This window comes from Octopus sinensis, linkage group LG1 (genome assembly GCF_006345805.1).
Source record: "Octopus sinensis linkage group LG1, ASM634580v1, whole genome shotgun sequence".
Taxonomy (NCBI): domain Eukaryota; kingdom Metazoa; phylum Mollusca; class Cephalopoda; order Octopoda; family Octopodidae; genus Octopus; species Octopus sinensis.
Window position 1 is genome coordinate 194,362,124 of NC_042997.1, and position 132,705 is coordinate 194,494,828.

Sequence of the window (132,705 nt, forward strand, 5' to 3'; positions counted from 1 at the left end):
ATGCTTAATGGCATTTTGACTTCACAAGCTAAATGTTATTCAGCTCTCCCACTCCGCTATAATAATAATAATAATCATCATCATCATTTAATGTCTGCTTCCATGCTGGCATGGGTTGGATGGTTTGACTGAGGACTGGCAAGCCAGAAGGCTGCACCAGGCTCCAAACTAATCTGGCAAGGTTTCTACAGCTTGGATGCCCTTCCTAATGCCAACCACTCCAAGAGTGTAGCGGATGATTTTTACGTGCTATAGGCATGGGGGCCAGTCAGGCGGCACTGGCATCAACCACACTTGAATGGTGCTTTTTATGTGCCACCAGCATGGGAGCCAGTCAGACATCACTGGCATCAAATAATAAAGATTTCAAATTTTGGCACAAGGCCAACAACTTCAGGAGAAGGGGCACATCGATTACATCGACCCCAATATTCAACTGGTACTTATTTTATCAACCCTGAAAGGATGAAAGGCAAAGTGGATCTTGGCAGAATTTGAACTCAGAATGTAAAGATGAACAAAATACCACAAAGCATTTTACCCAACGTGCCAACAATTCTACCAGCTCACGCCTTAACCCATTAGTGCCCAAATCTTTTTATTTAATTTATTACCAAAAATCTTTTCTTATACAACTTTATCCGATACTAAATATATAAAAAAATTCTATTACAATATTTGAAAGACACTCCAATCTTGATGACTGACTAAAAATATCTCAGAAAAATACAGGTGTTGCAGAAATATGATGGATTATCATTCTGGTCCTAAAAAAAGGACCATGGGTGTTAATGGATTAATAATAATAATAATAATAACAATAATAATAATAATGGTTTCAAATTTTGGCACAAGGCTAAGAATTTTGGGGAAGGTGCTAGTTGATTACAGTAACCCCAGTGTTCAACTGGTACTTAATTTATCAACCCCTGAAAAGATGAAAGGCAAAGTCGACCTCGGTGAAATTTAAACCCAGAAAGGGCAAACAGACGAAATATTGCTGAGCATTTAGCCCGGCATGCTAACGAGTCTGCCAGCTCACCACCTTAATAATAATAATTTAGACAAGTCCAGCAGTGGTTAGCCAATATCATCAATACTTGTATGGGATTTTAATTTATTGATCCCCATAGGGATGAAATGACTTAGTTTTTCTTCCTTCCACGGTTCTAATTCAGACTCAAGACCAGCAATTTAGAAAGAAAAGAGTTAATAAATTACACTGTGCAGTAATTGATTGGTATTTAATATTTAATATTTGATTGGTATTTAATTTTCTCAGCTCCAGAGTGATGAAAAGCAGAGATGACGTCAATGGAGTTCAAACTGGTGGCAAGGACCCAAGATGTTGGGGGGAACAAAACAGGGGGGGGGGCGCAAAACACAAAACAAAAACCACAAGCAAACAAGAAATGGTTTGATGAAGTTAACAAGAATAATAAGGACTCGTCAATTAACAGATAATGAATAGAACAGTCGAGAACAAAAATAACAAGAAAGGGATCCTCAAAATGGGAATAATCACATAATGATACAAAGGGGTCCACTACACAACCTTGGTTTTACCCAGACTCACTGAAGGTAAAATACATTCTAGGTCTAACCTCCAATCTACGACTGTTTAATTAAAGTGGATAAATTAGTCACTTCGGTTTCGCCACTCGGTGATAAAAATATGCAGGGAAAGGGGTCGAGTCAACCCTATTAAGAATAATGGTTGCAAATTTTGACACAAGGTAAGTAATTCCGAGGGAGGGGTTAAGTTGATTATATCGACCCCAGTGCTCAGGTAGTATTTATTTTATCGACTCCGAAAGAATGAAAGGCAAAATCGAACTCGGAGGAATCTGAACTCAACGATTCTGGATTCTGCTAGGCTCCCCACCTTTAGCAATCCTAATATATTACTGGTACTTATTTGTTGTCAGCATTTGCGTTACCCAACATGGTCTTTTTTAAAAAAAAAAAAAAGAAAGAAATTTGGGGAGGGAATAAGAAATGAGGGGAAAATAGGCTGCTGTTTCTAGCAAGTCAGACGACTCTATAGAAGTGATCTCGATCCTTTCACTGGTTACTTTATTTTACTAAACCCATCGTGATTTAATAATAATAGTTTCTGTATTTGGTGCGGAAGCAACAAGAATGGTACCTAAACTGGCGAGTACAGACAACGTCTTGAGAAAATTTCGAAATATATCCGATATAATTCCACTCGGTTATAGCAGTACAAATAACAAATATACATATTCACTTCAGGGTATTATTAAGGTCCGACAGCGAGGAGAGAGATGTATGTGCGGGGGTGGTGTATAAACCCCTGTGGACTTATAATAATATACATTGTTTAACCCAACCATCGGACAAGCATTACCAAAAAGGTTAATGTCGAGTAATAAAGTAAATAAAAACCAAAAAATCTTTTTCGGAATACGACTAATGTTTGTTGTATGTTTACCTTATATTTTACCGTAATATTCCAGTTTTAAATAGGGTTTTTTTTTTAAACTTATACTATTTGTTTTTAATTTACGAACACTGGAAAAAAATCATTTCAAGGGCAGGTGTTTGATTGAAATTAAAAAAAAAAAAAAATAAACACTATAGTTGTAAATTGAAAGACGGAAATTTTTAAATAGTTGTTATCATTCCAGAAATAAAACAAACTTTGTATAGAGTAATATATATGTGTTTTTACGAATCTACAAAAACTAAAGGGCGGGAAGGGTATAATGAAGATGTAAAAAAAAAAGTGGGGGCTGTTAAGAATGTTGTAGTGTTATTATTGTCAAAAGAATAGGGGACATCTGAACTAGATTCCTAAGTTTTTCCTGCCTCACTTTTTCGAATTTAAATCCCGCCGGCGTCGAATTTTACCCTTTACCAGATTCACTGTATCCAAACAATAAGTGACATTAATTATTTATATAACACAAAACGAAAGATCGCCCCAAAAAATTGTTTAAATAGGGAGCTTGAATTTAGATAAAAGAAATCGATGTTCATAAAGCAATAATGCTAGAGAAAAAGGGTCTTCCGTAGCGAAGTCGAGTGCTGCGAACCGGTTTCAAATCTCGAGTAGAGCTATTTCGGTCTTAGCGCAGTTTTTTTTTCTCCCCTAAAGGTATGCCATGAATATATCCCATTATTATATTATCCTTGCTCAACAAAATAGACGATTTATATATGGTGAAAATAAAGCATCTTATTTTAATTAAAACACAGATAACATTCCAGTTGTTGTTGGTATTTAACCCTAGGAGAGACCCGATAAAGTGTTCCAACCTGACTATTCCAGCCTTTTTTTTTTTTTTTTTAAGCAGTTGGGTGTGAGGTGATGGAAGTGAGGTGATGGCAGTTGTTTCTAGCAGTTCGAGCGACTACGTAGAAGCTCCTTTGGTAATTTCAGCCAGCAAGACGGTTTCGATACACGGTTCCAGCTAATTCGTTTCACTTACGCCGCTAATGTCTTTAAAATAATACCCGAACATCATGCAATCTCGTATTTCTTTTACTATAAATTCGAGACCTTTGTAACTGCGTAAGAAATTATAATTTCATTTACTTACCAAGATTTTCGGTTCCATTGGAAGTTTGAGGTTGAGCGAGAACTTCGGCTGAGAGAGGAAGACAAACGAAGAATTAGACAGAAGAAAACAGCGAAGAAAAAAAAATCATCAAGAGAAATCCAAACGGATTGAATATTAATTCATTGAAGTAGCAGTTTATATTCCAAGACAGCATTACCTTGCCATAACGATGATAATAGTATTAGAAGAGAGGTTAGGACGGACATGAGTTGGAGCAGAATCATGCTTGGTTTAGCAACACAAGTTGACAAGCTACGATTACTTCCTAACCAATCAAATTGTAGCTTATATATAATAGTTTCACATTATTTGTAACGAAATCGACCATTTGTCTGTTGACATTTAAGTGTAAACTAATACAAACACACGTGTCAGAGTATTGTTTAAACAATACAGAGGGAGTGTGAGGGGAGGGTCTCTCGAGACACAGGGCTTAAGTGTCTGGGCAATTAGCAATTGGTCGGCCCTAATGGAGAAAACTCATGTTCAAAGGAATTCCAGCTTTAATTCGACTTTTGCATAGACCTAGCATCTCTAGGATTACATTATCCATTTTATCCGTTTTTTTAAGACAGTAGGGCGTGACCTGAGAGCAATTTGGCTGCTATTTCTAGCAGGCCGAGATACCAGTTACAGATTTCCCTAACGGACTGTTAGTTTTAGAATACAAAACTGCGAAGTCTTTTAAAATAGTAATCACACACACACACACACAGATATTACAGGTAACTAAGTGCGTAAGTAAAACTCTGATACTCTTTTACTTGTCTCAGTCATTTGACTGCAGCCATGCTGGAGCACCGCCTTTAGTCAAGCAAATCAACCCCAGGACTTATTCTTTGTAAGCCTTATTCTATCGGTCTCTTTTGCCGAACCGCTAAGTTACGGAAACCTAAACACACCAGCATCGGTTGTCAAGCGATGTTGGGGGAACAAAAACAGACACACAAACATATACACATACATACATATATGTGTGTGTGTGTGTGTGTGCGTGCGTGTGTGTATATATATATATATATATATATATATATTTATTTATTTATTTATTTATGCTTATATACGACGGGCTTCTTTTCAGTTTCCGCCTACCAAATCCACTCACAAGGCTTTGGTCGGCCCGAGGCTATAATAGAAGACACTTGCCCAAGGTGCCACGCAGTGGGACTGAACCCGGAACCATGTGGTTGGTAAGCAAGCTACTTACCAAACAGAGAACACAGCTGAAAAAAATTAAAAAGAGAAAAACTAAAACAATTTACATTTAAACTTGAGGAAAGACTTGCATATTTTTACTGTTCTGCTTACAGAATGTTAGCTTCTTGATTTCTTTTGCTGAAAACCCTACCTTAGCCTGATGATCATTTACTTCCAAACCAAGATGAAAAGTTAGGGGCGCTGGGAAATCTCTCTAATGGCTATTGGGACACTCCAGCACGCTTGCAGCGTTACCGCGGGTGATGGCGAGGCTGAGGGGCAGGAACAGCCAAGCGCCCTCATGAGCCTCACTAGTTACCTCTGCTAACGTATATTTCCGCACGCAATGTACATACTTTGACCCTTTAGCATTCAGATTACTGTCAAATGTAATACTTATTCATTCACATTATTTTGAATTTATAATACCTTATTTTGTAGCTTTGAGGTTTGAATGATGTGTTTGTTTATTTTGAGAATGACATTGTAGAGTAGGTGTGAGAGGTCCGATCTGTCCAATTTGAATATAAAACAGGCAGAATATTTGGGCTTGATATGGTTGGTTTGAATACTAAAGGATTTAATCGGTCGACGTAATTATACGCCGCCTGACTTAGAACCTGTCACCCTGAGTTAGTACCAATTTCTTTATTACCCACAAGGGGCTAAACATAAAGGGGACAAACAAGGACAGGCTTAGGTATTAAGTCGATTACATCGACCCCAGTGTGTAACTGGTACTTATTTAATCGACCCCGAAAGGATGAAAGGCAAAGTCGACCTCGGCGGAATTTGAACTCAGAACGTAGTGCTAGACGAAATACCGCTAAGCATTTCGCCCGGTGTGCTAACGTTTCTGCCAGCTCGCCGCCTTCACCTGAGTTAGTACCGGTTCACTTGTCAACTGATAGGCCGATTAGATGTTTAGTGCACTAGCGTAGCTAGAGTGTGTACCGCCCGGGGTGCCCCTTCTGTTTGCCGCTCCCCGGACCCCACGAAAAACACATTGCCTACAGCAATAGCCTACAACAGGATGAAAAGTGCCGCCCGGGGCGGACCGCCCCCTACCGCCCCACCTCACGCAGTTACGTTAATGGTTTCATGTAAATTGGCTGTGTGGTAAGTACCTTGTTTACCAAACCACATGGTTCCGGGTTCAGTTCCACTGCGTGGCACCTTGGGCAAGTGTCTTCTACTATAGCCTCAGGCCGACCAAAGCCTTGTGAGTGGATTTGGAGGACGGAAACTGAAAGAAGCCCGTCGTATATATATTTGTGTGTGTGTTTTTGTGTGTCTGTGTTTGTCCCCCCAACATCGCTTGACAACCGATGCTGATGTGTTTACGTACCCGTAACTTAGCAGTTCGGCAAAAGAGACCAATAGAATAAGTACTAGGCTTCCAAAGAATAAGTCCTGGTGTCGATTTGCTCGACTAAAGGCGGTGCTCCAGCATGGCCGCAGTCAAATGACTGAAACAAGTAAAAGAGTAACCCAATAGGCTGGTCCTGCCACTCTGGCTCCGTCAACTTCATTGTAGCGTCCTGTTCCGTCGAATTTATGGGCGTTGCGCCAAGCTACACCAAGCTCCACCACTTCACCTGTTGATTCTTCCCGGTTCGGACAAGGACTCGGTGAATAAGTATTTTCCTAGTACAGAATCAGATGATTCCGATAGCGATTATGATATCCCGATGTATCAAAAGTAGAAGCGGGCAACAGTGAATGACACTGAAATGTAGTATGATGGTGTAGCAAAAGATGTCGTTGAGGTAGCCGATGAAATAGGCATGTGGACGACATCCAAGTAAGACAATGGGGAAGCATCGGATTGTGGCTTAAATAATTTATTTAATCGACACTTGCATTTACGTGTTGTATACACCAGAAAATTCACTACATGACATTACCAACTTGCTTCGAGTTGGCGAAAAAGAAAATAAACAAGGGAAATACTGTGTCAATGTGATGAGAAATAACCAGGCATGTTTTGTGTCTGTGAGTGCGTTAGTCATTCGTTGGTATCTGCTACTGTGTTGGGTCATTTAGGCTGAATATGTGGTTCTCTGTTGGCTGCTTGACTGACGCAAGTTACTTGCTGGCTGTCTACTTGGTGATGGCTCTCTGCCTCTGTCGTATGTCTGACTGTATTTATAACGGTCGTAACAGCTAGAAGGACAGACATACCGCAGGAGTAATCTCTACTTATGTAGGTTGCCTCCTGTCCACTTGAACCTTAAATGACACGGCTCGGGTGGTAGGGCGAAGAGAAATCCATCCATCACTTTTTGACAGGACAAAGAAATTTCTTTCGCACCTGTTTGGGCAGTGGTGGATCAGACGAACGAGAATCCTTAGATTCGGTTTCGAATCTCAGCTCGGAAAAGGAAATGTTAGTTTTTACATCCTTCTGATACTGATGGGCATCGTGAAGAAACCGACTCTGGCGTCATATTGGAATCGGGATCCAGCCACGTCGACTGCTTTCTTTCCGAAAACGATGCCACGTGATCGATTTTTGGCAGCGAGAACCACGTTGACAGGCTGCACGATATACGTCCTATCGTTGACAAAGTGACTGAAAATGTCAGAACGGTGTATGTCTCCACACAGGACATTTGTACATACGAGAGTTTGTGGGAATTCAAAGGAAGGCTCCGATTCAAACAATACAACTCGACAAACTTGCTCGCTTTGGAGTCAAAGCTTATAAAGTACACCGGTCAACTGGCTGAACCTGTGGCTACACTGGTCAAGACAGATTGGATCTTCCAGCGTCTACTCTAGCGTCAACTGATGTCGTGTTGTCGTTGAACGAAAACTTGTTTGATAAAGGTTACAATATTTATATGGACAACTGGTTTTCCAGTTCAGACCTCCTCCTGCAGCTGCAGACGAGGAGGACTAATGCCTGTGGGCCTGTGAGGACGCACAAGATAAAATTTTGAAAGAGGAAAACAGTGTACCGATGCACTGATAGTGACATTCTCGCTCTAGAGTGACGTGACTAGAAAAACGTCTGCATGTTATTGGCAATGCATTTTGCAAGCATGAAGGACACTAGGAAACAAGATACGGACGGTAATGCCATAATGAAACCGCGTGTAGTTGTTTCATACAATGAAGGGATGAGCGGGGGTCGATCACTTAGATCAGCTGGTGATAATACACAAGTTGGTGATAAAATTTGTGAAATGGTACAAAAAAATTTTTCTAGTATATAGTTGACATGTTTGTCGTGAACTCACATTTGATTTGGCAGATGCTTGGCGGTGTGGGGGATGGATTGACATTCAGGAATATATTGTTCCGTGGAATGATAGAAGCACAGAACGCGTGAACGTCCCCACTCCTCACCGCATCGGTGAAGGGAAGTGGACATTTTGCACGACTGCTTCCCACCCCAACAACGCCAAGAAGACAAATTATTCGAAGAGACGCACAGTATGTAAAGCAAAAGGGAAACATAAGGAAACTAGACACCATCGTTCACAATGTGATACGTCACTGTGCGTGGTACCCTGTTTCGAAGTCAACCACACTAAAGTCAGTTTTTGAATTCACGTGATTATAAATACATTAAGTTGAGTGATCTTATTCAGGAATAATATCGCACGAGCGTCCTTCATAGGGGTATAGTTTAGGTAAATAAACAATACTTGCACTCACAAGCGTAGCTAGAGGGTGAGGTAGGGGCGGCCCGTTCCGGGCGGCAACTTTCATCCTGTTGTAGGCTATTGCTGTAGGCAATCGAGCTGGCAGAATCGTTATCACGCGGGGCAAAATGCTTAGCGGTATTTCGTCTGCCGTTACGTTCTGAGTTCAAATTCCGCCGAGGTCGACTTTGCTTTTCATCCATTCGGGGGGGTCGATTAAATAAGTACCAGTTACGTAATGGGGTCGATATAATCGACTTAGTCCCTTTGTCGGTCCTTGTTTGTCTCCTCTATGTTTACCCCCTTGTGGGCAATAAAGAAATAAATATGTTTTTGTGTGTGGGGTCCGGGGGCGGCAAACGGAAGGGGCGCCCGGGTGGCACACACTCTAGCTATGCTAGTGCTTGCACTAAAGCGGTTGGCGTAAATGTATGCCGAACGTTATCTCGCACTGAGTGCTGACCTCAATCAGCGCGATTACCGTTACTGAGCGCCGGCAACCGAATGAATCATTGCTGTAAACTGGTTTAAGCGAACCATTGTCGTGCGCTAATTGCTGGTCTCAGCCGAGATGATTACCGTCAATGCAACCTAGTTGCTTGATAAAAAAAAAACCGTTGTCATGGGGTTAAAGATGGCAAGATGGTCCTCGTCGCTCCAACGGACGAACTTATGTATGATCTTTTCTGTTTTTAATTAATTAATTTTCCTTTGAAGAAGGAGCTGGTTTCTAACAATGATACAAAGCTCCATCGTTGTCAACGAAAACAATGTCACAGCTGAAACCTAAGAAAAGTCTTGCATAGTTTTACTGTTCCGCTTACAGACTATATTTGTAATGTGCGAGTCAGTTGGTTGTTTTCTTTTTCTGAAAATCCAAGCTTATCCAGATTGACAGTTTACAACATGAAACTGTGAAACGTAAAAAAAAAAGAAAGAATAATGATCTTTGATTTTGGCAGAATGTAGAATGAACTGGAAAGATTTATTGAGAGGACCAACGTCTCATTATTTGCAACATTAATTCTCATCCCTGCCTTGCAGCACTCGACAACACACCTATTTAGTGCATGCTAGAGATCACCTTCTGATGAGCCAAGTAGCACCGTGTCGTCTGCAAATATCAACCGACCAACCCTACAACCACCGCGTGTGATACCACTCCCACAACAGCTATACATGCCTGTCCAGTTCATAAAAGGTATGAAAAGGTGAAGTGACAATACACACCCCTGCCAAACTCCAACACCTACATGAATAGGTTTCAACTTCGCACTGTTTGCTCAAACACAAATATCTGGGCTTTTGCATAGGGACTTCGCAGCAACCAGAAGTTGTCTGTTAATCTCAAATTCCTGAAAAAACTTTCACAATATGCGTTATCAAGGTCTTCGAAACAAACGTAGCCCTCTTGGCAAAATTCCCACGAGTTCTCGAAGATTTGCGGTAGAATGAATATTTGATCAGGACGGAAGCCACACTGTTCTTCAGCAAACCTGAACTCAACAATTTTCCTACATGTCTTTGACACACGATTTTATAGGGAAGTTCATCATGGACTCTTCTTCTGTAACTAAGACACACTCTCTTGTCTGCCTTCTTAAAAATTGGGATTATCACCTTCGATTACCATTGCTTTGATGTCATTCCAGAGGTCCAACGCCATCGGGCATACACGAGTCAGCCAGAGAATACCTTTTCTGTTTATGGTTTTTGACATCTTCAGCTGAATTTCATCCTGGATTGAGAGTTTCTGAGAGGATGTGGGACACTCTTTTCTGTCTTATATTTCATCGCCAACATCCACTTGAGGGGTGAAGAACCTATCCAAAATTATTTGATATTTATGGTGCATTATGTCTGTGCAGAGCTTAGTGTAGTACCTGACCTCAAGTTACGTTCATCATTAGGGCTCTCAACAAAAACTTGCAGACCGTCTTCTCTTAGTGACAACCCATTAGCAGCATTCTTTGCAATCAATCTAAGTGGAGTTGCTGGAATTTGAGTATCGTCATTTATATTCTCAGCTTGCTTTAATTCAAACAATGCCAGCTCCTCGTTAGATAAATTTTTTATGAGATACTGATAACACCAATACGTCATTCTCTATGACTTCAAATCCTACATCATTTTCAGGTGTCACAATATCTTTCCGAACTTTATGCTTGTAGAAAACTTGTAACATCGTGGTTAATCTGGCTACATATTTTTCCGAAACACCATTCATAGTTGAGGGTTTTATTTCACCCCTTGACTCAACTATGTTATCCGCAGCATCCACCGTGTTGAACGTTCTTCAAAGTCTCCCGCAGCAAGTTTATTCTCCCTGTCAATTGTACTCACATACTGTTTGAAAACTCAGACAATGTGTTTTCCAGTAAGCTATAACACTTAACACCTTGTGGCGAACTCTAGTGAGCTTCCTCTCTTATATCACATACATATGAACGTAGCAGGTAACAGCTAACCTTTGGAGGTTGTTTTGGACCCCGTTGTGTCTACCACTCTGATTGGTTGGTATTGGCGCAATTTGTCTCTTACTCTATCGCGCACCAATATGCAACCCAACCAATTGCAGCCTTCAAATAAATCACATGAGACAGTCTTTTCTAAAGAATAAAAAGCTTTGAATGGTACAACAATACACTATAATATAAACAATGGGCTATATACCTGTTGTAATTTAGTCATCCATAGTCTGATATGATATTTCGGAATATAAAAATTCTTTCATCAGATATTCTTAGAGTTGCTGCTATAATCGGTTTTCAAACAGCTTTTCTTTTTTATTTTGTGGAAGCGTCTCAGCAGTGGTCTCCCGATGCTCCTTCCGGAATTCCTTATGAGAAATGTGTGAGGTTGGCCATGTCTCAATCTCATGTGTGCTGGTATATCCGTAGCGCTGCTTCTAAGTTACGTATTAAACGTGCAGCTTCCTTTTTTTTTCCTTTGAGCCTACCCTCAGCTATAAAAGCTCACCTCCTTCTAGTCTTAGCGTCATGTGTTCCCGACCGTCTAAGGTCTAACCACTGACCACATTACAGCGACCTCCGTCTTCGTTGCCACCACTGATGTCTCTTACCAACGTTGTCAACAACATCTGCACAGCACCAACACACTGCACTGGTTCTAACATATCGCTGTTCGTGAGCTTTCCTCGCCAGGGTTAACAGCTAACAACCCACGCAGAGGCATGTAGATATATGAATAAATGTCCATCAACCACTTCCATTCAGCTTGTGTATATATACGTATGACCACAATAAAGGTGTTTAAAGTTATCACCTTTGTTCCATGTATTTCTTTACCGGGTTCCTACTAAAATAAGATTACAGCCTTCTGAACGAAATCACATTAGATGGAATCCACCTATCCATCTAACACCTTGTCACTTCGGCTAGAGCAAAGAAGTATTTCTGAGGTATTTTCTGCTTTCCCATTATCAGAAAACTAATTTCAGTTCCGCTTGGAGAATTGCCTAAAATGAGCAATACTTTGTTGGAAATATGTCTGACACTGTGCCTTTCTACATCAAGACAAAAGTGTTTGTGAACCACTTTACGAAATGGCTCTTAATCATCCATGCCTTCTTATTTAAATGATGAATCAGAAACAAATTAAACATTGCGTAACCCTTGAAAGTAATACATGACTAGAGGCTTTTAATTTCATTTCACCAACGGAATTTCCTTCTAGAGGAAACATCAGACGATTTTAGTAGCTTTAAATCCTGGCATTGACTTTTGTCCTCGAGAACTAAAAGTTCTAATAGACATAAGCTTCTAGAAAAATGGAGTTTCATTAAGATTATTTACTTGCTCTGCTATGTTAGCCCCCGCACCCGAATTCTTTTTATTTTACTTAATTATTTTAGCTGCGCAGGATAATTAGTAACAGCCTTTGTACAAGCAGTAACAGCTTCACCAGTCAATTTTATTTGTGCAAATTAAAGCATTTCTTAAAACATTAAAATCAGCCTTTACTAACCGGAGAATGTTTTTCATTAGTAGCTTCACCCTCGTTTTTCTAAAAATCATCTTGATTTTGGCTGTTATGAAATTGTTAAATTTAATTCTTGATCCATACACTCAAAAGCCGTCCCATTTTAAGCAACACATTAGATCTATGAAAAAAATTAGGTCCGTGCAATTAACGGAGTAACTTCATGAGCATTCGACTTAATTTTCTCCCTCCTGTCACGTAGAAGTTGCAAGCTTCAATATTTTGGTAATATCGCTGACTTTTTCCGCACCAAACTTTTTAAAACATCAAGTTTAATACCCAAAATAATTCTTTTGCGGCTCCTTTTTGCACTACAGCCTTCGCTTCCATTTGAAAGATTCCTTTCTGACATCTTGAATTGTAGGTAAATGCGGCGACGATGAGCAATTATCAACAACAAATAAGCAGTAAAAATTACAACGCAGGGAAAGAACTGTTTTATGTCAGGATGTAAGAATGTTAATCAGAAGATCAAAGGATGAAGGAGTGAAATGGGAGGAAGCTGATTGTATGATCACAACTAGTTGGATGGTTGCTAGATTTACGAGCATTTAGTTCCTTTTGTTTCTTGCAACTCTGACTTGAAACATAAAAACTTAACACTCTACTCATGCATACACACATACATACACGCACACAGCGTTATGTTGGTATACAATATATATAAGTAACGGGAGATATTGATTTGTAAACAATATTATGAAATGTCGGAGTCAGCAGTTGTATCGATAAAAATTTGTTGTTATAATTGCATACTGTAGGATGTGAAAGATGAACAATGCATGAAGTTTTGAGGAAATATATATTTACCGTTACGTTACAATACATTGCCTCGATGAGCAGGTTATGATAAATCCAAAAGCATGCGAAGTAAAGTTTGTGTTTGTGTTCTCTTCATTGTTTAGTAGTTATTACAGAGAGAAATAGAATGATGTTGTAAGAGAACAGAATTAGAGCTAGTGAGAGTTGTAGGGTGTGGAAGTTGTCTCACAGTTGCTGATAGTAAACTTCATTTCTCCCTCTGACCAAGGTTCTAGCTGCTCAGCTAGACTTCGTTGTCACCAAAGTGACTAACTGATTGAGTCGTCACCATGTGACTGGACTTGTTGAGTCGTCACCGACTGATTTTTGCTTGGGGTGTTCTTGCTTTTATAACTATCCAGAAGGATATACATATCATTGAGAACAATAGATTTAGTTGGTGGTCTTGTTATATCTCTATTCTAGCTTTTGGTGAAGTAGAAGAGGTTAGAAAGGGTCAAGTGGTGAAGACATTGTTTCGGCCTAGCTAAAGGCATCTGGAAAATGTAAAACTGCTGTCAGAGAAAAGCCATTGTTTCACCATGGGAAAAGTTCTGTTGCAGTGTTAATTTAAATTTGGCTATGGTGGATCGAATCCATTTCATGCATGCAAGATCCACTACATATGTATCTACATACATTGCTGCAGACATTGCTATCATTGTTATTACCAATTGATTATTCAAAAATTGGTGGGTTGGTGGTAAGGCTGATATCGGTTGTATTGTTTTTCCTGTAGGTGAAGGTGGAAGTATCGTTGGTGGCGGCGGTGGTTATACTTTTGCTAATTGTATTATTGTTGTTATTTCGTCTCGAGTCAGACTCCAATGACCAAATATCGAAGATCCTTCAGTCAATAATTAAAATACACGAGAGTACCACATTATCTCGTGTGATTCTTATATTTTATTAGCTTCATTTTATTTTAGAAGCAGTCGCTTGTTTTGTTCATGCTATTGTTGTGTTGTTGTTGATCATTAAGAAGTTGAGGGTTTTGTAATGATAAATTTCGCGAATTGTCGCCTGGATTTCGCGAACTGCCGCCTGGGTGAATAAAAATCCGGTATACGCAATTGAAATGGTATCAAATTAAGATAACCTTCTATGTATCATTCTTAATGTATATATATACTTTCGATGGCTCTGTTACTGCCGTTTCGTTCTGAGATAACATCTCAAATGGACGAACTAAAAACTTGAATATTGGAAGATGAAAATTTGATCCACTGACGACAATACTGGATGCAGCTTGGGCTTTTTATGCATTTTCAAAGACGAATAATCATGTACGTGTGTAATACATAGCAGACAGGCTATGGAACATGAAGCGCAGGGAATGGGTAACGAAAATTCGCTCCCTGTCGGAGTGAGGCTTGACATCCCCACGTCCCCCTCTCGGTTCACTTCTAAAGAAAGAGAGTGGACGTCATGGAGGGGGTCATGAGCTAAGTCCGGCGGGAGCTGAAAACCCTTCACTACCAGGGTATGAGCAGGGTTAGATTAACCTAAATAGGCGCTATGTCTGGTATACATCAGCGTTATAAATGGTTATTCTGCGTATACTGGATTTTTACTCAGCCGAGCGGCAATTCACAACATCAGTGAAGGTTTTACTCATGGCATGCAGAAAGCTGTGAGTATATGTCACTGAAAAGGTCCAAAAAGGTTGAAGTGCATCTGGCATTCTCGCTGGCCGCTGCCAGGACGAATTTTCGTCTCCCTCTGCTATGTATTGTTTTTGACACTGCACGTCCTTTGGAGATGTTTTTGCAGGGTAAATACCGCAGCAGATGAACTATTAACGGTATATATGCACTAAGCATGATACACAGATGGCTATGTATGTATGTATGTATGTATGTATGTATGTATGTATGTAGGTAGGTAGGGAGGTACATAGGTAGGTAGGCAGGCAGGCAGGCAGGCAGCCAGGTAGGTAGGTAGGTAGGTAGGTAGGGAGGGAAGGATGCGGGCAGGTAAGTAGGTAGGTATGCATACAGGCATGTATGCATATTTATGTGTGTGTGTGTGTGTGTGTGTGTGTGTGTGTGTGTGTGTATGTATGCACGTGTGTATGTATGTGTATATTTATATATACAGGGTTCGTACAAAATAATGGAAACATCTCGCATCATAGCATCATAATTTTTAAATATCTGTAAAACCGTTAAAAGCTTGTTTATTTTTGTTTTATTATTAGTGTTGTTTAATATGTTTTACTAAAATTGGTGTTTCTTTTCAGATATCATCAGAAAAAGGTAATTAAAATTCATTAAAACGACAGATCTATCAAACTTTCAAAGAGGTCAAATTGTTGGTGCTCGTATGGGAGGCACTAGCGTAACGAAAACAGCCGAAATGTTTGGTGTGTCAGGAAGTACTGTCTTGTTTGTTCCTTCTCAAGCCATGCCTGGCTCATAAGGGCCGGTTTCCTTGGCGTATAGGTTCCCTACCTGGACGGGACACCGGTCCCTCGCAGGTGAACTGCAAGATACAGGAGGAAAGAGTGAGAGAAAGTTGTGGCGAAAGAGTGGGCAGAAGTTCGCTGTTACCTTCTGCCGGAGCTGCGTGGAGCTTAGGTGTTTCGCTCATAAACACACACATCGCCCGGTCTGAGATTCAAACCCGCGATCCCTCGACCGCGAGTCCGCTGCTCTAACCATTAGGCCATGTGTCTCCACAAGAAGTACTGTCTCGAAAGTAATGACAGCCTTTGAGGAAGAGGGAAAGATCTTCTCGTCGAAACAAAACACCGGAAGAAAACCAAAATTTTTCAGATAGGGACCGTCGGACTCTTACGCGAATTGTTAGAAAGGATCACAAAAGTATAACTCCCCAAATTACTGCAGAGCTTAATGACCACCTCGAGAACCCAGTTTCCACAAAAATGTTCGCCGTGAGCTGCACAAATTTCACGGGAGGGCTGCAATCAGAAAACCACTACTTTCAAAAACAAACGTTGGAAAGCGTCTGGAGTGAAGTAAAAAAACCCTCGTATGTTGAGAAAGCTTAATCATATTCTTCAGGCGCAAACCACATATCGTAACGCTTTAGCACATGTATTGTGACCTTTAAATAAATAATATCTAGTTCAAATTCCGCCGAGGTCAACTTTGCCTTTCATCCTTTCGGGGTCGATAAATTAAGTACCAGTTGCTTACTGGGCCCTCGACTGGCCTCTCCCCCAACATTTCGGGCCTTGTGCCTAGAGTAGAAAGTATTTTAGCACAAGGCCAACAGTTTCGAGGAAGAGGCTAAGTCGATTACATCGACTCCATTGTTCAACTGGTACTTATTTTATCGACTCCGAGGGGATGAACGGCGAAGTTATCCTCGGCGGAATTTGAACTCAGAACGTAGCGGCAGACGAAATACCCGCTAAGCATTTCGCCCAGCGTGCTAACGATGCCGCCAACTCACCGCCTTAGTTTCTTTAAATATTACATACTTTAATGCACTAAAAATGTTTTCCTGAATATGCGTTGCTAAAATTGGGCTACGCTTAATATATCCATGTGTCTTTTATGCTATCAAATGCGGTACTTTTACTGATGCCCCCCATCAATAGTTTCTCTCTCTTTTTTCTCTCCCTCACCGTTTCTTTCTCCCTCTCTCGTTCCCATTCTCTTTTGCTGATCCTTAATGATTTATTATATGAAGTAGGAATTATCTCCCTTCTTTTAAGTAATTTTAAGTTATTTCCCTTTACACACATTTTTCACTGACTTCGACTGCTTTGCTGTTTGTGGATATAGAGTGTAGAAAGATGATAAAAATATAATAATACAATTGCAGCGTGGAAGGTGTTTATAAGCCATTTAGAAACAGAAAAAAAAACGTTAGAATCACTACAACATTTAAATTTAATTTGCCTGACAAATTAAATTTAAATGTTGAAGTGAATCTAACGGATTTTGTGTGTTTCTTAAATGGCTTATAAACACCTTCCACGCTGCGATTGTATTATTGTTTTTGCTTCAGCACACGATCTCATATCAAGGCACCTGCTATGCAAGTACATCTCTGTAAATAGAAGAAGAAGAAGAAGAAGAAGAAGAAGAAGAAGAAGAAGAAGAAGAAGAAGAAGAAGAAGAAGAAGAAAATTACACATAAGCATTTATTGATGGCACCGAAAGGGACAATTAATGAGATTCCCTATTGTGCTAAGACGAGACACTATTAGTATTAGCTTGGTGTCCTTTATTGTTCTGTAAACTCAAGTCAGCACTGTTGGAGCAGACGTAAGATCGAAAGGATTGTAACTGTCTCACACCCCAAACATTAGGGTATGATTTAAGAGAGATTTCGCTGTTGTTTCAAGCTGCTCGAACGACACCGTAGAATCTCTTTCATTGACTTTTTATGTGTACTAACAGTATCGCCCGGCGTTGCTCGGGTTTGTTTCGACCCTTTAGAATTGAAATTTAACAAGCTACATGTGCATTATGTAGCTTGTTATTCTCAAGTGAACATTTTTCTGGTTGAAATACACCGAAAAATGGCGACACAGCAGTCAAAAAATCGTTAAAAAAATAGGGATTTTCATAGAAAAAAAAGCACCTTTTTGATGTAAATAATTTTTGGTGTTAACATGGTCCGATTTGAATTTTTTTTTCTACGGAATGAAGAGCAAGCCTTCTTCTATCATACTCTCAATTTTGGTCAACTTGCAGGGTCTCGGAGGAGATAGTGTTAGTTGAAGGCTACCAAACCAGCCATACACAGACAACTTCAGCCTTATATATAAAGATTTAGCAGAATCGTTTGGCCGTAAGACTGTCCTTCTTTCAGTATTTGTTCCAAGTCTTTACGTTCTCGGTTCAAATTCCGCCGAGGTCAGCTTCCAACACCATCATCATCATCCCTAGACATTATTGTCTCGAGTTTTAGGACTCATAGGACCAATTATCTAGTTTCCATGGCTTATAAGTGTCCGAAATCATAGCATCTACATCGACCCCCACCTGAATGGAACATTAATCTGTCGTAGGGTGTACCCATCTACAGCTGAGTGGACTGCAGCAACGTGAAAGGAAGCATTTTGTTCAAGAACACAACGTACCAGTCAGTACGGGAATTGAAACTACGATGCTACGATCGTGAATACAATATCGTGACCAATGTCGTATATAGGCATAGGCAAAGTAGGCAATTGCGCAGGGGCCTCACAGGTTCAAGGGCCCAATTATGATCTATGTATGCTGTGGTTTACCGTCAATAAATAACACAACAAGGACGACCCGGTGCATCGGTTTGTCCGGGAGCCTATAATGGTACTAAGACAGCCTTGACCCTAACCACTTGGCCACGCGCCTTCACTTTTCATCCTTTCGAGAATGATAAAACAAAGTACCAGTCAAGTACCAGTGGGGGATATATTTGACTAACCCCGCACCCCGGATTTCTAGACGTTCATTAAGTGTTGTGGTGTGGGCGGTAGAGTGGTAGAATCGTTAGACCGTTGGACAAAATATTTTGATGTTCAACTTTGCTTTTCTTCCTATCAGAGTCCATGAAATAGAGCACCAGTCAAGTACTGGGAGTAATTTGAACGGCTAACCTCTTCCTTCAAATTGTTGACTTTGTTTCCAAAGAAAATTTTATAAAGGGAGGCGAGCGCCAAACAAAATACCTTGTGGTGTTTAGTTGCGTCGCTTTATGTTTGAGTTCCACCCACGCTGGTACCAACTTCCTCTTCCTATCCTTCCAAGGGTTATAAAGCATTGATCACACATTTGTAGTCAGATGCGTACCTTGCACGCCGGACAAAATATTTAGTGGCATTTCGTCCGTCTTCACGTTATAAGTTCAAATCCCTCCAAGCTCAACTTTGCCTTTCCTCTTTTCGGGGTCGATAAAATAAGTACCAGTTGAGCACTGAGATCGATGTAATCGACTTACCCCTCTCCCGAAATTGCTGGCCTTGTGCCAAAATTTGAAATCAATATTACTGTATACAGTAACTCCTCGACTATCGCAGGTGTTACGTTACAAAATCCGCCGTGATAGGTGAAAATCCGCGAAGTAGAAATAATACCGCACTGTATTTTTTTATATATAACTAGCAGTATCGCCCGGCGTTGCTCGGGTTTATTTCGACCCTTTAGAGTTGGAATTTTTGAAAAGTATAAATTTTGCATTATGTAGCTTGTTATTCTCTTTAAGTGAACATTTTTCTGGTTGAAATACACCGAAAAATGGCGATACAGCAGTAAAAAAAATCGTAAAAAATAGGGATTTTCATAGAAAAAAAAGCACCTTTTTGATGTAAATAATTTTTGGTGTTAACATGGTCCGATTTGAATTTTATCTTCTACGGAATGAAGAGCAAGCCTTCTTCTATCATACTCTCAATTTTGGTCAACTTGCGCCCCAGGATCTCGGAGGAGATAGTGTTAGTTGAAGGCTACCAAACCTGCCATACACAGACAACTTCAGCTTTATATAGAGAGAGATTTACATATATTGTTTTTATTATAAATGCAAAAACAACACCACAGAGAAATCGACGTAAGCTTAAATAATAAACCGCGATAGGTAAACCGCGATAGGTAAACCGCGATAGGTAAACCGCGATAGGTAAACCGCGATAGGTAAACCGCGATATGGCGAGGGATTACTGTATAAACCACATTGTTTTATATAAACTGGGTGTCACTTTTATTTGTACAGGCACAGTAATCAGCAACAGTGGAGCATAAAGCCGGCGCAAATGTTAACACAATATTATCTCAATGACCCCGAAGGTGAAATCAACCTAAATTTAATTATACCAAACCGGCAGAAGGAAGGGGGAAAACTAAGAGCAATCCAAACTAGGTGTCGGGACAAATACTCCAGTCTTACACTCGGACCCACAACAAGGCCAGCAATTTGAAAAAAAAGTGTTAGTTGATTAAATCGACTCCAGTACCTGACTAGTACTTTATTTTATCGACTCTGAAAGGATGAAAGAGAAATCTGACTTCGGAGGGATTTGAACGCAGAACATAAAGAGCTAAGATAAATACCACAAGGCATTTTGTCCTACGGGCTAACGATTCAGTCATTAACTAAGTTGAGAAAGAATAACATATTTTTTGTTTATATCCATAATTCTTCTGCTCCGGTGTGAATCAGTTCATATTTCTTTTGCGACACGGAACTTACCTTTCGCCCAAATAGTTTTTACCTAGGTCATCCGGCGCTCTGATCTGGTTTACCAGTAAGAACAGTATTCGATTGTCGTTTGTTAAAGCGACATGTCTTTGGGAAACGAGGAGAAAGACATCAACGTTCCGAAATGGTTATCAGACTGTAAAGAAGCGATCACATCTTCTTCGGTAAGTAGTATTAACACGCGTATAGATACATACATACATACATACATACATACATACATACATACATACATACACACACACACATGCATACATACATACGTACGTACATACATACATACGTACGTACATACATACATACATAGATGCATACATACATACATAAATACATACATATATACATACATACATATATACATACATTCGTTCATACATACATACACACACACACACATACATACGTACGAACGTACGTACATACATACATACACACATACATAAATACATACATACATACATAAATACATACATACATACATACATACATACATACATACATACATACATAAATACATACATACATACATACACACATACACACATACATACATACACACATACATACATTCATACATACATACATACATGCATACATACATACATACATACATACATACACATACATACACACACATATATATATATACATATATACATACACACACGTATATAAACGTGCGCACTCACACACACATACGTGTGTGTATGTGTGCATGTTTATATAGTGTACAAACGTACCCTTGTTGGGATATATTCATACATAAATACTTAAATGTGTGTATGTGTCAGTATGTTTATAGAGTATTTATTTGTCACTTAGCAACATAATCTCTACAACAATTAAGCTGGGATACAGATTCTTACATACATATATAAATACATGCATACAATATGACATATACATACAATAATATATATATTCTTTCTTCTTTGCGCCCTTTTCAAGCCTAGCCAGGCTCATGGGCCCGGTTTCCCGGTTTCTGAGGCGCATGTGTGTCCCCCCCCCCCAGTTGTACGGGACGCCAGTCCGTCGCAGCGTTACTTAAGAAACAGGAAGAAAGATTGAGAAAAAGCTGGGACGAAAGAGTACAACAGGGGTCGCCACCACCCCCTGCCGGAGCTTCGTGGAGCTTTTAGGTGTTTTCGCTCAATAAACACTCACAACGCCCGGCCTGGGAATCGAAATCGCGATCCTCCGACCACTGGGCCATTGCGCCTCCATAATATATATATATATATATATAATGGAGAAATTGTACAAAATGTATAAATAGATGATGTGCAAAGCACCGGCGCAGTTTCTATTACCTGTTGTTATCCGTAGATTTATTGCAGGAATGTTGTAGTGGTGGTTGGGGTAACAGTCTCTCTCTCTCTCTCTCACACACACACACACACACACACACACACACATACACACACACGTACACGCGCGCGTAAATATATGTGTATGTAATCAGCAAGACTTTTGTTAGCCGCTCTCCAGCGATCTATTTAACACTGTATACAGCTATGCTGCGACCACACTTGGAATTCGCATCATCAGTTTGGAATCCCTATCTTGCTCAGAACATTGACCTCCTGGAATCTGTCCAGAGACGTGCAACCAAATGCATACCCTCCATCAGACACCTACCATATTCTGAGCGCATTGTTTCCCTGGGCATGGATTCACTGAAGCTCCGGCATCTAGCGACGGACTTGGTAAACACCCACAAGGTTATCAACCACCTCACCAACAACAACACTGAACACCTTTTTGATCTCCATGTGTCTAACACACGTGGACATGCCTACAAAGTCAGAAAACAGCACAGCTCCCATGACTTTCGGAAACATTTCTTCATGCTCAGAGTTGCTGAAGCATGGAATAAACTGCCTGCGTCAGTTGTTGACTGCCATGACACTGCATCCTTTAAGGCCCTCATGCTTTCCGAAATCCGCCGAAACTACACCTGATTATATATACACTTTAGATGAGTTGTAGTGCACCTGAGCACTGTACACAATTATTATTATTATTATATGTAGATATCCTTTATATAATAAGGCACAAGGCCTGAAATTTTGGGGTGAGGGGACTAGTTGATTACGTCAACCCCAGAATTTCAGAATTACACTGGTACTTAATTTATCGACTCCGAAAGGATGAAACGCAAAGTCGACCTCGGCGGAATTTGAACTCAGAATATAGCGACGGGCGAAATACCGGTAAGCATTTAGTCCAGCGAGCTAACTGCTCTGCCAGCTCGCTGCCTTTATCATATATAGATATGATATGTATACATCAAAATATGTATATATATATATATATATATATATATTTGAGTAGTTGAATGAATTATCTTATTAAGGATAATTCGAATTAACCGATACCTGGGTAGCAAATTCACATCAGAAAAAAAACGGTTGAAGTTACGTGCCTAGGGCATAGATTACGTGCTTTTGTGTGGAAATTTGTATGTTTATTTTGAAAATATAAATATATGAAAGAATGGAGCTGAACGACGAATTAACAAAATTCCTTTATTTTCGACATATGTTTCGAAGGCTGCATATTCCTAATTGCGAAGGAATAAGGAGTACATTATGCCGCTTTCTCATCAGGAAAAGCAAGGAACTTATGTCAACATCAAAATGCACAAAAAACTTTCAGCTGATTGCTCACACGGAGCCCATATATATATATATATATATATATATATATATATATATATATATATATATATATATATATATATATATATATATATATATATATATATATATATATATACACATACATACATATATACATATATATATATGTATACATATATCTATACATACATAATACATACATACATACATACATACATACATACATACATACATACATACATACATACATACATACGTACGTACATACATACATACATACATACATACATACATACATACATACATACATACATACATACATACATACATACATATGTATGTATACACATACACACATATAACGGTAACATCGTGGAAGAGAGCTCTATTGTTTTTTTTCTCTTGCCATCTAAAAACACAAAACTGTGATATTCACTTTCCAGTTAATTCTTTCGTCCATTCAAGTTTGGGGTTGATAAAATAAGTACTAGTTGAGCATTGGGGGGGCGATGTAATCGACTATGCCCCCTTTCACAAAATTTCAGGTCTTGTGCCTATGATAGGAGTAGTAGTGAAGGCGGCGGTGGTGCTGGTGATGATACCACATCACCAAAAATTGGATATTTGGATTCTCTCGAACCATATTCTTGCCAAAAACATGTGTTTATTCATAACCAAGTTCTCAAAATTACTTTTAACTGCAGTTAGATTTTTAGGGCTGAAAGACAAAATAAATACAGGGTGTTCAAAAAGTCTCACCGCAGTGAATTTTTTCACCCTGACTCTCCAAGTTGTATTTCAAAACGTGTAGAAGAGTCAACTTATGTACTGAAAATGAAGGACGGCACTTTCAATATCTCTTATAAAGTTTTGTAAAGTCTTCTAAAGTCTAATATCACTTTTAACTGCGGTTAGACGTCTTAGGGCCAAAGGACAAAACAAATACAGGGTGTTCAAAAAGTCTCACCGCAGTGATTTTGTAGTCTTATATTTTGTGATTTTTGCAATAAAACACTTACTGCGGAGAGACTATTTGAACACCCTGTACAACATATTTACATTCTGTTGTTTCTCACAATGCAAATGAAATGTGTCAACCGTCTCGGGGCCAGAGAGTGTGACAGAATACAAAAGCCAATGCTGGTTGTTTGGGACAAGCTGAGACTTGAAGAGAGTTTCAAGTAGATTTCTGCCGTTTCAGAAACGCCATCAATTATCACCTGTCAACTTGTAACAGTCGTTTGATAAGAAACACCTAAATCATTGTAGGTTATATACAATTGGTCTTAATTGAAATGTCGGTTTTAATAAAACATAAGGTTCCGAGAAATTTTAATTAATATTAATACTTGTGGTGAAGAGATAGAATCATTAATTAATTTAAATTATTAATTTTGGCGACTAAAATCAGGGGAGGCAACTCCGACATTGTAAATTAAATTTTATCAAAACAATATAAAATAAAATAATAAAAAATAAAGCAAGTATAGCTGGTTCGCGTGGTTTTGGCTTTAGTACCACTGCGTAGCACCTTAGACAAGTACCTTCAACTATTTCCCCGAGCCGACCAATACTTTGAGAGGGAATTTGGTTGGCGGAAACTTTATGGAAGCCCCTCATACGTATGTGTGTGTGTGTGTGTGTGTGTGTGTGTGTGTGTGTGTGTGTGTGTCTTTATGTTTATTTCCCTTCCTCACCTTGACAATTAGTGTTGGTTTCTATACGCCTCCGTGACATAGCGGTTCGGCAAAAGAAGACCGATGGAATAAGCACCAGGTTTTGTTTTTTAAAAAAAACACTAGTACTGAGGTCCATTTGTTTAAGTAAGCCCTACAAGGATGTGCTCCAGCATGGCCACCGTCCAGTGACTGAAATAAATAAAAGATAATATATAAAAGACAATGTCCTTATTGTGGTACCTTTTGGTTATCTCATCTCCATTAAAAAAAATTGGGGTTATCTCCCCCAACAAAATAAATGAAAAAAATTAATAAACGTGAAAACCGAAAAAATTAAATGTCTTATTGAATCTGATAACATTTTTATAACAAATCATACCATTCCTATTGAGGGGGGCAAACATCAACAATGTGTTGAAGGATTGAATCAAAAGGATCTCACCCTTTTAATCCAATCTCTTGTCGCCACGTAAGCTCAATCTTTCAGTGGAGAAATAACCCAATTTTAATAGTATTTTTTAATGGGGTGACATAACCAAAAAGTACCCTTATTTTGTTGTCAAACATACAGTCATAAGTCCAATCCCTTTCATATTTCCCTTGTTATTCATTATCTTAGATAAAATATGAGAAGAGAATGTTGAATTGCTTGTTGTTTCACTAAAATTCTTTGAAAAAAAATGTTTATTACTAAAGTTATTCTTTTTTTTTTTTTGTTCTATTTACCCAGGAATGGAAACAATACATTTTGACATTAAACGATGCCATAAGACAACAGTTGGAAGACAGCCATGTACCATTCTTTACTGATCTGAGCCAGACCAGCAGAATTCATTTCGTGGACACAGCAATGAGAGCCACAGAAAATGGTATTTGTATTTAATTGTGAGACGTGTAAAGGAAGACAGCGTAGTGGTAAAATCGTTCGCTCGCTGGACGAAATGCTTAGTGGATTTTTTAAAATTATTTATACGTTCTCAGTTCGAAATCCGCCGAGAGGGTGGGGCAGCTTTCCTTTTCAATCTTCCTAGGTTGATTAATTTAAGTACAAGTCACTGTAACCAACTATAGCAATCCCTCGAATATCGCGGGCGTTACGATCCCAAAAGCCCTGTGGTGGGTGTAAATCCGCGAAGTAGAAAGAGTACTGTATTTTTTTTTTCTAATTTGTATATATTTATTTTATTATAAAAGCAAAACAACACCACGTAGGAATCGACACAAGCTTAAATAATAAACCGCGATAAGTGAACCGCGATATGACGACGGATTACTGTGTCTCCCTCTAGCTAGGATTTCAGGTTGCACGTGTAAATTAATGAGCTGACTGGATCTTTTGCTCGTCGGGCAAAATGCGTAACAGCATTTAATTTCGCTTTACTTTCTCAGTTCAAATGCTTCCAAGGTCGACTTCGCCTTTCATTCTTTCAGGATCGATAAAAAAAAAAGATATCGGCTGAGCTCTGATTGACTAACACCTTCTCTCTATATTTGCTCACCTTGAGCCAAAGTTTGAAACCACTGTACATTTGTTCAAATGTATTGGTTGCTAGGTGTCTTTATACAAACATACAGTGTGTGCGTGTGTGTGTGTGTGTGTGTGTGTGTGTGTGTGTGTGTGTGTGTGTGTGTGTGTGTATGTGTGTGTGTTTATGCTTTGCAGTTATGTGCTTTCATGTTCTGTCCCATGATGTGGCGATGTGGACATGTCTTCTAATTCATCCCTGACCGACCAATGCCTTGCGAGTGAATTTATCGGGCTGAAATGGTACATGTCTCCGTGTGTGTGTGTGTGGATTTCTATTGTTTCAACGACGAGTAATCAGTTGTTTGATCAGCTTAATTATCTGCTCCTGACAAAGGTGTAAGTAGCTGGACTCCCCACAGACACATGCAACCTATAGACCCTCCACATACGTGCACAATCCTCCTGCTGAATCAGCATGGCACAGTATGCATGATAGGCTGTACATTTTCAATTACAGTTACAATCCACACAACAGACTTCTACCGTCAATCCAATTTCGTTTACAAGGCAATGAGGCTATAGAGAATGACGTATGCCCAAGATTTCATGCAATAGGATTGAACCCAGAAATTCAGGGATGTGAAGGGAACTTCATAACCATTCACCATACTATGGACACAATCACAGACACACACACATACACACACACACACACACACACACACACACACACACACACACACACACACACACACACACATACACACACACACACACACAGAGGCATATCTATGTATGTCATTTGTGATAACCCTTTCTGCTGGAAGCACACGGCCTCAAATATGAGGGAAGGGATTAAGTCGATTACATCGACCCCAGTGCTTAACTAGTACTTATTTCATCGATCCCGAAAGGATGAAAGGCAAAGTCGACCTCAGCAGAATTTGAACTCAGAACGTAAAGACGGACGAAATGCCGCTAAGCATTTCGCTCGGCGTGCTACCAATTCAGCCAGCTCGCTGCATTATGTCATTTGTAATAATGAATTCAAACCAAGTAATGATATTTTGAAAGTATTTAATACGTACGTTTCGGGTTTTGCATAATATGTAATAGAAAATACATCCTCTTATGCAATATCTTCTTCAGTTAGTACATTTCTAAATACATTTATATTATATATTTTATAGGATCTGAAGCGTACATATTAAATGCTTTCAGAATATCATTACTTGATTTGATTTCATTGTTACAAATGATATGACTTGATGCCTGTACAAACTAGTCTCTCCTGACTCCTTTTATGCGGATACTCTATTAAGGATTTGGAGTAGTTTATTCTATATGGTTCGAATCGAAACTTCTGGTTCCATTCATTGCTTCTAAGCAAAACACGATACGTATATGTGTGTGTGAGAGAGAGAGGGGGGAGAGACAGAGAGAGAAGTAGACAGTGTAAAGTACGACAGGAAACCAAATTCAGGGCTCAATAATGGACTCTACACTCCATTCCAGTACCCAGGATAGTATGATGCGGAACATTAACATTGGAATAGGCTAGTGTGTAGAATACGAGCCAAAGAATGATGATGATTTACGGCAGACAGTTACGGTATTCAATGCTTTGAATACGTACAGGGTATTATCAGGGAGAGAGTTTCACATAGACGATACAAGAATACCCATCAGTTGAAGGACGCCGTTCGGAGAGAGCCTTTGCAACAATCACCAAAGCACAACTTCGAAAAATATCACACAGGACATGGCGCCGCATCATTTTGTGCTACGAAAATGATGGCGTTCATACAGAACTTCTCGATGTGTGTTAGCGTCGATGAAAGCGAATAAATTAAATCCAATTCGTGCTTTGGATTGCTGAATTACTTGTTCTTCTATTGTTCTTATTACTTTCTGGTAGGGGGTAACAAGACTTTCAGACCACCCTGTAGAACAAGGCGGCGAGCTGGCAGAAACGTTAGCACGCCGGGCGAAATGCGTAGCCGTATTTCGTCAGCCGTTACGTTCTGAGTTCAAATTCCGCCGAGGTTGACTTTGCCTTTGATCCTTTCGGGGTCGATTAAATAAGTACCAGTTACGCACTGGGGTCGATATAATCGACTTAAATCCGGTTGTCTGTCCTTGTTTGTCTGTCCTCTCTGTGTTTATCCCCTTGTGGGTAGTAAAGAAATAGGTATTTCGCCCGTCGTTACATTCTGAGTACAAATTCCGCCGAGGTCGACGTTGCCTTTCATCCTTTTGGGGGTCTCAATAAATTAAGTATCAGATGAGTACTGGGGTCGACGTAATCGACTATTCCCCCTCCTCCCAAGCTTCAGACCTTGTGCCTGTAATAGAAAGGATTATTTTAAGGAGAACGACAGAATTATATCAAAGCTGTGATAATAAAACTGAGAGTGACTTCCCTTTGTAAATTATATTTTGTGCCTGGCTCAAAGTAAACACTTGCGAGTAGACGTGTTAGACATCGTTTCCAGTCTTCTTTATTGTCTCGTCCAACGACAACAGAAGAAAGGTATATTTTAGAAATTATATTCTATCCTCTTTTATTTCAATATAAAGCTGTATTCGTGACGTGATGAATTCTTCTGTGCGTGCGTGTTTGTGTGCATGTGTGAATGTGTGTGTGCGTGTGTGTGTGTGTGTACGTTCTGAGTTCAAATGCCGCCGAGGTCAACTTTGCCTTTCAGCCTTCCGGGGTCGATAAATTAAGTACCAGTTGCATACTGGAATTGATGTAATCGACTGGCCCCCTCCCCCAAAATTTCAGGCCTTGTGCCTAAAGTAGAAATGAATATACATCTGTCCTGAAGTGGCGAGCTGGCAGAATCATTAACACACCAGGCAAAATGCTTAGCAGCATTTCGTCTGTCTTTACGTTCTGAGTTCAAATTCCACTGGGGTCGACTTTGCATTTTGTCCTTTCGAAATCAATAAAATAAGAACCAGTTGAGCACTGGGGGTCGACATAATCGATTTACCCCCACCCTGCAAAAAAAAATGACAAGCCTTGTGCCAAACTTTGGAACCACCATACATCTGTCCTTATCTCTTTATCTAGGTACAGATTACAGATCAATACACGACAAAGTAACCAGTCTGGTCAATCACCATCTTCACACTTCAGCCATCTCTCATTCTCATCGACCTCACACCAAACCTCAAGGGATTATTCAACAAACCTATGAAGGTATAGAATACCTACTTCACCGCTGGCCCTTCCTCAGGTCTAAATTGACCATTTTCTTTAACTGTCCTCTACCAAAACACCTACGTCACTTAATCTGGAAGACTTTCTTAGCAGATGCAAACGGTAATTTATTATTATTATTATTATTATTTTTATTATTATTATTATTATTATTATTATTATTATTATTATTATTTTTATTATTTTTATTATTATTATTAAAACGGTAAGCTGACAGAAGCGTTAGCGCGCCGGGCGAAATGCGTTGCGGTATTTCGTCTGCCGCTACATTCTGAGTTCAAATTCCGCCGAGGTCGACTTTGCCTTTCATCCTTTCGGGGTCAATTAAATAAGTACCAGTTACGCACTGGGGTCGATATAATCGACTTAATCCCTTTGTCGGTCCTTGTTTGTCCCCTCTGTGTTTAGCCCCTTTTGGACAGTAAAGAAATAGGTATTTCGCCCATCGCTACATTCTGAGTTCAAATTCTGCGAAGGTCGACTTTGCCTTTCATCCTTTCAGGGTCGATTAAATAAGAACCAGTTACGCACTGGGATCGATGTAATTGACTAGACCCCTCCCGCAAGCTGCCCTTGTGGTAAAAATTTGAAATATTATACAGGATCTGAAGCGTACAAATTAAATGCTTTCAGAATATCATTACTTGATTTGATTTCATTGTTACAAATCTTATGACTTAATGCCAGTACAAACGAGTCTTTCCTGACTCCTTTTATGCTCATAAGCAAAGCCTTGCTTCATTAGCTGGAAGATAATAAAGTTCATAAGATAATCATATATTTTCTTTGTTCTCGCTCTTTATTCTGAAATATATGTATATTGAGTTCTACATTGGGTTATTGGTCTTGCAATGGCTAATTAAATGTTATTAGGAATTGTATAACAAAAATCATCCAAATATTTTGTGCATTATAGAAATAGACAGTAATCCCTCCACTATCGCGGGTGTTACTTTCCAAAACCTCCCGTGATAAGTGAAAATCCACAAAGTAGAAACAGTATTGTACTGTACATATGTTTTATCATTTTTATAATTTGTATATATTTATTTTATTATAAATGCAAAACAACACCACACACTCGCTTCCCAGGTTTCGTTTTCCAAATTTGTGTAATTCTTTGTTTATAAAATTCTTCGCAATTCTTTGTTTATAAAATATGGTACACTACGTATTTTCTTTTGATATATTTTAATTAACGTGTTGTAGTGATCCTACAACGGCGCGCGCTCGCGCACCGTCCATTTGTATTTCGCGCGTGTTGGTGCCTTCACCAAGTGAGAGGAAGGGCCCTCTCGCGCATGCGCGAACCACCGGAAGCACGACCCGCTTGCCTATCGTGGTAGTTAGCGAGGCAAGGGGGTCGTAGAACGTTTGACCACTAGCAGCAGCAAGCGGCGACTTGGGACCCAGCGATTGAAGGCGGCGGTCACGCATATATTCTCTCTCCGTCAGGGTTTGATTCTAGCAGCAGTCGGCCGAATACCTTTAACCAAATTGTTGCCGACCACATTCAACTTCCCTGTTCGACACCATCTTGATCCCTTTCTGTTTTTGGGCTGAAGATTGTAAATATTACAATCTATTAACTTTCAGCCTTGCGCGCCCAGAATCAAGGACATCAGATAACACACTTATTGTTATTGTTTACCAAGAAAGAGAATAAAGTAGTTATATGTATATTTTACGTCTGCGTCTTGTTGTTTCTGACGGGCAGAGATTTTGGATTATTAAAGCAACGGCTAGTGAGTGATTGCTTTCTTGTACCCCGAAAGTACAAGAACAGATATTTACTCACGCTAAGCTCGTTTCAGTGTTATACAGTGCAGTACTATATTCTTATTTATTAATTTTTAGGTGTGAAAATGCTTATTTTATCGTAGAAATAATTAAAATCTAAAAAAAATATAAATACCTATCGGCCGCAGAAACCCAGATATACTAAGGAGTCTACGATATAAATTTACATATACTAGCCAGAAAAAACTACAATGTACTGAGTAGACGATAGGTGAACCGCGATATGGCGAGGGGTTACTGTAACCAATTTACTGCAGATAAACTTTAACGAAATCTTTAGTGACCGCCGTTGCAAACCACTGGTCTAATCAAAGCCAAATGGAATCAAACCTAGGCCCTTGTGTCTGGCGGCGCAGTGTTGTATGGAATGCATTTCTGTATTCAATAATTTCTCTCTCAGCTTGTCGTATTTGTTTCTATCCTTCGCTTGTCTGAGAAACTGTTAGGACGACAACATTCAAAATGCATTTATATTATATACTATACAGGACCTGAATCGTACACATTAAATGCTTTCAGGATATCATTACTTGATTTGATTTCATTGTTACAAATTATATGACTTGATGCCAGTAAAAATTAGTCTTTCCTGACTCCTTTTATGCTCACAATCCTGATCATATCTAGATCCGGACCCGGTGGGAAAAATGGAAACGAAAATGTGTAACAGCTGTAATGCACCGTATATTAAAGGAATATGAGGAAAAAAATGCGCGCTGACCACCGGTGCCGGGCTCGGAAAATTCACACGATCAACCGTACAGAATCCGAGCGCTAAGCCTCAACACCCAGGGTCACAGGAATGAAACAGAAATCGTCTAATACTTCTAATGCAATATATATTCAACAAATTTTTTCCCTCATATTCCTTTAACCCTTTAGTGTTCAGATTACTCTGTTAAATGTAATACCTTTTCACTCAAATTGTTTTTAATTAATCATGCATTATCTTATAGCTTTGAGGTTTCAATGACGTGATTGTTTATTTTTAGAATGTCAATGTAGGTTAGGTGTGAGAGGCTAGATATCACCAGTTTGAATATAAAACAATGTAGAATATCTGGGCCAGATATGGCCAGTTTAAACACTAAAGGGTTAATATACGGTGCATTACAACTGTTACACACTTTCGTTTTCATTTTTCCCACCGGGCGCGGATCTAGATATTAACCAAATATCAATAGAAAGACAATCTATAAAGATTCAATGAGACATTGATGAGACATCGATGATAAATCAAACTCTTCTCTGTTTCTTGCAGTTTCTCACAAGTTTCTGGCCCAATGTAAGGATGATCCAGATAAACGAAAGCTATTCAATCCAGAAATATCAGAAAACTGCAGAAAATTTATTAGAAGAATAAACCTGCAAGGATTAAATGGTTCTGAGGGTAAGTTGTTCTTTTTGTTGCAGTTGTTGTTGTTTTACTACCGTTGTTTTTGCTGCTGCTGCTGCTACTACTGCTGCTGCTGTTGTTGTTTTGTTGTTGTTGAGCAACAAGACGGGTAAGGGTGATTAGGTGATGGTCTAGGGCTTAGGGGCGGGAGACCCCAGACCTTGGAAAAAAAAACCTGGGTCGTCTTGTTGTAGTCGAGGGCTCTTCGTTGACGCCCGACACCACTGGGAGGTAGCCCTCGAAGTCGCTGGAAATGGAGATCTCCAGGTCCAAATTCTTGGACGGCTGCTGTTGTTCTTATTACTGAGTAATATTTTTGCTATGGCCAAACTTGTACTTTCAGAACGAAACTACTTATAAGACAGTGACACCCATTTATAACTTTGCTTATTGTCAAGACAAGGAAAGACAACATATTCACGCATACACATATATACATACCAACATATATATGTATGTACGAGCAAAACGCTCCCCGTCCAATGGACGGTGCTGAGTTGTCAAACATCTCAACCAAATTTTCTCAAAACATCTTGTCCGACCGTCCCATAGGCTTCCCCTTTGAGAAACACTGATTTAACCTAAATTTGAGACACCAGCAAAAGAAGAAATAAAGATAGACTTTTCTTCTATTCCAAAGAAAAACGATTTTATTCACACAAATATGCAACCGAAGAGTTTAAAGTACCAGTAATGATAAGGCTGTTGACAGGGAGAACACAAACATGGTTTAAATAGTAAGCTTGGATCTTTTCACTTTGACCGGCAGATTTTTAAAATAATTTCTATGTAACTAAAAAATTTTAAACTTCGTATACTGGTAGAATGTGTTACATAAAACATCTTTTTCTCTTGGCTTTCTTGAGAAAAGCTTGCCAGGAAAGAAAACGTGCCTTTAAGCAGTATAAAAACAACAAAAAAAAATAGGTGCAGTTATGTACAGGTTGACGGAAGAAAAGCAAGATAAAAACGGCTTTGTCAATTGCATTCTCACCTGGAATCGATTTTTGTAATTTTTTCAAGACTTATACACGCCCTGATACCGTCTGTATCTACATATCAAATTTGAGCGTAATCGGATGGAGGATACCCGAGATCCTAGAAGACACACACACAGACAGAACGGATTTTATATAATAGATATGTGTACACACACACACACACACAGATACTTTGGGCTTTTTTCAGTTTCCATCTATCAAATCAACCCTTAAGGCTTTGGTCAGTCCAGAGTTACAGTAGAAGACATTTGCTCATGGTTCCACTCAGTGAGACTGAATCCAGAACCATGTGGTTGGGAAGCAAATTTTGTTACCACATGAGGGATGAAATCCTGAGAAGAAAGGGTTAGGTTTTAAGTGGTTAGTACAAGATTCGGTGGGCGATATGCAATTAGGGCTGGAAAAGGAAGAGAAATGTGTATGATGAATGAGTCGAGGTCGGAGTTGCATGGAGTCAGGGAAAAAATCTAAGGAGCAAAGGTTGATGGGGCTGCGAGTTATGAGGAGGATGAAGCACTGTTGAATGGTGGGTCAGAGATAAAATAACAGACATGCCGTCAGTTATAACAACGGGTGTTCCAGTTGCGTATCCGGAAAGTTTACCACAGGAAAATTCACCTCAGGATTTTAGGCCATAGGAAAGTTCGCCGCATACGAAATTTTGCCGTAAGAAAGTTCACTGCATAGGAAATTTTGCCACAAGACAATTTCACCAAAAAAATGTCTTGCTCGACCAAAAGAGTGCAGGAAAGAACATGGCAAAGATACGGGGAGGAGGAGGCAAAATTAAACAATCTAAAAGATTATGATGTTTTCAAAACGAAAAAAATTCTGCTTAAATAAAAAAGGAATCTATTATAATAACGAGCTTGTTTGTAAGTTTGTCCAAAATCACACAATAAGGAAGTAGCCGTGTCAGTAAGAGTAAAAAGATGAAACAAAATGGTAATAACAATGAGAGAGGAAGTAGTATCAAACAGCGCATCCCGCCCTCTCTCTCTCAACAAAAACCTTCTCACTTTATTGATGAATGCTCTCTCTGTCTTTCACTCAGTCTCCGTCTATCTATCTATCTATCTACAGCCACACGAATACGCACACTCTCTCTCTCTCTATTTCTCTCACTCTCTCTCTACAACATTCTTATTCAATGAATGCTGATTTCTTTTTCTGGTAAACATTAATAACAATATATGGAGTCAAGACTATTTGAAAAGGTTACAAGATGCAACGAAAGTTTTAGGAAGATCCAAATTAAGAAATGGGTGGAAATTTTACCGGTGAGTGTGTTAAATTATAAGGCACAAAAAGAAAATGACTCTCCCCAGACACAACAATATATAAGATAAGCAAGTATCTCTATGGATGATTGACTGTTCTGGAAGATTTTTCTGCTTAAAAAGTTGCAAAGTTAATAGAATATAAGATAAGTAAATAAGTAGTAATTTTTAAGTCATAAAATTAAGATATTGTCTATTGAAAGAAAGCTTGATAATATTGTACTGTTTAAATAAAGCTTAATATAAAAGGAAGGTGATTATAAATATTTACAAATTCTTGCTGATACAGTGATGTTTGTAAAGATTTATGAATGAAGAATTGTGCCAAGGCGGTGAAGTTTGTCTTCAAGATCTTTTTCCATTTCAGAGTGTGAGAGACAGAGATAGAGAACGTGTAGACATCGCTGGAAAAGAAAATAAGTCTCTGTATGTATGCCGTTAATGTAAGCCTGTGTAATTTTGGACTTTGTGTGGTTACGTATAGAAATATAAACAAACTAACGTACACACACACAAATATACGCATTGGATTTGAAGTCTATGTTCCGTTGTATTAAATATATTCATCCTCCTGCTATGGGGAATGAATCAGACAGAGGGTGACGGTTAGCCAGAGAGAGGTAAAGGCGAAGAACAGCCGGTCTTACTCAGGAAGAATTGGACGCAAGAAGATTAAACAGTACATTAAGGTTATTGAATCAATCACAAGAAGTGAGACAAGAGAGACGAGTGCTAGACGCGTCAAAATGAAATGGTGCACATAATTGCACAAAAGAGAAAGAGAGCAACACAAAAGCGCCCAGATGAAACAGTTTTTCTTCATTACCTTATAAAAAGGATACATAGAGGGGACAGACTGACAAGGGATCAAACACTCGTTACATGATTTCAAAGCCTATGTGTTTATGATTATGCAGACGAATGATTTGAGTTTAAAAATATAAATGATAGTTATCTCCTGTTATATTCGGATTATATTCAGGTTAGTGGACTAACCCGCCGGTCGCTTTCCTTTCTGGTAATTATTTTCCGTTCCCTTGCACGTGGACCGACCTTGCTCGCACGGCACCTTGTATACTCAACTTCCTTTCAACTTCCATCCATCTTTTTCCGAAAACTCTTTGCAACAGACGGATCTTGCTGGAAAGATGGACTGCGAAGTAATTCACCAGCCCACATCCGGAGATGAATTGGCCTGTCGCAATCCCTTTCACTCGCGTCTTCCATACATCTTTCAGTATGGTTACTATACAGAAAAAAAAACTACCTTCTTTTCTTTGGTGAAAGAGGAAGGTGGTACAATCTTTATCATGGACTCGGACGAGAGCCGTACTCTTTCTACATCCGACATTAGCTGTGCAGCAAAGGTCATCAACTCCCTCGCCAAGATGAAACAGAATAGCAAGCAGCAGGGAGGAGAGAATATCTAAGAACAACAGCATCGCAAAGGCGACAAGGGGAAACAGCACAAATAAGAGAAATCGAGGAGAAGAATGGAAGAATTAATTAATACTGAAATGGACCATCCAAAACAAGGCGAACTCATTGCTGGTAGGGTTTTCACTAGAAACGTGGTGTTATAGCAATTATTGAGATAAAAATTGTAATGTTTTTATTTTAATTTAATTTTCCGTATCACTAGTACAATATAAATATAACGTTTGCAAAGAACAAAAAGATAACAGAAAAAAAACAGTTAAATCTGAAACAGAATTATAAAACACACATTATATATATATATATATATATATATATATATCATCATCATCATCATCGTTTAACATCTGCTTTCCATGCTGGCATGGGTTGGACGATTTGACTGAGGACTGGCGAGCCAGATGGCTGCACCAGGCTCCAATCTGATCTCGCAGAGATTCTACAACTGGATGCCCTTCCTAACGACAACCACTCCGAGGGTGTAGTGGGTGCTTTTACATGTCACCGGCAGGAGGGCCAGTCAGGCGGTACTGGCAACGGCCACACTCAAATAGTGGTTTTTACGTGCCACCTACACAAGCCAGTCCAGCGGCACTGGCAACGACCTCACTAGAATATTGTTTTTCACATGCCACCAGCACAAGTGCCAGTAGGGTGACGCTAGTAACAATCACGCTCGAATGGTGCTTTTTACGTGCCACTAGCACGGGAGCCAGTCAGCTGCCCTGGCAACGATCACACTCGGATGGTGCTCTTAGCACTCCACTAGCATGGATGCTAGTCATGCGGTGCTCTCATCAAATTAGTGGTTCAGCAAAACAGACCAATAGAATAAGTACTAGGCTTACGAAAAATAAGTCCTGGGGTCGATTTGTTCAACTAAAGGTAGTGCTCTAGCATGGCCACAGTCAAATAACTGAAACAAAGGAATAAAAAAGAATATAAAAATCAATTTTTTTTCAGTACTGCAATTTCTGTAAATCACACTACCTGCCATATCTTCAGAATTTACAGCGAAATTATCTTACAGCAAAATTTCCTATATTCTTCTATTCTTTCATTTGTTTCAGTCATTTGACTGTAGCCATGCTAGAGCACTGCCTTTAGTCGAGCAGGACTTATTCTTTGTAAGCCTAGTACTTATTCTATCGGTCTCTCTTGCCGAACTGCTAAGTGAGGGGGACGTAAACACCCAGCATCGGTTGTCAAGTTATGTTGGGGGGAGAAACACAGACACACAAACACACACATATACATACATACATATTTATATATATATATATATATATATATATATATATATATATATATATATACATATATACCACAGGCCTCTGTCAGTTTCCGTCTACCAAATCCACTCACAAGGCTTTGGTCGGCCAGAGGCTATAGTAGAAGACACTTGCCCAAGGTACCATGCAGTGGGACTGAACCCGGAACCATGTGGCTGGTAAGCAAGCTACTTACCACACAGCCACTCTGGCAAAGTTTCTTACGGCGAGTTTTCCTGTAGCAAAAATGTTTACAGCAAATGTTCCTAGAACCTTCTAGTTCATCTGATCAATTGAACAGTCTGCTCGTGAAATTAACATGCAAGTGGCCCTTTGATTTACAGGTACAACTCACTTTTGCCAGCTGAGTACACTGGAGCAATGTGGGATCTTTTCAGTTTGAACGGCAGTTTTTTCTAGCGGTGTCATATGAAATTGGCACCCATAATTATGACCCTAGTATCGATCTATTGCATTTCAATCTGTTTTAGGGTTAGGGTTAGGGGTGGGGGAAGGGTATCTTTTTTTTCTTCAGAAATGTAAATAAACCCAATCTGTTTCTTAAACGAGGGACAGAATGTTTTTTACCTCAATAGACGTGAGTGATTGGTTGAAATTGCAGAAATTGAAGAAAAAAAACAAAACAAATATCTTGCAAACTATAGAATTTTCTCAAGAAAGCCAAGAGGAAAAGATGCTTTATAAACACATTCCACCAGTATACGAAGTTTAAAAGTGTTTAGTTACGTGGAAATTATTTTTAAAAACTGTCGTTCAAACCGAAAAGATCTGCTATGTGAAATGAAGTGTCTTGCTCAAGGACACAATGTGTCACCAAGAATCGAACTCATGATCATAAGATTACAAGCCAAATGCTCTAACCACTAAGCCACGTGCCTTAAATGTGAACTAACTTAACACTGATTGTTTACCATTTTGGGGTCTTTTTCCCTAAGATGAAGACCATTCTATCTGTGTGTGTGTGTGTAAGCATGAATGGCAGGTGTGCACAATCCTAGAGATATAAGAAGTCCATGGTGGACATAGCCTACATTGAGTGTACTTAATCCTGATATCGTTGTTGTTGTATAACCCTGAATCAATTCTGACTAAATACAGCTTTAATCAAAGACATTCCAGCCATGACACACCATTTCTTTCATTTTTTACAGGTGCATTTTATTGTATGAAAAGCATTCTAGCATTTTACCTGTTGGTTGCAGAACAACCAGTGTCTCTGGATCCCAAGGAATATTTCATCACTGTACCATTCCTTCTAGTTGCTATGCAACATATCCAAATGTAAGTTATTTGTTTGTTTACTCTTTTACTTGTTTTAGTCATTTGACTGTGGCCATGCTGGAGCACCGCCTTTAGTCGAGCAAATTGATCCCAGGACTTATTCTTTGTAAGCCCAGTACTTATTCTATTGGTCTCTTTTGCCAAACTGTTATAGCGATGTAAACATACAAGCATCGGTTGTCAAGCGATGTTGGGGAGACAAACACAGACACACAAACATATACACACACATATATATACACATATATATACGACAGGCTTCTTTCAGTTTCCGTCTACCAAATTCACTCACAAGGCTTTGGTCGTCCCAAGGCTATAGTAGAAGACACTTGCCCAAGGTGCCACGCAGTGTGACTGAACCTGGAACCATGTGGTTTGGTAAACAAGGTACTTACCACACAGCCACTCCTATGCCAATATATATATATACACACGCACATATATATACGATGGGCTTCTTTCAGTTTCTGTCTACCAAATCCACTCATAAGGCTTTGGTCGACCCGAGGCTATAGTAGAAGACACTTGCCCAAGGTGCCACGAAGTGGGACTGAACCTGGAACCATGTGGTTGGTAAACAAGCTACTTACCACACAGCCACTCATATGCCTGTTTATTTGTTTTGTCTAGTAAAGGTGAGTTACTTACCTGTACATGCAGCAGCTCTCACCCAGGGTTGAGGGAGCTGGCTCTAACCAATGCATGCATCATGTCCTTTAGGGCCTTTAGGGGAATTTCATCAGATGTGTTTCTATTTTCAGTACAAATCCAGTCCCTGACAAAGTTCTTTCACTTCTGATTGAAGAATATTGCTCATTCAAGAAGAACCTTCCTATGTTTGTACAAGATTCTGACAAGGTATTTTCACAGAAATGTTTCTTTTACTCGTTCACACTTTTATTGTTTTACTAAATTCAGTCTGTGTGCTTTGGCCATGCTGGAGCGCTACTATGCTTGTTTAACTTCATTCGATATTTACAGTTCATTAACATCGCTGTTACCGTTGCTGTTTAGTTCCAAGTGAATGCTGATCAAGCATACACGTGACCAAAGGTGTCCCAGGGGTGATCATCCAATCAAATTGAATAACCAGAACTACAAAACACTAGGATGGGGTATAGAAAAGATTTAACTGATCTTTAGCTTTTGATCGACAGATTTAAAAAATAATTTTTTGTAACTAAGCACTTTCAAACTTCAGACACTGGTAGAATGTGTCATATAAAACATCTTTTACTCTTAACATTTTGGGGAAAAACTTATATTCACGAAGTTATTTCACATTAAAGTTGTCCTATTTCGGTAATTTCAACCAATCAATGACGTGTATTCAGCTGAATAAAATTACTGCCGTTGTTTGTCAACAACAACTATCGGCGGTATATATTTCGTTCGTCACTGTTATTTATGGCGTCGTTCGTGTGTTTGTACTGGTCTTAGCTTTAAGGTTTTAGGATTAGGGTTAGGGTGTTAGGGCTACGGTTTTAGGGTTAGGGTTGTCATAAATAACAGTGACAAACAAAAAATACACCGCTGGAAGTTCTTGTTGACAAGCAACAGCAGTAATTTTATCCAGCTGAATACACGCCATTGATTGGTTGAAATGACCAAAATAGGCCTACTTTAACGTGAAATTATTTCATAAATATAAGTTTTTCTCAAAAATGCTAAGCGTAAAAGATGTTTTATATGACACATTCTACCAGTGTCCGAAGTTTGAAAGTGTTTAGTTACAAAAAACTGTTTTTTAAATCTGTAGGTCAAAAGGTAAAAATCCGATTTAACTGTTATTTCTAGCAAGGAAAGCCACCATATAGGTGCTTTCCCATAGCTTGTCAGTTCATTAATTAAATATATTTGATGTTTTACTTAAGTAGTTTGCTTCAATTTTTTTCTCTTTAGGTTAAAAATCTCTGCTACAGTAAGACACCTGCTCCTGTCCCTCTGTCATACTTTAACCTTTCATCATGTGCCATAAATTCACTCCCCTTAATACTACTTCACTTTCAGTTGAGAGGTCTTGTTTTGTAAATTACTTGGCGACCTCACTGGTGCTGGTGCCATGGAAAAAGCACCCAGTCCACTCTGCAAAAGTTGTTGGGGGTTAGGACAAACATCCAGCCATAGAAACCATGCCAAAGCAGACACTGGAGTTTAGTGCAGTCCTCTAGATCACCAGCTCCTATCAAACCCTCCAACCCATGCCAGCATGGGAAAACAGACATTAAATGATGATTTTATTTGTAGGATTTAAAATCTTTTACCAAAAACGTTATACAAACATTGAGGCAGAAATACCCAAATGCAGAACAAGTGGTTGCCCAAAAATGTGGTGGAGTACATGAAGAAGGTATGTAATAAATTTATCTCTTTTATGAAAATCTTGGGTTTATTTCAGAGAAATACCCTACCTGATTGCCTGAGTTCACCTTTCCTCACAGTCATTTTATGTTACGTGTTTTATTACCTCTATCTTAGTGAAGGCAGAGGTATTGTTTTCAGTCGTGTTTGTTTGTTCGTAGACAAGATATCTCAAGAACCACGGGGTGGATTCGGATGAAACTTTCAGGGATGTTTGGCCTCATTACTGGCACAAACTGATTAGATTTTGGGATCAATCTGATACCGGACAAGGATTCTGGATTACTTTTCCTGTTTTTTTACTTAATTTTTGAGAGCGGTTGGGTTCATTTTTAGTATTCTCATTTGTGAGAGCAGTCAAATTTATTTCAGATATTCTTATCGTAAATCCTCGAGTATAGTCCGCCCTTGAGTATAATATGCAGGGGATTTTTAGGGGGCTGTACTTCTGAAAAACCTAAACCTTGTGTATAATACGCACCCCTTCTCTGACTTGAGTCATGCGTAATTAAGCCAGCAGCACCTAGTCGAACAAACACTTCCGTGTATGTGTAAAACAATAATGGTGATGTTCTTAACTGTTATATGGGAATGTAAATATGTTTGCAAATTGTTTTTGTTACATGTTATTCTGTGTTCTGAATACTTTTATTTTAATAAATGTTGCTTACTGCAAATTATGGATGATTCTTTTATGACTTCATTGCTTTCAGGCTTAGCTTAAGGTATTTTCGCGCCCGACATCACAAAATGCGTCTGAATAAACATTGCCGGACAGCAAATAGCGACTCGGACATTGCTTAGAAAATAATTTTCATTTTTAACTTCATATATAGTACACACTAGGGATTTTGACCTTCAAATTTTGGGAAAAAAATGCGGATTATACTCAAGGATTTAGGGTATTTAAAAAATCATCTCTAGCTAATCATTGAGAGGACATTGGTGTTGCCTTGGCAGAAGTTTGTGCTCTCTGAGTGCTCTTGTTAAATATAATTTTCGTACTATTGTCCGTTGAGGGATCTCTGTGTAGTCATTTGAAATAGCTGCCAAATTCCCTTAAGTCATATGCCACCATCTTAAAAAAGGAAGGGCATATTGTATAATGTTGTTCTAAATACACAAAAATACCGGACGAGCCTCAGGTCAGCCATAACTGGTACCGTTTGATTATTTATTCTATGCTATTGTTTGAATTAGACAGGGAAGGAAGGAGGAGGCAGTGCATGTGACCATTGTAGGGTCCATCATACTGAGGGAAGAGGGGCACTGATGTAATTCATGCTCAACTTTAACAACCATTAAGGAGTTCTTTAAGAAAAAAAAAAGGCTGGAAGAAGACATTCCAGAGAGCTGATACTCTGGATTGGACAATAGGTGCAAGCGTTTTTGTAATGGTAAGAAACTTGCTTCCCAACCACATGGTTCTATGTTCAGTTCCACTGCATGGCAACTTGGGCACGTGTCTTCTTACTATAGCCTGGAGCCAACCAAAGCCTTGTGAGTGGATTTGGTAGATGGAAACTGAAGGAAGCCCATCATGTGTGTGTGTGTGTGCACATGACTTTGTGTCTGTGTTTGTACTCCCCACCATTACTTGACAACCGATGTTGGTGTGTTTATGTCCCTGTAACCTAGCAGTTTGGCAAAAGTAACCAATAGGATAAGTACTAGGCTTATAAAGAATAAGCCCTTGGGTCGATTTCTTCGACTAAAAAAACCCTTTAAGGTGGTGCTCCAGCATGGCCACAGTCATATGATTGAAACAAGTAAAAGAATAAAAGAATGTGTTTAGTTGGGGATCTGAGAGATAAAACAGAGCAAGGGTGCTTGGAAAAGGAGCAACAGTTGGAAGAAAAGCTTCAGCAAGGAAGATATTCGACCAGGTATTGCTGGTTCAGAGTAGTAAAAATTACTGTTGTAGCAACGGAAGATGCAAGAATACACCAGTGGGTCAAAAGTTTGAGTCTGTTCCTCTTTGAATCTGTGCTAATCAGCTGAAGGGCCTTCCTTTGAATTTGGTCTAATATGTGCCCCATGCTAGTAGGGTACTAAGAGCACCATCCGAGTGTGATCGTTGCCAGAGCGGCTAACTGGCTTCCGTACCGGTGGCGTGTAAGAGGCACCATTCAAGCGGGATCGTTACCAGCATCGCCTTACTGGCACCTGTGCCGTTGGCATGTGTAAAAGATTCGAGCGAGGTCGTTGCCAGTACCGACTGAGTGGCACGTAAAAGCACCCACTACACTCTCGGGGTGGTTGGCATTAGGAAGGGCATCCAGCTGTAGAAACTCTGCCAGATCAAGAATAGAGCCTGGTGCAGCCATGTGGCTTGCCAGTCCTCAGTCAAACCGTCCAACCCATGCTAGCATGGAAAGCGGATGTTAAATGATGATGATGATGATGATGATGTTGGAGTATCTAGCCATAGCGCCATTCAACATATGTGAGCAGTACTTCAGTGTAGGTCTAACTTGACATTGCTAAAAGCTCAACAGATGTTTAGAACTAAAGCACTTTCTGGTTCTAAAGAGGATTTCTAGTCCTTGTGATGCAAGTTTGGCAATGTTATATATCTGTGAGGTAGGCGGCAAGCTGGCAGAAACGTTAGCATGCCGGGCAAAATGCTTAGCAGTATTTCGTCTGCTATTACGTTCTGAGTTCAAATTCCACCGAGGTCGACTTTGCCTTTCATCCTTCCGGGGTCGATAAATAAAGTACCAGTTACGCACTGGGGTCGATGTAATCGACTCAGTCCCTTTGTCTGTCCTTGTTTGTCCCCTCTATGTTTAGCCCCTTGTGGGTAATAAAGAAATATATATCTGTGAGGAAGGCTGCGAACTGGCAGAAATGTTAGCATGCTGGACAAAATGCTTAGCAGTATTTCGTCTGTCTTTACATTCTGAGTTCAAATTCCACCGGGGTTGACTTTGCCTTTCCTCCTTTTGCGTACTGGAGTCAATCTAATTAACTGGCCCCCTCCCCCAAAAAATTTTGGGCTTTGTGCCTATAGTAGATAAGGTTGTATATTTGTGAGGGCCACAATGAGAGGTTATTAGAAATTGTCAGGCCAAGAGTTTACAGTCACTTTTGAATGTTTTGTGTCATTCTAGAGCAGTATTTTTCAACCATTTTCTACCTACGGACCCCTCTGATTCCTGTTTTACTCAGGTGGAACCCACTAGCCATTTGATGTTTAAAAAGTCATATATTTTTGTAACTTAATATTAGCATTAAAAAATTGTTAAAATATTTTGTGCATTATGGAAATATAATCAATTTAATGAACATAAATTTTTAACACCAAAATCTTATATGGGAACCCCAAGGGCCATATGGACTCTGACTGAGAATCCTGTTCTAGACTAAAAATACTGGATTGAATTAATCCAGTATTTTGACCCTCTACCATCTACCAAATCCACTCACAAGGCTTTAGTCAGCCCAAGGCTATAGTAGAAGACACTTGTCCAAGGTGCCACGTTCTTTATGTTCTGAGTTCAAATTCCACCAAGGTTGACTTTGCCTTTCTTCCTTTCAGGGTCAATAAATTAAGTGCCAGTTGTGTACTGGAGTCAATCTAATCAACTGGCCCCCTCCCCAAAAATTTTGGGCTTTGTGCCTATAATCAAGAGGCTGATCTGTATCAGTTTATGGTAATGCCATCCAGAGAAATTAAGGAACAAAAACAAGAAGAAAACAAAATTCAGCAAAATGCAATTAAAACGGGAATACAAAGTAATTAATTTTAGAGTGTAAGGAGAAAAACAGAAGTAGACTCCACAGTTTGGAATGTGATCCTTTGCCAAAGAATTAATGCTTTACAAATGAGTCATAGAATTTACATTGGTCTGACCAATTCAGATAAATTCATCAATAACTCTGTGTGTGTGTGTGTGTGTGTGTGTGCATGAAGGTGAATTATAGTCATCAACTAAATGTGACTAAGGGTGTCATACTATTTTTACTCTACTCTTTTATACTTGTTTCAGTCATTTGACTGCGGCCATGCTGGAGCACCGCCTTTAGTTGAGCAAATCGACCCCAGGATTTATTCTTTGGAAGCCTAGTACTTAGTCTATCAGTCTCTTTTGCCGAACTGCTAAGTTACGGGGACATAAACACACCAGCATTGGTTGTCAAGCGATGTTGGGGGCGGGGACAAACACAGACACACAAACATATACACACACATACATATATATATATATACATATATACGACGGGCTTCTTTCAGTTTCCGTCTACCAAATCCATTCACAAGGCTTTGGTTGGCCTGAGGCTGTAGTAGAAGACACTTGCCCAAGGTACCATGCAGTCGGACTGAACCCAGAACCATGTGGTTGGTAAGCAAGCTACTTACCACACAGCCACTCCTGTGCCTATATATATATATATATATATATATATATGTATATATTAATCTGTGAAGTGTAAATAACATTCCAGCCACCGTCATTGACAACTGAAGATCATAGCACAGTTTCCCTCTGCTAATATACCATATAATTTATACATTGGTTTATGTCAGATGAATGAGATAGTGCTCAATACATACTGTAGAGCAAAGGTTCTCAAAGGGGGCCATACAGCCTCTCGGGGATGCTATTTGGAGCTTGAGTGGGGGGTAGTTTTTGAGCAAAAGGGGCTTTCTTGTACTAAAGAGCATTCTTTTGATAGACAACACGTTGATCTCATAAGTGTTGCATGATGGAAATAAACACAATTACCAAAACTTTCAATTCATTATTTTTTTTTTTTTTTTGCATTTCAATTTGTACATCTGTACACCCGAATGCATACAAGCACGTATGTAAAACAACGTCCTTTATGTTTTACTCATTATCTGCTAATATCAAAATAAGTAGTATATTGAAAAATAAAAATTTTTGGGGCGGGGGGGCATTTGTGACTCCAAGGGTCAAAAGAGAGACTTTGGCCAAAATGGGTTGAGAACCTTTGCTGTAGAGGATTTGGTTTTTTTTTTTGAAATTGAAACCAAGATTTGTTTCATGGCTTGAATTTCCATTTCAACCAAAAAGCAAATGTGTGTGTGTCTGTGTGTGTGAGAGAGGGGGAGAGAAGAGTATTTTAAGTTTAGTAGTACTAAGTGACCATAAACTTTCACCATAAGATGTAAATTTAAAGCTCTTTACTTTATCTTCAGCTGCTATCACATCCGACATTGACAGGGAATTCATTCAAAAGATGTCTATTTTGCTGAAACCGGTCATCCAGAATATGTTTGTTGGTAAGCATGAGATTTAGAGTAAGAGAAAAAAAAATACAGTGCACCTGAGCACTGTATACAATAATTTCATTATTATTATTATTATTATTATTATTATTATTATTTATAATAAAACCTGTAGATACATGTAATTACTATGGAGGGTCATCACTGTTAATGTGAAATAGCTGAGGAAGAAGAAGAGGAGGAGAAGAATGCATCATCATCATCACTGACTCCACCACCGTCACGACTGCAGTTTCCACGACCAATGTTGTCTCATGGTTCTGGGTTGGATCCCACTACACAATAGCTTGGGCAAGTTTCTTCTGTACCTTTGGTTTGACTAATACCTTGTGAGTGAAATTTGTTACAGATGGGCTTCCATATATTTGGTTACTTAAATAGCTATATTAAATTTTTATGGTGGCAATAACAGAGGAATTCAAGAAGGATGCCCCTGGGAGCTCCTCTATGCTAATGACTTTGCTCTAATTGCTGAGTCACTATCAGAACTAGAGGAAAAAGTTTCAGGTGTGGAAGCAAAGATTAGAATCGAAGGGCCTTAGAGTCAACCTAGCTAAAACCAAATTCTCAATAAGTAGGAAGGCAGACAAACCACAAATCCCTTTGGGTAGACGGCCCTGCTTCTTCTGCAGAAAAGGCATAGGTAGAAACTCCATAAGATGTACCCAGTGTAAGCTACGGACACATAAGAGGTGCAGCAATATCAAAGAGAGGCTAACTGGGAAGATAGTTTTTGTATGTGGCAAATGCTCAGGTGCTATAAACACTGAAAACATGCAGAGAACTGCTTCTGTCACATTCCAAGGAGAAAATCTAGAAGTAGTAGTGATGGTGATGGTGATGGCAATGATGATGATCATGGTGGCAATGATGACAATGGTAGTAGTGGCAGGTAATGTTACTGCTGCTGCTGATGATGATGATGATGATCATCATCATCATCATCATCATCATTACAACAATGACAACATTGGTAGTGGAAATTGCAGTCGTGATGGTAGTGGTGTCGATGATGATCGTGATGACAAAGGTAGTAGTGGCAGGTAAAGTTACTGTTGCTGATGATGATGATGATGATGATCATCATCATCATCATCATTACAACAATGACAACATTGGTGTCAATGATGATGATGATGATGATGGTGATACATTCTTCTCCTCCACTTCTTCCTCCTCTTCTCTTTCACATTAACAGTGATGACACTCCATACCAATTACTGAGGTCATTTTATAACCTGTTTCTAAATATATTTACAATTTAGAATTTCAACAATTTTACTCATTTTTCTTTTCTTTTCTTTTCTTTTCTTTTCTTTTTTCTTTTTTTTTATGATTCTGTTTGTTTCTTTGTTGTTGTTTTTTTTTTATATAAGTTAATGAAAGGTGGCCATGGAGTGCCCATGACCTTTACCTGCTCTCCCAGGCTGGTGAGAATTATGTTCTCCTCGATGTCTAAGTTATATGTCTACCTGTAGGTCAATGTCTGTAGAAAAAATGGAGGGAGCACTGAATGAGAAGGGAAATCCAGAGTGTTGCATTTCTGGTGAAAGAAAGGATGGGAGAAATGTGTTTAGTCATCCTTAAGATGTCTCTCTGAGAGACTGATGGAAGGGAGGGAGACTGATGAATCTGGTGGACTTAAATCTCGGTGAGCATTGGCTCACGTATGAAATTAAATCTCTAAGATCCGGTTTCAAACCATAGTTCTGCCTCATTTTTCTTTTACTCTTCTCCCTAAATTCTCGACAAACATCAATCAGCAAGAAAAAATATTTTTTTAATTTTACATGTACATATTACACACTACACTCTCGGAGTGGTTGGCGTTAGGAAGGGCATCCAGCTGTAGAAACTCTGCCAGATCAGATTGGAGCCTGGTGCAGCCATCTGGTTCGCCAGTCCTCAGTCAAAATCGTCCAACTCATGCTAGCATGGAAAGCGGACATTAAACGATAATGATGATGATGATGATATTACATCTTGACATCTTATCGTCATTACTCTCATCATCACCATCATCATTGTTGTTGTCATCATCATTATCATCATCACACCATCATCACTATTGTTATCATCACCACCACAATAATTATCATCATCATCATCATACACTTTCCATATTGGATGGATAGTCACAAGTTGGTTCTTATTTAGAAAATGCTGCTTTCCAGTTCTAATTTAGAAAAATGCTGACCTTGTCAAGGACCACGTTTCACTCTTACCCTTCATTTTGGCCTGGCTTCTATGATTAGATGCTCTTCCTGTCACCAACCCCTTTACAGAATGTACTGGGTGCATTTTAACAAGAGACCAACAGTAAAGAAGCTGTCTCATCCCAAACATGACTAAAGAGCCCTTTCTCTTTTTCGTTGTCCACCTTTGGTCCCCAAAGACATTAGTATTAAAACACAGTTTCTGACTTGTAAAAGCTGTCATAATTACAAGGTTTTAACTAGAAATTAGTAAGGAAAAATTAGATTCTCAGAGTATTTCATGTTATATGTAAGGTGAGGTAGAGATCTTTTTCTGTATTTGACATCTAATGATGAGGATTTAATAACACAAATAATCATAGAAAAATCATATGGTTTAATCCATCTTCCAGTATGAATGCGGTTACTAATAAGGCTATATATGCAGATGGGCTTATGCATTAGATGTAAGCCAATAAAACACTTAACAATTTTCATCACCACAATTACTTGTAGCAGTCTGGGATACCTTCTTACAGCTAAGCGGGCCTGTGGTGTGGCTAGGGTGTAAGCCTGTTAGGGAAACCTTTGGGTTTTCTAACCCATTCCCTGACCCCCTACAGTCTGACCCCCCAACTATGGTACTGAAGTGAACTGAGTCATTGACACAGTCCTGTGTTATCTACTGGATGATTAAAGTGTAAAGTGCTTTTGGCCAAGGGTAACATGCAGAGCAGATAACAGGATATGGACTGAATTTTCAAAGCCCTTATCTAGTTATTTCATAGCTTATCAATTCAATCATTCCTTCATTCACTCTTCCCCAATTCCACCCCCCCTCTCTCTCTCTCTCTATCTATCTATCTATTTTTCTATATATTCCTCTATCTCTCTCCTACATGAAGTTCCATATTCTGTTCAACCACATTATTACATGAAAAGAACTTTTTACGCTATTCTGCTGTTTCTCAATTTGAGGCACTAATAACAACATACAGTTTGTCGTGGACATATACATTCAGACCTAACAGAGCCCACCCTTCACTTGGTATGACCACAGAAAATTCCTCCCAAAAAGACAGAGAGAGTGAAGGAAAGCGATAGAAGGATAGAGAGAAAGAACAACCCCCAAAACCAAGTCTTTATTTACCAACATTGAAAGAAAGAAAAGTAAAGTTGGTGCAGTTTGATCTTTGAGAGCAGAGACCCAGAACAAATACCTATTTCTTTACTACCCACAAGGGGCTAAACATAGAGGGGACAAACAAGGACAGACAAACGGATTAAGTCGATTACATCGATCCCAGTGCGTAACTGGTACTTAATTTATCGACCCTGAAAGGATGAAAGGCAAAGTCGACCTTGGCGGAATTTGAACTCAGAACGTAACGGCAGACGAAATACCTATTTCTTTATTACCCACAAGGGGCTAAACATAGAGGGGACAAACAAGGACAGACAAACAGATTAAGTCGATTACATTGACCCCAGTTCATAACTGGTACTTAATTTATCGATCCCGAAAGGATGAAAGGCAAAGTCGACCTCGGTGGAATTTGAACTCAGAACATAAAAACACATGAAATACTTATTTCTTTACTACCCACAAGGGGCTAAACACAGAGGGGACAAACGGATTAAGTCGATTACATCAACCCCAGTACATAACTGGTACTTAATTTATCGACCCTGAAAGGACGAAAAGCAAAGTTGACCTCGGCGGAATTTGAACTCAGAACATAATGGCAGACGAAATACGGCTACACATTTCGCCCGGCATGCTAACATGTCTGCCAGCTCGCCGCCTTACAGACCCAGAACAAATACCACAAGGCACTTTATCCAATGCTCTAATAGCCCTGCTAATTTGTCACTGTATACAATTATATTTCATACAATATTTTCAATTATATCTGATATAACTTTATTAGCTATTTCTGTAAATTTATTGTCTTTCTTTTATTCATTTAATTATTATTATTATTTCCTCAATATTTTGATAATCTCATTAGTTTACTTTAATCTGGAAACTCTTCTGTATGTCTGGGATCAGTATATCATCACAGCCGACAACACAAGCTTCCAAAACTCTTGGCTGATTGCTGTGACTGCTATTTCATTGAATTGTCTCAAAGGCTATCTGAGAAATACCACATCAGTAAGTAAATACACCTTTGACATTACACGTGTATGACATTAAATGTTGACACCTCATCTCAATATTACATCTTGACATTACTTCTTGACATTGCATTCTTGACATCATTTATTGCTGTTATATCTTGACATTACATTTTGGCATCAAATCTTAACAACACATATTGAGATTACATCTTGACATTACCACATTTCAACATTTCACTTTGGCATTTCCTCTTTGACATTACACCTTTGACATCACCTCTTTCACAGTACCTCTTTAGCATTACCTCTTTGACATTAGCTCTTTGACATTACCCCTTTGACATTACATCTTTGACATTACCTCTTTGACATTACCTCTTTGACATTAGCTCTTTCACATTACCTTTTTGACAATATATACACATACACACACATATATGTAGAGAGAGTATTTAAAGTTGTGTAACCATGATCATGTACGAAAGCAATATTTTGTATTAATTATTCTCAATTTGCTAGGCTGACATTAATTTAATACTTCTTGAAAACTGGCCCATGATCACAGTTTTGGATATACAATTTGAGGTAAGATTTACACGTATACCTAAAAATGATTTTGAAATCCATTTTATCAAATTAATATTACATTTTATTTTGCGTTAAGTATTTTATTAAAAGAATACAGACAGATTCAGACATTGATGTGGTTAATTAATTAAGAGAATATATTAAAATGGTTCAAGTATTGCACCATTGTCACATTAACAATAGAGTCTAGTTAAGGCTTGTGCATTGGGTTAAATTATGGCATGAGGTCAGGTGCAGAGCTGGATTCTGAGATTCTGAGACAGATGTCAACTTCAGAATCAGGTGTGCTGCAGCAGTGTTCAGAGGAGCAAACAAGATGTGAACCAGCATTTTGATTAGTCTTTTCTACTCTAGGCACAAGGCCCAATTTTTTTGGGGGAGGAGGCGAGTCGATTAGATCGACCGCAGTACGCAACTGGTACTTTACTTCTCGACCCCAAAAGGATGAAAGGCAAAGTTGACCTCAGCGGAATTTGAACTCAAAACGTAAAGACAGACGAAATACCACTAAGCATTTCGCCTGGCATGCTAACGTTTCTTATTTCTTTACTGCTCACAAGGGTCTACACACAGAGGGGACAAACAAGGACAAACAAACGGATTAAGTCGATTATATCGACACCAGTACATAACTGGTACTTAATTTATCGACCCGGAAAGGATGAAAGGCAAAGTCGACCTTGGTGGAATTTGAACTCAGAACATAATGGTAGACGAAATACCTATTTCTTTACTACTCACAAGGGGCTACACAGAGAGGGGACAAACAAACGACAGTCAAAGGGATTAAGTCGATTATATCGATCCCAGTGTATAACTGGTACTTAATTTATTGACCCTGCAGGAATGAAAGGCAAAGCCGACTTGGAGGAATTTGAACTCGGAACATAATGGCAGACAAATACCGCTAAGCATTTCGCCCAATGTGCTAACGTTTCTGCAAGCTTCATGAAGATCCTGCTGCACCAGAGCTTTGTTCTGGCCACAGCAGTCTATGCAGGAAGAATTTGGAAAATGACTACTTAGTTCTGTCCTAGGTTGAATGCATTCCATCAATAGTGTCTACACAGAATACTCAAGATCACTTACAGGGACAGAAGGTGATGAGTTGGCAGAAACGTTAGCACACTGGGCAAAATGCTTAGCAGTATTTTGTCTGCCGATACATTCTGAGTTCAAATTCCGCCGAGGTTGACTTTGCCTTTCATCCTTTCCAGGTCGATTAAGTAAGTACCAGTTACGCACTGGGGTCGATATAATCGACTTGATCCGTTTATTTGTCCTTGTTTGTTCCCTCTGTGTTTAGCCCCTTGTGGGTTGTAAAGAAATAGGTATTTCATCTGCCGTTACGTTCTGAGTTCAAATTCCGCCGAGGTCGACTTTGCCTTTCATCCTTTCCAGGTCGATTAAATAAGTACCAGTTACGCACTGGGGTCGATATAATCGACTTAATCTGTTTGTTTGTCCCCTCTATGTGTAGCCCCTTGTGGGCAGTAAAGAAATACAGGGACAGAATCACAAACTCTGCAGTCTTGAGAACAGCCAGTCTGTGCAGTTTACAGGAGATTGTGAAGGAAAGAAGTTATGAGATTTGCAAGACATGTTTTTCTGCTGTCAAAAGAACAAATACCCAAGTTAGCTATACATTAGGTGCCATCAGAGGTCTGAAGAAAGAGAGGGAAACCTAAGAAGGGGCATGGCATGCCACGTTCAAAGAATATTTGAAGTAACTTAGCATCACTTGAGATGCTAAGTTACAATTACATCGACCCCAGTATTTCACTGGTACTTATTTTATGAACCCTGAAAGAAAGAAAGGCCAAGTCAACCTTGGCAGAATTTGAACTCTGGATGTAATGACAGACGAAATGCCGCTAAGCATTTTGCCTGAAACAATAATGATTCTATGTTGGTTATGTTGGAATATTGCATTAGAACACTTGGTTTTCTTGGCATGGGAGTTAGTCTTCAGGATTACGCAGGAATACAGCAATAGCATTTGAGAAACGGTCATCCTTATCATGATTCAGTTGCTATTTCAAGCAAGGCAAGCAACCACCACGCAGAAGCTCCTTTCACTAGCTAATGGTACTTTGCTACTGCTGCTGGCAAAGGTAACGGTGGTTGAGGGGCGGGGGGTTGCGGTAAGAAACCAGATTCAACAACTTCTTTTGCTCCTTGTCAGACACACTGTTTACCATTCTCTAATATCAACAGAATGAAACTTAATTGTTTCAGTTTATTGTATAAACTTCCAAGTTCTACCATTACAGCCAACTCTCTCTCACTTTCTCTCTCTCTCTCTCTCTCTCCTTTTCTACTCACCCTCTCTCTCTCCTCTCTATTGACCCACCCCCCTCTATCTTCTTCCTAGCTCCCTATCAATCCATCTCTTTCTCCTCTCTCTTCCCTCCTTCTCCCCTCCCCAACTCACTCTCCACTTTCTCTCCTCTCCCTCTCCTTTCTCATCTCTCTTCTCTCACTCTCTCCTCTCCCTCTCTTTTCTCATCTCTCTTCTCTCACTCTCTCCTCTCCCTCTTATCCTCTTCTTCCTTGTTTCTTTCATCTCTCACTACCCCTTTCCTTCTCCTTCCCTCATCTCTCTCTCCCTCTCCTTTCTCATCTCTCTTCTCTCACTCTCTCCTCTCCCCCTCTCCTCTCCCTCTTACCCTCTTCTTCCTTGTTTCTTTCATCTCTCTCTACCCCTTTCTTTCTCCTTCCCTCATCTCTCTCTCTCTCTCATTTATTCTCTCTCCTCTCTATTGACCCTCCTCACTGTCTTCCCAGCTCCCTATCAATCCATCACTTTCTCCTCTCTCTCTCCCCAACTCACTCTCCACTTTCTCTCCTCTCCCTCTCCTTTCTCATCTCTCTCTCTCCTTCTCTGTCCCACTCCCTCTTCTTCTTACCCTCTTCTTCCTCGTTTCTCTCATTATCTCTCTCTCTACCCCCTTTCCTTCTCCTTCCCTCATCTCTCTTCTCTCTCTCATTTACTCTCTCTCCTCTCTTTATCTTCTCTCTATTGACCCCCCCTCTATCTTCTTCCCAGCTCCCTATCAATCCATCACTTTCTATTCTCTCTCTTCCCTCCTTCTCCCCTCTCACTCTCCCTCTCCCAACTTCCTCTTCACTTTCTCTCCTCTCCCTCTCCTTTCTCATCTCTCTTCTCTCTCTCCCTCCCTCTCTGTCCCACTCTCTCCCCTCCACCTTCTTCTTACCCTCTTCTTCCTCGTTTCTCTCATCTCTCTCTCTCTACCCCCTTTCCTTCTCCTTCCCTCATCTCTCTGTCTCTCTCTCTCTCTCTCCTGTCCAATCTCTCCCCCACCTCTCTAACACACACACACACTACTCTCTGACATCATCTGGCAATATAGGTCATTTCTGTTGACACTACTCAATAAAGGTGACACACACACACACAGACACACCACACATTACAGATGAGTCAGGTCAGCCAGTCTGTTATTTATCATTGTGGTGGCCACAAAACATTTCTCCCCTACACAAACATTTCATGATGTTTCAGTAACTAAACCTGGATTACTTTCTCTATTTCAACATTACCCCCCCCCATATATAGTCAAATCCTCCATCCTTATTTGAACTGCTTGTAGAATGTGTTATATCAGGAGTGTAGGGAATTTGGTGTAAGCATTCCATTCCAACACTGAGAGCTACATTATATAATAAGATATAATGTTTGTGAGGGAGCCTTTATGTGGTTGTTCTGGTTGCTAAAGATAGCAACCAAATACCCTCAAATCCTCAAAGCAAGCACTGCTGTTTGACCGTTTGGCATTTAACCCTTTAAGCATTTAAACTGGCCATATCCGGCCAAAAGTATTCTGCCTGTTTTATGTTCAAACTGGTTAGATCTGGTCTCTCACACCAACCCTACAATATCATTTTAAAAATTAACTGCTACATTATATAATAAGATATAGTGTTTGTGAGGGAGCCTTTACGTGGTTGTTCTGGTTGCTAAAGATAGCAGCTAAATACCCTCAAATCCTCAAATCAAAGCACTGCTGTTTGACCGTTTGGCATTTAACCCTTTAAGCATTTAAACCGGCCATATCCGGCCAAAAGTATTCTGCCTGTTTTATGTTCAAACTGGCCAGATCTAGTCTCTCACACCAACCCTACAATATCATTTAAAAAATTAACTGCTACCTCATCAAAATCTCAAAGCTACAAGATAATGCAGGATTAGTTCAAAACAATAAGGATGAAAAAGCATTAATTGTGGAAGAATAATGCGAACACTAAAGGGTTAAACTGGCCATATCCAGCCAAAATATTCTACCTGTTTTATCTTTAAACCAATCAGATCTGACCTCTTGTACACACCCTGTAATGTCATTTTAAGAATTAAGATTCATATCATTGAAATCTCTCTAAGGTTAGGAAATACTCTTTTACTTGTTTCAGTCATTTGACTGTGGCCATGCTGGAGCACCGCCTTTAGTCGAGCATATTGACCCCAGGACTTATTCTTTGTAAGCTTAGTATTATTTTATTGGTCTCTTTTGCCGAACCGCTAAGTTACAGGAACATAATCACACAAGCATGGGTTGTCAAGTGAATGTTGGGGGGACAAACACACACACACACACACACACACACATATATATATATATATATGCAGCCTTCTGGCTTCCCAGATCCCCGGTCGAACCGTCCAACCCATGCTAGCATGGAGAACGGACGTTAAACGATGATGATGATGATGATGATGATGATGATATATATATATATATACACATACATACATACGACAGGCTTCTTTCAGTTTCCGCCTACCAAATCCACTCACAAGGCTTTGGTCGGCCTGAGGCTATAGTAGAAGACACTTGCCCAAGGCACCATACAGTGGAACTGAACCTGGAATCATGTGGTTGGTAAGCAAGCTACTTACCACACAGCCACTCCTGCGCCTGATATTGCATAATCAATTCAAGACAATGTGAATAAATAAGCTTTGCATTTGGAAGAATAGCATGAATGCTAGAGGGTTAAAATAGAAAGAAAAAGATAGGACATGGGTAATGTAATCCAAGGTAAGTCTAAAAAAGGTTGAATTGTCATGGATGGAATTTTTTAAACCATATATCTGCTTGTTTGATGAGAGTCTGGAACTAAAGCAATTTTTATATATATGGCTCAAGATTGTAAAAAAGAACAAAAGACAGAGAAAGGTGAGGGAACAAACAAGGTATATTAGTTTGACGCTCAAGAGAAGCGGAAGGTTCTTCAACATTTCGAACCTATGCTCTTCTGCAGAAAGAAATGGGGAGGGAAAACAGATGGAGAAAGAAGAAAAAAAAAGAGACGGAATAGAAATGTTGCCTGGATTAACAGTTAATAGGCGCAGGAGTGGCTGTGTGGTAAGTAGCTTGTTTACCAACCAGATGGTTTCGGGTTCAGTCCCACTGCGTGGCACCTTGGGCAAAGTGTCTTCTACTATAGCCTTGTGAGTGAATTTGATAGACGGAAACTGAAAGAAGCCCGTCGTATATATGTATGTATATATATATATATATATATGTGTGTGTATATGTCCCCCCAACATCGCTTAACAACCAATGCTTGTGTGTTTACATCCCATAACTTAACGGTTCGGCAAAAGAGACTGATAGAATAAGTACTAGGCTTATGAAGAATAAGTCCTGGGGTCGATTTGCTCGACTAAAAAAATGCGATGCTCCAGCATGGCTGCAGTCAAATGACTGAAGCATGTAAAAAAGTAAAAGAGTTGCACATGTTGAACTGACTGGAAGGAAAGAAGTGTTTGGAGACCTTGGTGGAAAAGGAGACAGCAGTAATCTGGCTATAAGTGTATATATGTGTGTGTCTGTATGTGTACATATGTGTTATCTGTAGGTGTGTATGTATGTGTATATAAAGGTGGCAGAAATGTTAGCATGCCAGGTGAAATGCTTAATAATTCATCTGTCTTTACATTCTGAGTTCAAATTCTGCTGTGGTCGACTTCACCTTTCATCCTTTCGGGGTCAATAAATTAAGTACCAGTTATGGACTGAGATCAATCTAATTGACTGGCCCTTTCCTCCAAAATTTCAGGCCTTGTTCCCAGAGTAAAAAAGTATGTGTGTATATATAAATATTTGCATATAGATGTGTGTGTATGTGCGCGCATGCATATATGCTTAGCGATGAGCCAAAATGCACGATAATTTAACATATAACAGGGTTCAGTATTCAAACTACATTAAAGTCACATGCTCATGTAATGCCTCATATAAACTAGCATAAATCTGAAGTCAAATTAACAAAGTTTACATATAATTGAAATTAGCACAGAAAACAAATTAATCATACTCCAAAAATTTTGTTACGCACATTATAATAATCTCTCACAGATCATATTCATCACATGAAGAATAACAAAATATGAAAACCATTTAAAAACACTGCCCTTATATAGCAAAGAATCATACTCAAAGATAAGCAGAAATACAAAGGGGTATTGAAAAGTTCCTGGCTTTGGGTAAAAGAAAATACAGGAGGATCAATTTATTATGATTATATTCAAGATATTTCCCTCTCAGTTTCACATACTTATTGCTTCAGTCCTTCAGTTTTCTAAGCACTGTAAAAAGAACTTGGAAGGCTTTTTGTGATTCCCTCTCAGTTTCACATACTTATTGCTTCAGTCCTTCAGTTTTTCTAAGCACTGTAAAAGAACTTGGAAGGCCTTTTGTGATACTCTTAAAGCGAAGAACTTTTCAAATTGTAGCAATCTCAAGATTAATCAGCCGTAATTGCGAGGATGATCCGGTTCTTGACTGAAGATTAAAGGCTTTGAATGACCCGTCCGTGTTTTTTGTATCGTCTATTTGAATGTTTTGCGTTCTTGTACCATTTTGTATTTATATTATATATATATATATATATATATATATATATATATATATATAAGGAAAAAGCAACAAGAATGGATCAATATTTCGGTACAATTGTTTCGTACGAAGGCATCTTTATTAAGGCTACAATATTGCAGTAAATATTTCGGCTGATGAGTATGGGTCACTTATATTTACTGCAATATTTGTAGCCTTAATAAAGATGCCTTCGTACGAAACAATTGTACCAAAATATTGATCTATTCTTGTTGCTTTTTTCTTATTTATAATCACCCCGCATTATCTTATGGTTAACACCATATAGATTTCTGGTGCATCTAAGTTAGGTACCATATTCATGTGAACTCAACAGAACTCACTTGAATCTTAATTGCTTGTACCGTGTGTATATATATATATATATAAGAAATAGAAGATATGGAAGAAGAAAAAGGTTAAGGTGGTTGAAAGAGGAGGAAGAAACAAAAGATATAAAAGAGAAAAATGAAGAGGAGAAAGGAGAGATGTTAAGCTGGGGGAGAAGGAGGAAATAATGGAAGATATAGATGAAGGAGAAGGAGGAAGAGGAGAAGTGAAACAACTAAATAAATAACCTGTTATGAAAGATTACAGCAGTTTCAAAAACTGAAACAAGAAATTAAATATTTGAAAGATTACATGTTTAGGCATGAAATAACAGCTGAACATAAAATGAATGATTAGCTGAGCCTGTCACAGAGAGACTCCCCTCACTAATTACCGGGGGAAGAGTAAACAAATAAATCTCTTTCCTATCAGGTGTTGTAATAATTCAATAAATTTCCTTCATTTTATTTATTTACTCTTACTTGTTTCAGTCATTTGACCGTGGCCATGCTGGAGCACCGCCATTAGTTGAGCATATCGATCCCAGGACTTATTCTTTGTGAGCCTAGTACTTATTCTATCGGTCTCTTTTGCCGAATCGCTAAGTTACGGGGACGTAAACACACCAGCATCGGTTGTCAAGCGATGTTTGGGGGACAAACACAGACAACACAAATATATATATACATACATACGTATACACACACACACACACACACACATATACATACGACGGGCTTCTTTCAGTTTCCTTCCACCAAATCCACTCACAAGGCTTTGGTCGGCCCGAGGCTATGGTAGAAGACACTTTGCCCAAGGTGCCATGCAGTGGGACTGAACCCGGAACCATGTGGTTGGTAAGCAAGCTACTTACCACACAGCCACTCCTGCGCCTATTTATTTATCTTTTTTTTTTGTAATTTATGAATGAAATAGCAGCTTTTTGTTAAGAAGCTCACTTTGATTTATAACCTTGTGTTTTGGGTTCAATCCCATTGAGCAGCACTGAGCAAGTGTCTTCTATCATCACCACAGAATGGCCTTGCAATACTAATTTCATAAACAGAAACAGTGCAGAAGTCAGCTGTTTATAAAGATACAGTATTCCCTCACCATATCGTGGTTTATTTTTTAAGCTTATGTCAAATCCTCCAGTACATTATACAGTACATTAATGTTTCTACTTCACAGATTTTCGCCTACCACAGGTGATTTTGGAATGTAACACCTGTGATAGTGGAGGGATTACTGTATATATATACTGGTGCTGCGTAACTAGCACCTGTGTTGGTTACATTTAAAAGGCACCTTTCGAGCATTGGGCCTCATGGAGGCAATGTGACCAATGCTGGTGTCCTGTAACTAGTACCTGTGCCAGTGGCACAAAAAAAGCACCTTTTGAGTGCTGGGCCTCATAGAAGCAATGTGACCAATTCTGGTGTCCTGTAACTAACACCCATGATGGTGACATGTAAAAAGCATCTATTGAGCATTGGGCTTCACAGAGGGGCAATGACAAATGACTGAGACCTTCGGCAATATACCATGCTTGAGAAGAAAACCCTTCAAGTCTAGATGACCCTTTGAGAGAAGTGAAATCATAGTTGTGGCAGATACTGATGTCACACAACTGACTCTCATTACACTCTTGGAGTGGTTGGTGTTAGAAAAAGCATCCAGCTGTAGAAACTATGCCAAATCAGACTGGAGTCTGGTGCAGCCCCTCAGCTTGCCAGCTCTGTTCAAACTGTCCAACTCATGCCAGCATGGACAACAGATGTTAAATGATGATAATGATGATGTTGAATATGTACACACATATACATACATACTGATGCACATTAATGTCCTTCATTCATTTTCATGCTCATATCACCATTCAAGCGTGATTGTTACAAGTGCCGCCTTACTGGCACTTGTGTCGGTGGCACATGAAAAAACATTTGAGCAAGGTTGTTGCCAGTGTCGCTGGACTGGCTCCTGTGCAGGTGGCACATAAAAAACACCATTTGAGCATGGCCATTACCAGTACCGCCTGACTGGCCCTCATGCAGGTGGCATGTAAAAGCAACCACTACACTCTCGGAGTGGTTGGCGTTAGGAAGGGCATCCAGCTGTAGAAACTCTGCCAGATCAGATTGGAGCCTGGTGCAGCCATCTGGTTCGCCAGTCCTCAGTCAAATCGTCCAACCCATGCTTGCATGATGATGATTTCCATATATACATACATTTCCATATATACACACACACATGCATGCACACGCACACACATAGATTCTCACACATACAGGCATACATACTATATGTGTATGTATGCCTGTATGCAGAAAAAGAAGAAAAATATAATACTACTGAAGAAAATGCAAAAATAAAGTATATTTATTAAGCTTAAAACAGGAAGAAATGGATGGATGTAGAAGTGGCTTTGATGTTTCGAGTTTAAAATGTTCTTCAGGAAGCTAGACAGAAGGAAAAATCTAGAAAAGTGGTGGGTGGATGAGAATAAGGAAAAAATGTGTTTTAGTCTGTTTCAAATCATGTTGAAAATGGCTGAAAGTTAGAATAACCAGAAGTGAAAGGGAAGGAAAGAAGTTTCATTCAATTGAAAGCAACAAGAGAAGTGACTATGCTTGATCATATATGTGCATATATATATTATATATATATATATATATATATATATATATTATTATATATATATATTATATATATATATATTATATATGTGTGTGTGTGTATGTAGTAGTGAGGCGCAATGGCCCAGTGGTTAGGGCAGCGGACTAGCGGTCAGAGGATCGCGGTTTCGATTCCCAGACCGGGTGTTGTGTGTGTTTATTGAGCGAAAACACCTAAAGCTCCACGAGGCTCCGGCAGGAGGTGGTGACGACCCCTGTTGTACTCTTTCGCCCCAACTTTCTCTCTTTCTCTCTTCCTGTTTCCTAAGTAATGCTGTGATGGACTGGCATCCCGTCCAGCTGGGGGGAACACATACGCCACAGAAACTGGGCCCATGAGCCTGGCTAGGCTTGAAAAGGGCGCATAAATAAAAAAAAATAAATGTAGTGGTGGTGGTGGCAGCAGCAGCTGTTCAAGAATTTGGACCTGGAGATCTCCATTTCCAGCGACTTCAAGGGCCACCTCCCAGTGGTGTTGGGCGTCAACAAAGAACCCTCAAATACAACAAGATGACCAAAGTTCTTTTTTTTTTCCAAAGTCTCCTGCCCCTAAGCCCTAGACCATCACCTAATCACCCTTACCCGTCTTGTTGCTTAACAACAACAACAACAGCAGTAGTAGTCTTGTGAACTGCTTAGTGATGTTATTATGCTGGTGGCTGGCATCAGGAAAGGCATTAAGACATAGAAACCATGTCAAAGCAGACATTGGAGCACAATACTGTCCTTGGACCCATCTGATCCTGTTAAACCATTCAACCCATGTCTGTATGGGACATGGACTTTAAACAATGATAATGATATATTTGTGTGTGTGTGTCCCTGTGTTTGTGATTGTCTTCTACAACCACTTCGCACCCATTGTTGGTTTGTTTATGTTCCCATGTCTTACCAGACTGAAAGATAATTACCAAGGTTGATTTCTTTGACTAAACCCTTCAAGACAGTGCCACAGCATAGCCACAGTTTAATGACCGAAACAATTAAAAGACAAAAGATAAACAAGAAGAAGCACAGTTATTCTCTATTATCATAACCATGGCAACCATGTCTTACCAGACTGAAAAAGATAATTACCAAGGTTGATTTCTTTGACTAAACCCTTCAAGACAGTGCCACAGCATAGCCACAGTTTAATGACCGAAACAATTAAAAGACAAAAGATAAACAAGAAGAAGCACAGTTATTCTCTATTATCATAACCATGGCAACACTTTTCACCATTTCTATTTTTGAATTGTTCTTGTTTCAGGTAAAGAATAAATTCAATGAAGAATTTGAAAGTCTTTTAAATGTCGGTCAGCAGAGAAAGATGACCTTCCTTGACCCATCTCTCAGTAAGTTTCTTATTTCTATAGATGCTCTATTAATGCAAGAAGTGAAGGCCTTCATCCATTGAATGCCATGTCAAAGATCTCTTGAGGTTTTGAACTTTCTCAGGGTTTTGTTGTTAAAACATGTTAAAATATGGTCAATCACACTGAACATCACTTCGGGAAACTGTGTTCCACTGTAGCCCTGGGCCACCAATGCCTAGGGAGAGAATTTGGTAGACAGAGATTGTAATGAAATCCATTGTGTATGCAAAAAGCACCATTCAAGAGTGGCCAATGCCAGTGCTGCCTGACTGGCACCTGTGCCGGTGGCATGTAAAAGAACCCACTACACTCACAAAGTGGTTGGCATTAGGAAGGGCATCCAGCTGTAGAAAACCATGCCAAAATCAGATTAGAGCATGGTGTAGCTTCTCAGCTTGCCAGTTCTCAGTCAAACCATCCAACCCATGCCATTATGGAAAGCAGATGTTAAACGAGACAACGATGATGATGATATATATAGATTGATAGATCATCATCATCATCACCATTTGAGCATGACCAATGCCAGTGCCACCTGACTGGCACATAAAAAGCACCATTCGAGCATAGCCAATGCCAGCGCCACCTGACTGGCTCTCATACCAGTTCTAGTCAAACCATCTAACCCATGCCAGCATAGAAAGTGGGCATTAAATAATAATGATGATGGTGATGAGGATCTATCTATCTATCTCACTCTCTCTCTATATATATATATTATCATCGTTGTGTTTAATGTCTGCTTTACATGATTGCATGGGTTGGATGGTTTGACTGAGATATATATATATATGTATGTATCTGGCATTAGGAAGGGCATCCAGCCATAGAAACATTGCCAGATCAAACTGGGCCTGGTGCAGCCTTCTGGCTTCCCAGACCCCAGTTGAACCGTCCAACCCATGCTAGCATGGAAAGCGGACGCTAAACGATGATGATGATGATGATGTATGTATATATAATTAAGGGCTCCTGAATAAGGATGCCAAGTACTAGGGGCACAAAAAAAGGATAGATTTATTGAGAGTGAAAATCAAAAACATTTACCATTAACGATACATCTCGGACTGATCAGTTTCTACCTCTTTCTAGCAAAACAAACAGAATATGTATGCTAAGGTTGGTTTCATCAGCGAGACACCTAAGTTAGTATGAATAATATTTTGTCTAATGACTAATTCGTCTTTTGTGCTGGGCCACTGGTAATAATCCATATTATTACCCTTTGTTTATGAATGTATATAGATAGATAGATAGACAGACAGACAGGCAGGCAGGCAGGCAGGCAGGCAGGCTGGCAGGCTGGCTGGCTGGCTGGCTGGCTGGCTGGCTGGCTGGCTGGCTGGCTGGTGGCTGGCTGGCTGGATGGATGGCTGGCTGGCTGGCTGGCTGGATGGCTGGCTGGCTGGTGGCTGGCTGGCTGGCTGGACTGGCTGGCTGGCTGGCTGGATGGTGCTGGGGCTGGCTGGCTGGCTGGCTGGCTGGCTGGCTGGCTGGCTGGCTGGCTGGTGGCTGGCTGGCTGGCTGGCTGGCTGGCTGGCTGGCTGGCTGGCTGGCTGGCTGGCTGGCTGGCTGGCTGGCTGGCTGGCTGGCTGGCTGGCTGGCTGGCTGGCTGGCTGGCTGGCTGGCTGGCTGGCTGGCTGGCTGGCTGGCTGGCTGGCTGACTGACTGACTGACTGACTGACTGACTGACTGACTGACTGACTGACTGACTGACTGACTGACTGACTGACTGACTGACTGACTGACTGACTGACTGACTGACTGACTGACTGACTGACTGACTGACTGACTGACTGACTGACTGACTGACTGACTGACTGACTGACTGACTGACTGACTGACTGATGACTGACTGACTGACTGACTGACTGACTGACTGACTGACTGACTGACTGACTGACTGACTGACTGACTGACTGACTGACTGACTGACTGACTGACTGACTGACTGACTGACTGACTGACTGACTGACTGACTGACTGACTGACTGACTGACTGACTGACTGACTATGACTGACTGACTGACTGACTGACTGATGACTGACTGACTGACTGACTGATGACTGACTGTGACTGACTGACTGACTGACTGACTGACTGACTGACTGACTGACTGACTGACTGACTGACTGACTGACTGACTGACTGACTGACTGACTGACTGACTGACTGACTGACTGACTGACTGACTGACTGACTGACTGACTGACTGACTGACTGACTGACTGACTGACTGACTGACTGACTGACTGACTGACTGACTGACTGACTGACTGACTGACTGACTGACTGACTGACTGACTGACTGACTGACTGACTGACTGACTGACTGACTGACTGGACTGACTGACTGACTGGACTGACTGACTGACTGACTGACTGACTGACTGACTGACTGACTGACTGACTGACTATGATGACTGATGACTGACTGACTGACTGACTGACTGACTGACTGACTGACTGACTGACTGACTGACTGACTGACTGACTGACTGACTGACTGACTGACTGACTGACTGACTGACTGACTGACTGACTGACTGACTGATGACTGACTGACTGACTGACTGACTGATGACTGACTGACTGACTGACTGACTGACTGACTGACTGACTGACTGACTGACTGACGATGACTGACTGACTGACTGACTGACTGACTGACTGACTGACTGACTGACTGACTGACTGACTGACTGACTGACTGACTGACTGACTGACTGACTGACTGACTGACTGACTGACTGACTGACTGACTGACTGACTGACTGACTGACTGACTGACTGACTGATGACTGACTGACTGACTGACTGACTGACTGACTGACTGACTGACTGACTGACTGACTGACTGACTGACTGACTGACTGACTGACTGACTGACTGACTGACTGACTGACTGACTGAGACTGACTGACTGACTGACCTGACTGACTGACTGACTGACTGACTGATGACTGACTGACTGACTGACTGACTGACTGACTGACTGACGATGACTGACTGACTGACTGACTGACTGACTGACTGACTGACTGACTGACTGACTGACTGACTGACTGACTGACTGACTGACTGGACTGACTGACTGACTGACTGACTGACTGACTGACTGACTGACTGACTGACTGACTGACTGACTGACTGACTGACTGACTGACTGACTGACTGACTGACTGACTGACTGACTGACTGACTGACTGACTGACTGACTGACTGACTGACTGACTGACTGACTGACTGACTGACTGACTGACTGACTGACTGACTGACTGACTGACTGACTGACTGACTGACTGACTCTGACTGACTGACTGACTGACTGACTGACTGACTGACTCTGACTGACTAACTGACTGACTGACTGACTGACTGACTGACTGACTGACTGACTGACTGACTGACTGGACTGACTGAGACTGACTGACTGACTGACTGACTGACTGATGACTGACTGACTGACTGACTGACTGACTGACTGTGACTGACTGACTGGACTGACTGACTGACTGACTGACTGACTGACTGACTGACTGATGACTGACTGACTGACTGACTGACTGACTGACTGACTGACTGACTGACTGACTGATGCTGACTGACTGACTGACTGACTGACTGACTGACTGACTGACTGACTGACTGACTGACGACTGACTGACTGACTGACTGACTGACTGACTGACTGACTGACTGACTGACTGACTGACTGACTGACTGACTGACTGACTGACTGACTGACTGACTGACTGACTGACTGACTGACTGACTGACTGACTGACTGACTGACTGAGGACTGACTGACTGACTCTGACTGACTGACTGACTGACTGACTGACTGACTGACTGACTGACTGACTGACCTGACTGACTGACTGACTGACTGACTGACTGACTGACTGACTGACTGACTGACTGACTGACTGACTGACTGACTGACTGACTGACTGACTGACTGACTGACTGACTGACTGACTGACTGACTGACTGACTGACTGACTGACTGACTGACTGACTGTTTCATGATTGCATGGGTTGGATGGCTTTATATATATATATAGAGATAGATAGATCATCATCATCATTTAGTGTGTGTTAGACAGTTTGACTGGCACTAGTAAACCAGAGAGCTGCACCAAGTTCCATTCTGATCTGGTATGGCTTCTACAGCTGGATGCCCTTCCTAACACTAACCACTTAGGGTGTAGTGGGTGCTTTTTTTACATGTCACTGACACAGATGCTTTTATGTGTCACCAGCACATAAAAGCCAGTTACATGACACCAGCATCGGTCACATGGTAACACTGATATGTGTGTGTGTTGTGTATGCCTTTGTGTTCTTGTCTATTTCTCTTCCCTCCCCCCACTCAACAATTGATGTTGGTTTGTTTACATCCCCTTAATTTAAGGGCTCAGCAAAAGAGACCAATAGAATAAGTACAAGAATAAAAAAATAACTTCTGGGATCGACTTATTCAACTAAACCCTTCAAGGCAGTGCTCCAGCATGGCCACGATCCAATGATTGAAACAAATAAAAGATGAAACAAGATAGAACAGCACTATGTTTAATATTTAATTTCAGAGAAAATTCTCAAAGAAAATTACCAATTCCTGTATTGTGTGGGATGGGGGAACTATTTGCTGACTCTAGCTCTACTTTTATGATTTCTCGTTTAAAGTCTTCAAATAACTATTTTACTCTTTTACTTGTTTCAGTCATTTGACTGCGGCCATGCTGGAGCACCACCTTTTAGGAAAAATATGGAACGCTTCACAAATTTTATTTTTCTCTCTTCATTCTCCCCACTCTCTCTTGCTCTTTCTCACTCACTCTCTCTCTCTCTTTCTGTCTCACTCTTTCTCTCTTTTTCGCTCTTAGACAACACTTTCTGGCAGAAATGGTACACCTCCCCATCTCTAGAATACACCCAACCTCAAGACAGACGTCTGTTCAAAGAGATTCTGCATGCAGAAAAAGAAAGGTAAGTCATCACCACCACCACCACCACCATCATCATCATCATCATCATCATCATCATTTAATGTCCACTTTTTATGCTGGCATGGGTTGGACGGTTTGATTGAAAACTGGTAAGCTGGGGAACTGTCCCAGGTTTCAATCTGATTTGGCATGGTTTCTATGGCTGGATGCCCTTCCCAATGCTAACCACTTTACAGAGTGTAGTGGATGCTTTTTACGTGCCACTGGCACAGGTGCCAGTTACAAAACCCCAGCATTGGCCACAACTGTGATCTCACTTGGCTTGACAGATCTTCTCAAGCACAGTATATTGCCAAAAGCGTTGGTCACTTGTCCCAGCCTCTGTGAAGCCACTGCCTTCATGTAATCTACAATAATAATACACTTGTGTATTTCTCCATCACAACATATGAATGAGAAAGGAAGGGGTGATATATGAATAAGGAAGGAAGAGTTGAAAAAAATCAAACAGCGTTTCAACTCTGTGAGTATATGTGTGTGTATGCAAAAGAAAGGTATGTGAATGTTTCTTAATTCTTTATTGCCCTCAAGGGGCTAAACATAGAGGGGGACAAACAAGGACAGACAAAGGGATTAAGTCGATTACATCGACCCCAATGCATAACTGGTACTTAATCTATCGACCCCGAAAGGATGAAAGGCAAAGTCGACCTCGGTGGAATTTGAACTCAGAACGTAACGGCAGACGAAATACCTATTTCTTTACTACCTTCAAAGGGCTAAACACAGAGAGGACAAACAAGGACAGACAAACGGATTAAGTCGATTACATCGACCCCCAGTGCATAACTGGTACTTAATTTATCGACTCCAAAAGGATGAAAGGCAAAGCTACCTCAGCGGAGTTTGAACTTAGAACGTAATGGCAGACGAAATACAGCTAGGCATTTTGGCCGGCGCGCTAACGTTTCTGCCAGCTCGCCGCCTTAGGTATGTGAATGTTTATTTATGTGTGTGTGCAATGGCAGTGGTATGGTGAACATTCAATGCTGAAAAGAAAAATCACTGTTTCAACTCTGTGTGTGTGTATGTACAAGAGAAGTATATGAATTTTTGTATGTATGAATCATGTATGTATGTTCTTTCAGTAACAAACGATGGTTGGTCGATGTCACATCTCAAAAGACAAATACAAAACATTGACAAGTGTATTAATTTGATTTACCATCCATATATTCTATCTGTTTTGTTAAAATTAATTATTAGTCACACACACCTACACAAACATATACATATACAAACTCATTGGAGAAAATAATTATTACCTGAGTGAATCAGAAATATAAAATGAATTCAGTCGAAAGGTATGTTATAAATTGGGTAATAAAAGAATTATTAAACTAAAAACTTGGTTTTGTACCTTTTTTATATACAAAATACTACAATTAACCATAATTTTTGACAGCACAGAGCCAGCCAGTCATAATATATTTAGCAAGGCAGGGCAGCAAGCTGGTAGAATTGTTAACACACTGGGCAAAATACTTAATGGTATTTCGTCTGTATTTACATTCTGAGTTCAAATTCCACTGAGGTTAACTTTGCCTTTCATCCTTTCAGGGTCGATAAAATAAGTACCTGTTTGAGCACTGGGGTCAGTGCTTCCCAGCCTTTTTACCGTTGTGTAATCCTTAAGATGAATTACATGTCTCAGGGAACCCCTGCACAAAAAAAATTATATACCATATCTTTCTCATAGTTTTTTCATCATAGTTCACATGGTAAATATCTGTTACACACACACCTATATATATATATATATTATATATATATATATATATATATAAAATAAATATAAGAGAGTGGTCACTATATGGCTCACTCTATCACAGTTAATCCAAAAGGTTTCAACCACAAAAATACATGTTTCCCATGAAAGTCAGTACGATTGTTAGCTCACTAACAATCGTACTGACTTTCATGGGAAACATGTATTTTGTGTGTTGAAACCTTTTGGATTAAACTGGTGCTAGAGTGAGCCATATAGTGACCACTCTCTTATATTTATTTTGTAAAAATATTATAATATATTATAAAATATTATAATAATCCAGGTTTCTCGGAGCACTAGGCCACTTGGTGTTGAATAGATATACTATTAAATTAGTATCTAATTCTCTCACCCTTATTAATAATTATATATATATATATATATATATATATATATATATATATATAGGGAGAGTTACGAAAAAAAACAAAAGACGAAGACAGGTGGTGTACAAAACAAACAGATGTATTAGTATAACGCTCAGGAATAGAAAAAGTCTTTTACATTTCGAGCCTACGCTCTTCTACAGAAAGGGACACAGAAAAAACAAGGAGAGAAAAAAAATGTGTGTAGTAGTGGCTACCGATCTATCATGGCGATATGTATATATATATATACATATATGTGTGTGTGTGGTTGGTATATTTTTTTGATAGTGGGGGTGCAATGGCCCAGTGGTTAGGCTAGTGGACTCGTGGTCGTAGTATCACGGTTTCAATCCCCAGACCATGCATTGTGAGTGTTCATTGAGCAAAAACCCCTAAAGCTCCACAAGGCTCCAGTGGGGGTGGAGGACGAACCCTGCTGTACTCTTTCAGCACAACTTGCCCTCACTCTTTCTTCCCGTTTCTGTTGTACCTGTATTTCAAAGGGCCGGCCTTATCACACTCTGTGTCATGCAGAATCTCCCCGAAAACTACATTAAAGGTACACATGTCTGTGGAGTACTCAGCCACATGCACATTAATTTCATGAGCAGGCTGTTCTGTTGATTGGATCTGCGGCGTTGTAACCGACAGAGTGCCGCAAATTTTTTTGATAACATAATTGGTTAAATAGGATGATGTCTATATTACAATAACCAATAATATGTTGTGCACGTATAGTAATATTACGATCATGAAATTAGCATCAGCTTATCTCACTCTTTCTCATGGAACCTCTAGGAACCTTTTGCAGAACCCTTGGGTTGTAGGAAATCCTAGTTGAGAAACGCTTCTTTATATATATATATAATATTAATTAGAGACAAAACCACTATTTTGAAAAACAAACAAGGAAAGACTTAATCAATACATAAAATTTTAATAAAAAGTAAAAAAACCACCACTACAATTGTTTCATGTCTTCTAATGACAATCTTCAGGTGGATTTCCGATTTTCAAATCAGTTTCAATTTAACTGATTGAAACTGATTTGAAAATCGGAAATCCACCTGAAGATTGTCATTAGAAGACATGAAACAATTGTAGTGGTGGTTTTTTTACTTTTTATTAAAATTTTATGTATTGATTAAGTCTTTCCTTGTTGTTTTGCAAAATAGTGGTTTTGTCTCTAATTAATATTATATAATATTTTACTATAAAATGGATTTAATCCTAATCTGATTTTTTCCCTGTAAATTTGGATTTATTCCCTAATATTTATTATTATATATATATATATATATATATTACGATCATGAAATTAGCATTAGCTTATCTCACTCTTTCTTGCGGAACCCTTAGGAACCTTTTGTGGAACCCTAGGGTTCTGGTTGAGAAACGCTGACTGGGATTAATGTAATCAACTTAACCCCTTTCTGCCAAAATTGCTAGCCTTGTGCCTAAATTATTAGCATGCCAGGCAAAATGCTTGCTCTTTTACATGTTTTAGCCATTTGACTGTGGCCATGCTGGAGCACCACCTTTAGTCAAGCAAATCGACCCCAGTACTTATTCTTTGTAAGCCTAGTACTATTGGTCTCTTTTGCCAAACTGCTAAGTTTTGGGGACATAAACACACCAACATCGGTTGTCAAGTGATGGTGGTAGGGGCTAAACACACACATACAAACACACTCACACACACACATATATATATATGATGGGCTTCTTTCAGTTTCCATCTACCAAATCCACTCACAAGGTTTTGGTCGGCCCAAGGCTATAGTAGAAGATACTTGCCCATGGTACCACACAGTGGGACTGAACCCGGGATTATGTGATTGAGAAGCAAGCTTCTTTCGACACAGCCACACCTGCGCCTAGTGGAATTTCATCCATCTTTACATTCCGAGTTCAAATTCCACTGAGGTCAACTTTTGCCTTTCATCCTTTCGGGGGTCCTTAAAATAAGAACCAGTTGAGCACTGAGGTCAATGTAATCGACTTACCCCTTCTCCCCGAATTGCTGGCCTTGTGCCAAAATCTGAAGCCGATATATTTAGCAAGGCATAATTAACATTCTTGAATTTCAGTTGAGGTCATTTACACCTCTCACTTGCAATGTCTTCATATCTTGGCAGTAAAATCTTTCTCTCCCCCTCTCTCTCCCCCCACATGCATGAAATTCCATATTCTGTTCAACCACATTACTATATGAAAAGAACTTTCTATGCTATTCTGCAGTTTCTCAATGGAGGCATTAATCGCGGGACAGACAGTTTGTCTTCGACATTGACATTTAAATGTAACAGAGCCCACCCTTCACTTGGTATGACCACAGAAAATTTCCCCCCCACTCTCTCTTTCTTTCTCTCTCTCTGTTTATCTATCTGTTTCTCTTTCTCTCTCTCTTCCTTTACAAAGTCTAACAACAGATAAAAGAAAGGCCTGGACAAACTGTGTGACAGAATGTTTTACCAGGAATGTGACATAAACAAATGTAGGACCCAATCTTCAGTGATGAGGTTATAAGAAATAGATCACCATGCTCACCGCCATCGTCATCACCACCACCACTATCATCATCATCACCACCACCATCATCATCACCATTATCATCACTACTACCACCACCATCATCATCATTATCATCATCATCACCACCATCATCATCACCATTATCATCACTACTACCACCACCATCATCATCATTATCATCTCCATCACCACCACCACCATCATCATCATCACAACCACCACCATCACCACTATCATCATCACAACCACCACCATCATCATCATCACCACCACCATCATCATCATCATTTTAATGTTCCCATTTCCATGCATGGGTTGAAAGCAGTTTGTTGAGGCAGATTTTCTACAACTGGATGCCTTTCCTGTTGCCGATCCTTACCCTGTTCCAAAGTAAGGTAATATTTCCCCATGACCAGACATGTTATTCATGGAAGACTGGAAACAAAGGACACCGTTCTCATGACAGACACACACACACACACACACACACACACACTCATGTATATATATGACGGGCTTCTTTCAGTTTCCATCTACCAAATCCACTCACAAGGCTTTGGTCGGCCCTTGGCTATAATAGTAGGCATTTGCAGAAGGTGCCATACAATAGCTCTCAATCAGAGACTATGAGTTTGGAAAGGAAACTTCTTAGAATTACTACCACATACACAGACACACATCATCGTTTAACGTCCACTTTCCATGCTAGCATGGGTTAGACGAATGACTGAGGGCTAGCGAACCAGATGGCTGCACCAGGCTCCAATCTTGATCTGGTAGAGTTTCTACAGCTGGATGCCCTTCCTAACGCCAACCACTCTGAGGGTGCTTTTTAGTGGGTGCTTTTTACGTGCCACTGGCACGGGGGCCAGTCAGGCGGTACTGGCAGTGACCTCGCTCAAATCTTTTACACATGCCACCGGCACAGGTGCCAATAAACACACACATGCACATATACAAAAATATGCCCATTACACATGAATGGAACATATACAGATATATGGATGTATGGTTAAGAAGCTTGCTTTGCAACTACAGGGTATCAGGTTCAGCCCCACTGTGCGGCACCTTGGACAAGTGTCTTTACTATAGCCCTGGGTCAACTTCAGGGTGAATTTGGTTGACAGAAACTGTGTAGAAGCCTATTATATATGTGTGTGAGTGCATGTATGTGTTGTGTTTGTGTTTGTTCCCCCACATACACACTGCTTGGAAAACTGGTGCTGGTTTGTTTACATCCTTGTAACTTAGCTGTTTGGCAAAAGAGAGCAACAGAATAAGTACCAGACTTCAAAGAAAATAAGAACTCGGTCAATTTGTTCGACTAAATCCAAGGTTGTGCTCCAGCATGGCCGTTGCTGTCAATGATTGAAATATGTATAAGCTGAAGGTGAAAGAAGATACATATACACACATATATACACAGTCGTGTACATAGAGAAAGAGAAAATGAAGAACAAGGAATACCAGCACCACCACCATCACCATCATCATCATTATCCCCATCACCAACACTATCACCACCACCACCACCACCATTATCATTACCATCATCATCATCACCACAATCACCACCACCATCATCACCACCATCATCATTGTTGTCATCATCATCATCACCACCACCACTATCATCATTATCACTGTCTTCATTATGATTATCTCTGTCACCACCACCACCATCATCACCACCCACCATCCCCACCACCACCACCACCATGATCCCCATCATCACCACCACTATCATCATCATCATCATCACCCATAGCCACCACCTTCACCACCATTACTACAACAACAACAAACAAACAAACAAACAAACTGAAGCATCACTTTGCTAGTTTTCCGTCTGCCTCCTCTCTTTAACCTCATCAATAAACAATTTTTTCAGAATCAATCAACAATTGGAAAGAAATCAACTGGAAATCCAGAGAGAGAAACTTCAATACAAGTAAGACATTATTAACATCTTCACAATTTCTCTCGGTCAAACGTTGGCATTGCTGCTGCCATAGTCATTATCACTGTTGCTGTTGTTATTATTACTGCTGCAGTTGCTGTTGTTGTTAAGCAACAAGAAGGGTAAGGGTGTTTAGGTGATGGCCTAGGGCTTAGGAGCAGGAGACCCCAGACCTTGGAAAAAAAAAACTTTGGTCGTCTTGTAGTCGAGGGCTCTTCGTAGACGCCCGACACCACTGAGAGGTGGCCCTCGAAGTCGCTGGAAATGGAGATCTCCAGGTCAAATTCTTGGATTGCTGCTGCTGCTGTTTGTTTGTTGAGCAAAGCGGTCTTCGTCCCAGAGCTCGCAAGATCGCGCCTCATGATTGTATGTAGTGGGAGAAGTCCGAAACGTGGTCCTTTGCTATTTGTAAGACCCGCAGAAGAGAAAGCAGGTCAACGCCCCCCGATACCGAGAGCATCGACAGATGGATGAATGCACATCCAGGCTCAGCGGTTGCGTAGGAAGTCGGAGACAAGAAACAAGAAGAAAGAGTGAGAGAAAGTTGGAGCGAAAGAGTACAACAGGGGTTGCCACCACCCCATGCCGGAGCCTTGTGGGACTTTAGGTGTTTTCGCTCAATAAACACACACAACGCCCAGCGTGGGAATCGAAACTGCGATCCTCCGACTGCGAGTCCGCTGCCCTAACCATTGGGCCATTGCGCCTCCACTTACTGCTGCAGTTGCTGTTGTTGTTGCTGCTGTTACAGTTGTTATTAATGGTTTTGCTGCCATAGTCATCATCACTGTTGTTGTTGTTGCTGCTGCTGCTTTTTCTCCTTCTTCCTCCTCTCTTATTCTTATTATTATTATTATTATTCTCTTCTTCTTCATCCTCTTCTTCTTCGTCTTCTTATTCTTCTTCTTCTCCTTCTCTTTCTTCTTCTTCTTCCTCTTCTTAGTCTTCTCCTTCTTCTTCTTTTCCTTCTTCTCTTTCTTCTTCTTCTTCTTCTGTCCGTCCGTCCGTCCATCCATCCATCCAATGTTTCTGATTTTCTTCAGGCAACAATTAGAAGAAATCCTGGAACAATCTAGAAACGAGAAACAACTGATGCTGAGAGAACAGAACAGTTTACAAGAGAAACTAAATAAAGTCAGTGTTTTTTATTTAAATTATTGCATTTTATTGATATGTGTTGTTATTGTTGTTGTTGTTTATGATGATGCTGTTGTTGTTGTTGTAAGGCCCTTGGTCCGTTCTGTTCCAGCAGACATGTGCCATGATGTTATGGCTTTCTAGTAAGCTATCATGATAGGCACATTGTCATCATCAACATCACCTTCAGTGTTGCCATTATCATCATCTTCATTATAATCATCATCATCAACAACACTACCACCACCACCACCATCATCATTTTCATCATCATCACCACCATCATCATCATCATTACCACCTCCACTACCACCATCATCACCACCGCCATCTTATTTAGTCGTGCTGTTTTGAATTAATCCTGCATTATCTCACAGCTTCTAGATTTTGATGATGGTGGCTGTTTACTTTTCGAATGACATTGTGGGGTAGGCGTGAGAGGCTGGCTCTGGCTGGTTTGAAGATAAAACAACTAAAATGTAAGGACTGGATGTGGCTGGTTTAAATGGTCAAACGGTTAAAGCTGTGCCTCAGCATAGCTATAGGTCAATGACTGAAACCAATACATGAGGAAGATGGTAGAAACAGAAGGCATTAATGCATCTAGTTTTATTACATTACTAGCAGTATCACCCGGCGTTGCTTGGGTTTGTAAGGGAAATAACTATATAAGCATTTTTAGAGAGTTACTTCCCTTATATAACCCGAGCAAAAATCATTAAAAATGCGGAAAAAATGATGGTAAATTTTTTTTAAATCGTAGGCTCATCGTAGACACGCACTAATACCCAGAAGGGCTCAATATGAATGACGACTATAAGATACCCGCTTTTGGTTAAACTGCACCACAAAATGTGGGAGTAGTTAGGAATCTAAATCGGAGGAGACAGAGTCTCACACACACAACTTCAATTTTATATATAAAGATGTCCTGAGTTCAAATCTCAACTGAGTAATCTCTATTTTAACCCCACCTCACTCCTCACTGAGTGACCATTCTCATCATCATTTAATGTCCACTTTTCCTTGCTTGCATGGATCAGACAGAATTTTTTGAGGCAGACTTCCTACAGCTGGATGCCCTTCCTGTCACTGACCCTCATCAGTTTCCATCTATGGTAATATTTTCACCATGACTAGACATGTTTTTCATGGAAGACTGGAAAGAAACAAACTCACTTGTACGATGCTGATGCTCATTTATGACCATCACATAATGTCCCGACAAGGAAGGAAGGAAGGATGGATTCATTCATTCATTCATTCATTCATTCATGCATGCATACAGTGGTCTTCTTTCAGTTTCTGTCTTCCAAATCCATTCAAAAGTCTTTGGTCAGTCCTGGGCTATAATAGAAGACACTTACCTCAGTATTGCACAATGGGATTGAACCAAGGACCACATGGTTGGGAAGCCAGCTTCTTAACCACACACCCACACCTGTGCCTGATATTTCAAATTGATGTTTTTTGAATTTGCTTTTTGCTGAAATTAGGCTTAGTTACAAAGATGGGGAAGAAATTAAATGATGAAATATGTTATGAATTACCAACTAATTTATTAATTGCAAATTAATTTTTTTTTTCTTCAGGAGATAGCAGATCACAAAACATGTTCACAGGATGCAGCAATTAAAATAGCTGAACTCAATGCAGAATTACAAACCCTCAGGGAACTAAGTCTTGTGAGTAGAGATGTACCTTAGAGGTTTTATATCAACTAAATATGTCAAGGGATCATCATCATTATAATCATTATCAACATCATCATTATCTCTTAACGTCTATCTTCTCTGCTGGCATGGGTTTAGCTAAGATCCAACAGGTCTGAGGACTTTGTTATGTGCTGATGTCTGCTTTGGCATGGTTTTTATGGTTGGATGCTTTTTCTAATGCCAACCAATTTATAGAGTGTATTGGGAGCTTTTCTTATGGCACCAGAACTGGAAATATGCTGTGCTTGAGAAGTCGCGGTAATCCAAGTAAGACCATAACCTGTGGCCTATGCCAGGGGTGTAACCATCCCACTTATGCATACCTTTCCTTCATTGGACACTAAACTCTGCTCGCGAAGAGTGAAATCGAAATTGAAATCAAATTCGATGACTGGCATCCATGCTAGTGGAGCACTAAGAGTACCATCCAGGCGTGATCATTGCGAGAGCAGCTAACTGGTTTCCATGCCCATGACACATAAAAAGAATCATTCAAGCATGATCATTACCTGTGTCACCTTACTGGCACTTGTGCCGGTGACACATGAGAAAACATTCGAGCGAGGTCATTGCCAGTGCAGGTAGCACATAAAAAGCACCATTTGAGCGTGGCCATTGCCAGTACCGCCTGACTGGCCCTCGTGCCAGTGGCATGTAAAAGCACCCACTACACTTTAAGAGTGGTTGGCATTAAGAAGGGCATCCAGCTGTAGAAACTCTGCTAGATCAGATTGGAATGTGGTGCAGCCATCTGGTTAACCAGAGCTTAGCGAAATCGTCCAACCCATACTAACATGGAAAGCGAACATTAAACGATGATGATGATGATGATGATGATTACATTCCCATAACAGAATTAATAAACAAATTAAAATTTTGACACATTTACCATCATTGGTCTATTCTTATTATCTATATCTCAAGAATTTAAATTGGGACAATCTTTCTTTCCAGAAATTTCCTGATTCCACGAGGGATCATGCTGAAAATACAAATCCTTCTTCTGCAAGAACCTGGTATGCTATCATTTTTTTTTCCTATTTTAGTAATCTAGTTAATATGTCATTTGATGAAACATTCTTTATACCTCTTATTTATTTTCTTCTTCTTCTTCTTCTTCTTCTTCTTCTTCTTCTTCTTCTTCTTCTTCTTCTTCTTCTTCTTCTTCTTCTTCTTCTTCTTTCTTCTTCTTCTTCTTCTTCTTCTTCTTTCTTCTTTCTTCTCTCTTCTTCTTCTTCTTCTTCTTCTTCTTCTTCTTCTTCTTCTTCTTCTTCTTCTTCTTCCTTCCTTCTTCTTCTTCTTCTTCTCTTTTCCTTCTTTCTTTCTTCTTCTTTCTTCTTCTCTTCTTTTCTCTTCTCTTCTTTCTTCTTCTTTTTTCTTCTTCTTCTCTTCTTCTTTCTTCTTCTTCTTCTTCTTCTTCTTCTTTCTTCTTCTTCTCTTTCTTCTTCTTCTTCTCCTTCTTTCTCTTCTTCTTCTTCTTCTTCTTCTCTCTCTCTTCTCTCTTCTTCTCCTTCTTCTCCTCCTCCTCCTCCTCCCCCTTCTTCTCCTCCTCCTCCTTCTTCCTTGTCGTCATCATCATTATTATTAAGGTGGTGAGCTGGCAGAATCGTTAGCACGCTGGATGAAATGATTAGTGGTATTTTGCGCTTGTCCTTATGTTCTCGGTTCAAATTCTGCCGAGGTCGACTTTACCTTTCATCCTTTTGGAGTTGATAAATTAAGTACCAGTGAAACACTGGGGTCAATGTAATCGACTAGTTCCCTCCAACCCCCACCCGGAATTGCCGGTCTTGTGCCAAAATTTGAAACCATTATTATTATTATTATTATCATTAATATTATTATTATTATTATTATTATTAATATTATTATTATTATTAATATTATCATCATTATTATTATTATTATTATTATTATTATTATTATTATTATTATTATTAATAATAATAATAATAATAATAATAATAATAATAATAATAAGGTGGCGGGCTGGCAGAATCGTTAGACAGAATCGTTAGACCACTGGCCGAAATGCTTAGCAGTATTTCATCCGTTGCTATGTTCTGAATTCAAACTCTGCCGAGGTCGACTTTGCCTTTCATCCTTTCGAGGTCGATAAATTAAGTACCGGTTGCATAATGAGGTTGATCTAATCGACTAGCCCACTCCCCCAAAATTTCAGGCCTTGTGCCTATAGTAGAAAGGATTATTATTATTATTATTAATATTATTATTATTATTATTATTTTGATTCAGTAGTATATCTTTTATAGCGTGCTTTCACTTCACTACCAAGCGCAGCTCTGTGTGCCTTGGGTATGTGCTGTGATTTGTTGTGATGCTCTGATGGTTATTGTATGGAAAGTGTTCTGCGTAGGATGTGTGCAGTGCCTAGTAGTGCAATTTTCTGTATGTTATATGTGTTTGTAAGTCCTGGTGTTTTTGTTATGTATTTGTCTGAATATTTTTTTTTAATAATAATAATAATAATAATAATATTATTATTATTATTATTATTATTATTATTATTATTATTATTATTATGTGATGAAAACTCATAGCTTATTTTGCTGGGTATGATGGAAAGAGTTAGCTGTCCACAGCCAGCAGACTAAGGTGACAATTGTTTACCGGTCATGCTTCAAGAACCCTGCAAAAAATTATTGCAGTTCCAAGCAATGCTGATTTTTGTAGGTGTTCTACCTTCACACTTGCACCAATCTTTTTCAACCATGTTGGTACTTGAGTGTTGATACTTCCAAGTGCACCAATTACTATTGGTATCACGTCTACCCTCCTCATTGACCACAACCTTTGTATTTCCCATTTCAAATAGTCAAAGTTGGTAATTTTTTTCTTCTTCTTTCACATTGATCCTGTTGTCACATGTTCTTTCTTTTTTATTCCCCACAACAATGTCTGGTCAGGTGATCCCACCGGATCATTGTATCTCACAGGATTTTGCAATTCTCATTTTCGGTGACCCCTTCTGGGGTTTGCTGATATTATCATTATTTATGGTTTCCTCTCATTAAAACTATATTTCAGCTGCCTTAGTACCAGGCATCCTCTAGAGGCCAAGAGTAGCAAGGGTACTTTTGTTTTGCTATGCATGCTAAAACTAACACCACATTTATTCCATTTTAGATGAAGAGTGCTTTCCCTAGTACATGGGCTGTACCCATCAAGGTTATCATTTGTAGTTCACGGAGATTGCAGTTACCAGGGAGTTGCTTAATATACTTCTCAGCTCCCTTCTTTATCATTCCCAACACACTAATTACTACTGGTAATATTGTAGTACTAAGCTTCCACATTTTTGTGATATCAATTTGCAGATCTTTATAGTGAGATAGCTTTTCGTATTCTTTTCTTGAGACATATTTATTAACAGATGAGTTCCTCTGTTGTAGTCATTGATCACAATGTCTGTTTGTATTGAGAAGTTCCAAAGGATGGTGACACCCTCGCCATTTACAATATCCTCATTACTACTACTACTACTACTACTACTACTAAGCTCTGCAGCTGGCCAGCTCCTGTCAAACCATCCAACCCATGCCTGCATGGAGAATAGATACTCTTTTACTCTTTTACTTGTTTCAGTCATTTGACTGTGGCCATGCTTGAGCACCGCCTTTAGTCGAGCAAATCAACCCCAGGACTTATTCTTTGTAAGCCTAGTACTTATTATATCAGTCTCTTTTGCTGAACTGCTAAGTTATGGGGACGTAAACACACCAGCATCGGTTGTCAAGTGATGTTGGGGGGGCAAACACAGACACACACATACATATATACGACGGGCTTCTTTCAGTTTCCGTCAACCAAATCCACTCACAAGGCTTTGGTCGGCCTGAGGTGCCATGCAGTGGGACTGAACCCGAAACCATATGGTTTGTAAGCAAGCTACTTACCACACAGCTACTCCTACGCCTATGTTAAATAATGATGATGACAATGACGTTGACGATGACTATGATGATGATGAGGAGGAGGAGTTTGTAATCTTTCTTCAAGTGTTTTTAAATTTCAAAGGTAATTTATTTTAAGTGAATAAATGTTACCTGTATTTATCTTTACAGTTAAACCTAAATCAAAGATATGAGAAAAAAAAGAGAGAGTTAAACCTGAATACTTGAGAACCGGAATTGAATCCATTTGTGACAACCACCAGGAATTATGAGTTGTGTATCGTGAGTCAACAGAGAAGGCAATACATGGTCGTCATTCAAGCTGATAGAAATAGTCCTCAAATCTCCCTCAAATTACGCCTTATATTTTTAAAAATGTATTATAACACTTTGAAGAATGTAATCCTAGATATACAACAGAACAGGATGGTCATGACTGGAACACATCATAGGACTTTGCAAACATAACCTGGATATCACATGGTTGTCCTAAATACAAAGCGTGATATCTGATCTCAATAAACTGGTGATATCAGAATATTTCAAGTTTGTAATTTTTAGATCAGAAGATCTTAATCATCTCCTCTCCTCCTCTATAACAGACTCAATACAAGGGGGTGCTGAAAAGTTCTTTGCTTTAAGGGTATTGTGAAATACCTTGTTGAAGGCCCAACCTTCTGAGTTCTTTTACAGGGCTCAGAAAACGTGAAGGACTGTTGCAATGAGTGTATGAATCTGGGAGGGGAATATGGACTAAAATCATAATTAACTGATCCTTCTGTATTTTCTTTTATCCAAAACCAGGAACTTTTCAGCAGCCCCCGGAATAATTTAATCATAGCAAGGATACCTTTGATCATAGACCTGTTTGATCTTTGCTGCCCTTAGGCAAAACAACAACAACATCAGCAGCAGCAGCAGCCGTTCAAGAATAAGTACTAGGCTGGAGGGTATATATTTCTTTACTGCCCACAAGGGGCTAAACATAGAGGGGACAAACAAGGACAGACAAAGGGATTAAGTCGATTACATCGACCCCAGTGCGTAACTGGTACTTTATTTATCGACCCCGAAAGGATGAAAGGCAAAGTTGACCTCGGCGGAATTTGAACTCAGAACGTAACGGCAGACGAAATACGGCTACGCATTTCGCCCAGCGTGCTAATGTTTCTGCCAGCTCACCGCCAAGGCTGGAGGGTATATCAGCCGAAACGTTGTGTTAACTGCAAACAAGATGAGGACAAATATCTGTCGATTGTAAATAATGTACATAATTCCTCATCTCTTAAATATAAAACTGGATCAAATTTATGTATAAATTTTCTTTTTATATGTTTTGTTTCCTGTTACACAATATTAAAACAACAGCTAAAAATTTTCTGAAGCAGCACCCCTCATTAATTTTATCTACGAGCCGCCACTGGTAGAGGAGCAGAGACAGGTGTATTGCTGTAGAAGAGATATATGGTTCCCCCAGTCAGAGAGAGAGAGAGAGAGAGAGTGATGGTAGTGATTTGCCATGACATACTCTCAAAGTACAAGGCTGTGAATGTAAATGGAAAGGTAGAGGCTTGCTCATGGTGCATGAATAAGGAGTTGGCTTCTCTCAGTTTCCACCAACCACATCCATTCACAAGGTTTTGCTTGGCCCGAGGCTATAGTAGAAGGCAATTGCCCAAGGTGCCACGCAGTGGGACTGAACCCGGAACCATGTTAATGGGAAGCAAGCTTCTTAACACACAGCCATACTTTATTTCTATTATTGTTTAATCCCTGGTCAACTCAAAGTATTATTATTTTCTGCTTCTATTTGTATGCAATTCAGGGCCACATATCCTTCGTCTTTTCAGACGATAAGATGTGATTTAAAGGGGATTTGTCTGCTATTTCTGGCAAGCTCAGCGACCGCATAGCGGTCTCCTAATTTGGTTCCGTTATCGTTAGTAGAGGGTGAGTGGAAAGTTGAAGGAAGCACAGGACCCTGTAATATTAATAATATATCTCTTTACTACCCACAAGGGGACAAACAAGGACAGACAAAGGGATTAAGTCGATTACATCGACTCCAGTGCGTAATTTATCGACCCCGAAAGGATGAAAGGCAAAGTCGACCTCGGCGGAATTTGAACCCAGAACGTAACGGCAGACGAAATACGGCTACGCATTTCGCCCGGTATGCTAACGTTTCTGCCAGTTCGCCGCCTTTAATAATGTGGGCGGTAGCGGCGGCGGCGTTATGTGCCGAAAACTTCACTCCATCAAGGACCCACTCAATTGCTGTTGTCCTGGATATCAGCTTACATAAAGATAAAGCAAAATCACCACCACCACCTCTCCTTCACCACTCATCTTTCACCACTTCATGCTTTCTTCACCTCCTCCTTCTACCCGGTCTGAGGTATTGATATTTTTTTTTAACGTCCCTCTCAAATTCCAGTTTATGCTCCTCCGTCCCTCAGATTTCCGACCTTCCCCCACTCAATCCCCCCACTTCATCACTACTTGTTGACAATCGAGGCACCAACAACACCCCTTTCTCTTTCGTGCTCCGCTCTTACAAGAAGGACAACACTCCCCCCTCCCCATCACATAAAATACGTTCACACACAACACACGCATTCACTCTCACACATACACTAGCACGCGCACACACACACACACTCACACACACAGAGCAAAAGTTAGAATCTTTTCTCCTCGCGGCCATTGAACTTATCAAACAACGGCATAAACTTTGCTCTGTATGAACTTCTATTAGAAAACTCATTTGAAGGAGCTTGTAATTTTCATACATACATACATACATACATAATACTCCTGCTTCTCATATACACATAAAAACACACACACACACACACACACATATATATATATATGTATACACACACACACATACACATCCTCGTACTCTATATATCTTTATATATAAAAGTGAGGTTGCGTGCTGTCTGTCTCCTACGATTTAGATTCCTAACTACTCCCACATTTTGCGGTACAGTGTAACCAAAACCGGGTATCTTATAGTCGTGAGTCATATCGAGCCCTTCTGGGTATTAGCGCACGTCTATGATGAGTCAACGATTTAAAAAAAATTTACCATCGTTTTTTCCCATTTTTAATGCATTTTTTTTTGCTATTATATAAGGGAATTAACTCTCTAAAAATGTATTATTAAATCTCAGAACTTAAAAAGCTACAGTAACACCCCCCTTTGTGGTTAGCCATATTGAGATGGCTATTATACTTTACATCTCTAAAAATGCTTATATAGTTATTTCCCTTACAAACCCGAGCAACGCCGGGCGATACTGCTAGTACCAAATAAATATAAAATTAGGATCTTTTCAATCTGACCCGGCTATGTTGTGTATATATCTCTCAGAGTATTGGTGTTTTGTTGTTTAGCCCTGGGTCAAACCTGACTAGGCAAACAAAGACGATCTTGTCATGATTATCCTGGCATTTTTATGTAGTGTGTATCAAATAAATACTGCATCATTAAGTGTTTGAGAGGCTCTGATTTGAGGACAGGGGTAGCAGCTATTTCAAGCATGTCGGGAGACGACGTGAAGCTCTTTCTTTGTCTTCTCTCTCTCTCCTCTCTCTCTCTCTACCTATCTATTTCTTTCTCTCTATTCTCTATCTCTTTCTTTCGTGCGTGCGTGCGTAGGTGTGTGCAAGAAAGAGAGAGAGTATCGATCGTAACATGAAAGTCAACATAAAAATTAAAATATATACGGACATCAGTCAAAATAGTTTCGGATTTATTACTCTGTGAATATAAAAGGTAAAATACTCTGCACAAGCGTAACATTGAATATTGCCTGAAGGATTCTCACACACAGGCAAAAATACACCGAAGTATCAATGAAACAGACGACGTTTCGGTTCACCCACAACTAATATTTATTTCTTTATTGCCCACAAGGGGCTAAACATAGAGGGGACAGACAAAGGGATTAAGTCGATTGCATCGACTCCAGCGCGTAAACTGGTACTTATTTAATCGACCCCGGAACGATGAAAGGCAGAGTCGACCTCGGCGGAATTTGAACTTAGAACGTAACGGCAGACGAAACACCGCTAACGCTAAACATTTCGCCCGGCGTGCTAACGTGTCTGCCAACTGGCTGCTTTATCCTCAACTAATATTCTTTACAACGTGGGTTTCTGGAAAAAAAAAATCGGAGATATTGAGGGTTTGGGACGGAAGTCTTTCCAATGAGAATATCTGAAATAAACTCGACTGCTCTCACAAACGAGAATACTAAAAATGAACCCGGCCGCTCTCAAAAGTTAAGTAAAAAACGGGGAAAATTATCTAGAATCTTTGTCTGGTACCGGATCGATCTCAAATCAGTTCATGCCAGTCACGAGGCGAAAGATTCCTGAAAGTTTCATCCGAATCTATCCAGCAGTTCTTGAGATATCTTGTCCACGGACAAACTAACATGACTGAAAACAATACCTCTGCCTTCGCTAAGGTAATACATATAGACAGACAAATACATTCTGTTAGATGACATCAACAGTAGATGCTCACACACTTATGTCTGTACTTCTGGCTACAAAGAGTAATCGAGTGTTATCCGACATTCATCGGACGTTTCCTATCTAAACCACGAAGTCTTCCATTTAACGAGTCAATAGTGACGGCCAACCAATGTCTATCTCCTGATTTCCAATTCATTCAACTCTTCCCACCTGTTTCAGAGCCAGTAATGGCTCTTTCACACACACACAAATGTGTGTGTGAGAGAGACAGACAGACAAACTTTCACGTATACAAAGCAGTGTCCATTTATCAGAATCTGGGTTTTCTCAATATCGCTACTCGGAGTTTTGGTGTTTCCACTTTCCACAGAAAGTGAAATAAGAATAAATTCATGAACTCTACAATGTATATTGAGTACTTGTTTTATCTCGTTTGTAAATACAATATGGAGTCTTCAAAATTTAAAAGAGTTTTTTTGTGTCTAAAATCCCATGCTCGTGTAGCTAAGAGGTTTGTTTCATAACTACATGGTCCTAGTTTCGATTCCTCCACGCGACAACTTGGGTAAGTATCCTCTATTATACCTTTAAGTTGACCAATCCTTGTAACTGGAAAGTGCAGAAGACTGTCCTATATTTGTGTATGTATGTATGTATATGTCTATGCATATACTTGTCTGTATCTTATGTATATTTACTTGTTTCAGTCATTTGACTGTGGCCATGCTGGAGCACCGCCTTTAGTCGAGCAAATCGACCCCAGGACTTATTCTTTGTAAGCCTAGTACTTATTCTATCGATCTCTTTGACTGAACCGCTAAGTTACGGGGACGTAAACACACCAGCCTCGGTTGTCAAGCGATGTTGGGGGAACAAACACATACACTCACGTACATATATATATATATATATATACGACGGGCTTCTTTCAGTTTCCGTCAACCAAATCCACCCACAAGGCTTTGGTCGGCCCGAGGCCCTAGTAGAAGACACTTGCCCAAGGTGCCACGCAGTGGAACTGAACCCGGAACCATGTGGTTGGTAAGCAAGCTACGCCTATACATATATATATATATATAAGCAGAATTTAGGTTAGTTGAAATATGTTTGTCACATATTTCAACCGCTAAAAGGCAAATACACTGCAGTTACCCGTGAAGAAACAATCTCTCCTATAGTAAAAATGTGTAAAAACACCCAGTTCGTTCAGTGTCGTCATCTGCTAGGAATCTCAGACATCGATGTTTCGAGTTTTTTGACTCTTGTCAATGAGATGTACCTAAGAATTTTCTATACCTTCAAAAGATACTTTGCATATGACGACGTTTCAGGTTAGCTACAGACATTGTCAAGTAGTTATTAAGGTAAATTTTGGTAAGTGTAAACTTACCGTTATTAAAAATGATTGCAGTGTTGTAGGAAATGCAAGAAATATTTTTTTCTACTCTAGACACAAGGCCTGAGATTTTGGGGGAGGAGGCCAGTCGATTAGATCGACCCCAGTACTCAACTGGTACTTAATTTATCGACCCCGAAAGGATGACCTCGGCGGAATTTGAACTCAGAACGTAGTGGCAGACGAAATACCTATTTCTTTACTACCCACAAGGGACTAAACACAGAGAGGACAAACGGATTAAGTGCGTAACTGGTACTTATTTAATAGACCCCGAAAGGATGAAAGGCAAAGTCGACCTCGGCGGAATTTGAACTCAGAACGTACATTTCGCCCGGCGTGCTAACGTGTCTGCCAGCTCACCGCCTGCAAGAAATATTAAATACTAATTAAAAACTATAAATGTTTATTAAACACTAATGAAAAAAGATAAATATTTACATCTGTTTAGTGAACAAGATGAAACTGGTTAACACTTCATTCAATATTTCTTGAATGGTGTATAACTTCCGACAGAAAAAGGAAATATTAATTTTTTTTTTACATATGTTCACACGCAAACATACATGCGTGCGCATGCATGTATACATGACCATATACACACGTATGTATGTATGTATGTATGTATTGTGTATGTGTGTGTGTATACATACACAAACATATACACAGACACACACATATAAGTATGTTTGTATATATGTATGTGTATACATTTACATATAGATTTAAATATGTGTGCGCGAATGCTTGTGTGTGTACTCACGTATGTATACACACGTACACACACACACATAATACGTGTGTATGGTCTGTACGTATGTATGCATATATATGTGTGTTGTGTGTATATTTATGTGTGTGTATGTATGTGTGTTTGGAGTGCGTGTGTATATGTCTGTGTATAGATAGATAGGTTATACGCATATACTGACGCAGATCGGGAATAATGTTTTCCAGATGTTTCCACCCTCAGTTCTGCTCTACCCTGTCGACCATAACATACCCTTCATTACAACCCTCCTTCTTTCTCTGTCTCCCTCCCTGCATATCTCTTCCAGTTTCTGCTTTTATTTCGTTAGTCTTAATACCATTGAACTTTCGTTCACACATACCCAGCCCCCTCTGGAAAACTTCCAGATGGATATGGAGGGGTGGATATGAAGAGAGGGCAGATAGAAAGAGAGGAGGAAAGGGTAATAGACATATATATATAATATATATATATATATATATACTAGCAGTATCGCCCGGCGTTGCTCGGGTTTTGTAAGGGAAATAACTATACAGCATTTTTAGAGAGTTATAGCCAAAAAATAGCAAAAAAATGCATTAAAAATGGAAAAAAATATGATGGTAATTTTTTTTAAATCGTTGACTCATCGTAGACATTTTTAGAGAGTTACTTCCCTTTAAAAAAATATGCATGAAAATGGAAAAAAATGAATGGTAAATTATTTTTAAATCGTAGACTCATCGTAGACGCGCGCTAATATCCAGAAGGGCTCGATATGAATCACGACTATAAGATACCCGGTTTTGGTTAAACTGCACCGCAAAATGTGGGAGTAGTTAGGAATCTAAATCGTAGGAGACAGACACACAACTTCACTTTTATATATAAAGATTTGTGCAACAACTAAAACATTCGGTTGTGCAAATTGTTTGCACAGGAAACCTGCTCTGTGTGGGGTTTTTGCCATTTTTGTGGATCTGTTTCAACTTTTTTAGTGATTTCTGTTTTGGCGACTACAAGCCATGAAGTCGTTGTTCTAAAAGAACGCTGGTCTCCTTGACAACGCTTTACGACGTTGATTTCCTTACACTCCCTTCCCCACAGCTTCACGAGGGAGGGAAGAAGGGGGAGAAGCAACACAGGTGCAGGTGTGAGCATGGACGCCAACTCCGCCGCCATCGACACACGAAAAAATATGCGTTAAAATGGAAAAAAATTATGGTAAATTATTTTTAAAATCGTAGACTCATCGTAGACGCGCGCTAATAGCCAGACGGGCTCGATATGAATCACGACTATAAGATACCCGAATTTGGTTAAACTGCACCGCAAAATGTGGGAGTAGTTAGGAATCTAAATCGTAGGAGACAGACACTCACACAACTTCACTTTTATATATATAGATAGACTAGCAGTATCGCCCGGCGTTGCTCGGGTTTGTAAGGGAAATAACTATATAAGCATTTTTAGAGAGTTACTTCCCTTATAGATGCCAATTCGGGCTTTCTTAGCCATTTCTGTTTTGGTGTCTTCAAGCCATGAAGTCGTTGTTCTAAAAGAACGCTGGTCTCCTTGACAACGCATTACGACGTTGATTTCCTTAAACTCCCTTCCCCACAGCTTCACGAGGGAGGGAAGAAGGGGGAGAAGCAAACAGGCGCAGGTGTGACCATGGACGCCAACTCCGCCGCCATCGACACACGAAAAATTATGCATTAAAATGGAATAAAAAATGATGTTAAATTATTTTTAGAATCGTAGACTCATCGTAGACGCGCGCTAATAGCCAGACGGGCTCGATATTAATCACGACTATAAGATACCCGAATTTGGTTAAACTGCACCGCAAAATGTGGGAGTAGTTAGGAATTTAAATCGTAGGAGACAGACACTCACACAACTAGAGTTTTATATATAGAGATATATATATATTCTTTTATTTGTTTGAGTCATTTGATTGCGGCCATGCTGTAGTACCGCCTATAGTCGAGCAAAGCAACCCCTGGACTTATTCTTTGTAAGCCTAGTACTTGTGTTATCGGTCTCTTTGCTGAACCGCTATGTTACGGGGACGTAAACACACCGACATCGGCTGTCAAGCGATGGTGGGAGACAAACACAGACACACAAACACACACACTATATACGACGGGTTTCTTTCAGTTTTCGTCTACCAAATCCACTCATAAGGCTTTGGTCGGCCTGTGACAATAGTAGAAGACACGCAAGGTGCCACGCTGTGGGACTGAACTCGGAACCATGTGGTTGGTAAGCCAGTTACTTACCACACAGTCACTCCTGCGCCTACAAAGAATAAGTCCCGGGGTCGAGTTGCTCGACTAAAGGCGGTGCTCCAGCATGGCCGCAGTCAAATGAATGAAACAAGTAAAAGAGTAAGGAGTAGATAGAGAGAGAGCGAGGGAGGGAGTAACATAGAGAGAGAATTGGAGAGACATAGACAGAGAGGAAGAGAGAAAAAAAATGGTGACAAAATGTCTGAGAGATTTGAGTGATTGAGTTATTTAATGATGATGGTGCTGTTGATGATAGACGATGATGGTGGTGGTGGATATGAAGGTGATGATGAATGACAAAGGGGGCTTAAATCCTGTTGCATTTGGTTATAATTGTGATAGCGGTAGTGGCGAGATGTTGATGATGGAGGGGGAGGAGAGTGGTCGTAATGGTGGCGATAACGTTTGGTGTGTGGCCGATAGGGGGCGGGGCAGCTGTGATAGTGGTGGTGTTTATGGCAATGGTGGAGAAGGCATATGGTGATGGTGATGGGTTTTTTTGGTGGGGAAGGCAGCAGTGATGATGGCGATGGTGTTGTTGTTGGTGGTGGTGGTGATGGGGTTTTTTTGGTGGGGGGCAATGGTGGAGAAGGCAGCAGTGATGATGGCGATGGTGTGGTGGTGGTGATGGGGTTTTTTTTGGTGGGGAAGGCAGCAGTGATGATGGCGATGGTGGTGGTGGTGATGGGGGGTTTTTTGGTGGGGAAGGCAGCAGTGATGATGGCGATGGTGTTGTTGTTGTTGTTTGTGGTGGTGATGGTGGTGGTGGTTGGAGTCCTTTTTTTCTTCGTTGACCGGAGAAGTATTAAAAAAACACACGTACACACAGGGATGGATTACTTTACGCGGAATAGAGAGAGAGAGATGACAGCCGTTTAATTAACTTGAACCCTTCTTTCGCATCACCCACCACCAGTCCGCTTCACTGGATCAGGGCCTTGACTCCGGATACACAATAACAAACTTAAGCCTCATCTCATGAAATATTAACTTGTGCACGTGTTGTTGTTGTTATTGGTGAGGGAGATGGTGGTGACGACGGCGACGGCGGCGGCGGTACTTAACCCCAGGTCAGTCATCCTCCAGCAGACCTATGACAGACGATGTTCCAAACGTAAATACCTTTTATCTCTGATCTTTTACTCGTTTCGGTCAATGGACTGTGGCCATGCTGGGGCACCACCTTGAAGGTTTTTACTTGAACAAATCAACCCCAGTATATCTTTTATCTTTTACTTGTTTCAGTGAATGGACTGTGGCCATGCTGGAGCACCACCTTGAAGGTTTTTACTTGAACAAATCAACCCCAGTATATCTTTTATCTTTTACTTGTTTCAGTGAATGGACTGTGGCCATGCTGGAGCACCACCTTGAAGGTTTTTACTTGAATAAATCAACCCCAGTATATCTTTTATCTTTTACTTGTTTCAGTCAATGGACTGTGGCCATGCTGGAGCACCACCTTGAAGGTTTTTACTTGAACAAATCAACCCCAGTATATCTTTTATCTTTTACTTGTTTCAGTGAATGGACTGTGGCCATGCTGGAGCACCACCTTGAAGGTTTTTACTTGAACAAATCAACCCCAGTATATCTTTTATCTTTTACTTGTTTCAGTGAATGGACTGTGGCCATGCTGGGGCACCACCTTGAAGGTTTTTACTTGAACAAATCAACCCCAGTATATCTTTTATCTTTTACTTGTTTCAGTGAATGGACTGTGGCCATGCTGGGGCACCACCTTGAAGGTTTTTACTTGAACAAATCAACCCCAGTATATCTTTTATCTTTTACTTGTTTCAGTGAATGGACTGTGGCCATGCTGGAGCACCACCTTGAAGGTTTTTACTTGAATAAATCAACCCCAGTATATCTTTTATCTTTTACTTGTTTCAGTGAATGGACTGTGGCCATGCTGGAGCACCACCTTGAAGGTTTTTACTTGAACAAATCAACCCCAGTATATCTTTTATCTTTTACTTGTTTCAGTGAATGGACTGTGGCCATGCTGGGGCACCACCTTGAAGGTTTTTACTTGAACAAATCAACCCCAGTATATCTTTTATCTTTTACTTGTTTCAGTGAATGGACTGTGGCCATGCTGGAGCACCACCTTGAAGGTTTTTACTTGAACAAATCAACCCCAGTATATCTTTTATCTTTTACTTGTTTCAGTGAATGGACTGTGGCCATGCTGGGGCACCACCTTGAAGGTTTTTACTTGAACAAATCAACCCCAGTATATCTTTTATCTTTTACTTGTTTCAGTGAATGGACTGTGGCCATGCTGGGGCACCACCTTGAAGGTTTTTACTTGAATAAATCAACCCCAGTATATCTTTTATCTTTTACTTGTTTCAGTGAATGGACTGTGGCCATGCTGGGGCACCACCTTGAAGGTTTTTACTTGAACAAATCAACCCCAGTATATCTTTTATCTTTTACTTGTTTCAGTGAATGGACTGTGGCCATGCTGGGGCACCACCTTGAAGGTTTTTACTTGAACAAATCAACCCCAGTATATCTTTTATCTTTTACTTGTTTCAGTGAATGGACTGTGGCCATGCTGGGGCACCACCTTGAAGGTTTTTACTTGAACAAATCAACCCCAGTATATCTTTTATCTTTTACTTGTTTCAGTCAATGGACTGTGGCCATGCTGGGCACCACCTTGAAGGTTTTTACTTGAACAAATCAACCCCAGTATATCTTTTATCTTTTACTTGTTTCAGTGAATGGACTGTGGCCATGCTGGGGCACCACCTTGAAGGTTTTTACTTGAACAAATCAACCCCAGTATATCTTTTATCTTTTACTTGTTTCAGTGAATGGACTGTGGCCATGCTGGGGCACCACCTTGAAGGTTTTTACTTGAACAAATCAACCCCAGTATATCTTTTATCTTTTACTTGTTTCAGTGAATGGACTGTGGCCATGCTGGGCACCACCTTGAAGGTTTTTACTTGAACAAATCAACCCCAGTATATCTTTTATCTTTTACTTGTTTCAGTGAATGGACTGTGGCCATGCTGGGGCACCACCTTGAAGGTTTTTACTTGAACAAATCAACCCCAGTATATCTTTTATCTTTTACTTGTTTCAGTCAATGGACTGTGGCCATGCTGGAGCACCACCTTGAAGGTTTTTACTTGAACAAATCAACCCCAGTATATCTTTTATCTTTTACTTGTTTCAGTCAATGGACTGTGGCCATGCTGGAGCACCACCTTGAAGGTTTTTACTTGAATAAATCAACCCCAGTATATCTTTTATCTTTTACTTGTTTCAGTCAATGGACTGTGGCCATGCTGGGGCACCACCTTGAAGGTTTTTACTTGAACAAATCAACCCCAGTATATCTTTTATCTTTTACTTGTTTCAGTCAATGGACTGTGGCCATGCTGGAGCACCACCTTGAAGGTTTTTACTTGAACAAATCAACCCCAGTATATCTTTTATCTTTTACTTGTTTCAGTCAATGGACTGTGGCCATGCTGGAGCACCACCTTGAAGGTTTTTACTTGAATAAATCAACCCCAGTATATCTTTTATCTTTTACTTGTTTCAGTCAATGGACTGTGGCCATGCTGGGCACCACCTTGAAGGTTTTTACTTGAATAAATCAACCCCAGTATATCTTTTATCTTTTACTTGTTTCAGTCAATGGACTGTGGCCATGCTGGAGCACCACCTTGAAGGTTTTTACTTGAATAAATCAACCCCAGTATATCTTTTATCTTTTACTTGTTTCAGTCAATGGACTGTGGCCATGCTGGGCACCACCTTGAAGGTTTTTACTTGAATAAATCAACCCCAGTATATCTTTTATCTTTTACTTGTTTCAGTCAATGGACTGTGGCCATGCTGGGCACCACCTTGAAGGTTTTTACTTGAATAAATCAACCCCAGTATATCTTTTATCTTTTACTTGTTTCAGTCAATGGACTGTGGCCATGCTGGAGCACCACCTTGAAGGTTTTTACTTGAATAAATCAACCCCAGTATATCTTTTATCTTTTACTTGTTTCAGTCAATGGACTGTGGCCATGCTGGAGCACCACCTTGAAGGTTTTTACTTGAATAAATCAACCCCAGTATATCTTTTATCTTTTACTTGTTTCAGTGAATGGACTGTGGCCATGCTGGAGCACCACCTTGAAGGTTTTTACTTGAATAAATCAACCCCAGTATATCTTTTATCTTTTACTTGTTTCAGTCAATGGACTGTGGCCATGCTGGAGCACCACCTTGAAGGTTTTTACTTGAATAAATCAACCCCAGTATATCTTTTATCTTTTACTTGTTTCAGTCAATGGACTGTGGCCATGCTGGAGCACCACCTTGAAGGTTTTTACTTGAATAAATCAACCCCAGTATATCTTTTATCTTTTACTTGTTTCAGTCAATGGACTGTGGCCATGCTGGAGCACCACCTTGAAGGTTTTTACTTGAATAAATCAACCCCAGTATATCTTTTATCTTTTACTTGTTTCAGTCAATGGACTGTGGCCATGCTGGAGCACCACCTTGAAGGTTTTTACTTGAATAAATCAACCCCAGTATATCTTTTATCTTTTACTTGTTTCAGTCAATGGACTGTGGCCATGCTGGAGCACCACCTTGAAGGTTTTTACTTGAATAAATCAACCCCAGTATATCTTTTATCTTTTACTTGTTTCAGTCAATGGACTGTGGCCATGCTGGAGCACCACCTTGAAGGTTTTTACTTGAATAAATCAACCCCAGTATATCTTTTATCTTTTACTTGTTTCAGTCAATGGACTGTGGCCATGCTGGAGCACCACCTTGAAGGTTTTTACTTGAACAAATCAACCCCAGTATATCTTTTATCTTTTACTTGTTTCAGTCAATGGACTGTGGCCATGCTGGAGCACCACCTTGAAGGTTTTTACTTGAACAAATCAACCCCAGTATATCTTTTATCTTTTACTTGTTTCAGTCAATGGACTGTGGCCATGCTGGAGCACCACCTTGAAGGTTTTTACTTGAACAAATCAACCCCAGTATATCTTTTATCTTTTACTTGTTTCAGTCAATGGACTGTGGCCATGCTGGGCACCACCTTGAAGGTTTTTACTTGAACAAATCAACCCCAGTATATCTTTTATCTTTTACTTGTTTCAGTCAATGGACTGTGGCCATGCTGGAGCACCACCTTGAAGGTTTTTACTTGAACAAATCAACCCCAGTATATCTTTTATCTTTTACTTGTTTCAGTCAATGGACTGTGGCCATGCTGGAGCACCACCTTGAAGGTTTTTACTTGAACAAATCAACCCCAGTATATCTTTTATCTTTTACTTGTTTCAGTCAATGGACTGTGGCCATGCTGGGGCACCACCTTGAAGGTTTTTACTTGAACAAATCAACCCCAGTATATCTTTTATCTTTTACTTGTTTCAGTCAATGGACTGTGGCCATGCTGGGCACCACCTTGAAGGTTTTTACTTGAACAAATCAACCCCAGTATATCTTTTATCTTTTACTTGTTTCAGTCAATGGACTGTGGCCATGCTGGAGCACCACCTTGAAGGTTTTTACTTGAACAAATCAACCCCAGTATATCTTTTATCTTTTACTTGTTTCAGTCAATGGACTGTGGCCATGCTGGAGCACCACCTTGAAGGTTTTTACTTGAACAAATCAACCCCAGTATATCTTTTATCTTTTACTTGTTTCAGTCAATGGACTGTGGCCATGCTGGAGCACCACCTTGAAGGTTTTTACTTGAACAAATCAACCCCAGTATATCTTTTATCTTTTACTTGTTTCAGTCAATGGACTGTGGCCATGCTGGAGCACCACCTTGAAGGTTTTTACTTGAACAAATCAACCCCAGTATATCTTTTATCTTTTACTTGTTTCAGTCAATGGACTGTGGCCATGCTGGAGCACCACCTTGAAGGTTTTTACTTGAACAAATCAACCCCAGTATATCTTTTATCTTTTACTTGTTTCAGTCAATGGACTGTGGCCATGCTGGAGCACCACCTTGAAGGTTTTTACTTGAACAAATCAACCCCAGTATATCTTTTATCTTTTACTTGTTTCAGTCAATGGACTGTGGCCATGCTGGAGCACCACCTTGAAGGTTTTTACTTGAACAAATCAACCCCAGTATATCTTTTATCTTTTACTTGTTTCAGTCAATGGACTGTGGCCATGCTGGAGCACCACCTTGAAGGTTTTTACTTGAACAAATCAACCCCAGTATATCTTTTATCTTTTACTTGTTTCAGTCAATGGACTGTGGCCATGCTGGAGCACCACCTTGAAGGTTTTTACTTGAACAAATCAACCCCAGTATATCTTTTATCTTTTACTTGTTTCAGTCAATGGACTGTGGCCATGCTGGAGCACCACCTTGAAGGTTTTTACTTGAACAAATCAACCCCAGTATATCTTTTATCTTTTACTTGTTTCAGTCAATGGACTGTGGCCATGCTGGAGCACCACCTTGAAGGTTTTTACTTGAACAAATCAACCCCAGTATATCTTTTATCTTTTACTTGTTTCAGTCAATGGACTGTGGCCATGCTGGAGCACCACCTTGAAGGTTTTTACTTGAACAAATCAACCCCAGTATATCTTTTATCTTTTACTTGTTTCAGTCAATGGACTGTGGCCATGCTGGAGCACCACCTTGAAGGTTTTTACTTGAACAAATCAACCCCAGTATATCTTTTATCTTTTACTTGTTTCAGTCAATGGACTGTGGCCATGCTGGGGCACCACCTTGAAGGTTTTTACTTGAACAAATCAACCCCAGTATATCTTTTATCTTTTACTTGTTTCAGTCAATGGACTGTGGCCATGCTGGAGCACCACCTTGAAGGTTTTTACTTGAACAAATCAACCCCAGTATATCTTTTATCTTTTACTTGTTTCAGTCAATGGACTGTGGCCATGCTGGAGCACCACCTTGAAGGTTTTTACTTGAACAAATCAACCCCAGTATATCTTTTATCTTTTACTTGTTTCAGTCAATGGACTGTGGCCATGCTGGAGCACCACCTTGAAGGTTTTTACTTGAACAAATCAACCCCAGTATATCTTTTATCTTTTACTTGTTTCAGTCAATGGACTGTGGCCATGCTGGAGCACCACCTTGAAGGTTTTTACTTGAACAAATCAACCCCAGTATATCTTTTATCTTTTACTTGTTTCAGTCAATGGACTGTGGCCATGCTGGAGCACCACCTTGAAGGTTTTTACTTGAACAAATCAACCCCAGTATATCTTTTATCTTTTACTTGTTTCAGTCAATGGACTGTGGCCATGCTGGGCACCACCTTGAAGGTTTTTACTTGAATAAATCAACCCCAGTATATCTTTTATCTTTTACTTGTTTCAGTCAATGGACTGTGGCCATGCTGGGCACCACCTTGAAGGTTTTTACTTGAACAAATCAACCCCAGTATATCTTTTATCTTTTACTTGTTTCAGTCAATGGACTGTGGCCATGCTGGAGCACCACCTTGAAGGTTTTTACTTGAATAAATCAACCCCAGTATATCTTTTATCTTTTACTTGTTTCAGTCAATGGACTGTGGCCATGCTGGGCACCACCTTGAAGGTTTTTACTTGAACAAATCAACCCCAGTATATCTTTTATCTTTTACTTGTTTCAGTCAATGGACTGTGGCCATGCTGGAGCACCACCTTGAAGGTTTTTACTTGAACAAATCAACCCCAGTATATCTTTTATCTTTTACTTGTTTCAGTCAATGGACTGTGGCCATGCTGGAGCACCACCTTGAAGGTTTTTACTTGAATAAATCAACCCCAGTATATCTTTTATCTTTTACTTGTTTCAGTCAATGGACTGTGGCCATGCTGGAGCACCACCTTGAAGGTTTTTACTTGAACAAATCAACCCCAGTATATCTTTTATCTTTTACTTGTTTCAGTCAATGGACTGTGGCCATGCTGGAGCACCACCTTGAAGGTTTTTACTTGAATAAATCAACCCCAGTATATCTTTTATCTTTTACTTGTTTCAGTCAATGGACTGTGGCCATGCTGGGCACCACCTTGAAGGTTTTTACTTGAACAAATCAACCCCAGTATATCTTTTATCTTTTACTTGTTTCAGTCAATGGACTGTGGCCATGCTGGGCACCACCTTGAAGGTTTTTACTTGAACAAATCAACCCCAGTATATCTTTTATCTTTTACTTGTTTCAGTCAATGGACTGTGGCCATGCTGGAGCACCACCTTGAAGGTTTTTACTTGAATAAATCAACCCCAGTATATCTTTTATCTTTTACTTGTTTCAGTCAATGGACTGTGGCCATGCTGGAGCACCACCTTGAAGGTTTTTACTTGAACAAATCAACCCCAGTATATCTTTTATCTTTTACTTGTTTCAGTCAATGGACTGTGGCCATGCTGGGCACCACCTTGAAGGTTTTTACTTGAACAAATCAACCCCAGTATATCTTTTATCTTTTACTTGTTTCAGTCAATGGACTGTGGCCATGCTGGAGCACCACCTTGAAGGTTTTTACTTGAATAAATCAACCCCAGTATATCTTTTATCTTTTACTTGTTTCAGTCAATGGACTGTGGCCATGCTGGAGCACCACCTTGAAGGTTTTTACTTGAACAAATCAACCCCAGTATATCTTTTATCTTTTACTTGTTTCAGTCAATGGACTGTGGCCATGCTGGGCACCACCTTGAAGGTTTTTACTTGAACAAATCAACCCCAGTATATCTTTTATCTTTTACTTGTTTCAGTCAATGGACTGTGGCCATGCTGGAGCACCACCTTGAAGGTTTTTACTTGAACAAATCAACCCCAGTATATCTTTTATCTTTTACTTGTTTCAGTCAATGGACTGTGGCCATGCTGGGGCACCACCTTGAAGGTTTTTACTTGAATAAATCAACCCCAGTATATCTTTTATCTTTTACTTGTTTCAGTCAATGGACTGTGGCCATGCTGGAGCACCACCTTGAAGGTTTTTACTTGAACAAATCAACCCCAGTATATCTTTTATCTTTTACTTGTTTCAGTCAATGGACTGTGGCCATGCTGGAGCACCACCTTGAAGGTTTTTACTTGAACAAATCAACCCCAGTATATCTTTTATCTTTTACTTGTTTCAGTCAATGGACTGTGGCCATGCTGGAGCACCACCTTGAAGGTTTTTACTTGAACAAATCAACCCCAGTATATCTTTTATCTTTTACTTGTTTCAGTCAATGGACTGTGGCCATGCTGGGCACCACCTTGAAGGTTTTTACTTGAATAAATCAACCCCAGTATATCTTTTATCTTTTACTTGTTTCAGTCAATGGACTGTGGCCATGCTGGAGCACCACCTTGAAGGTTTTTACTTGAACAAATCAACCCCAGTATATCTTTTATCTTTTACTTGTTTCAGTCAATGGACTGTGGCCATGCTGGGGCACCACCTTGAAGGTTTTTACTTGAATAAATCAACCCCAGTATATCTTTTATCTTTTACTTGTTTCAGTCAATGGACTGTGGCCATGCTGGAGCACCACCTTGAAGGTTTTTACTTGAACAAATCAACCCCAGTATATCTTTTATCTTTTACTTGTTTCAGTCAATGGACTGTGGCCATGCTGGGCACCACCTTGAAGGTTTTTACTTGAACAAATCAACCCCAGTATATCTTTTATCTTTTACTTGTTTCAGTCAATGGACTGTGGCCATGCTGGAGCACCACCTTGAAGGTTTTTACTTGAATAAATCAACCCCAGTATATCTTTTATCTTTTACTTGTTTCAGTCAATGGACTGTGGCCATGCTGGAGCACCACCTTGAAGGTTTTTACTTGAACAAATCAACCCCAGTATATCTTTTATCTTTTACTTGTTTCAGTCAATGGACTGTGGCCATGCTGGAGCACCACCTTGAAGGTTTTTACTTGAACAAATCAACCCCAGTATATCTTTTATCTTTTACTTGTTTCAGTCAATGGACTGTGGCCATGCTGGAGCACCACCTTGAAGGTTTTTACTTGAACAAATCAACCCCAGTATATCTTTTATCTTTTACTTGTTTCAGTCAATGGACTGTGGCCATGCTGGAGCACCACCTTGAAGGTTTTTACTTGAATAAATCAACCCCAGTATATCTTTTATCTTTTACTTGTTTCAGTCAATGGACTGTGGCCATGCTGGAGCACCACCTTGAAGGTTTTTACTTGAACAAATCAACCCCAGTATATCTTTTATCTTTTACTTGTTTCAGTCAATGGACTGTGGCCATGCTGGGCACCACCTTGAAGGTTTTTACTTGAACAAATCAACCCCAGTATATCTTTTATCTTTTACTTGTTTCAGTCAATGGACTGTGGCCATGCTGGAGCACCACCTTGAAGGTTTTTACTTGAACAAATCAACCCCAGTATATCTTTTATCTTTTACTTGTTTCAGTCAATGGACTGTGGCCATGCTGGAGCACCACCTTGAAGGTTTTTACTTGAATAAATCAACCCCAGTATATCTTTTATCTTTTACTTGTTTCAGTCAATGGACTGTGGCCATGCTGGAGCACCACCTTGAAGGTTTTTACTTGAATAAATCAACCCCAGTATATCTTTTATCTTTTACTTGTTTCAGTCAATGGACTGTGGCCATGCTGGAGCACCACCTTGAAGGTTTTTACTTGAATAAATCAACCCCAGTATATCTTTTATCTTTTACTTGTTTCAGTCAATGGACTGTGGCCATGCTGGAGCACCACCTTGAAGGTTTTTACTTGAATAAATCAACCCCAGTATATCTTTTATCTTTTACTTGTTTCAGTCAATGGACTGTGGCCATGCTGGAGCACCACCTTGAAGGTTTTTACTTGAATAAATCAACCCCAGTATATCTTTTATCTTTTACTTGTTTCAGTCAATGGACTGTGGCCATGCTGGAGCACCACCTTGAAGGTTTTTACTTGAATAAATCAACCCCAGTATATCTTTTATCTTTTACTTGTTTCAGTCAATGGACTGTGGCCATGCTGGAGCACCACCTTGAAGGTTTTTACTTGAACAAATCAACCCCAGTATATCTTTTATCTTTTACTTGTTTCAGTCAATGGACTGTGGCCATGCTGGAGCACCACCTTGAAGGTTTTTACTTGAATAAATCAACCCCAGTATATCTTTTATCTTTTACTTGTTTCAGTCAATGGACTGTGGCCATGCTGGAGCACCACCTTGAAGGTTTTTACTTGAATAAATCAACCCCAGTATATCTTTTATCTTTTACTTGTTTCAGTCAATGGACTGTGGCCATGCTGGAGCACCACCTTGAAGGTTTTTACTTGAATAAATCAACCCCAGTATATCTTTTATCTTTTACTTGTTTCAGTCAATGGACTGTGGCCATGCTGGAGCACCACCTTGAAGGTTTTTACTTGAATAAATCAACCCCAGTATATCTTTTATCTTTTACTTGTTTCAGTCAATGGACTGTGGCCATGCTGGAGCACCACCTTGAAGGTTTTTACTTGAATAAATCAACCCCAGTATATCTTTTATCTTTTACTTGTTTCAGTCAATGGACTGTGGCCATGCTGGAGCACCACCTTGAAGGTTTTTACTTGAATAAATCAACCCCAGTATATCTTTTATCTTTTACTTGTTTCAGTCAATGGACTGTGGCCATGCTGGAGCACCACCTTGAAGGTTTTTACTTGAATAAATCAACCCCAGTATATCTTTTATCTTTTACTTGTTTCAGTCAATGGACTGTGGCCATGCTGGAGCACCACCTTGAAGGTTTTTACTTGAATAAATCAACCCCAGTATATCTTTTATCTTTTACTTGTTTCAGTCAATGGACTGTGGCCATGCTGGAGCACCACCTTGAAGGTTTTTACTTGAATAAATCAACCCCAGTATATCTTTTATCTTTTACTTGTTTCAGTCAATGGACTGTGGCCATGCTGGAGCACCACCTTGAAGGTTTTTACTTGAATAAATCAACCCCAGTATATCTTTTATCTTTTACTTGTTTCAGTCAATGGACTGTGGCCATGCTGGAGCACCACCTTGAAGGTTTTTACTTGAATAAATCAACCCCAGTATATCTTTTATCTTTTACTTGTTTCAGTCAATGGACTGTGGCCATGCTGGAGCACCACCTTGAAGGTTTTTACTTGAATAAATCAACCCCAGTATATCTTTTATCTTTTACTTGTTTCAGTCAATGGACTGTGGCCATGCTGGAGCACCACCTTGAAGGTTTTTACTTGAATAAATCAACCCCAGTATATCTTTTATCTTTTACTTGTTTCAGTCAATGGACTGTGGCCATGCTGGAGCACCACCTTGAAGGTTTTTACTTGAATAAATCAACCCCAGTATATCTTTTATCTTTTACTTGTTTCAGTCAATGGACTGTGGCCATGCTGGAGCACCACCTTGAAGGTTTTTACTTGAATAAATCAACCCCAGTATATCTTTTATCTTTTACTTGTTTCAGTCAATGGACTGTGGCCATGCTGGAGCACCACCTTGAAGGTTTTTACTTGAATAAATCAACCCCAGTATATCTTTTATCTTTTACTTGTTTCAGTCAATGGACTGTGGCCATGCTGGAGCACCACCTTGAAGGTTTTTACTTGAATAAATCAACCCCAGTATATCTTTTATCTTTTACTTGTTTCAGTCAATGGACTGTGGCCATGCTGGAGCACCACCTTGAAGGTTTTTACTTGAATAAATCAACCCCAGTATATCTTTTATCTTTTACTTGTTTCAGTCAATGGACTGTGGCCATGCTGGAGCACCACCTTGAAGGTTTTTACTTGAATAAATCAACCCCAGTATATCTTTTATCTTTTACTTGTTTCAGTCAATGGACTGTGGCCATGCTGGAGCACCACCTTGAAGGTTTTTACTTGAATAAATCAACCCCAGTATATCTTTTATCTTTTACTTGTTTCAGTCAATGGACTGTGGCCATGCTGGAGCACCACCTTGAAGGTTTTTACTTGAACAAATCAACCCCAGTATATCTTTTATCTTTTACTTGTTTCAGTCAATGGACTGTGGCCATGCTGGAGCACCACCTTGAAGGTTTTTACTTGAACAAATCAACCCCAGTATATCTTTTATCTTTTACTTGTTTCAGTCAATGGACTGTGGCCATGCTGGAGCACCACCTTGAAGGTTTTTACTTGAATAAATCAACCCCAGTATATCTTTTATCTTTTACTTGTTTCAGTCAATGGACTGTGGCCATGCTGGAGCACCACCTTGAAGGTTTTTACTTGAATAAATCAACCCCAGTATATCTTTTATCTTTTACTTGTTTCAGTCAATGGACTGTGGCCATGCTGGAGCACCACCTTGAAGGTTTTTACTTGAATAAATCAACCCCAGTATATCTTTTATCTTTTACTTGTTTCAGTCAATGGACTGTGGCCATGCTGGAGCACCACCTTGAAGGTTTTTACTTGAACAAATCAACCCCAGTATATCTTTTATCTTTTACTTGTTTCAGTCAATGGACTGTGGCCATGCTGGAGCACCACCTTGAAGGTTTTTACTTGAACAAATCAACCCCAGTATATCTTTTATCTTTTACTTGTTTCAGTCAATGGACTGTGGCCATGCTGGGCACCACCTTGAAGGTTTTTACTTGAATAAATCAACCCCAGTATATCTTTTATCTTTTACTTGTTTCAGTCAATGGACTGTGGCCATGCTGGAGCACCACCTTGAAGGTTTTTACTTGAATAAATCAACCCCAGTATATCTTTTATCTTTTACTTGTTTCAGTCAATGGACTGTGGCCATGCTGGAGCACCACCTTGAAGGTTTTTACTTGAACAAATCAACCCCAGTATATCTTTTATCTTTTACTTGTTTCAGTCAATGGACTGTGGCCATGCTGGAGCACCACCTTGAAGGTTTTTACTTGAACAAATCAACCCCAGTATATCTTTTATCTTTTACTTGTTTCAGTCAATGGACTGTGGCCATGCTGGAGCACCACCTTGAAGGTTTTTACTTGAATAAATCAACCCCAGTATATCTTTTATCTTTTACTTGTTTCAGTCAATGGACTGTGGCCATGCTGGAGCACCACCTTGAAGGTTTTTACTTGAATAAATCAACCCCAGTATATCTTTTATCTTTTACTTGTTTCAGTCAATGGACTGTGGCCATGCTGGAGCACCACCTTGAAGGTTTTTACTTGAACAAATCAACCCCAGTATATCTTTTATCTTTTACTTGTTTCAGTCAATGGACTGTGGCCATGCTGGAGCACCACCTTGAAGGTTTTTACTTGAACAAATCAACCCCAGTATATCTTTTATCTTTTACTTGTTTCAGTCAATGGACTGTGGCCATGCTGGAGCACCACCTTGAAGGTTTTTACTTGAAAAATCAACCCCAGTATATCTTTTATCTTTTACTTGTTTCAGTCAATGGACTGTGGCCATGCTGGAGCACCACCTTGAAGGTTTTTACTTGAACAAATCAACCCCAGTATATCTTTTATCTTTTACTTGTTTCAGTCAATGGACTGTGGCCATGCTGGAGCACCACCTTGAAGGTTTTTACTTGAACAAATCAACCCCAGTATATCTTTTATCTTTTACTTGTTTCAGTCAATGGACTGTGGCCATGCTGGAGCACCACCTTGAAGGTTTTTACTTGAACAAATCAACCCCAGTATATCTTTTATCTTTTACTTGTTTCAGTCAATGGACTGTGGCCATGCTGGAGCACCACCTTGAAGGTTTTTACTTGAACAAATCAACCCCAGTATATCTTTTATCTTTTACTTGTTTCAGTCAATGGACTGTGGCCATGCTGGAGCACCACCTTGAAGGTTTTTACTTGAACAAATCAACCCCAGTATATCTTTTATCTTTTACTTGTTTCAGTCAATGGACTGTGGCCATGCTGGGCACCACCTTGAAGGTTTTTACTTGAATAAATCAACCCCAGTATATCTTTTATCTTTTACTTGTTTCAGTCAATGGACTGTGGCCATGCTGGAGCACCACCTTGAAGGTTTTTACTTGAATAAATCAACCCCAGTATATCTTTTATCTTTTACTTGTTTCAGTCAATGGACTGTGGCCATGCTGGAGCACCACCTTGAAGGTTTTTACTTGAACAAATCAACCCCAGTATATCTTTTATCTTTTACTTGTTTCAGTCAATGGACTGTGGCCATGCTGGGGCACCACCTTGAAGGTTTTTACTTGAATAAATCAACCCCAGTATATCTTTTATCTTTTACTTGTTTCAGTCAATGGACTGTGGCCATGCTGGAGCACCACCTTGAAGGTTTTTACTTGAATAAATCAACCCCAGTATATCTTTTATCTTTTACTTGTTTCAGTCAATGGACTGTGGCCATGCTGGAGCACCACCTTGAAGGTTTTTACTTGAACAAATCAACCCCAGTATATCTTTTATCTTTTACTTGTTTCAGTCAATGGACTGTGGCCATGCTGGAGCACCACCTTGAAGGTTTTTACTTGAATAAATCAACCCCAGTATATCTTTTATCTTTTACTTGTTTCAGTCAATGGACTGTGGCCATGCTGGAGCACCACCTTGAAGGTTTTTACTTGAATAAATCAACCCCAGTATATCTTTTATCTTTTACTTGTTTCAGTCAATGGACTGTGGCCATGCTGGAGCACCACCTTGAAGGTTTTTACTTGAACAAATCAACCCCAGTATATCTTTTATCTTTTACTTGTTTCAGTCAATGGACTGTGGCCATGCTGGAGCACCACCTTGAAGGTTTTTACTTGAATAAATCAACCCCAGTATATCTTTTATCTTTTACTTGTTTCAGTCAATGGACTGTGGCCATGCTGGAGCACCACCTTGAAGGTTTTTACTTGAATAAATCAACCCCAGTATATCTTTTATCTTTTACTTGTTTCAGTCAATGGACTGTGGCCATGCTGGAGCACCACCTTGAAGGTTTTTACTTGAACAAATCAACCCCAGTATATCTTTTATCTTTTACTTGTTTCAGTCAATGGACTGTGGCCATGCTGGAGCACCACCTTGAAGGTTTTTACTTGAACAAATCAACCCCAGTATATCTTTTATCTTTTACTTGTTTCAGTCAATGGACTGTGGCCATGCTGGAGCACCACCTTGAAGGTTTTTACTTGAACAAATCAACCCCAGTATATCTTTTATCTTTTACTTGTTTCAGTCAATGGACTGTGGCCATGCTGGAGCACCACCTTGAAGGTTTTTACTTGAACAAATCAACCCCAGTATATCTTTTATCTTTTACTTGTTTCAGTCAATGGACTGTGGCCATGCTGGGGCACCACCTTGAAGGTTTTTACTTGAACAAATCAACCCCAGTATATCTTTTATCTTTTACTTGTTTCAGTCAATGGACTGTGGCCATGCTGGAGCACCACCTTGAAGGTTTTTACTTGAACAAATCAACCCCAGTATATCTTTTATCTTTTACTTGTTTCAGTCAATGGACTGTGGCCATGCTGGGCACCACCTTGAAGGTTTTTACTTGAACAAATCAACCCCAGTATATCTTTTATCTTTTACTTGTTTCAGTCAATGGACTGTGGCCATGCTGGGCACCACCTTGAAGGTTTTTACTTGAACAAATCAACCCCAGTATATCTTTTATCTTTTACTTGTTTCAGTCAATGGACTGTGGCCATGCTGGAGCACCACCTTGAAGGTTTTACTTGAATAAATCAACCCCAGTATATCTTTTATCTTTTACTTGTTTCAGTCAATGGACTGTGGCCATGCTGGAGCACCACCTTGAAGGTTTTTACTTGAACAAATCAACCCAGTATATCTTTTATCTTTTACTTGTTTCAGTCAATGGACTGTGGCCATGCTGGAGCACCACCTTGAAGGTTTTTACTTGAACAAATCAACCCCAGTATATCTTTTATCTTTACTTGTTTCAGTCAATGGACTGTGGCCATGCTGGAGCACCACCTTGAAGGTTTTTACTTGAACAAATCAACCCCAGTATATCTTTTATCTTTTACTTGTTTCAGTCAATGGACTGTGGCCATGCTGGAGCACCACCTTGAAGGTTTTTACTTGAACAAATCAACCCCAGTATATCTTTTATCTTTTACTTGTTTCAGTCAATGGACTGTGGCCATGCTGGGCACCACCTTGAAGGTTTTTACTTGAACAAATCAACCCCAGTATATCTTTTATCTTTTACTTGTTTCAGTCAATGGACTGTGGCCATGCTGGAGCACCACCTTGAAGGTTTTTACTTGAACAAATCAACCCCAGTATATCTTTTACTTGTTTCAGTGAATGGACTGTGGCCATGCTGGAGCACCACCTTGAAGGTTTTTACTTGAACAAATCAACCCCAGTATATCTTTTATCTTTTACTTGTTTCAGTCAATGGACTGTGGCCATGCTGGAGCACCACCTTGAAGGTTTTACTTGAACAAATCAACCCCAGTATATCTTTTATCTTTTACTTGTTTCAGTGAATGGACTGTGGCCATGCTGGAGCACCACCTTGAAGGTTTTTACTTGAACAAATCAACCCCAGTATATCTTTTATCTTTTACTTGTTTCAGTCAATGGACTGTGGCCATGCTGGAGCACCACCTTGAAGGTTTTTACTTGAACAAATCAACCCCAGTATATCTTTTATCTTTTACTTGTTTCAGTCAATGGACTGTGGCCATGCTGGAGCACCACCTTGAAGGTTTTTACTTGAACAAATCAACCCCAGTATATCTTTTATCTTTTACTTGTTTCAGTCAATGGACTGTGGCCATGCTGGAGCACCACCTTGAAGGTTTTTACTTGAACAAATCAACCCCAGTATATCTTTTATCTTTTACTTGTTTCAGTCAATGGACTGTGGCCATGCTGGAGCACCACCTTGAAGGTTTTTACTTGAACAAATCAACCCCAGTATATCTTTTATCTTTTACTTGTTTCAGTCAATGGACTGTGGCCATGCTGGAGCACCACCTTGAAGGTTTTACTTGAACAAATCAACCCAGTATATCTTTTATCTTTTACTTGTTTCAGTCAATGGACTGTGGCCATGCTGGAGCACCACCTTGAAGGTTTTTACTTGAACAAATCAACCCCAGTATATCTTTTATCTTTTACTTGTTTCAGTCAATGGACTGTGGCCATGCTGGAGCACCACCTTGAAGGTTTTTACTTGAACAAATCAACCCCAGTATATCTTTTATCTTTTACTTGTTTCAGTCAATGGACTGTGGCCATGCTGGAGCACCACCTTGAAGGTTTTTACTTGAACAAATCAACCCCAGTATATCTTTTATCTTTTACTTGTTTCAGTCAATGGACTGTGGCCATGCTGGAGCACCACCTTGAAGGTTTTTACTTGAACAAATCAACCCCAGTATATCTTTTATCTTTTACTTGTTTCAGTCAATGGACTGTGGCCATGCTGGAGCACCACCTTGAAGGTTTTTACTTGAACAAATCAACCCCAGTATATCTTTTATCTTTTACTTGTTTCAGTCAATGGACTGTGGCCATGCTGGAGCACCACCTTGAAGGTTTTTACTTGAACAAATCAACCCCAGTATATCTTTTATCTTTTACTTGTTTCAGTGAATGGACTGTGGCCATGCTGGAGCACCACCTTGAAGGTTTTTACTTGAACAAATCAACCCCAGTATATCTTTTATCTTTTACTTGTTTCAGTCAATGGACTGTGGCCATGCTGGAGCACCACCTTGAAGGTTTTTACTTGAACAAATCAACCCCAGTATATCTTTTATCTTTTACTTGTTTCAGTCAATGGACTGTGGCCATGCTGGGCACCACCTTGAAGGTTTTTACTTGAACAAATCAACCCCAGTATATCTTTTATCTTTTACTTGTTTCAGTCAATGGACTGTGGCCATGCTGGGCACCACCTTGAAGGTTTTTACTTGAACAAATCAACCCAGTATATCTTTTATCTTTTACTTGTTTCAGTCAATGGACTGTGGCCATGCTGGGCACCACCTTGAAGGTTTTTACTTGAATAAATCAACCCCAGTATATCTTTTATCTTTTACTTGTTTCAGTCAATGGACTGTGGCCATGCTGGGGCACCACCTTGAAGGTTTTTACTTGAACAAATCAACCCCAGTATATCTTTTATCTTTTACTTGTTTCAGTCAATGGACTGTGGCCATGCTGGAGCACCACCTTGAAGGTTTTTACTTGAATAAATCAACCCAGTATATCTTTTATCTTTTACTTGTTTCAGTCAATGGACTGTGGCCATGCTGGGCACCACCTTGAAGGTTTTTACTTGAACAAATCAACCCCAGTATATCTTTTATCTTTTACTTGTTTCAGTCAATGGACTGTGGCCATGCTGGAGCACCACCTTGAAGGTTTTTACTTGAACAAATCAACCCCAGTATATCTTTTATCTTTTACTTGTTTCAGTCAATGGACTGTGGCCATGCTGGAGCACCACCTTGAAGGTTTTTACTTGAATAAATCAACCCCAGTATATCTTTTATCTTTTACTTGTTTCAGTCAATGGACTGTGGCCATGCTGGAGCACCACCTTGAAGGTTTTTACTTGAACAAATCAACCCCAGTATATCTTTTATCTTTTACTTGTTTCAGTCAATGGACTGTGGCCATGCTGGAGCACCACCTTGAAGGTTTTTACTTGAATAAATCAACCCCAGTATATCTTTTATCTTTTACTTGTTTCAGTCAATGGACTGTGGCCATGCTGGGCACCACCTTGAAGGTTTTTACTTGAACAAATCAACCCCAGTATATCTTTTATCTTTTACTTGTTTCAGTCAATGGACTGTGGCCATGCTGGAGCACCACCTTGAAGGTTTTTACTTGAAAAATCAACCCCAGTATATCTTTTATCTTTTACTTGTTTCAGTCAATGGACTGTGGCCATGCTGGAGCACCACCTTGAAGGTTTTTACTTGAAAAATCAACCCCAGTATATCTTTTATCTTTTACTTGTTTCAGTCAATGGACTGTGGCCATGCTGGGGCACCACCTTGAAGGTTTTTACTTGAACAAATCAACCCCAGTATATCTTTTATCTTTTACTTGTTTCAGTCAATGGACTGTGGCCATGCTGGGGCACCACCTTGAAGGTTTTTACTTGAAAAATCAACCCCAGTATATCTTTTATCTTTTACTTGTTTCAGTCAATGGACTGTGGCCATGCTGGAGCACCACCTTGAAGGTTTTTACTTGAACAAATCAACCCCAGTATATCTTTTATCTTTTACTTGTTTCAGTCAATGGACTGTGGCCATGCTGGAGCACCACCTTGAAGGTTTTTACTTGAATAAATCAACCCCAGTATATCTTTTATCTTTTACTTGTTTCAGTGAATGGACTGTGGCCATGCTGGGGCACCACCTTGAAGGTTTTTACTTGAATAAATCAACCCCAGTATATCTTTTATCTTTTACTTGTTTCAGTCAATGGACTGTGGCCATGCTGGGGCACCACCTTGAAGGTTTTTACTTGAATAAATCAACTCCAGTATATCTTTTATCTTTTACTTGTTTCAGTCAATGGACTGTGGCCATGCTGGGGCACCACCTTGAAGGTTTTTACTTGAATAAATCAACTCCAGTATATCTTTTATCTTTTACTTGTTTCAGTCAATGGACTGTGGCCATGCTGGAGCACCACCTTGAAGGTTTTTACTTGAATAAATCAACTCCAGTATATCTTTTATCTTTTACTTGTTTCAGTCAATGGACTGTGGCCATGCTGGGGCACCACCTTGAAGGTTTTTACTTGAATAAATCAACCCCAGTATATCTTTTATCTTTTACTTGTTTCAGTCAATGGACTGTGGCCATGCTGGGGCACCACCTTGAAGGTTTTTACTTGAATAAATCAACCCCAGTATATCTTTTATCTTTTACTTGTTTCAGTCAATGGACTGTGGCCATGCTGGGCACCACCTTGAAGGTTTTACTTGAATAAATCAACCCCAGTATATCTTTTATCTTTTACTTGTTTCAGTCAATGGACTGTGGCCATGCTGGGCACCACCTTGAAGGTTTTTACTTGAATAAATCAACCCCAGTATATCTTTTATCTTTTACTTGTTTCAGTCAATGGACTGTGGCCATGCTGGGGCACCACCTTGAAGGTTTTTACTTGAATAAATCAACCCAGTATATCTTTATCTTTTACTTGTTTCAGTCAATGGACTGTGGCCATGCTGGGGCACCACCTTGAAGGTTTTTACTTGAATAAATCAACCCCAGTATATCTTTTATCTTTTACTTGTTTCAGTCAATGGACTGTGGCCATGCTGGAGCACCACCTTGAAGGTTTTTACTTGAACAAATCAACCCCAGTATATCTTTTATCTTTTACTTGTTTCAGTCAATGGACTGTGGCCATGCTGGGGCACCACCTTGAAGGTTTTTACTTGAATAAATCAACCCCAGTATATCTTTTATCTTTTACTTGTTTCAGTCAATGGACTGTGGCCATGCTGGAGCACCACCTTGAAGGTTTTTACTTGAACAAATCAACCCCAGTATATCTTTTATCTTTTACTTGTTTCAGTCAATGGACTGTGGCCATGCTGGGGCACCACCTTGAAGGTTTTTACTTGAATAAATCAACTCCAGTATATCTTTTATCTTTTACTTGTTTCAGTCAATGGACTGTGGCCATGCTGGGGCACCACCTTGAAGTTTTTACTTGAATAAATCAACCCCAGTATATCTTTTATCTTTACTTGTTTCAGTCAATGGACTGTGGCCATGCTGGAGCACCACCTTGAAGGTTTTTTATGAATAAATCAACCCCAGTATATCTTTTATCTTTTACTTGTTTCAGTCAATGGACTGTGGCCATGCTGGAGCACCACCTTGAAGGTTTTTACTTGAATAAATCAACCCCAGTATATCTTTTATCTTTTACTTGTTTCAGTCAATGGACTGTGGCCATGCTGGAGCACCACCTTGAAGGTTTTTACTTGAACAAATCAACCCAGTATATCTTTTATCTTTTACTTGTTTCAGTCAATGGACTGTGGCCATGCTGGAGCACCACCTTGAAGGTTTTTACTTGAATAAATCAACCCAGTATATCTTTTATCTTTTACTTGTTTCAGTCAATGGACTGTGGCATGCTGGAGCACCACCTTGAAGGTTTTTACTTGAATAATCAACCCCAGTATATCTTTTATCTTTTACTTGTTTCAGTCAATGGACTGTGGCCATGCTGGAGCACCACCTTGAAGGTTTTTACTTGAATAAATCAACCCAGTATATCTTTTATCTTTTACTTGTTTCAGTCAATGGACTGTGGCCATGCTGGAGCACCACCTTGAAGGTTTTTACTTGAACAAATCAACCCCAGTATATCTTTTATCTTTTACTTGTTTCAGTCAATGGACTGTGGCCATGCTGGAGCACCACCTTGAAGGTTTTTACTTGAACAAATCAACCCCAGTATATCTTTTATCTTTTACTTGTTTCAGTGAATGGACTGTGGCCATGCTGGAGCACCACCTTGAAGGTTTTTACTTGAATAAATCAACCCCAGTATATCTTTTATCTTTTACTTGTTTCAGTCAATGGACTGTGGCCATGCTGGAGCACCACCTTGAAGGTTTTTACTTGAACAAATCAACCCCAGTATATCTTTTATCTTTTACTTGTTTCAGTCAATGGACTGTGGCCATGCTGGGCACCACCTTGAAGGTTTTTACTTGAACAAATCAACCCAGTATATCTTTATCTTTTACTTGTTTCAGTCAATGGACTGTGGCCATGCTGGAGCACCACCTTGAAGGTTTTTACTTGAACAAATCAACCCAGTATATCTTTTATCTTTTACTTGTTTCAGTCAATGGACTGTGGCCATGCTGGAGCACCACCTTGAAGGTTTTACTTGAATAAATCAACCCCAGTATATATCTTTATCTTTTACTTGTTTCAGTCAATGGACTGTGGCCATGCTGGAGCACCACCTTGAAGGGTTTTACTTGAAAATCAACCCCAGTATATCTTTTATCTTTTACTTGTTTCAGTCAATGGACTGTGGCCATGCTGGAGCACCACCTTGAAGGTTTTTACTTGAATAAATCAACCCCAGTATATCTTTTATCTTTTACTTGTTTCAGTCAATGGACTGTGGCCATGCTGGAGCACCACCTTGAAGGTTTTTACTTGAACAAATCAACCCCAGTATATCTTTTATCTTTTACTTGTTTCAGTCAATGGACTGTGGCCATGCTGGAGCACCACCTTGAAGGTTTTACTTGAATAAATCAAACCCAGTATATCTTTTATCTTTTACTTGTTTCAGTCAATGGACTGTGGCCATGCTGGAGCACCACTTGAAGGTTTTTACTTGAATAATCAACCCCAGTATATCTTTTATCTTTTACTTGTTTCAGTCAATGGACTGTGGCCATGCTGGAGCACCACCTTGAATTGAAGGTTTTACTTGAACAAATCAACCCCAGTATATCTTTTATCTTTTACTTGTTTCAGTCAATGGACTGTGGCCATGCTGGGGCACCACCTTGAAGGTTTTTACTTGAACAAATCAACCCCAGTATATCTTTTATCTTTTACTTGTTTCAGTCAATGGACTGTGGCCATGCTGGGGCACCACCTTGAAGGTTTTTACTTGAACAAATCAACCCCAGTATATCTTTATCTTTTACTTGTTTCAGTCAATGGACTGTGGCCATGCTGGAGCACCACCTTGAAGGTTTTTACTTGAACAAATCAACCCCAGTATATCTTTTATCTTTTACTTGTTTCAGTCAATGGACTGTGGCCATGCTGGAGCACCACCTTGAAGGTTTTTACTTGAATAAATCAACCCCAGTATATCTTTTATCTTTTACTTGTTTCAGTCAATGGACTGTGGCCATGCTGGAGCACCACCTTGAAGGTTTTTACTTGAACAAATCAACCCCAGTATATCTTTTATCTTTTACTTGTTTCAGTCAATGGACTGTGGCCATGCTGGAGCACCACCTTGAAGGTTTTTACTTGAATAAATCAACCCCAGTATATTTTTATCTTTTACTTGTTTCAGTCAATGGACTGTGGCCATGCTGGGGCACCACCTTGAAGGTTTTTACTTGAACAAATCAACCCCAGTATATCTTTTATCTTTTACTTGTTTCAGTCAATGGACTGTGGCCATGCTGGGGCACCACCTTGAAGGTTTTTACTTGAACAAATCAACCCCAGTATATCTTTTATCTTTTACTTGTTTCAGTCAATGGACTGTGGCCATGCTGGGCACCACCTTGAAGGTTTTACTTGAATAAATCAACCCCAGTATATCTTTTATCTTTTACTTGTTTCAGTCAATGGACTGTGGCCATGCTGGAGCACCACCTTGAAGGTTTTTACTTGAACAAATCAACCCCAGTATATCTTTTATCTTTTACTTGTTTCAGTCAATGGACTGTGGCCATGCTGGAGCACCACCTTGAAGGTTTTTACTTGAACAAATCAACCCAGTATATCTTTTATCTTTTACTTGTTTCAGTCAATGGACTGTGGCCATGCTGGAGCACCACCTTGAAGGTTTTTACTTGAACAAATCAACCCCAGTATATCTTTTATCTTTTACTTGTTTCAGTCAATGGACTGTGGCCATGCTGGAGCACCACCTTGAAGGTTTTTACTTGAACAAATCAACCCCAGTATCTTTTATCTTTTACTTGTTTCAGTCAATGGACTGTGGCCATGCTGGGGCACCACCTTGAAGGTTTTTACTTGAACAAATCAACCCCAGTATATCTTTTATCTTTTACTTGTTTCAGTCAATGGACTGTGGCCATGCTGGGGCACCACCTTGAAGGTTTTTACTTGAACAAATCAACCCCAGTATATCTTTTATCTTTTACTTGTTTCAGTCAATGGACTGTGGCCATGCTGGAGCACCACCTTGAAGGTTTTACTTGAATAAATCAACCCCAGTATATCTTTTATCTTTTACTTGTTTCAGTCAAGGACTGTGGCCATGCTGGAGCACCACCTTGAAGGTTTTTACTTGAACAAATCAACCCCAGTATATCTTTATCTTTTACTTGTTTCAGTCAATGGACTGTGGCCATGCTGGAGCACCACCTTGAAGGTTTTTACTTGAACAAATCAACCCCAGTATATCTTTTATTTTACTTGTTTCAGTCAATGGACTGTGGCCATGCTGGGCACCACCTTGAAGGTTTTTACTTGAAAAATCAACCCCAGTATATCTTTTATCTTTTACTTGTTTCAGTCAATGGACTGTGGCCATGCTGGAGCACCACCTTGAAGGTTTTTACTTGAACAAATCAACCCAGTATATTTTATCTTTACTTGTTTCAGTCAATGGACTGTGGCCATGCTGGAGCACCACCTTGAAGGTTTTTACTTGAATAAATCAACCCCAGTATATCTTTATCTTTTACTTGTTTCAGTCAATGGACTGTGGCCATGCTGGAGCACCACCTTGAAGGTTTTTACTTGAACAAATCAACCCCAGTATATCTTTTATCTTTTACTTGTTTCAGTCAATGGACTGTGGCCATGCTGGAGCACCACCTTGAAGGTTTTTACTTGAACAAATCAACCCCAGTATATCTTTTATCTTTTACTTGTTTCAGTCAATGGACTGTGGCCATGCTGGAGCACCACCTTGAAGGTTTTTACTTGAACAAATCAACCCCAGTATATCTTTTATCTTTTACTTGTTTCAGTCAATGGACTGTGGCCATGCTGGAGCACCACCTTGAAGGTTTTACTTGAATAAATCAACCCCAGTATATCTTTTATCTTTTACTTGTTTCAGTCAATGGACTGTGGCCATGCTGGAGCACCACCTTGAAGGTTTTTACTTGAACAAATCAACCCCAGTATATCTTTTATCTTTTACTTGTTTCAGTCAATGGACTGTGGCCATGCTGGAGCACCACCTTGAAGGTTTTTACTTGAATAAATCAACCCCAGTATATCTTTTATCTTTTACTTGTTTCAGTCAATGGACTGTGGCCATGCTGGAGCACCACCTTGAAGGTTTTTACTTGAATAAATCAACCCCAGTATATCTTTTATCTTTTACTTGTTTCAGTCAATGGACTGTGGCAGTGCTGGAGCACCACCTTGAAGGTTTTTACTTGAACAAATCAACCCCAGTATATCTTTTATCTTTTACTTGTTTCAGTCAATGGACTGTGGCCATGCTGGAGCACCACCTTGAAGGTTTTTACTTGAACAAATCAACCCCAGTATATCTTTTATCTTTTACTTGTTTCAGTCAATGGACTGTGGCCATGCTGGGGCACCACCTTGAAGGTTTTTACTTGAACAAATCAACTCCAGTATATCTTTTATCTTTTACTTGTTTCAGTCAATGGACTGTGGCCATGCTGGGGCACCACCTTGAAGGTTTTTACTTGAACAAATCAACCCCAGTATATCTTTTATCTTTTACTTGTTTCAGTCAATGGACTGTGGCCATGCTGGAGCACCACCTTGAAGGTTTTTACTTGAATAAATCAACCCCAGTATATCTTTTATCTTTTACTTGTTTCAGTCAATGGACTGTGGCCATGCTGGAGCACCACCTTGAAGGGTTTTACTTGAACAATCAACCCCAGTATATCTTTTATCTTTTACTTGTTTCAGTCAATGGACTGTGGCCATGCTGGAGCACCACCTTGAAGGTTTTTACTTGAATAAATCAACCCCAGTATATTTTTATCTTTTACTTGTTTCAGTCAATGGACTGTGGCCATGCTGGGAGCACCACCTTGAAGGTTTTTACTTGAACAATCAACCCCAGTATATCTTTTATCTTTTACTTGTTTCAGTCAATGGACTGTGGCCATGCTGGAGCACCACCTTGAAGGTTTTTACTTGAATAAATCAACCCCAGTATATCTTTTATCTTTTACTTGTTTCAGTCAATGGACTGTGGCCATGCTGGAGCACCACCTTGAAGGTTTTTACTTGAATAAATCAACCCCAGTATATCTTTTATCTTTACTTGTTTCAGTCAATGGACTGTGGCCATGCTGGGAGCACCACCTTGAAGGTTTTACTTGAACAAATCAACCCCAGTATATCTTTATCTTTTACTTGTTTCAGTCAATGGACTGTGGCCATGCTGGCACCACCTTGAAGTTTTTACTTGAATAAATCAACCCCAGTATATCTTTTATCTTTTACTTGTTTCAGTCAATGGACTGTGGCCATGCTGGAGCACCACCTTGAAGGTTTTTACTTGAACAAATCACCCCAGTATATCTTTTATCTTTTACTTGTTTCAGTCAATGGACTGTGGCCATGCTGGAGCACCACCTTGAAGGTTTTTACTTGAATAAATCAACCCCAGTATATCTTTTATCTTTTACTTGTTTCAGTCAATGGACTGTGGCCATGCTGGAGCACCACCTTGAAGGTTTTACTTGAACAAATCAACCCAGTATATCTTTTATCTTTTACTTGTTTCAGTCAATGGACTGTGGCCATGCTGGAGCACCACCTTGAAGGTTTTTACTTGAATAAATCAACCCCAGTATATCTTTTATCTTTTACTTGTTTCAGTCAATGGACTGTGGCCATGCTGGGCACCACCTTGAAGGTTTTACTTGAACAAATCAACCCCAGTATATCTTTTATCTTTTACTTGTTTCAGTCAATGGACTGTGGCCATGCTGGAGCACCACCTTGAAGGTTTTTTACTTGAACAAATCACCCCAGTATATCTTTTATCTTTTACTTGTTTCAGTCAATGGACTGTGGCCATGCTGGAGCACCACCTTGAAGGTTTTTACTTGAACAATCAACCCCAGTATATCTTTTATCTTTTACTTGTTTCAGTCAATGGACTGTGGCCATGCTGGAGCACCACCTTGAAGGTTTTACTTGAATAAATCAACCCAGTATATCTTTTATCTTTTACTTGTTTCAGTCAATGGACTGTGGCCATGCTGGAGCACCACCTTGAAGGTTTTTACTTGAATAAATCAACCCCAGTATATCTTTTATCTTTTACTTGTTTCAGTCAATGGACTGTGGCCATGCTGGAGCACCACCTTGAAGGTTTTTACTTGAATAAATCAACCCCAGTATATCTTTTATCTTTTACTTGTTTCAGTCAATGGACTGTGGCCATGCTGGGCACCACCTTGAAGGGTTTTACTTGATAAATCAACCCCAGTATATCTTTTATCTTTTACTTGTTTCAGTCAATGGACTGTGGCCATGCTGGAGCACCACCTTGAAGGTTTTTACTTGAATAAATCAACCCCAGTATATCTTTTATCTTTTACTTGTTTCAGTCAATGGACTGTGGCCATGCTGGAGCACCACCTTGAAGGTTTTTACTTGAATAAATCAACCCCAGTATATCTTTTATCTTTTACTTGTTTCAGTCAATGGACTGTGGCCATGCTGGAGCACCACCTTGAAGGTTTTACTTGAATAAATCAACCCAGTATATCTTTTATCTTTTACTTGTTTCAGTCAATGGACTGTGGCCATGCTGGAGCACCACCTTGAAGGTTTTACTTGAATAAATCAACCCAGTATATCTTTTATCTTTTACTTGTTTCAGTCAATGGACTGTGGCCATGCTGGAGCACCACCTTGAAGGTTTTTACTTGAACAAATCAACCCCAGTATATTTTATCTTTTACTTGTTTCAGTCAATGGACTGTGGCCATGCTGGAGCACCACCTTGAAGGGTTTTACTTGAACAAATCAACCCCAGTATATCTTTTATCTTTTACTTGTTTCAGTCAATGGACTGTGGCCATGCTGGAGCACCACCTTGAAGGTTTTTACTTGAACAAATCAACCCAGTATATCTTTTATCTTTTACTTGTTTCAGTCAATGGACTGTGGCCATGCTGGAGCACCACCTTGAAGGTTTTTACTTGAATAAATCAACCCCAGTATATCTTTTATCTTTTACTTGTTTCAGTCAATGGACTGTGGCCATGCTGGAGCACCACCTTGAAGGTTTTACTTGAACAAATCAACCCCAGTATATCTTTTATCTTTTACTTGTTTCAGTCAATGGACTGTGGCCATGCTGGAGCACCACCTTGAAGGGTTTTACTTGAATAAATCAACCCCAGTATATCTTTTATCTTTTACTTGTTTCAGTCAATGGACTGTGGCCATGCTGGAGCACCACCTTGAAGGTTTTACTTGAACAAATCAACCCCAGTATATTTTATCTTTTACTTGTTTCAGTCAATGGACTGTGGCCATGCTGGAGCACCACCTTGAAGGGTTTTACTTGAACAAATCAACCCCAGTATATCTTTTATCTTTTACTTGTTTCAGTCAATGGACTGTGGCCATGCTGGAGCACCACCTTGAAGGGTTTTACTTGAACAAATCAACCCCAGTATATCTTTTATCTTTTACTTGTTTCAGTCAATGGACTGTGGCCATGCTGGAGCACCACCTTGAAGGGTTTTACTTGAACAAATCAACCCCAGTATATCTTTTATCTTTTACTTGTTTCAGTCAATGGACTGTGGCCATGCTGGAGCACCACCTTGAAGGTTTTTACTTGAACAAATCAACCCCAGTATATCTTTTATCTTTTACTTGTTTCAGTCAATGGACTGTGGCCATGCTGGGCACCCACCTTGAAGGGTTTTACTTGAACAAATCAACCCCAGTATATCTTTTATCTTTTACTTGTTTCAGTCAATGGACTGTGGCCATGCTGGAGCACCACCTTGAAGGTTTTTACTTGAACAAATCAACCCCAGTATATCTTTTATTTTACTGTTTCAGTCAATGGACTGTGGCCATGCTGGAGCACCACCTTGAAGGTTTTTACTTGAATAAATCAACCCCAGTATATCTTTTATCTTTTACTTGTTTCAGTCAATGGACTGTGGCCATGCTGGAGCACCACCTTGAAGGTTTTTACTTGAATAAATCAACCCCAGTATATCTTTTATCTTTTACTTGTTTCAGTCAATGGACTGTGGCCATGCTGGAGCACCACCTTGAAGGTTTTTACTTGAATAAATCAACCCAGTATATCTTTTATCTTTTACTTGTTTCAGTCAATGGACTGTGGCCATGCTGGAGCACCACCTTGAAGTGTTTTACTTGAATAAATCAACCCCAGTATATCTTTATCTTTTACTTGTTTCAGTCAATGGACTGTGGCCATGCTGGGGCACCACCTTGAAGGGTTTTACTTGAACAAATCAACCCCAGTATATCTTTTATCTTTTACTTGTTTCAGTCAATGACTGTGGCCATGCTGGAGCACCACCTTGAAGGTTTTACTTGAATAAATCAACCCCAGTATATTTTATCTTTTACTTGTTTCAGTCAATGGACTGTGGCCATGCTGGAGCACCACCTTGAAGGTTTTTACTTGAATAAATCAACCCCAGTATATCTTTTATCTTTTACTTGTTTCAGTCAATGGACTGTGGCCATGCTGGAGCACCACCTTGAAGGGTTTTACTTGAACAAATCAACCCAGTATATCTTTTATCTTTTACTTGTTTCAGTCAATGGACTGTGGCCATGCTGGAGCACCACCTTGAAGGGTTTACTTGAAATAAATCAACCCCAGTATATCTTTTATCTTTTACTTGTTTCAGTCAATGGACTGTGGCCATGCTGGGCACCACCTTGAAGGTTTTTACTTGAATAAATCAACCCCAGTATATCTTTTATCTTTTACTTGTTTCAGTCAATGGACTGTGGCCATGCTGGAGCACCACCTTGAAGGTTTTTACTTGAACAAATCAACTCCAGTATATCTTTTATCTTTTACTTGTTTCAGTCAATGGACTGTGGCCATGCTGGAGCACCACCTTGAAGGTTTTTACTTGAATAAATCAACCCCAGTATATCTTTTATCTTTTACTTGTTTCAGTCAATGGACTGTGGCCATGCTGGAGCACCACCTTGAAGGGTTTTACTTGAACAAATCAACCCCAGTATATCTTTTATCTTTTACTTGTTTCAGTCAATGGACTGTGGCCATGCTGGAGCACCACCTTGAAGGTTTTACTTGAATAAATCAACCCCAGTATATCTTTTATCTTTTACTTGTTTCAGTCAATGGACTGTGGCCATGCTGGGGCACCACCTTGAAGGTTTTTACTTGAACAAATCAACCCCAGTATATCTTTTATCTTTTACTTGTTTCAGTGAATGGACTGTGGCCATGCTGGAGCACCACCTTGAAGGGTTTTACTTGAACAAATCAACCCCAGTATATCTTTTATCTTTTACTTGTTTCAGTCAATGGACTGTGGCCATGCTGGGGCACCACCTTGAAGGTTTTACTTGAATAAATCAACCCCAGTATATCTTTTATCTTTTACTTGTTTCAGTCAATGGACTGTGGCCATGCTGGAGCACCACCTTAAAGGATTTTACTTGAACAAATCAACCCCAGTATATCTGTTATCTTTTACTTGTTTCAGTCAATGGACTGTGACCATACTGGGGAACCACCTAACGGTTCTCAACCTGGTTCCATATAACCCTTGGGGCTCCATATTAAGATTCTGTTGTTAAAATTTGCGCAATCAACTGGTTTTACTTTTACGATACACAAAATATTTTAATAATCTCTCTCTATATATAAAGCAGAAGTTATTTGTGTGTGGCAGGTTGGTAGCCTCAACTAACACTATCTCTTCTGAGACCTTGCAGCGCAAGTTGACCAATTGAGAGTATGATAGAAGAAGGCTTGCTCTTCATTCGTAGAAGAAAAAATTCAAATCGGACCATGTTAACACCAAAAAATTATGACATCAAAAAAGGTGCTTTTTTTTTCTATGAAAATCCCTATTTTTTTTACTATTTTGACTGCTGTGTTGCTATTTCGGGTGTATTTCAACCAGGAAAATGTTCACTTAAAGAGAATAACATGCTACATAATGCAAATTTTTACTTTCAAAATTCGTATTCTAAAGGGTCGAAACAAACCCGAGCAACGCCGGGCAATACTGCTAGATCTTTATATAAAAAGTCAAGTGTGTGTGTATGTCTCCTACGATTTAGATTCTAACTACTCCCCATTGCGGTGCAGTTTAACAAAACCGGGTATCTTATAGTCGTGATTCATATCGAGCCCTTCTGGGTATTAGCGCGCGTCTACGATGAGTCTACGATTTTAAAAAAAATTTATATCATTTTTTTCCATTTTAATGCATTTTTCGCTATTATATAAGGGAAGTAACTCTCTAAAAATATCTACGATGAGTCAACGATTAAAAAAAAAATTTACCATCATTTTTTTTTCCATTTTTAATGCTTTTTTTGCTATTTTTTGGCTATAAACTCTCTAAAATGCTTATATAGTTATTTCCCTTACAAATCCGAGCAACGCCGGGTGATACTGCTAGTTTTAAATAAAATTCCTAATACTATTATAGAACTTTTAAACATTGAATGGCTGTGAGTGTCAGTAATGGTTGGTATTCGTTACAGTCGAGGGTCAACAATTGCAACGGTTGTTGTTAAGGTGTTGGTTGCTAGTGTGCAAGATGGAAGAAAGAACAGTGATCGAAGTTGTAAAGAAATATTTATTTACCGTTACTTAATAATGTCATACCAGACGGATAGGCTAGTGTAATAGGATAAACACAGTTCGTAAAGCATGCAAGGTAAAGACAGTTAATTCCGGCCTGTATATGTGTGTACACGATCTCATAGTAGTACATATAGAGAGATATGGTAATGTTACAGAGAAAAGAAAGTTAGTGAAAGTAAGAGTGGGTGGGACGAAAAACTGTTCGTTGGTGAGTTACCATAGTGGTCTCTCTGTGAGTTTTCTTCAGAGACGGCCTTTGTTCAGCCGGTCAGCCAGACTTTGGCTTACGGAGTTCTTTTTAAACTATCCAAAACCAGTCAGAAGGATAGACATATTGTTGAGAACAATAGATTTCGTTGGCGGTCTGTTATCTCTATTCTAGCTTTTGGTGACCTGGAAGAGGTTAGAAGGGTCAAGCGGCAAAGACATTATTCTGCTTGGCGAAGGCATCTGGCAAATGTACCTGCTGTCACTCACAGAAAAATGTTTTACCGTGAGAAAAGTACAGTGAACTGTTAAGTGAAATTTGGTGATCGAGGATCGAATCCCGCTATGCCTGCATGAAGCCACTACAAGTCCGCCCGAATATAAGAGGAATCAAGGGGTAAAAAATGGTTGAGAACAATGATTTAAACCAGTGATCCCAACCTTTTTATATCCCGCCCCCTAAAACTTTTAATATGTTCTCTCACCCCTAAAAGTAATAATTTTATAAGAATAAAGATGCCTGGGGCAATTGCCCTCTTTGGTTCCCTATAAATCCGGCCCTGCTCGCACCCCTGCAATGCTATCTCGCACCCCTGGTTAGGAATCCTGGTTTAGATGAAGGAATTGACTCCAGTACATATTTTAAAATCTTGTACTTATTCTATCAGTTACTTTTGCTTGAATTGAATCGTAATTACGGGGACGTAAGCTAACCAACACCGATTGTCAAGTGGTGACAGTGACACAACACGTGTACATACCTACAAGACAAACGGGTTTCTTGCAATCTCCGTCTACCAAATCCTCTCACAAGATATTGGGTTCCACCTCGGGCTATAAGAAGACGCTTGCTCATGGCACCGCGCAGGGGGACCGAACCTGAAACCGAGCGGTTGCAAGCGAGCTCTTAAACCTCATAGCCATGCCTGTATGATTTTTTTTTTGTGGTTGTTAAGCAACAAGACGGGTACAGGTGATTAGGTGATGGTCTAGGGCTTAGGGGCGGGAGACCCCAGATCTTGGAAAAATAAACAACTCAGTCGTCTTGTTGTCGTCGAGGGCTCTTCGTTGACGACCGACACCACTGGGAGGTGGCCCTCGAAGTCGGGAAATGGAGATCTCCAGGTTCAAATTCTTGAACGGCTGCTGTTGCTGTTGAGCAAAGCGGTCTTCGTCCCAGAGCTCGCAAGATCGCGCCTCTGTAGTGGGAGAAGTCCGAAACGTGGTCCTTTGCTATTCGTAAGACCCGCAGAAGAGAAGAGAAAGCAGTCACCCCCCCCCCCGATACGAGAGCATCGACGGATGGATGAATGCTCATCCAGGCTCAGCGGTTGCGTAGGAAGTCGGACGAGGACAAGAAACAGGAAGAAAGAGTGAGTGAAAGTTGGAGCGAAAGAGTACAACAGGAGTCGCCACAAGTCGGGGACAAGAAACAGGAAGAAAGAGTGAGAGAATGTTGGGGGCGCGAAAGAGTACAACAGGGGTCGAAAACTACCCCACCCCCTGTCGGAGCCTCGTGGAGCTTTTAAGTGTTTTCGCTCAATAAACACACACAACGCCCGGTCTGGGAATCGAAACCGCGATCCTCCGCGAGTCGCTGCCCTAACCACTGGGCCATTGCGCCTCTGTTGTTGCTGTTGCTTCTGTCGTTATTGCTGCTGTTGCTGTTGTTCTGTTGTTTTTTGCCTTAGGGCAGCAAAGATCAAACAGGTTTATGATCAAAGGTATCCTTGCTATGATTAAACTATCCCGGTTTCTTTTTAAACTACGTACAGATATCTGTATTATTAACCAATCTGACCTGTCTGCTGCTCCCTTGTTATTGTTATTGTTGTTGTCGTCGTCGCCGGCGCTGTTGCTATTGTTATTCTTTAGCCGAGTGTTGTGAAGGCGCGTGGCTTTGTGGTTACGGTATTCTGCTTGCGAATAAGGCGGCGAGCTGGCAGAAACGTTAGCACACCGGGCGAAATGCTAAACGGTGTTTCGTCTGCCGCTACGTTCTGAGTTCAAATTCCACCGAGGTCGACTTTGCCTTTCATCCTTCCGGAGTCGATTAAATAAGTACCAGTTACGCACTGGGGTCGATATAATCGACTTAATACCTATGTTTGTCCTCTCTGTGTTTAGCCCTTGTGGGTAATAAAGAAATAGGTATTTCGTCTGCCATTACGCTGTGAGTTCAAATTCCGCCGAGGTCGACTTTACCTTTCATCCTTTCGGGATCGATAACTTAAGTGCCAGTTATGCACTGGGTCGATGTAATCGACTAATACCTATGTCTGTCCTTTTTGTCTCCTCTGTGTTTAGCTCCTTGTGGGTAGTAAAGAAATAAAATCTATTTTAAAGGCGGCGAGCAGCAGGAGAAACGTTAGCACGCCGGGCGAAATGCTTTGTGGTATTTCGTCTGCCGTTACGTTCAGAGTTCAAATTCCACCGAGGTCGACTTTGCCTTTCATCTTTCGGGGTCGATAAATTAAGTACCAGTTACGCACTGGGGTCGATGTAATCCACTTAATACCTATGTCCTTGTTTGTCCCTCTTGTTTAGCCCCTTGTGGGTAATAAAGAAATAGGTATTCTGCTGGCGATTAGGAGGCGAGCTGGCAGAAACGTTAGCACACGGGCGAACTGCTTAGCGGTATTCCGTCAACCGTTACATCCTGAGTTCAAATTCCGCCGAGGTCGACTTTGCCTTTCATCCTTTCGGGGTCGATGAATTAAGTACCAGTTACGCACTGGGGTCAATGTAATCGACTTAATCCGTTTGTCTGTTCTTGTTTGTACTCTCTGTGTTAGCACCTTGTGGGTAATAAAGAAATAGGTATTCTGCTTGTGATTGTAAGGTTGTGAGTTCGATTCTGACAGCCTCTTGTGTCATTGAGCAATGCACTTATTTCACGTGGCCGGTCCACTCAGCTGGCAAAAATGAATTGGGTTAATGTTTACATCTTGACCCGAAAATGAAAATCCAAAAAATATACTGGAATGGATGTTAAACAATGTGTAGGAAACGAATATGAAAAAAAAATGCGTGCAAAGCAACGGGAAGGTGGGGAGAGGACTTCGGAAAATTCACAAGATCCGAGCTTTCCTCATAAAATTTTGGGAAAATGGGGGTTTTTTTTCAATGAAATTTTATAGAAATACCTTTCAAACGGCATACATTACGATTATAAAGAAATTTGTGGGGGGAAAATGTTTTCCAAGGGGATGGGAGAGGACTGCTGTTTGAAAGGTATTTCTATAAAATTTCATTGAAAAAAAAACCTATTTTCCTAAAAGTTACGAGAGAAAGAGCTCGGATCTTGTGAATTTTCCGAAGTCCTATCCTCACCCTCTTGAAAAGATTTCCCCCACAAATTTCTTTATAATCCTAATGTATGCCGTTTGAAAGGTATTTCTATAAATTCTCATTGAAAAAAACCCATTTTCCTAAAAATACGAGGGAAAAGCTAGGATCTTGTGAATATTCCGAAGCCTAACCTTTTCCCCACCCTGCTCCGTATGCGTTTGAAACGGTATTCTATTTTCATTTTCACATTTTTAAAAATACGAGGGAAAAGCTAGGATCTTGTTCCGAATCCTTTCACATCCCGTGCTTACGCATTTCATATTGCTAATTTCTACCTGTTACCAATCCAGGATATGTTTAGATTTTCATTGCAGGGTCAAGATGTAAATATTAACCATGAATGGTTCTGTAATTCAAAAGGACAGCCTTGTCACATTGTGTCACACTAAATCGGCGAAGGTAAAGCGCGTGCACACCACCCATTTCCGAGGGGTTGTTTTTCTCTAATTTTTTTTCGGATTTCTATATTTTCGATATAGGAGAATACGATTTTGCCCAAAATTCACATTTTCAAAATTTTAAAACACCACCACAACACCACAAAAAATTTCTTAATTTTAAAATTTTTCTCAAATTCTTTTTCTTTTTTAATCCTACGTAGAAAATACAGAGTTTGAAATACAACATCTTTCTCTTGGCTTTATTGAGAAAATTCTATAGTTTGTAAGATATTTATTGTTTTCTTTCTTCAATTTCTGCAATCTCAACCAATCAATGACGTCTGTTGAGGTGGAAACATTTTGTGCCGTATGAATATGTCCCTCGTTTAAGAAACAGATTGGGTTTATTTACATTCTGAAGAAAAAAAGATACCCTCACCCCACCCTAACCCTAAAACAGATTGAAATGAAATAGATCGATACTAGGGTCATAATTATGAGTGACAATTTCATATGACACTGCTGAAAAAACTGCCGTTCAAACCGAAAAGATCCCTTTTTTCTTTTTAATCCACGTATAAAAATACAGAGATTACGAATCTGGATATTTTTTGTTACTTTAAATTTTAATTTTCCTTAAAGAAACACTCAAGGCCCTTCCCTTACGTCGCGCACCCATTACCTCTTCGCTTTGAAAAAGCTAAAAATGCCAGATGTTTCACTTTCGTTTTAAAATGGATGGTGTGCACGCGCTTTACCTTCGCCACTGAATCTCCTGAGAACTACTTTAAGGATACAACATGTCTGTTCGGTTGATCGGATCAACTGCAACAGTTGTCGTCGTGACTGGTGGGAAACCAGGTTAGCTTAGTGGTTCTGAACATAACACCAGCGTCCGCCACTAAACCATTAGAGATATATTCCCCTGTCTACAAACACAAATATTTATGAGAAGACAAAATACACTTTACGTCGTCTTCGCAATGACGTTGGACACAGTATAAAAGTATCGAAACTCTTCTATATCTCTTACTTGTTTCAGTCATTTGACTGCGGCCATGCTGGAGCACCGCCTTTAGTCGAGCAAATCGAACCCGGGACTTATTCTTTGTAAGCCCAGTACTTATTCTATCGTCTCTTTTTGCCGAAACGCTAAGTGACGGGGACGTAAGCACACCAGCATCGGTTGTTTGTCAAGCAAGCTAGAGGGACAAACACAGACACACAAACATATACCACACACACACATACATATATATACATATATACGACAGGCTTCTTTCAGTTTCCGTCTACCAAATCCACTCACAAGGCTTTGGTCGGCCCGAAGCTATAGCAGAAGACACTTGCCCAAGATGCCACGCAGTGGGACTGAACCCGGAACCATGTGGTTGGTTAGCAAGCTACTTACCACACAGCCACTCCTGCCGCCTCGTTATTTTTATTAAATACTAGCGTATCGCCGGCGTTGCTCGGGTTTGTTTCGATCCTTAGAATTGGATTTTTGAAAAGTAAAACTTTTGCATAATTTTAGCTTGTTATTCTCTTTAGGTGAACATTTTTTTGGTTGAATTTCCAAGATATAGACCCCAGATCATCACAGATCCTCCTCCATGTTTAACGGTTGGAAGAAGACAGTCTAGGTTAAATGCTTCTTTTGGCTGTCTCCAGACGTATATTCGGCCGGTCGGAACGGAAATAGAGTAAAGGATGACTTGTCCGATAAACAAACGTTCTTCCAATGCTCTATGGACCAATTCAGTTGGTTTAACTCCACTTAAACGCTTTGAAACGTTATTTTTGAAATTTGTGGTTTTCTGATTGCAGCGTCTCGTGAAATCCGGTTTTGTGCAATCCGGCGAACGTTTTTTGTGGAAACTAGGTCTCGAGGTGGTGATTAAGCTCTGCAGTAGTAATTTTGGGAACTGTACTTTTGTGATCCTTTCTAACAGTTCGCGTAAGAGTCCGACGGTCCCTATCTGAAAGTTTTGGTTTCTCCGGAGTTTTGTTTTGATGAAGAGGTTTTTCCCCTCTTTCTCTCAAAGGCAGTTATTACTTTCGAGACAGTACTTCTTGATACACCAAACATTTCGGCTGTTTCGTTACGCCTGCCATACGAGCACCAAACATTTGACCTTTTTGACAGTCCTATAAATCCGTCATTTTAATGAATTTTAATTACCTTTTTCTGATGATATCTGAAAAGAAACAGCAATTTTAGCAAAACATATTAAGCAAACTAATAATAAATAAAAAACATAAAAAATAAACAAGCTTGTTGATGGTTTTATAGATATTTCAAAATTATGATGCTATGATGCTAGGTGTTTCATTATTTTGTCCAACTTCTGTATAATATATATATACCGTATTTAGCGGTATAAGGAACCCTTTTTGTCAAAAATTAAGTTAAAAATATAGGAGTTCTATACATGGATAGTATTATAATCCCTTACAAAACCATTTATTCCAAATTTTAAACCAAAATTAGGGGATTCCTTATACACGTTAAAATACGGTTATATATGAATGTTGTATGTGTTTGTTTGCTTCTCCCACACCGCTTGATAACTGACGTTGGGTTGTTTACGTCCTGTGACTTAACCATTCTGCAATGGGAGATTAGTAGGATAAGAACCAGATTTAAAAATAAGTACTGGGGCCGACTTATTCCATTAAACCAGTGGTTTTCAACCATTTTCTATCTGTGGTCCCTTGATCACTATTTTCTCTGGTGGACCCTAATAGCCATTCGGTTGTTTATAACTAGTTTTATAGATAATTCTTTCAAAATTCCAATTTGTGTTTTACACATTCTCACAGATATCATATTTCAGTGACCAGAAACATATTAAACTGGAACGGGACCTTTAAGATAACTACTGAGGGTCCCCAATTTTACTATATTGTCTGTGGGAACCCTCCTCCTCCCAAAATATTATGGACCCTCACAGGTCATTAGGACCGCGGTAGAAAAAACTCTGGACTAAAGTCTTCAAGGAGGTGCACCAGCAGGCCACCAGTCCAATGATTGAAACAAGTAAAAGAAATAAAATGTTCATTTATTTTCAACAAAAATACGACCTCGTAGGGTTTATAGGTAGTTGCAATTCACCTATAGAGGCCCATTCTATTCTGGACATTGAAAAAAAAGGATAAACCATGTAAACTCATGAGGCCGGTTTCTCGGATTCTGTGGCGTATATGCCCCTACTAGGACGGGACGCGCCATGAACAGCTTTGCCGTGTAACTTTTAGAGGGCCCCTTGCAACTTTTTATTTTGATGGTCCATCCTTCAAGCAAAATTCATAATCTACGCACCTTTTATTCATGGCTATATTTTACTTTATTTTGCCTGAAGTTCAATATTTAACTTGTACTTTAAGGTCTATTACAAATTTCAAGAAGTAAAACTTCCAATTTATGAATAAAAGAGCACTTTTATAATCCAGGCAACTTTCAAAGATAAAACACGGCACACTTTTCGCTTTGCGAAATCATTGTTCAGTTCAGAATATATCAAGCTGAGAGCTAAGTTCGTGTTCAATAGATGGTTCCGGGTTCAGTCCCACTGCGTGGCACCTTGGGCAAGTGTCTTCTAGTAGAGCCTCGGGTTGACCAAAGCCTTGTTGAGTGGATTTGGTAGACGGAAACTGAAAGAAGCCCGTCGTATATATGTATATATGTATGTGTGTGTATATGTTTTGTGTGTCTGTGTCTGTCCCCCCAACATCGCTTGACAACCGATGCTGGTGTGTTTACGTCCCCCGTAACTTAGCGGTTCGGCAAAAGAGACCGATAGAATAAGTACTAGGCTTACAAAGTATAAGTCCTGGGGTCATTTGCTCGACTAAAGGCAGTGCTCCAGCATGGTCACAGTCACATGACTGAAACAAGTAAAAGAGTAATCCACAAAAGTCTGGTACACGTTTGTGGTACAATGTAATATTTTTTACAGGTGTGAAACTTTTTACAGGTACAATGTATTATATTTTATTTCTTGAAATTTTCAGTTACATAGTTTGAATTCTTGTTCAACATCTTTAACAAAGTAAACAGACGATTCATCTACGTACTTTGATCTTGACATGGGACCCTCAACAGCGGAGGAGGCCCCTGCGACCGCAGGGCTTGGCGAGGCTTAGCGACGGCTCTGCGCATGATTACTCATTTTTGCCAGCTGAGTGGATGGAGCAGTAAAGTGAACTAAAAAAACGCAACGCACCGCCCGGTTCAAGAAACCGAAACCACAATCGGTGAAACACTAACCACAAGCCATAGCCTCCGCATTTCTGGTGAGAATATCTGTGCATACGATCAACCGGCAGCATCCCAAACCCTTAAAGTTAGGGTTTAGGGTTAGGGGCTATTTAACCTCAGATCACAGCGAGCGAGGAGGAAACCAACAATTAAAAGGCTTTCTAGCAGGTTACGGTTCACTTTTATTTAGTCATTAGAGATCTCCAGGTTCAAATTCTTGAAACGGCTGCAGTTGCTGTTGAGCGAAAGGTCTTCGTCCACAGAGCTCGCAAGATGCGCCTCTGTAGTGGGAGAAGTCCGAAACGTGGTCCTTTGCTATTCGTAAGCCCGTAGAAGAGAGCACCACTTGAACCCTTTTTGTCGAATAATGAATCAACCCCAGTACTATTTTTTTAAGCCTGGCACTTATTCTATCGGTCTCCTCTGCCGAAACCGCCAAGTTACGAGAACGCAAAAACACACCAAAACCGTGGTGTTAAGCGGTCGGTGGGGGGGAAACACACTATGGCGGCGAGCTGGCAGAAACGGTAAGCACGCCGGCGCGAAATGCGTAGCCGTATTCGTCTGCCGTTACGTTCTGAGTTCAAATTCGCCGAGGTCGACTTTGCTTTCATCCTTTCGGGGGTCGATAAATTAAGTACCAGTTACGCACTGGGTCACGATATAATCGACTTAATTCTCTGTTTGTCCTCTCTGTGTTTAGCCCCTTGTGGGTAGTAAAGAAATAGGTAGTGGGAGGAAAACACACAACAACACACCCAATATATATAAATTGAAAGAAGATAAGAAAATAGAGTTAATTTATAATTAAAAAAACTAGTTTATTTATTATCTCCCTATTTTCTTATCTTCTTTAAATATAGATAAACCACGGTTTATCTAGTTACCTTGCAGCTGAATATTAATTGTAATATCCACAACTTTTGAATAGGTAACAAACCAGTATTTCGTTGGATCATTATCCCTTAATGAAGTTTGTAACCTTTATTTGAACTTGTCACACACACACACACACACACACACATATATATCTATATATATAAAACTGTTGTTGCGTGCGGTCTGTCTCCTTCGATTTAGATTCCTAAACTACTCCCACATTTTGCGGTGCAGTTTAGCCAAATTCGGGTATCTTATAGTCGTGATTCATATCGAGCCGTCTGAGTATTAGCGCGCGTCTACGATGAGTCTACGATTTAAAAATAATTTAACATCATTTTTTATTCCATTTAATGCATAATTTTTCGTGTGTCGATGGTGGCGGAGTTGGCGTCCATGGTCACACCTGCACATGTTTGCTCTCCACCTTCTTCCATCCCTCCCGTGAAGCTGCGGGGAAGGGAGTGTAAGAAATCAACGTCGTAAAGAGCGTTGTCAAGGAGACCAGCGTTATTTTAGAACAACGACTTCATGGCTTGAAGACACCAAAAAAAGAAATGGCTAAGAAAAGCCCGAATTGGCATCTATAAGGGAAGTAACTCTCTAAAAATGCTTATATAGTTATTTCCCTTACAAACCCGAGCAACGCCGGGCAATAGCTATGTATCTTTATATATAAAAGTGAGGTTGTTGGTGTCTGTCTCCTACGATTTAGATTCCTAACTACTCCCACATTTGCGTTGCAGTTTGAACCAAAACCGGGTATCTTATGGTCGTGAGTCATATCGAGCATTTCTGGTATTAGCGCAGTCACGATGAGTCCACGATTTAAAAAAAAATTACCATCATTTTTTCCATTTTAATGCATTTTTTTCGCTATTATATAAGGGAAGTTAACTCTCTAAAAATGTCAACGATTTAAAAAAAAATTTACCATCATTTTTTTTCCATTTTTAATGCATTTTTTGCTATTTTTTTGGCTATAACTCTCTAATATAGTATTTCCCTTACAAACCGAGCAACGCGGGCGATACTGATAGTATATATATGA

General features: G+C 39.9%; 2 protein-coding genes and 1 long non-coding RNA gene across 4 annotated transcripts in view; 2 read left to right on the forward strand and 1 right to left on the reverse strand.

Moving 5' to 3' along the window:
• LOC115217887 (beta-1,3-glucosyltransferase-like) overlaps positions 1 to 3,840 on the reverse strand; it is a 42,566-nt gene extending 38,726 nt beyond the window's left edge. Inside the window, exons 1-2 of the mRNA XM_029787608.2 lie at positions 3,745 to 3,840; positions 3,567 to 3,614 (exon numbers count right to left, since the gene is read on the reverse strand). Of these exons, the coding sequence (XP_029643468.1) occupies positions 3,567 to 3,614; positions 3,745 to 3,811 (115 nt within the window). The 5' untranslated portion in view covers positions 3,812 to 3,840. The remainder of the gene's footprint in view (positions 1 to 3,566; positions 3,615 to 3,744) is intronic.
• A 5,443-nt stretch (positions 3,841 to 9,283) lies between these two features.
• LOC118765742 lies at positions 9,284 to 11,608 on the forward strand. Its single transcript, XR_005001613.1, has 3 exons — positions 9,284 to 9,294; positions 9,913 to 9,919; positions 11,458 to 11,608. It is a non-coding gene; the product is annotated as an uncharacterized LOC118765742 (long non-coding RNA).
• Positions 11,609 to 20,374: 8,766 nt separating this feature from the next.
• Positions 20,375 to 81,631, forward strand: LOC115219694. 2 transcript variants are annotated; one of them, XM_029789872.2, is made up of 17 exons: positions 20,375 to 20,562; positions 25,450 to 25,588; positions 29,267 to 29,518; positions 32,478 to 32,606; positions 38,774 to 38,903; positions 39,665 to 39,761; positions 41,151 to 41,253; positions 46,432 to 46,515; positions 50,729 to 50,874; positions 51,360 to 51,425; positions 62,588 to 62,672; positions 67,584 to 67,686; positions 74,272 to 74,331; positions 75,384 to 75,474; positions 77,070 to 77,162; positions 78,147 to 78,208; positions 81,278 to 81,631. In XM_029789872.2, the coding sequence occupies exons 1-17, from the start codon at positions 20,482 to 20,484 to the stop codon at positions 81,279 to 81,281; spliced, it is 1,725 nt and encodes a 574-aa protein (XP_029645732.2). In that variant the 5' UTR covers positions 20,375 to 20,481; the 3' UTR covers positions 81,282 to 81,631. The 2 variants fall into 2 exon arrangements, with proteins under 2 accessions (XP_029645732.2, XP_036363981.1); XM_036508088.1 differs by lacking the exon at positions 29,267 to 29,518.
• Positions 81,632 to 132,705: the final 51,074 nt, after the last annotated feature.

Bases quoted from the DNA above. Each gene is read 5' to 3' on its own strand.
- LOC115219694 (XM_029789872.2), top strand. From the start codon at position 20,482: ATGTCTTTGGGAAACGAGGAGAAAGACATCAACGTTCCGAAATGGTTA. The intron at 32,607-38,773 runs GTAAGTTGTTCT...CATTTTTTACAG, and splicing joins AGGATTAAATGGTTCTGAGG to GTGCATTTTATTGTATGAAA. The intron at 46,516-50,728 runs GTAAGCATGAGA...TAATCTCATTAG, and splicing joins CATCCAGAATATGTTTGTTG to TTTACTTTAATCTGGAAACT.